Here is a 144,179-nt window from a genome sequence, read left to right on the forward strand (position 1 = left end):
TCTAAAATTGTTAAGTGTTTCTGTGTAGTCCTGCTGTGCAGAAAACCTGGGTGCACGGATTAATAGATTGTTCCTTAGGGTGCATTAACACCACAGTGTTCTCAAGAGCAGCGTGTTCCCCTTTGCAGGGGAAAAGTACGTTTTATATTACTTTCTTCCAAAACCTTCCCTGCAGCAGTGTGCCTATTGAATATGCCTTAGCTTCCTCCCCACCCCCCAAAGCATGTATAATTTTGACAGTTGTAATGGACAGAATTGAAGGAGCCAACATAACGCCAGACCCCATGTCCCACCTGCACTGCAGGCTGCTCTCAGTGCACCTGGCAGTCATCATTTCAGTCTGTGCAAAGGTTTCTTTCCCCCCCCCCCTACACACACACCCTAAAAAGCAAAACTGCAATTGCTGCAAATTATAGCTTTCCACGTTTCCACTGCTGTGGCTATGCTGGTTCCTGATGTGGGTTCATTAATAGATTATTTCCTTGTTAGATACAGGTAGAGCTTTGACCCAGAGCTGATTAGGGAAAAGAACTTCTGTATCTGTTATCTTTTCTCTCTCATAATTAGCCTAATTATGCTTCTGTGCCCAAGACAGAAATCTCAGACAGCCTGCTGCAGAGCTACAGAAACAGCCTGGACTGTAGAAATGAGAGTTTGCTATTGAGCAAGGGAAGGTCTGGTTCTGTGGTGTCAGAGAAAATCTAAATTACAGCATTGCAAAGAAAGCAACCAAACCAGTGGGAAGGGTTCCCTTCCTCCCCACCCAGTTCTATCCAATTAACCAGAAGGAATGCAAAAGCAGGTTCTGTCATTTCTACTTTTTTTAAGGTAAATTGGTGCACTTGCGAGACAGAATTTTTAAGGGCGCAGTATTTCAGTTTGTAGGTAGAAATCAGAGTCATCCAAATGACACCACTCAGGCTTTGATGTGGTGTGCAGTACTACACTGCTGCACTTGGTAGTGGAGCATTCACCTGAGGGCCTGCTCTGTTACACTGGCTGAGGGCACACACAGCTGAGCAGGGTGGGTGGGACTGGCACTAATTCCTATTAGGGTGGGGGCTGCTTTCCACAGGTGTAGGGCTTTCCCTTCCCAGAGTGCTCCTGTTGGGCTGCAGAGGCCGGCTGTCTCTGATGTTAGGTTATTAAACAAAGGCAAAGGAGAGGAGGACTCTTTTGAAGGTAGATTTAACAGACTTCAGGGAAATATGAGTTAATGAGGTAAGTTTGATTTTGTGCTTTTTTTTTTATGAAGGTCAGGTAATTTAGAATACATTGCTGAGTTTGTAATGATCTCAGATCAGCTGAGGTAAAGGTAGGGCTCCCTTTAAGAAGGGGATGGCTGAACTACCAACAGGTCTGGAAAACATTAAGAGACTTAACTGGCAAGAAATCTCAAAGTGCAGGAGTTTAAGTGTATGCTTGAGGAAACTAACAGCTGTCTTTTTGTTGCCTTTTCCTCCCTCCCCCTCCACTCCCATTGTGTTTGCTGCTCAGAGTATGTGCTGGTTTATCTGTTGCATGACTGATCAGGCAGGATTTAACAGGACTGTAGTTCTCCATGGCCATCTCAAAGGTGGCTGCTGTGGTACTACTAAAAATAAATGTCTAAATGAAAGTAATCCAGTTGAAAATGGAAAAAGCACTCTGGGTTGTGCTGCTGCATCCTGTGGTATAAATGTGCGTGCTGTTTGAGTGCTCCACCTGTGATAAAATAACCTGAGAGAGAGGAAGGTGTCTTTAATCTCACGTCCCTGGCTCCCAACCTGAAGGCGTTCCATAAACAGAGCCGTAGATGAGATGTGATATGGGGTGTGTTACGTTTTTATGTGGCAGGAGAATGAAAGTAAGGCTGCAAATAGGGTTCTTGAGACACGCCACAAGAAAGAAAAGGACATGTGTGGTGTTAGTGGAAACAGAACTGTCTTGATGTGTGCTGCCTGTTCCTGCACTGTACAGTTCTTAGGCTACGAGTAAATGCTCTCACAGATCATCTGGATTTGTAACATACCATTGATGGGGCTGTTGTGTTAGTGCAACAATTAACACATTTTGGATGCAGATGTACAGTTGAGCCTGGGGGCTGGATGTCTAAACTGGGTTAGTGGCTTGGGGCCTTAGCAAGCAGGTAAAACTCCTTGTTGAGAAGAATGAGACTGTTTTATCCTGGGTTAAAAAAGAAATCTGAGACTTTAAGCGAAGGAGAAACTGCCTGCATCTGGAAATGTTTTAGACTTCAACTAGGCTTTACTAATTTTAAGAGGCTGAGTTCCAGCTAGGAAGTGTGAATTGGTTTATTAATGGGCTGTTACTGACATTCCTCTCTGTTTACTCGTGTTGCTAAAGCTTTTTGTGCATCAAAGCAAGAAACCTGTAGCTTTTGCTTTTTTCCTGTGGAGCTGGCAAGTGTTTACTTTGCAGTGTGAAGCCTCTACCTGTAGCTGATAAGCAGCAAGCTGTGTTCGAAGTGTAAGAGTTCCAAGTAAGACAAGGCTCCAAAGCTGTGCTGGGTGGAGCCTTAGGAGTGCTAATTATCTGAGGTAGCCTGGCTCTGCACCTCGGTGGGGGCCAACCTGTTAATGTGCAAGGCTGGCATGGGGCAGGTGGAAGAACTGGTCATAGGCTGGTTAGACAGCTTACTGTTTACCAACCAAATAGATAAACTTGCATGCTGACTGTAACCAGAGTGAGTCAGGCTGTTTGACAACATGTCTCTTTTGGTTACACGGCTGTACCTGTCTTATTGAGAAAGACAGTAAAAGGGGGCGAGAGTGACTTCTGTGTACTGGCATTTGCTTCTGGGCTTTCCTCACCTCCTGTTTGCTTGTTACGTTAAAGCACTGTATCTCTTTCCCTAGACTTCCTGGCTATAATTTGTTTTTATTAGTGATACAGTCATCGTGCCGTCTTCCAGCCTGAGGGAATTAGTCATCCCCGGCTCCTTTCTTACTTTCTAATTTCCAAGGTGCCTTAAAATCAAATGGAAAACCCAGCACTTTGGGTGTGGCTCCCTCATGGGAGCATTTGGAGCTGGCTTGACTGATGTGTTGCTCATCCACTTGCTTCTGCAGGCAGCACAAGTGAAGGTCTTCAGTGTTCCTCTTTTTGTGCTTCTCTTCACTAAATGGACAGAGGGGCCATTTCCATTCCCAGCTGTTTCATGAGAAAAACATTTATGTTAATTTCTATACGGGTTTCAGCAATTTTCTTCCTAGACATGGCAAGCTGGTAACTGAGTTGCTGTGAAGACAGGAAGAGGTTTGGATGGGTGGGCGGGAATAGGAAGGATGAGACCATAGATGTGGTTCGCAACACTTTCAGAAGATCAAAAATCACACAGGTGCTAAGGATTGTGTGGCTGCAAAATCAGGTGGGATGTTCCTGTGTTGCTGTGAATTCACTTGACACCTGAGTGCCCGTGCTCCGTTCCAAGGGCATGTTCTGTCAGTAGCTTTTTCCATGTAGGGTTTACATTCAGGTCCCTGCTTGCAGAGACTATCAGGTAGAGGCCTCCATTGCCAGTGGGAAACCTGGCCCTTAGTAGATTACCCTGATCCCTTTGTCTTGACCTGACTTCCTTCAGTGTTGCAACCATTGCCTGTAAAATCCTACCAGCAACAAGGAAGTGTTGCAATCCCTCTCCTCTCTGGCCTTCCCTCTTTCCCCCTTCTGCATTAGGCCAGGATTATGCAGATATTCGCAACTTGGTTTTTTGTGGGTTTTTTTTTTTGTCGTCTTCTTCTTTTAAGGAGGAGATTGAATGTCACAAAACTTGCTCCTTTCTCCAGCCAGTCTTTTCTCTGTCACGTACGGTATGTTCAGAGTTTACCAGGCCATGCCTTACTCCAATTGTTAGTAGTTACTCAACAAGAAGCACCATCTTGTGTAGCTTGTGTGCATTTTGGAGTAAAAAGTGCATTTGGCCAGGCTGGAGTTCAGCCAAAATTGCTTTATTACTGCATTACTTCTAATAAATAGTTGGAAGTACTTTTGTCATTATTTCTTACACCTTCATGGCTGTTCTGTACTCTGAGGGGTTGTGGCATCATGGAAGGGTGAGAGGTTCAGTGCGGCACTGTTAAATAGCTCTTGTATTCTGAGCTGAGCCTCATCAGCAAGGCTCTGCTTATAGGAAAAACTGTGCATCTCATAAACTGCCTCAGTGTATCTATAACACCTATATTTCAGGTTTTGTGGTGTGCCGTAGACTATTTTGGAAGCACTCACAAACTGTGTAAACACGCTCTGTGTTTGTAAATCTGTAATTGCTGCGGGGGAGGGGGTGGGAAAAGGAGATATTTTAGTAAGTATTGAAGTAGGTGTTTGTGTAGTCTGATCTACAGCTGGTGTGCACTCCAGCCTTTCAAAGTGGCTAGCTGAGTGGTGTACGGCTAATGGGTGACATTAAAAGAAGCTGGAGTGTCTATATTCTAATCATCAGGTGGCTTTAAAAGGTTTCAAGCTGTGCAATTGGAAAAACTTGCTCCAAAACCTTGTAGCATGTGTGGCCACGTACTTTTTATTAACTTTGAGATACTGCTTCACTCTTTCTCTCTCAGATCCTAGTGATGGTGCGGGGGGAATGAAAAGAGTGGGGATTTGCTTTTCACGCTCAAGGAAGTGAACTAAAGGAAAAGAATTTAAGTATCTTCGCTTCAAACTACCTCACCCCTGACAGATGAGAGAGAGAGTCTCAGAGCAGAAAGCACTGACTTCTGACCAGCGTGAGGTTTTTGTTGTTGTTGTTTTAGCCATCAGATACCTGATGTGATATGATTGGAATCAAGAAAAAAGTCATTTTATATGGGTCTCTAGTGGGGGAGGGAAAAAAGCAGTCAGCAGAGTTACATCTCTGGGGGTTTTATTAAAAAACAGCAACAACTGCTGTAGACATGACAGCATCTTTCTTGTCTTCTGATGATGCAAATAGGATTGTGTGGGTCATAATGAAATACTTTATTGATCATGTTATGAAAAATCAATGGAAAAAGTTGCCCTGGTTGTCAGTTCTCTGCTGCCTACTATGTATGCAGCGACAGATTTGACTGCTCACTATTGTGGCTGAGAAGAGAATACCTTGGGGTGCCCAATTACAGCAGCAGAGAGAGGAAATTCAGAAGAGTAATTTTGGCTTCCTTCGTTGCCTTTCTGTTGTCCTCTGAGCGGCCATTCCAGTCCTTTCAGACTTCACAGCAGCAAGAGCACTAATGGCAACTGTGCAATTTTGACTTCTCGTGTCCATGAGATTAAATCAATGCTTTTCCTTCCACATTTAGTAAAACAATTTTCCATGCACGCTGAGCAGCTATTCTTGTCTATACCTGCTTTGAGATGGGCTAGATGAACTGCAAGGTTTTATAGAAAGCTGTCTCTTTCTTTTCTGCCTCCCTTTCTTTTTTCTTTTATAAACTCCATTGGCAATGGAAAGGTTCTCTAATGGAGTTGTTTTTAAGGGAAAGAAGCAGAAAAGCCAAGCGTTCAAACAGGGCTTATCTCATAAGGGCTGGACGAGTAAAGCAGGAAAAAAGGATGTTGGCAGAAGCAGGAAAAAGCAACTGAGCTCTTTCAGTTCAAGCTACTCACTTCAGGCCCTGTTACTGCAGCATCCAAACTCCTAAACTGTTGATGTGTTTGCTGTTACAACCTTCCTGTCTGGTTTGGAGCAGACTGGTGCAAGGGAACTGTGACCTAGAAACCCAGTAACAAAACAAGGTGCCTTAAGCAGGTTCTAAGCAGAGTTAGATGCTCAAGTCTGTAACTGCTGTCTGTGTGTTCTCTGTTCACTTGCCCCTGCAGGTGATATATCTCTGTGACATCTACAGACAACTGCATTTTGCTTTCATTCTTGCCCTGGATTGCTCAGAATAGGATTCCCACTGCCTGGCTCATAAAGAAGTGTGACCTGACCCCAAAACAGTGTTCCTGTGCCCAAGTTGTGATCAGAATATGCTCATTGTTAAAGAGAATTGAGCTTCGATGAGCATCACGTCTTTGCTTTGGCCACTTTTAACGCTTAGTTGGAGGAGGGGAGAGCCTAGTAGGGAAGGTGCCTGCCTGTGAAGAGGGAGGCTGGGGTCAAGCACTGTCACTGAGTTCTGTCTTTCATGCGCTCTTTAACATTAAGATCACATCCATAAGCAGAAATGAGAGCAGGCAGTGGAGCTTACTACAAAGTCATGCTTCCCCTTAGGCATAGTCCTCTGGTCCAGCCAATATATTATTGTAATTTAAATTGAGTGGCAGGAGTGCTCTCATTTCCTCCAGCATGGGGATCTCTTGGACTCTATCCCCCACCTTTTGTACTGAAGGCTTCCATCGCTGTCTGCTGTAGTTTAAAAGCAGTGACTGTACTTCACAAATGGAACCTGGTTGTCTTTTTGGAAAACGTTTGCAACTTTGGTGGGCAGAAGATCCTTCTAGTCTCTGTGGCAAGGGGTCACATGTAATGTATAACGTCTTTCCTTATCTGTAACTGATTGATCAGATACTGTCTGGCATGTTTCTAGCAGCAGGGCCCTCCTTGGTTTAGTCAGTGTCTGCTCACTGCTTAGTCCCCGCTTCAGTGGCAAGCGGACAGGCATCGAATAGCATTTATCTTATCAGCACAAGGCATAACATGGAACCTCTTCTGAAAGGGGCAGTGGTTTTCCTTGTGTGAAAGTTCATAAATTATGCTGTAGAGATCTACCTGCAGGAAAATCTAAAAGCCACATGTGGCTGGTGAGTACTGACAGGCAGTGAACTTCTTCCAGGAAGAAAATGGCTTCTGATATTCTCAACTGCTCAAACATCAGCTATGTGGGTACTTAGTTATGTACGTGAGTAGTTCCGCAGCACATTATGTATATAAATGTGAAACAGAAGAGCATTTTCCATGTGCTTTTGGCTGTCCTGTAGGAGAGGAACACCTCCTCATAGTGGTCGTGGTCCTGATGCAGGTGAGTTCCTGATGTGTTGCTGTTGGACTGGCTGGTATTTCTTCCTGGGGTTCTGGGCAGAAGAAAGGTTGGTGTCTTCAGCAGGGCTGGTCTGTGTTGTGTGACAGCCTCAGTCTCTTTCATGCCTGGAACAGCCCAGCTGGGGAACTTGTGCAGCTTTCCTGAGGGTACCTTGGAAGCATGGATCAGTGTGGAAATGGACTGCTCTTTTTTACATCCTGTACCAGAGATGTTTGTGTGCTTTGGTGCAAAAGAGCAGTTATTTTCATCTGAAGAAAGAGCTGGGAGGGTAGATGCCTGCAAACTGCAGCCCTCTGGCAGAAGGCATGCTTCTGGTATGGGGAGTGCTAACAGCAGAGCAGCATTTGGAGGGGAGATTATTCGGGGTTGCCAATAACAAGACACTTAAATTCTTGCAGAGCAGACAAGCTTTAAAATTCTTCCTTATACGGGCCCTTTTAGTATCTTGCCACAGAGATTCTCCAACAGAGATGGAACATAGTCTGGGTGCTTTAAACTGGGGCTGAAGAGCTGTCATGCAAAACAAATGTGCTGGGGGCGGCAGTGGAGGGAGCAGCTAATAGATATTTTCCCTTTGCTGGACATCTGTCACCTGCCCCCACGCCAACTTTTCCTCTGTTTATAGCAAAGCATTCGCTCCCATTAATTAGGCCCAAATTCCTGCCGTCTGACTGACTTTATGTCTGTGCAAATGTCAATGGAGCTCAGACTGAGCAGCTGGGGAGATGGGCTACTCACAGGAAAACTGCTGCCTGCGTTTGGAGCAGGAGGGATGGGGAAGAGCCACCTCCTTCTAAATGAGGCATGGTAGATACGTCGATAATTGAGATGTAGACTGGGAGCCCCAGGATGCCACTTTCCCCATCCCTTTTCAGAGCAGACTGCACTTTAAACCATCCCCTCCAGTTAAATCTCTTTACCAAAGTGGTCTGTATGAAGGCTTACATACAGGAAGATAATGGTGCTGTCATTTCTACAAATAATCACAACAGGAGCAGGAAATAAGAGGGGGATGATTATGCCTGAAAATCCGATGAGGTTCCTCTTGCTAATGTGGTGGAAGCTAAAAGAAAGCACAATTGCAAGCTGTTACTGCCTGACAGTGGGCTCGGTTTTCAGCAGTGACTGATGAGTGCATGCAATGTCTCCGTGACATAAGAAGGATGTGTGCTTACCCTGTGATAGTTTTCCTCCTGCAACTTACTATGGAGTGTTTAATATGCCAGATGCAGCAAATGGAGTGGGCTCACCTTGATGAGTTTGGCTGGATCTTGAGGGCAAAAATGGAGCCCTCTCACAGCCTCCTCAACAGCAGTGCATGTTTGCTGAGGTTTAAACCCATACCCTGCTCTGTTATGGAGTAGTTTGAAGTATTTTAGAATGTGGGAGGAGGGGAATGATGTGCCTGTATATTCCCCAGGACATTGTAAGGCTGTTGCATCCTACAAAGTGATGCTCAGGCAGAGAGGACCTGAATGTCAGTGTTGTAAGCACTCAAAGCACTGACCTAAGGGGAAAATGCTCTATTGGGTATAAGAGTGGTACTGTAGGCTTTGTTCCTACATCTGAAAGGAGCAGAGCTGGGGTTTTGAGCTTCAAGCCCCAAGTTTCTCTGACCAGGGAGCTAGGAGATATGGTTTAGTGGTTTTACTGTAGGTATGGTAAAGGGGGGGACGGTTGGACTAGATGATTTTGTAGGTCCTTTCCAGCCTTGTGATTCTATAAAGATTCTATAAAGGAAGAACGGTGGATATTTAACAGACCTCTTCCCAGTTCTTTCTCACTTTCTTACCTCTAAACAAAAGGATTTTTATTGTTTTTTTATTTTTTAATCAGTGGAGCTTTCTGAGCTGACTTCATATGTAGCAGTTCCTCCTTTTGCAGGTGAGAGGTGAGGCAAGTGAAACAGAGCCAACTGACTTTAAGTTCTGTGAGAATCGTTCCTAGTACAGTATTTGCCCTAATTAAACTAACTTAGGGAATCATTTACAGGTTAAAGTAAAGGGGCCCATTTAATACATAAGCTGAGCTGGGGAACAAAAGTTGACTGTAGCAGGAATTTGACAGATGCGTGTTCTTCTGGAAGAAAATGTTACTGTGTGAGTTAGGTAGCAGACAATTAAATCACTGCTGAGATGTGATAACTACCAGCTTTAAACTTGGTGCTGCTAGACTGTCAGCAAGCTTCAGTGAGTCTGGCATGTGATGGCTGTCGCACAGAGTTCAAGTCGCCAAGTTCCCTGCCCTGCAGATTGGACTCGGCCTTGGTTAGGAGTGCACTGCTGGCTTACCAGGGAGGGCTGCTCTGTTAGCAGCACCTCAGAAGCAAGATCTGTCAGGCCCTGAGGAGAGCTGCTTATATTAAAAGGCAGCTGGTGCCCACGAGTGCAATAGGTTTTGCTGTTAATTAAAATACTCTTTCAAGTTGCTTCTGCTATTTTTCTAGATAGTTCGACTCAGATTATACATGGATGTTAATGGATATCATTTTGTTGTTTCTTAGTTCTTTCCTCTAGAGCATCCTGCTGTTTTTTGGAGTAATTTGAAACTGAATAATGCAGAAAGGGTAGGGAGGAGTCTGCCAACACACCCAGCAAAGCCCCTGACACTCCTTTGCCCTGCCTCTGCCCTTGGCCAGGTGCGCGTTTGTGGCTGTTATTGGAGCAGCAGGGAAATTCCAGCAGTGAATGTGCCAAGTTCCTCTGCATCCACAAACGTGAGGAGGGGGAGGCCAGCAGGCACGAGTCAAAGCATGACTAGGAGTAAGTCTCCTGTTTGAGGCTCTCTAATGATGCATTTCATTTAAGCTTTTTGGCGCAGAAGGATGGAGGTGGCTAAACTAGTGTGGTGTATGCTGCTTTGCTGAGCGGTTTGAGCCTGCTGCTGCTGGCAATCAGGAAAGGGTTTGCCCCGATATATTGGTCAGTGTGTTCAATTCCTGAACTGCTGACGTATGCAGTTTGTTACCCACAGTGCTGTTTTAATCTCTCCAGGCTGGCAGCTTCCCCAGCCCTGTGAGTGCTGCCATGCCCTGTGGGGCTCCTGGGCTGTGGTTGGCACCAGAGCTTTCCATCTGAGCACGCTCCTGTTGTTATCTGATAAAAGCAGCAGGGAAAGACAAGGTTCTGTAAGACAGACTTAGAGTGCATTAAATAAATATAAATTTTATTAAAAACACCCACATCTCAGCGTTATCAGGAATGATATAATAATAAACAGCTTTCAAATAACCTGCATTACATTACAATACTTACAGTATTTATAACCATCCTCGGATTCTTTTTATAGACATACCAAACATTTCATGAAAATGAATGAAACTAAAGTTGTTTTCGTTTTGTTTTTTTTTCTTAAAAAAAAAAAGAGAACATAAGCATAGAAAATGCACACAGAAGTTCATTTACCTTAGTGTCAAACTGCTAAAGTTTCCTACACAAGTTAACCACTAGCTTTAGAAGTGAACTTTATACCACTGTGCGTCAATCAAGATGAAAAATTCATTCAAGTAAAGTTGACACCACTCAGAAGCATCTTCAAGTATGGCTATAGTCAACCTGATAATCCTATATAAGCAATTTTACTTCCGCTCTGTCATTCGTTCCAACTGAGGCAGGGTTCTGTACACCAAAAGTTACAGTTTGGGTATTTACAATACAGAAGTGATTTGCTAGCTAAGCTCCCCGCTCTTGCTGCCAGCAGTTTGGCAAATGACGATGCACGGCCTATTAACCAAACATCTGCTATGGATTGGATGAATAATACAGAATCACCCACGGGTGAAGATTCATGGTTTAATTAATCTGACACGTAACCATCATTTAAAAACAAAAAATCTTTAAAAAAGGTGAAACTTTTGTTTCAATGCAGTGAGTAAAGTCACAGACTGAGAATTTAAAAGAAACAAACAAAAAAAAAAAAAAAAAGAGCAAAACTGCCATAATAAATATTTGACCATTAAACCCAAAGGCCTCCTTTGATTTCCTTGCGTTATTAGCTTGTGATTCTCTTAGATAAAATTTCTGTCAACCAAAGTTAATCTTACAGTATATTGCACAAGACATATCTGGGACGTGGAGGTTTGCATGTTTAGGGAAGCCCTTGTACAGACTGTACCTTTTTATACTCTCTTTCATTCATTACAGTATCTGAGAAGCCTTCTTTAGAGAGTGACTTGAAAAACTCTAGCAAACAGTCACTTGCCAAACCCCTGCCTTACGTTTTTTCCCTTTAATCAGCTCAGTGCATTCTACTTTCGTTTATTCATTTGAAACAGGCAAAACATTCTAAATCTCTTAAACGCTTTCACCGCGATAAAAAAAAAAGAGCTAACAGATGTACAAAATTAGTTTCAGTTACATTGATACATGAATGAGAGAAATCAGAGAAAGGGATTCAAAAGGGAAAAGCATCAAATCCCCGAAGGAGGAAAAAGTAAAAGGGAACGGAACAAAAGAGAAAACAAAAAACCCAAGAATAATATATTTAAACCTACGACAGCTTTACATACACACAGGTGACGCGTTGGCATAGGAGAACATGAGCTGAAATATCCCTGAATTTTTAGAACCAAAAAAAAAAAAAGAAAAAATAAGCTGAAGTTCAAGTTATACTTGCAAAAAATGTCAAGTATTGAGAGAGGTTTTTTTTTTTTTGTTTAGTTTTGTGTTTTTTGTTTTTTTTTTCAAAGGCTATGGGGGGGAGAAAAAGATGGTGTACAATATATAAACTTTCACACTCAGTTCGATATCCTATTGCCAAACTAGTGTTGAGGTATATGACAAGTAGGAACATCACTCAAACCTTTTAATGGACTTTAGCTCACATTATGATATATTTGTAGCAGGCTGAGTAGCACCATGATGTGAATTCAGCTCAAAACCCAAATATATATAGATTTAATATTTTTACAGTACTAAAATACTAAAGCATTGCGTTAAAAAAAGTCTTGTTTACAATTTAATTTACTATACAACTCTTCTGCTTTTTTTTTTTTTTTTTTTAATAGAAATTAATGATTTAAAACCACCACAGCAAGCCAGCTGCCTATTTTTTTTTCTATTTAATCAACGGAATCACACAGAACTAACCCTGTTTCATTCATCTTGTGTAGGCATCGGTCTGTTCAATCTTCCTGGAAAAGAGGACGCTTGCACCGGGAAATGACTTGCACCACAATGTACATAATTATCAACACAAAAGCAATCTGCCATTCAATAGTTGAAGAGCGTACAGGTCTTTAAAAACAGCAGAAGCCCAAGCTAACTAGTTGTAGTCTGTCGCATGCTGCTAATTATTACCTGTGGTTAATATAAAATTCTTTCCTTAAAACTGTACATAGTTGAGCAATGAACTTGTCATAATAATTGTAGAAAACAGTTTACAGTATAGCTGTGTGAGATGAGCACCAGAAAAACGTGTGTTTTGTGTACTGAAGTATTCCCTTATATCCAGTAAGCCCCATTTTTACCATAACTGACTGTATTAAAAATGAATATGTAGCCCACTAGCAGATGCATGGCTAAAACAAAAGTATTTAAAAAGCTTTTTTTTTATTTTATTTTATCTTAAAAAAATTATCTTTGCATTTTAAAATCAAAGTAAACTCTTTTTTTTTTTTTTTCTTTTCTTTTTTTTTAATGTCTCAGTACCTCAGCATTGATCAAGTTGCCAAGCTTAGGTAGACAAAGTGCTTTTGAAACACTATTTAAAAACAAAAAAATATCATATCTCTCTCTCTATTTTATCGTCCTTTTCCAGGACTTGACTGGATGAGCAACATCCAGAGGTCCTCGTAATTCCCATACATTAAAAAGTAAGCTTATTTTAACACCAGGTAAATTCAATACATACATGAATGAAAAGGTCCTCCCTGTTGTTGAAGAACGTTTGAATACATCATTGACGTTTTAATTGTTATAAAGGCATTAACTGTTTGACTGTTAAAATAAAGACACCATTCTCTTAGATAGCACCATGGTTTTTAGAATATCCAAACAAATTCAGTGTTTTGCTGTCTATTTGTTACATTTTATACGTTATCTACTTCATTAAATAAAATTAAGAGACTAATAATGTTACAGTAAAAACTGTGTGTTAAAAAGCCGTCATTCCAGTATTTCAGTACATCGTAGATTCAGCACCAGATGTTATTTTAAGATTCCTGCAGTCGTAATACTACAGTATTATTTTCTTTTCTATAGGAATTTTTTTGCTCCTGTTCCATGACTACGCAAACTCGATGTCATTAAAAGTGGTCGCAGATGTGCAGAACTGTAAGAAGGAAAAATTCCATTTGCAGATTATCTCTTTCAGCAATGGGGCCAGTGTTTTCAAATGTAAATCATGAAACGCTTTGTTTTGTTTTGTTTCTGGTTTTGCATAGGATGCTTTGGTCTTGTTTCCTACACGCCATCTGTGACCACTTAAAAATCAGTGGAAAATAAGTGCGCTAGTGGGATTACCTCTTTTTGCTGGTGTGCCGAGGCCTTTTCCACCGATGAGTTTAATAAAAACACTGTTTTCTTCTCCACCCTCACCTTCCCCAAAACCTAAGGGATGACTACCCTACTTGACGGGTTGTTTTTTTTTCAGATGAGGTAACCAACAAAGGTGTGAAGTTAGATGTATCTGTTGTAAGGCCCTGTAACCCGTGTAAAGGCATATGGAGATGTAGTTACTGTGGAGTCCGTGGTGACCGACAGTGTCCTTTGTGCAAGAGACTTGATGAAGCGCAGGTACGTTGGTTCTGAGGGTTCGTGTGGCTCAGCAGGCTCTCGCTTTGCTTTTTTGCCATAAGATTTCTGAGGCACATAGTCTGGACCGTATTTTTCACATTCCTCCTCCTTCTCTCTTGCCTTCTCAGCCATCTTTGCTTCCCACAGAGCCAGCCCATGTTTTGGCTCGTTCATGCTCTTGTGCTGGTAAAAGACAAGGGATATTCTGGTGGGATGGTTCCTGTTGGGGTTTTTCAGGGGGGTCGTTGCGTGGAGCTCACGTTTTGCACACTCTATGAGAATTGACCCGTGAGATGGAGCAACTGCCACTCCTCCAATTTCCGGATCCAGGAAGCTCTGTTCACTATCTGACCAGACTTCATCGGGATCCTCAGCTTTTTCAGGATTCAGCACATCTGTTTTATCTAAACCACCATGGGGTGTAGTCCTATCGTGGTTCTGACCTGGAATCGTGTTAGACAAGCCATTTACTGCATGCGAAATCATTTCGCTATCCTTATTCTGGAGATGCAATGAATTGGGAGGACCGCTAAACATACTCGAAGCAGAATGGTAGTCACGTGCTAAATGTGGAGGGGGGTGCACATGATGGTGTTCGTTGGTTTTAGTCATGGAGGCATAGTCCATGCTTGGATTACTCAGATTAGATTTTAACCTTGAGGCAACTTCCATAAAATGACCGTCAGCCTCATGGGTGGAGTAAGAAGAAAAAGACCCTACGTGGTGTACATTTGGTCTAATGGTGCAATTACTGAAAGAGTCTACTTGCGTATTTTGGTTTCCGTAATTCAAGTACTTGGGACCAAAACTCTGGTTATTCCCAAACCTATGCTGGTATAATGTTTGAATGGGTGGTAGGCTTAGTTTGGACATAGGGTCTTGGCTCTGACAATTATACAAGTCCATGTGCTGATGATGCTGGGAAGGGTAAGTGCCCAAGTAAGAGGGGCAGTTGTCCATCTGTATGTTCCCATTGCATTGATAGGGTGGATATTGGTTATTTTGACTTAATGATCCAGAATAAGGGTTCATGGGACTGGAAGAATTCAAATAAGACCCCGCAGGCTGTGATGAGGTGGCATAGAGGTTCATGGGACCAGATCCTCCATAGGGATCTGAAGTGTATGAAGAGCTTGGATAAGCATTGGCTGGATTAGGCAACCTTACATACAGATTTGCAGAACCTGAACCCGAGTAAGTGTTAATAGCATTTGACTGAGGGTTGTTAGCGAGAGTACGCTGTGGATGCTGCTGCTGTTGTTGTGTCGCTGGTCCTGAAAGACGTAAAAGATCTGTAGGTGTGAAAAGAAGAAACAAGCTTTTTTTTTTTTTTTTTAAATGAACACTTTATACACTCTTCTCGATAAATATATCTGATATTTCTAAGAAAAATGTATCATATGATACATCAATACTCATATCTCAAATACCATGCCTTAAGAAGCTGAATAAATACTAAGGCTACTCTTCTTTTCTGGCATGCATCCAGTGAGATCAGATGCTAATTGCAAAGGAGAAAAGAGAACCGTGCAATCTGTTCGGAGTCACATGCACAAAGTCTGAAGAGTTTGAATCATCATTTAAGTAGTGCATGAAATGGAGCATCAAAGTGCTCACAAACAGCCACGCACAAGGTGACCTTCTTTTCCCCAGGAATTAATAAATAAGTAATTGTACATCTGCATTAACAGAGCTGTCTCAAAAATATGTCTCCAGCTTCATGTAAAAAACAACAATGGTGACATTCACTGACAGTGATAATGGTTTAGTGACCAGTGAGATTCACTGAAGACAGAAGGAAAAAAAATCATTCAAGTGCTGTGGCATAATTTAAAGGTTCAAACTCTGTCCTGAGTCACACGGCAGCTGACTTCTATTCATGGGTATCTCAGTGACATTCTGGGTAGCCTTGCATTTATCACTTCATTCCTCTCGGTGGAATTTGCTGTAACAATAGTGATGAACTCCTTTGTCCAGCATTCTAAAATCTAGTGATGAAAACTGCCAGTGATTGTTAAGTGTGTTTTGTCTGCCATGAAAACGCCCACTCTGCTTTTTTAGTCTTGAAGCAAAGTATACAAATACTGGCAAAGCGGTTAGGTTAGGCTAGAATCCACTCCAGGTATGAGGTTCTCTTTAACAGCAGCGATAGTGAGTGGTGTAGGTTGCTCTTTGGCAGTAACATCACACGCTTCTCTTCATGGCTTCTAGCACCAGTAGTTGTTTAAAGATACTTTGCAACACACTGGATGGTAAGGAGGGTTTAGAAGCACCTGACTTCTATAGGGGTATCCAACAATAAAGGATTTCTGGTATGTCTTTTTTTTTCTTTCTTTCTTTCATTCTCCAGAGTTGACCACAATTTGGCATTCTAGCGTTTATAAATATACAATATTGATATTTACATTCAAGAGTTCGGTTCGCTTTTTATTTAAAATGCTTGTGTGCTTTTCTTGAGGCTCACTGTAAATGGTTGTAATTTCTAGGAAGCTTACCACTGTTGATTCATACCCTGAACAGAATCATGTGCTTACCTGCTAGCTGCTTTGCATGACCTGCTGCCTCAGAGTTGCTTTGTTTGTTGCGTGCTGCAGCAGACTTGTCTCTTTCAGCTTTGCTAGACCCATTCTCCAAGGAGGAAAGCTTTTCTGCAGCTGCTTTCTTTGCTTCTAGCTTCCTTTGCCGGCACGTCTTAACCGGCTCTGCTAACATCCTTACTTTCCGACGAAAGGAGGTAAGGACCTGGATGCTACCATTCCTCTTCTTCTCCTCCTGGCCTTCGGTGCTTCCGAACTCATCCACATCAGAGACTTTGTATAAGGGGAGCACGTGGAGCTGCTCATCTTCAGGTGTTTGGCCAATTTCACGATTGTCTTCTCTAGTTAGTGTGCAAACCTGTCAGACAGGAGTGTTACAGTAACCCTCTCAAACCAGTCTTGGAAGTTGCCTGAAATACTAGTCTGTGTGTTTTACCTTGCCCTGGTACTGTCAGCATCAGCATCTGGCAAATTACTTGTAAGCTTTCTTTTTGTGCAATTTACACATTATTACAAGAGGTCTGCAATTTCATTTTTTCCATTGCTCTATTGGACAGCATAAATAGAAACACAAAGTGTAAATATCAATGTTTCTTGTACCAGTGCTGAGAGGAGCAGTTATAGAGGTGTATCACCTAAACTGAAACAAGCAGAGTGGTCCATAACAACGTGGACAGGGAGTTAAACCAGTGAAAACTCTGTGCTCAGATGAAGATTTTTTGACTGCAGTAGGTTAACGAGGTACCTAATTAGAGGTAGTGGGGCATATAACATGCTGCCATTGTGTTTCATGACCCCTCAGGATGATTTGCAAAGCAGCAAGTCATGCTACTGCTGCATAAAGATCTGGGGAAGTTAGCACTGTGTGTGTTGCAGGATGCTTATTGTGTTAGCTCCAACTAAAATGGGTATTGGGAATATCTCAGTGGAGAAAAAGATGCTGATACAGATGTACTCTGCAGTAAAATAACAGAACCAGCCAATCTTAGGAAGAAAGCTCAGCTAAAAATACATGTTTTGTTGTTGGTGGTTGACTTTTCAATTAAGTCAGACCCTGGAAACAGGGTGAATTTAGTTGGCATTTAAAGAAAGCAGATAATCTCTTTGGTAATAGGAGCTGCACTGTGAATTACTTCAAATCACAACAGTGAAGACTATTCAGACCTGAAGTTCGTTTTTTCCTCATGTTTACTCTGGCTGTATGGTCACAGCAAGAGTATGCAGGGAACGGAAATCACCCACTATGCACTGAAAATGCACTGATCACCTTCCTCAACCTGCTGGCCACACTATTTTTTTTTTTTTTTTTTTCATTTTAATGTAGTAAGTGATATAAACCAAAGTAGTTACTAAAAAAAAAAAAAAAAAGTATGTAAAAAAATCAAGATTTTGTCCCAGGAAACATGAAATGGGCATTTCAGCCCTGCTGGAGCCTTCTTCCCACCGTCTCCATGGTTTCTCTTTTACTGGTTCTACATTAAACCTTTAATACATCGTAAGTCTCATTCAGTTAAATGAAAAATGATGCAGGGGGTAATGAGTTAGCTCAATTACTGCTTAATGCTGCTTTTTTTTAGCAAGCTACCTTATGTAATTATAAATTTAAACATGCTGAAGATAATGAATTAAATGTCTGAAATTACTGCTGGAATAAGGAGGCTGTATGCATCGCTGACTTACCAGTGTACTCCCGTTCTGCATATTGTGCAAGTCTCTGTGAGCATGAGCACAGAAGTCCAGGCAGGCAGTGACCCCTGAGAATGGGCGACCTTCTTTTAAACCCAAGCGACACTCGGGAGCTCTGTGTTCGTACTCGATCTGGGAAGAGATGACAGGTATCACCACAACCTGCCCTGGTACCCCAACAGGTGGACTTAGCACTGAACAACACACAAGTCTGCTGACATCTCTCAGGTGGTGACATGCAGATCTCAAGCAAATAAGCTGTTTTGTGCTAATTTCATATGATGTCTACTTTGCTCCTTGCTGCTTGATTCCCTGCTCCAATCTGAATCTGCTGTGACTGCAAAATTGGCCAATAATACTTCTTGCATATTACTTCTGATTCTCTGCCAGTGTTTTGTGTTTTTATGTGGCAAATGCAGTGCATGGTTTTGGTGTCTGGCACTGTAAGAGTGATACGTAGGTGTAGACTGGAAATCTACCAAGCTATTACAAGAAAATTACTTGAGAAAACTGTCTTCAGAATGATTTCAGGAAAAATAATAACTTTTCTATTTGTAATATTTTGGCCCAGTGAAAGTAAATGTTGTTAGTGTTAGTACAGTACTAAGCCCTGCCCAAAAAGATAACGCAGTCAAGACAGCATTTTCTATACATGTACTCCCTGTTAAGGAGCTTTACAAAGATCTTACTATGCAACAGTAAGTCTTAAGCAAAAGGAAAGGACTTGGTAGTCAAACATCAAGTCTTACAAATGACTGTTTTGTATCTTATTTAGTAAAAAAAAAAAAGAAACTCCATTTGAAATGCCACGCCTCACTTGAATTCCTGGACCCTTGAAGTGAATGCAAAAGAACTGCACTTAATGGACCTTAATGGATTCTATTTTAAATTAATGTGAAATTAGAAATTTTGCCAAGTCTTGACCCAAGTTCGGTAAACAGATCCAGGTCCAGTTTGCTCACAGCAATTTTGTTTTTAATGTATGGAATGTTTCCTTCACTGGAATCTAAGAACAAAATTGAAACAAAACTTGAAATGTGTAAACCTCTTTGGAACCAAATGAGAGTGGCTTGAAATGTTATCCACACTATAACTAGGTCAGAATTAAAGGGTGTGTTTAGAACACATTGATGCAAAGGTTCTATGAGATGTTCTGCTGGGTCCCGTTGGAAAAAACGTTCCAATTCTAGATTTTAATCCAAGATATAATCCAGACTGGGATTAGAACTAATATGGGAATTTGAATTATCATTAAGGCCGTTTGGTTTTCACCACCTTTTACTGCAGCCACACAAATTAGGCCTTTATCATCTCTCTGGTACTAGCGCTTCATCTTGGCTTTCCCACAAGCTTAAGGCTTACATGGAACTCCTGAGATGGGCCAGGCCATGCATGTTAATTCCTATCTAAGGTAACAGTAGAAACTTGTAAAAGCACGTATTGTCAACTAGCGTCAAGCGCAGACATGGCTGATATGAAGAAACATTTTCTAGAAAACTCTGATGGGAAAAGAAAGCAGCCCAAGCAAAGAGACATTTTATGTTTCACCACCCCCTTGTTTTTTCTTCTTCCTCTGCCTTTCTTCTCTTGCAGAATGTCTCAGATGTTTGGAGAGATAACCACAGCTAGTGGGCACAAGGCCACTATTTCCTCCACAGTGAGTCTCCAAGCATTATCTGATCAGGTAAATGAAACTGCATCAGTCTGTACTAAACCTGCTTACCTTGTCTGATTGCTGTTAAATATGCAGTAAAGGAGTAATTGTAACTGCTGGTAAAAATGGGTAGATTCCTTATAGCTTACTGCTTCCATTACAGCTGAAAGCCTGTTCTATGCTGATTGCTACAGCAAGTAGATGTTTTGACTGGGCTTAATGTTGTCAGTGGGAAAGAAAGAAGGTGTCACAGTTTGAAATTATGCTGATAGCCTGGAGGCTGTACATTCTGTGAATGTCTGTAAGGGTAGTGAGCCTGAACAATGGAAATGAAGGCCAACCGTTACACGTTTCAAAGGGCTATGGTGTCAAATTCTGGTGTAGGTATCTGGAAGATGTTTGGTAAAGGAATTGAAGTGAGAGGCCACCACACCCAGGAACCTCATACAGCTTTGAATGTGCTGGCACCTATGTATACAGTCCAACAGAACGCTGCATAAATTAGCCCCATGTGCAAGAATGCTGGTGCAAGCACTTGTGTGCATATGCAGGGCTGAGTGCCTTCAACTATGAAGCTTTGTTTTAAAAGTATATCTATAATAGCCACTTGAGAGAGCAGACATGAAACTGGTTTCAAGACTCAATTGCAATATAATGTACTACCATCTGATGCTACTGCCAGCCTTGTACCATCTTTATGGCTGTGTTGTGAGTGTGGCTGGTGAATCATTCTAAGCTGAGAAACCTTGTGTTGCAGAGCTCAAGACTTCTGCTCAGTAGTAATCTTGTTTCATTGACACAGGTGAAAAGATTAGCTGTAGTTAATAGTTAAAATTCATCTGGTTTTACTTTTGAAAGCATTTCAAGAGGAGTTGATGATTTTGTTTGTTTCCATTAGCCCAGTGTCAAAGGAATGCTGGTACACAATGTACATACATGGTTTGGTTCAAAGATGAAGTGCTGTGGAAAGTGTAGTAGAAGTCAGGTTGTGTGTGACTGCTCCGGTTCCCCTTTTCCCCACCATACCTGGTTGTTATATGCATCAGGTGCAAGCTTCTTGTAGGTGGGTGCCATCAGGGTTGACAGATTCTGCAAATGGGATTCTAGTTTTTCTTCCTGTTAGCAGATGAAAAACAGCTCAGTGACATTTCCATACTGCATGTATGGGACCTAAAACGTTAAGGTTTGTTACAATGCAGCGATAGATGTGTAAAGGCCTAGGTCATCATCATTCTAGTTTAGACAATCTCTGTCGTTAATCTCCTTTGTAATTATATTGTTTCACAGCCTTGAAAGTGGCGTGCTAGTAGTGTAGTGTGATCCTTGCAAGAGGGCATCACACACTATAATCTTAATTTGGTTTATATTAAAAAGAATCACATTCTTCAATGTGAAGATGTTTTGGGTCCAAACATGATGACGCTCGTTATTTTCTCTACTGGAGTTTTGGGAAAATAATACTCTTTAGAAAACTTGAGAGGAATAATATCAGAATGCTCCATCAAGTTAATCTGGCTAATATAAAGGTTTTGCACGCTGTGATAACAGTACTTCAACACATTTATATTATCTTTTCATGCAACAATTTAAAATTACTGTGATGTTTCAGACTTCAAAAGTTTCCAATCCTTAAGCAATCCCAAGTTGTGGACGTGTCTGGCAGTCAGTGCTGTGGAGGTAGGAATGACCACGTTCCTTTCTGTTAGGAGAGGTATGAACTTTCAAAATGCAGGGCCTTCGAAAAATGCTTGTACTCCAGTAGCACATTCCAGAGTTGCTCTCCATTCTGTCAGGATGGGGATCCTGAATTCACAGCCTCACTTTTGGTGCCGTGATTTTTCATTTCAAATCTCATATAGAATAGTGGCATAATGGAGTGGTGTACTCACTTTTTAGGAGTTTGTATTTCTCATCAACATGAGAAGACCTGTGAAAAACCTATGGCGTTGACAGAGAGACACGTTCAGTGCTAAAAAATTTAGTATCTCCTCATAAAACTGGAATTTGGGACTCCAAAATGACATCGTGAAATCATAAAAAATATCTTCTTGTGACTTTGTGGCTGCTGCCAAACCTTGGAGCTTCTGTTTGGTAGGAAGGTTACAATTTTTAAGTGTAACTTCAAGTTTTGTATTGGTGAGGATACTATCTGTGTCATCTATATTGTCTGTAAACAGTGTCTATGCTGTGGGACCCAGATCCCAGTCTGGATGTTTGCCTTGACTGCCTCTGACTTTGGGGCCAAGACTAGAGGGCAAAACTGTCTTCTCTGCCCAGCCTTGACTAGCATGGGAAGTAAATCAAGGAATGCAAGTTGGAAGAGTGCCCTGGTGGGCTCTGGCCAGGTATCCAGCTTAGAAAATGTAGGGGGCTTAGGACTGCAAGCTATGATAAAGAAAGCTTTGTGCCACAGCCTGACTGAAGGAGTTACTTTATCACTCTTGGGAAGATAAGGGGCAGGAGGGAGGAAAAAGTATATGGTAATTATGATATTCTCAGCACAGGCCATAGGATACAGACATGCCTGACTGATCATGTACAAGAAATGCTTGGGTTTACATAAGGTGCCAGAGTAGAGCAAAAGCTGCAGACCTATGCATCAGTTTATGAGCAGCAGTCCAAGGACTACATTTGCACAGGCATGTTGAAAAACAGACGAGACCATTGGAACCTCCCAGACACATGGAGGTGTCCAGCACTCACTGTAATCATAACTTCAAAGGTATCCTGTGCCCTGTATAAGGTCAATGTTGTTTGACTCTGACTCATTTTGAACAGTTGCCTGTTTGCTGTAACACAGAGCCCTGTCTGGAAAATATCAGTGGGGCAAGGCTGTATGTAGTCTTCTACCCTCTTACTCCTATTGTAATTTCAGAGTTTCGTCATATTAGTCTCCATGCGGTCTGCTCTAGTTTCCAGTTGCGATGTTATATGTGTTCAGTTGGTAACCCTTCCGTTCTGCCACTAGGGAATGCCCAATTGCAGGCCTCAAACAGCTACAATTATTCAGGCCGTGCCCTTTCTTCTAATTGTGAAAGCCTGCAAACATGGTTTCAAGTCTCAGGGTTTTTACCAGCTGTCAGAATTTGGACAGTCCATTCAACTGGCTCACTGACTGGAATCAATCAGTTTTGCTGGCAGTTGTTTAATTACCCTACATGTATGCAGTTCAAGCAGGGCTCTGGCCCTTGGCCTCTCGTACCATATCTCTTATTTGCAGAGCAACAGAAAGCATTTCATTGCAAATGAGGCATTTTCATTTTAGAAATGGACACCAACCTCTTTAGGATCATCCCCCATCAGCTTAAACTTTCTTGGAATCTTGCTTCTGGCAAACTTACAACCATTGTAGTACATGCTCCAGGAGCAACCAAAGGAAAATGAAGCACCACAAGTTTCAGGGTCCAGCCCTTGACATGCACAAGTCCGTCTAAAGAAGAAGAGAATATGGCTGTTAGCAGCAGGCGGGACAGTTCTGCCGGTGCCGTGGGGGATCACCAGCCTTGGATCTTCTTCCACCCGTAAATAATGAAGAAATGAAAGAGACACGCGTACTACAACAGAGGAATTCATCACAACAAGTAATTTTATGGTTGCAAAGCAAACACTGTGAGTTTTATATACTTATCCGAGAAACCTGGATTTGTGCAAAAGAAGGGGTTTTTGTGTGGTGCTCTTTTAGATACTGATATCAATAATACCTCAAAGAAGTATATGCTGATGGCACTGCAAAGCTGCAGAGCTCTCTGACAAGGGTTTGGCAAAAGACTCCTGAAATATGGCTGCGCCCATTCAGCCAAAGTAAGTAAAATACAGTGGGAACTGGGTTATTTTAATCTATGTGTTCTTCACTGTCAGAAAGACATGGAAGAAGTGCTATTACTTTGGGTTCAGGCTAGCTTCTGTAGGCATATCATATGATTTAGTGCATCTAGTTTTCATTTCAAGGCGGAACTATCTGCTTTCCTGCCCGCAGCTGAGATTTTCCTTTAAATCACCTTTCTTCCTTTAAACACACTGAGAAGCTTCACAACTCTGAGATGTTTGTTTGTTTTTTTTTCCCCTGATTTTTCAAAACATTTACTTTGCTTTTCTCTGAAGGCTTGTGGGTTTTCAGAGTGCCTGAAATAGCTTGGCAGGGATGTGCATTTACGGTAAAGGAGCGAGTGGGGATGCCAGCTCTGAGGCTGGAGGTGGGTTTGCAGGTCGGTGAGCACGCTCTTTGTGTCACTTACTCTTCGTTCAGGGCGCAGCGCCGGTTCGTGAGCGTGCCGTACTTTCTCAGAGTGTCGGTGAGTTCGGAATAGAGCTTGTCAGCCAGGCTGGTTGGGATTCCCTCCCAAACCAGGATGAGGATCACAATCACCGCCGTCTCACACGTGTGGCCCGCTCGCTCACGCACCAGGCAGAGCAGCTTTTCCTCCTGACTGCTTCTGCGGACTACCTGCATGCACAGCAACACACACCCCAGAGCCCCAACACAAACAAAGCGTTTCTTAGTGAGAGGAGCAAGAGAATAGGGAAACTCAGCATTCACGTGTGTGCGAGGTTACTTCTACTTATCTCTTCTGCTTTGTTTCTGGTAACACACCACTTTTCCCACCTGGCAGCATAAGCCAGGTCCACCCTTTCTGTTTAATGAATCTGACACTGAGAGGGCAACGTGCAAAGCTACAGAGGTGGGAAACAGCTTTTCTGATTTAGCAGAAATATCCTCCTGGATTGGCATGGTGATACAAGTGACCCAGTTTGATTAGAGGGCAAAAGAAAGCAAGGAGTGAGATGCCTACGTGTGCAGAGCTGCACTTAAGGCAGCAGGAAGAGACCAAACAGCCTGACGTGGGAGCTGTCTCTCTTTTCCTTCCTTACTTGAACAGCTAAACTTGTAATCTGCACCCAGTAGTGTGTGGCCTCGCGTGCCCCTACTATGTGGAAACATTACAACGGTGAATGGAAAGCAGCAGACACTGCTCAAAGACAAGCATCCCTGCTCCTCAGTGCTTGTGCCACTGCGGGTATTTCTATAAAGGTGCAGGCTGGCATGCATAGAGACCATAATCATGGATCAGTTTTTCCTCATCCTGTCTTTTCCTAGCCGACCCAAACCACTCAGTAATTTGTGCCAACCTAAGACAGTGTTTGCTAAAAGGGTGTACTAATGCCTCTTGAACTGAGAGTGCATTTAAAAAATATCACAGCACCGTGCTTCCTGGATTTATTTGTAAGCTAAAATTAAACAGCATTGAGAACATGTGATGTTGTGAATCTTAAATCCAAACTGCCTTCCTTCTCAGGTTTTCGTACACATTTGGGCCACATTTTATTCCTGCTGTTCTCCAGGCAACTAGAGCAAATGCAATGTGAGAGACAGCAGTGGGAGCAGGCTGTGGGCCTCCTGCGGTGAGCTGTTTTAGGTTTCCCAGTGTCAGCTAACAAAAGGACATCATTGCTGTTTGCTTACGTGAACCATCGTGCCAAACTGGATGAGCACTAACATCTGTGGACATACATCACTTACCCATTTAGCAATTGGACATCCTTGAGAACTTTTGCCTTCTTTCCCAGTGTAGACGACCCTCTCAATCCTTATAGCTTTACCCTTCTGTCCAAATCTTAAACAGACAAAGATAAGCATAGTAAGCAGATTAATCTCGTTCTATGCGGGCACGTTTGCCAGTTTTATCTTAAAAAATAAATACTGTGAGTTATGAGGAAGGGTGTGCAGTGCGGTTTATCTTGCTGGTTTTATTGTGATGGTGGATCGATACGTTGAAAAAGGCAAATGGCTTTCATACATCACAGCTGAGTAAAAATCATCCATATCACATTAATATTCCCAAGCAAAAGTTGTAACCGCGTCCCTTGAAAAGTTGTTACAGATAATGACATTCTGAAAAGTGGACTTGAAGTCTCTCCATTTTGGGAAGGAATTCTATGTTTTTCTTCAATTTCTGGGTTAAATTTGAAGTGGTGACTGAAATTTCTGTAATTGATGTGGAACAGCTGGCATGCAGTAGCCACTCTATTAAATTTTTTATGCTTGTTTCTGGTATAGATACAGTATGAATCAGTTAAGCCATGATTAATTTGCTTTATGTCTATCTCTTTTACTTTATCATCTGGTCATAAATTGTTACTTATTTACTTCTGCCTGACTTCTGTACTGAATTAGGATCACAAGGTGCCCCTGGATGATGCCATTTGTGGGTGCCTTTTTGAGAATGAAGCAGGCAAGCTCGACCAGCATTCAGTCCAGGTGCTGATGCAGTCAGGGCCTACCCCCAGAGGCAAGTCATGCTTTGCTCAGACAAATGACACCTTTCATACCCTATGATGGGCCAACTGGAAATATATAGCAAATGCTAAGTGAAGCAAGACTCGCGTTAGCAAAAAGCGTCAGACCTGTTGAGTGTTTCCAAGCTTATTCTCCCCCCAGGGCTGCTGCAGCTGGGGTGCCCCACCTGCAGAGCCCAGGGAGGAGCACGCTAGGCTGAGGTGAGCCTTCTGCTAGGAACCTGTGTGTCAGAGACCTCAGGGGCTGCGATCCGTGTTGCAGATCCAAGCTGCGGTGCTGGCTTGGCAGCATTTCAGAGACTGGGCAAATTCCACCTCCAGCTCCCTTTTTTCAGTCCTGCTGCTCCCATTGGTGTGATATATATGTATATTTTTTAACATAACCATATGTGGGGACTAAATCATAATCTCCTTCTTTGCCTGTTACCTGTGGAGCAATCAAGCTAGCTTCTTTTCACTGTGCAGCCATTTAATGCTGCCTTGAGAACTTTTGACCTTTCATCCCTCTGGTTTTTACCCTAAAATCTCAGTGACATATTTAAGAGCAAATACTTGTATTTAAACTTCTGTCCTGGAAAGGAAATGAAAAATACTTATTTTGAGAAGTGATCTCATTGTGAAATTTCAGTGTCACAGGAAATTATACAAATAAAATCAAGTAGTACTATTCATGTTCTGCAGGCAACTGTTAGATTACTTTCTCCTACTTGGTCTTGGATGTTAGCATACACTTGTTTCCTTAATTAGCCACAAAAAAATAATACGCTTTAATTTGAACATTTTCTACCAGTTTGCTAATCTGGACTGCAGGACAAGTGTGTGGATGCCACCAGAGATCTGTCTTGTGCATTGCATGCTGCAAATGAAATAGGCACCATCTCAAATCATTTCAGATGGATTTGTGCCTTATGGCTGCATTCGGGTCAAAATCAGAACAGAATTCACTGAGCATGAAGTAGGGAGTGGGAGAAGAAAGCACGTATCCACCAGGAATTCTGCAAGAAATTTGTTTGAATTAAAGTATCAGCTATAAGAACAAACTCAAGTCCTGGTTTGTTTGGCAGTGCTAATATCTTAGAAGTTGATTCATATTTGTGGGAAGCAGATTTAAAAGTGCTGAAGTTGTGATTAATGTTGCCAACTGTACACATGTATTTGAGAGAATCTTTTGAGTGTTATTTTTATACAAAATCAGAAGGAGCTCTGGAGTTCTTCTGTCATGGCGTCACACAGCTGATGCCATATGAACAGCTGTAAACCAGCCACGGCTCATTGGTGTTATGCTCTGCTGAGCCTGGCCGAGTATATAAGCACGGTATCTGTAATCTCTCAGGATTTCCTTCTGCCAACATGAAATGAAATTAATATGGAGGGAGGTAAGATGAGGTCAGTATTAAGGATGAAAGATTGTGTTCCGAAGTCAAGAAATGAAAAATGTTTCATCTCTAATAATCGACGTGATGACATGAATGACTTTCCAATTTTATTTACTGTTTGTGAATATTAAAGAATTAATCAGTCAGAGCTTTGGAGATAACAAATTGTAAGAAGCTTCCCAGGAGGGTCAGCACTCACTCCTCCTTTGCAGGAAGAAGCTGATTTATGTAGCTTGCATGTGTTCCAACTGCTCACAAAGCTGAAAACAAGTGCTGGGCCGAGCACCGGAGTTACAGGGAAGGAGGTGCTAAGAGAAAGGATTTTAGGGCTAATCACTTGAAGATAATCCTTAGGATTTAATGTGCCCTTAGTGGTCCATGCTCTGTGAGCACAAGGTAGCAGACCCTGCTGAGAGGCTGTTCTCCTTAGCTCAAGACACAGCACCACAAAGACATCTATTTGCTTTCAATGTTCAGAGTTTTAAGGTATTAACAGGTCAAATTCCCATCTGTCTCGGACTTACTGGGGAAATTTTTTGTTTGCTTGTTTGTTCACGAGGGAACTGAATCCTCAGATACCACTAAAAATCTGGCCATTAGCATCTATGTTTCCCAAAATCTACAGGTAATGCAGAATTCATGGAGCCGAAGTCACTTTTGTGTGACAGTTTTACATTTAAATACTTTAAACGCTGGTGGATTTTGAACTTGTGCTATATATCTATTAAGGGATGCAACGTGATAGAGGGGTTATCCACAGTCGAGATAAGGCTGTTTTTGTGCAATACTCCAAGGGACAGAGATGTTTTGTCACAAAACTGATTATTGATTCTTGGGCTGAAATCCTATCAATAACTTTGTTCCACATCTCTGGAAGTGACACAGTTAGATTTAGCCAATTAGGGTTGTGCCCTGTACTTAACAACTGGGGCAGGGAGAAAGAGACATGACTACAGTTTGGTATCCTGCTCTCCGTCTCCCTTCCATCTTGGCATTCTCACATGCAGGGGGAACACCAGGTCTGTGCCTGTTCATGCAGCCATTGCCAACCGCCTGGCTTGGCAGGCTGGTGCATACTTGTTCCTGCTTGGGTTTGCTGGCGCCTGTCTCCAAGTGCGCAGCCCATGCCAGCCAGCAGACTATTAGCCCTGTCAAATATTGTGACTCTCTGGTGAATAGCACAGTGCGTCATGTTGGCAACGCTGGAGTCGCTAAGCCTACAAGTAATTACTTGATTTGCAATTGTTTATTTCTTTATGTGCAAAAGCTGGAAAAATTCTGACATCCACAAAAGGATAAACGTTAATCTGCCCTGTGCCTTTGCACTAATTACCTTTCTTCCATGATTTCTCTAATAGCTGCCACATTAGGACCGGCTCCTAGGTGGGTATAGAAGGGACCTTCATCTTTTTCAATAATTTGCTCTGTTTAAAACAAAATAAAGGTTATTACTTTGAAGCCTAATTCTTTAATGTAAAAAAAAAAGTAACATTGCAAAGCTTGCATTTAACCAGTTATAAAACTGCTGCATGGGTCTCGGGTCCATTTGCAAACACTTATGTCTTAAAGTATGCCTGTGTAATTTGTACAAAATACGTGAAGCACACCCAACTAACTCTGCAAATAGCTGCGATATGGGCTGTGTGCTTTTTGCTAGCACAGGCAGTTGTTTCACATCTCAGGCTGTACACTCAGATTCAAAAGGCCATTTTCCTGTTATCACTGATTAATTGTTTCTCCTTCTCCCATTTCCTCCTCTCCTAATATCTAGAAAGGAGGATAAACAGGATAATAATGGTAAATATTGACACTAGTGAGCTGTACAGTACATGTTTTTCAGCAGACGTGTTATGGAGCAACTTGCAGCTCCAGAAAGTGCCATTAAGGCTATGCAGACTTTCTGCCACCTGCAGAAATGAAGAAAGCATGTTTGCTAAAGGAAACCCCGCACAAGGCTTAGCCAGACTGCTTGCATGCTATGAATGGAGCCTCAGCATTCTGTGTATGGGTAGGGCAATGCCAGCACTGGCAGTATCAGCTATATGTTGGTTTTGACACCAGGAGGCAAGGTGCCGTAGCCAGATGGAAGTGTCCGGGCCCTGCCTGGGTTCAGGGGCAGCCAGTGGGGTGTACACATGTGGCTGAGGGGTGGCTTTCTGTGCTGCTGTCTCCAAAGGCTGAGTGAGGTGATGTTGCACGCAACCTCTTGGAGCACAAAGAAGGCATGCTGTAAGCCTGGATGTGTCTGGGGGGAAATGATGTAGCTTACACCTCCTTAACAAAGAAATGGTGGTAGGACAGAGCAATACGCTCTATCAATGACTCTATGAGGTTTCTCAAAGAGGACAGGATCTGAGCTTTGTGCTCCTCTGTTTCCTAAGGGGTAAGCTAAGAATTAAAACATGAATGGAAAAAAGGCTTTTTTTGCTTAGTTAGCAGTTAAAGTTCTGGCTGAAAAAAAAAAAAAAAAAAAAGACAAAACCCGGAAGAATGAAATAATTGCCAGAAAAAAGGTTTTGCTGACTACATGGGAGAAATGGCCTTCAAAACTGAACAGCTTCAGAGTTTTCAAATAAACTTACATGCTGTAGGTTGTTTCTTATAAAGCAAAAAGAAACAGCAAGAACTCACTTCCAGGCTTCTCCCTGGGAGCTCTGGAACTCCTACCTCCTTTTTGCTCCTATGTATCATCTTGAGCATTTGAAAAGGCAGTTTTCAAATCTGTCAGTTTTGCAGGAGCCAAAACTCAGCCTCTTTTAGTTGGTAAGCAATTCCAAGCTGTTAGGACTGGTACGTGAAACTATAGCAAAGCTTTGACTTTTTTCTTGGCTGCTTCTTTTGCTTCAGTCTGACCAGTTCCTCCAGCTGCAGGGCCTGGAAGTGCCTGTTAGACCTGGCCACGTGCAGTGTAAGTGCATGGAAGCTCAGGTTATGGGGCTGTGCTTCACACGGGTCTCACACTCTGCTTCTCTTCCCTCAGCTATATTCTTCCAGCTTTCAGGGACTGGGTATGCTGGGAAGAAATACCAAGGGTCTCCTTGTTGCTCTTTCATTGCTGCCTGCATAGCTTCTTTGAGCTGCTGTTCTCTTTAGCTTTGCAGTAGACAAGTGAGCAAGGGGAATGATAAACTCATGCAACAAGTGAGGAATAATCTGTCTTGCCTTCTTTGCTTAGGTTTTACTGAGGCAAACTTCAACAGTCTCGCTGTTACAGCCAAAAATGGAGTAAAGATCATAAGGTTTGGACCCGAGACGTGTTTTGTAAATGCCATATCTAACCTTGACAAATAATTAGATTGTAATGTTATGACCCGCTTTTTATCAGTGTGTTGTTGTTACATGTCTGCTGCTCAAGGAGAAGGGAAGTGAGGGAATATATGGCTGTCCACATGCATTCTGACTGTAAAAGCAGTGTAGAAAAACTGCTGTAAATCCTTACTTGTTGCTGTTCTAAAACCAAACCAAAACAAAAAAACAACACCAAAAAACGCACCTCCAAGAGAAACATCCAACTAACCCTGCAATCTGAACCCAAGGCTAGTTTTCTTGTTGTGAACAGCTATGTCTTTAGTACATCTCTCAGCACTTACCAACACAGCTGCAAGATGGGAAATCATACTGGGTTTTGGCAGGTGTGTCCAATAAATTTTTTACAGGAGTATCCAATAACTTGGAAGGTGAGTCTAAAAAATTATTGAGAACAGTTCCAGCTGTTCTTTTGGTCGGGGTTTTCTCAGCAGACACATTTGCTTGCTGTTCAAAAGTCGGGGTGTGAGTATCAAATTCTGCAGCACTGGTGTTTCTGGATAGGATGGTAATAGGGCCTGCTGTTTCAACCTTCACGTGTTTAGGTGATTTGACAGTAAAAGTCTTGTGATCAAACAGTGATTTGACCTGTATCTGTTTTAGCTGCTGTTCCATTGTCTCGATGATGCTCTTTTGTTGCGTGTTCTCACAGCCAAAGTGCTGATTCTCTTGTTTAATTGTTTTTTTCCACATTTTGTTTTCCAGCTGCGCAGCTGATAGACGCATGCAAAAGTTAGACTTTGTGCCAGCCTCAATTTTTATTGGCTTGCGTGCTGCACTGGCGCCAGCCTCAGTTTTGGTTTGCTGGTATGCTTGTTGCTCCTGTTTCTGTAAGAGATGCCACCTTAGAGCAGCGTGCTTATTGAAATCCTTTGGGGTTTGGCTCTGCAAATGACAGCCTCTCTGATCTTGTGAGTGTGCAGGAGTTTGCTGGCTGTGCGGTAAGTACCGCTGGGGCATCGGTGTGGCCTTTTGGCTTGGGGGATCTTGACTGAGGCTACCACCGTAGCCTTGTGGCAGCTGTATAACTGAAGCTTGTTGGGTCTGTTGCTCTTGCTCTCGAAAACAGTGATTCACATCTTGCTTGGGGGGCAAGTTATTTGAGAAATACTGCACGTGTTGCAAGTCACGTGCTTTGTTTGCTCCAAAGTGTTCAAGATTTGTGGCATTTTCCTTCTTCTCTGACATCAAGTGCACGTTGTTTGGGCAGGGATGCTGCAGACCAGCACTTGTTTTCTGGCTGTAAAGGGGAGTTTTGTTGTTCACGCTCTGTACCTGCTCTAGCCCTAGCTGAGGGCTATGCAGTGGGAATGCAGTTGGCTTCATGTACTTATTCCCAGTTTGAAAGCACTCATCTGCTCTGGGCTGACTGAAGGATGTCCTGTCTGGCTGCTGCTCCGTATTGTTTTGGGAATGGGGAATAGTTTGGGTCGGTTCTTTACTTTTCATTTGCAGAGCCTGTTGCTGGTTTGGAGTTAGGCGTGGACTGCACGGCATCTGTGTCTGCTGTGTCTGCTTTTGGAGCATCTGTTGCAAAATGTGTGAATGCAAGAACTGTTCGTTTTCCCCTGTCTGGGGATTCAAGTGCTGCTGTTTCAGTGGGGCCCCTAAAGGCTGTTCAATTTGTTGTTCAGGTTGTTGCTGGAAATGGAGCTGCTGCGGAGGGTGCTGCTGCACTCGGGGCTTGAGCAGGGAATCCATCTTTGTGAGCTGTGGCTGTGGTGAGTGCTTTTGGAACAGCAGCTGCAGGTCAGCTGTGGGATGTGGCTGCAGCTGGGAGCTCTCACTTTTGTACTGCAGGGGAATTTGTTCTTGTTGCATTATCTTCTGGCTCTGGGGCTGTCCCGATGGCCCCTTTAATGCATCAGGACTTCCAGCATACTGTTTCATATAAGCTGCTTTGGATGCATTTGCCTGGTACTGAAGAACTGATCGCAGTAATGCTTCATTGGACTTGTGGGGAAGTTCTCCCTGCCGGAACGGCGTGGAAACCAATTCTATCCAGGCTGGCTTTGAGTAACACTGAGGCTGTTGCACAGACTCTTTCACTTGGTCCTTTTCTTTGTCAGGAGGAATCTCAGGTTCTCTTTGTCCTGGGAAACGCTGACACAGTTGAGGCAACTCACCATCGCTTCCGCACGCATGCAGGTTTTGGAGGGGAGGCTCTGATGGCGGCGGCGGCATTTCTTCTGGGTGCTGCTGAATGGAGGCGGCTGCAGCAGCTCGGGGACCACTCTGGCTGACATCGTGCTGCGGCGTTTGCACCTGCTGCGGAAGCCTTTGCTGGGGGTGAAGTTGCTGTTGGCTGAGGCTGGGACTTTCTGGCATTGGTCCCTGCTGTTGCCCTTCATCCTTGATCTCTCCAGGAAGAGTTTCATCGCAACTGTTGTCATAGGAATGGCATCCTTCTTGCACCATGACAGACAGTGCACTGTTCATTTCTGGAGCAGGAGGAGTTGAGGAATCTTTGTGAAACATTGAGTTCTGTGTAAAGAAAGCACCATTTTTTTCTGCTTGCTCAGAAAACCTTTCCAGTGCAGCATTCTGAGCTTGCAGGTTACTGCTGGAACTTAGAGAGAGGTCTTGATTGGGAACCTGCCCTATGCTTCCATGAACAGCACTGTTTCCTACAGATAACCGGTGTGTATCATAGCCTGGAATCTGCTGCTGTAGCTGTAGTTCTGGTTTCTGAAGTGAACAGCTACCTGGCAATACAGGTGGCTTACTGGAGTCATCAGCACCGTAGACCTCAGTAACCATTACAGCTGGCACTTGAGGCAGCTCAGAGTTTGAGGTCTGTGGGGAAGTGATCTGCCCTGAGGTATGGGATGAATGCGTTGTCTCATGGGACAACTCATTAGTAGCCTGACTGGTAATGGCATTGCTATGAGATGTGTTCTTCTGCATTGCTATGGAAACATGTTCTGGATAATATTGAGACAGTGTTTTCTCCAGGAGTTCACCATGCATGCTGTCCATGGAAGAGGCAGAAACTGTAGCACCATTAGGAATTGGCACCGCCTTGTTCTTGAGTAGTAAGACAACGTCCCTGTTGTGGCAATTAATGTTTTCCCGCTCCTGCTCATCCTGAATCAGGAGTTCATGAGGGTCTTCTGAACCACCACTGTTGTATCTTGTAGACGGCATCAACTCTGAAGCTTCATTTTCTTGCCCTGTTTCAGATTTCTTCTCACTGTAGCAATTGGAGATGCTTGGTTTTTCATAGTTATCCTCTGGCTCAGCTTTTTCTCCATTTACCTCTTTGTCTTGTTTCACTTTCTTGCTCTGCTGAAGTCCAAACAGAGAGGGCTCACTAAAAGTGCGTTTTATCCCACCATTTTGCATATATTTGGAGCATACTTTCTTCTCTTGTAAAAGGTCAGGGCTAATGCGGTGGTTTGGGCTTCCCTTTGCGTGGGGCTCTCCATAGTTGCTCTTACTGAACAGCCGCTTGTGGTCACCGTTGACTTCAACTTCAGGCCTCTCTGTTGCTGGAGTTCCATTCTGTAGCTTCACTGCAGAAGGTTCTGCTTGGCAAATGTGAGAAGATTGTGATATTAAAAATGGACTCAATCTATTGCCGTCAACATGGTTGGTTCTGTCCTGTTCCATCTGGCCTGCTCCGGGGCCATCCACAAGTCTGCCCTCTGAACGTATCTGCAAGAGAAAAGAAATGGGGAAAGCCCAGGTTAGCTGTAGGTTCACTGAGGATAGCAGATTGCCATCAATTCCTACAGCATTCCCACACCTTCATCCCAACTGGTTTCCACACACAACAGCTCGCAGGCACACCTTGGGGAGGTTCGCTACCTTATCAGATTTTGCAGCCTTGTGCCACCCCTTGCAGGTTTATTCTTCAGGATGAAAAGAGAGAAAATATGGTGTGGTTCCTTACCGACACTGAGCACACAAATAAATATTTCACCAAAACATCTCTTGTAACGGTAGAAAAAAAGTAGTATCTGCTTTTGAATGATTTGTATTGGCTCCTCTGTTGTCGCCCATTCTCCTTGGTAAGGCAGAAAAGTCACACGGAAACCCTGGTTCCCAGACTTGGTGCTAATCCTGTTATTTGATTAAGTGTGCCAAACCCCTTTTGTGTGACTTGAGGGATTATTGCCACCAAGCTTGCCAATTAGAGGGGAAAACCTCCCTTTTTCAGTCTTCAGCTGTCTGACAAGGTCATGTGAAGCTGGCATCCCAAAAGTATTCATACGCAAGTGGCAAAATCCACATGCGGGACAAAACCTTGCCTGGGTGCGATCTGTTCTTACACTTCAACATCTGGGTAATGTTGACAGAGAGAAATTAAGAGATTTCTGGAAAAAAAAAAAAAAAAAAAGTTTCATGGAAATTGTATTTTTTTCAGGTACCCTTTTAAATTTAGGCTATAGGCATCAGGCGTGACTTAAACTCTGCATTTGGGATTTGAGCTGAGCCCCACAGCTGTGGAGCTAGGATTTTTCCTGTTTGGACAAAAAGTCCCATTTTCTTCTTTAAACTATGCATTTTATTTATAAAATCGGGTTTTTCTTTGGATAACAGTACTGACAATGTACAGTGTATAAATTCCATAGAATGACAATCTAATCCTGTTCACATGGATCTTCCCAAGATTCACTATCCCACTGCTAAAGTCATTGTTTGACTCTGCATGTAATTTATTCTTTGTTGGCTTTATGATTCTCAAACAGTCACAAATGACAGAAGACAGACTGGCAGAGGGTTTTCCAGATGTGAGACTGCAGAGAAAATCTGAACTTGTGCATGCCTTTGCCCTGAAGGTTTTTATTCTTAGTTTGCATCAAGGGGAATGCAAGCCTTCTCCATTACCATGTCATGCCTGGCTGGACTGCAGAATCAGCACAGGCATGGCACGTGGCTGTTTTGCCGCTACGCAAGAACAAAAACTTCTGTCATCACACTGCTCTGCTCGTGTATTTATCCTACAGTAATGTAAAAAAAAAAACCAACAACAAACCAAAAACCAACAATTAAAGATCTAATTGATATGGTTCTCAGTGCAGTATTCCTTTGCTCAACCAATATGACTCTACAATGCTTTTTAAAGCAGTATTTCACAAGATAGGTTACTTCCAGCAGAAACATCCTTGCTTGTGGCTCCAATCTTGGTATCAGGACAATTCAACCATAAATTTTGTCTGGAAAGTACCCAAACAACAACCTGGCTTCACTTCATCCTTATCCCAAACTCAGTCTTACACTCACTTTTCACCTTCCAAAGTTTATTTCTTTCTGTACTGAATTTATCTTTTGTGTGACAGAAGACGTCCTCTCTGCAAATAACACTACTTTAAAAAAAAAAAAAAAAAAAAAAGAGGTTTTGAAATGAAAGCTATGAATAAGGGGATGGAAGAGAATATTTGACCGTCTTCTCTATTTTCTTGACAAGGCAAGGCAGGTTTATTCCCTTCTACATATATTCCAGCATACCTCCCCAGCTAGCTTTAAAGTACCCTGAGACATAAGCCTTTGCTTCTTTCCTGGGGAAACCAGCACAAAAAGGATCCTTTTGATGTGTCATTCCAGGCAAGGCAGCAGAATTACGCTCCAACAGTGTCTCAAAAATAAAACGTCAGCCTAGCTTGAAAACCATTCTTTGCCTTCACACCTTTCATACGTATAAACTGCAGCCGACCTGCAGCTCAGACACGAGCATGTAGGCTGCTCTATTGCACAAGTATGAAATGAAATAAAAGAAACCACGGTAATTAACACCATGCTGTCAAACTGTTCCTAAAATATTTGTTTCTTTTTTAAAAAAGAAACAGAATTCGTTTCTTTTTTTAGTCTAGCTTGTTGTATTCTAGTGTACTGTATGGTTTACAGCTTAATTTCCCCTAGATATTCCCAGACAATTTTTCTTCTCAGCTCTGTATGACAAGCCCACCTTTTGCTTCCAAGCAGGGGCCTGACTGACTGCCTGACTGCTCTGATGTCCCCAAGGGGCACATCTGTGCTTCAGAAGGGAGTCTGAGGTGCGTGCTGTCCCTAAAACGCACAACATTATTTTCTCTAGGTGGCTGGCAAGGATAATCATTCCTTGTGTTGGCAAAAGCCTCACAGTGTGAGCCAACCTGTTCCCCTGAGTTCTGCTCATCTCCAGTGCAGAGGGGATTGTCTTAGGCAATGCAAAAGACAACACAAGTACTTGGTTCTTCCAAATATGAAGTTAATTCATTGATTAAAAAATGCCAGATTTATGTTCTTCAAAGTGCAGCTAGGGTTGTTACACTTCATCCTCTGTCTGCATTCAGTTATTCACAATCCTCTCAAGCTGCATCTTAGTGCAATTCTTGCTCAAGCAGTTACAGATCACAGCAATTATTTGTAATTTAAAACTGGCGCGTGGCAGCTGGGCCTTTCTTACTGCTTTTAACCTAGGGCGCTGTGAAGATGTCTCGGTGTTGCTGCTCAGCAGGCCTGGGGGGCCTTATGAAGTCTGCAGTCATACAAGTTCTTTGCACCTCACGATCGGTGTGGGGTAACAGATCTGCCCACCCAAGGAAACCTGCCTTTCCCTAAGCACAGCCGTTAGGCATTTCTCTCTTCCCATAACTGTACTTTATTCAGACCATTTAGCAGCAATACGTATTCTTCCTCGGCTATAATTCATTAGAAATTCAAGTCACATCAGCAGCATCTGTGAAACAATTACTGCATCTAGGACTGACTCTGCAGTCTAATCCATCATAATTATGACTGGCCTCTTTGAAGATGCCATGATGCGTGACTTAAATATAGCACATTACTGTGCAAATGGATCAGCATCTCATTCCACCGATATGCATTCAGGTTATAATTCAGTCCACCGCTGCTTGACTTTCTCAAATACAAGCCACGTGCATACATTTATTTCTCCCCACATATGGGGTGCAAATTGGAAACCAGGCACTGAAAGAGAGTTAGAGATTTCCTTTGTTTATGGGCAACTTTGGTATATTCCTGCTACCTCTACCAATACATCAAAACAGAAAAGCTGTGTAAGGTGCTGTTATCCAAGTGGCAACAGAAGTACTCCTAGCTACACTGATTTTCTTTCCTGGAAAGCCTTTCTTTACTTTAAACCAAATCCAGAGATTCATACCTTGTTTTGAGTAGCGCCCATACCTCAGGAGTCAGTGAATGCAAAGCAGCTCAGCTGATCTAATGGACAAACAGGCACAGCCAGGCAGGAATACACAAGGGAAGTGAATTTACCTTTATGTCTTTCTAAAGTGCAGTTTGGTATTTTCTCCTTACACCCTCTTGCTCCTGTCTGGGTAAAACAGTTGGCTTCACTGCTGGCTTAATTTGCAGTGTATTGCTATGTGCCGCTGTACAATTGCTTCCCTCCTCAGAAGCTCACACTGTGGGCAAAGAGGTCTAAAATTTGAACTGCTGAGTGGAAAAGTTTCTGAAGCGTAGAGCTTTGGTTTTTTTTCCCCTAATTCAAGGATGAATGAATGAAAACCTGAGAAAAGGCATAAGCAGAATGCTTCCTACATGCAACCACTCACACAGTAAAATCAAAAAGCTCAGTTGGCAGATAAATAGGATATGCCTCAGGTTTTAACTCTGAGCAGCCTGTAACCCCAAGTTCAGCACTGATGCCTACCGAGCAATAAATAAAATCCCTTTGTACCAGCTCAAGTACAATCCATTAGACTGCAGGCAAACCACTGTAAAAACTTCAGCACTAAAAACTGGAAAATTCTGGACTTGTATACACGCAATATTGTTTCTGGTTATCTTGGCACTAGGGTTTTTTCTTCCTAATTCTGGAATAAGATGTATAAGTGGTTGTGATGCACAGCCCCATGATTTATAGCTGTGTGGCTGTCATGACATGTCATTTTTCTCTGGCCTGGTGAATTAGCAGTTACTTCAGATGTGCTTTGGGTAAGTACCTGTAAGCGAGCAGCAAAGGTTACTGTAGGAGGAACACTGTGCCATTAACTCAGACCCCTTACGGGTGATGCAACACATCCAGATTTCTTATTAAGGAGACATTTTCATTATTGCTGTTGCACATATGGAAACTGTTTGTATACTTTAATGAGTTTTGTGTATGTTTTGCATTTTTGGTGCACTGTGCTTATATACTGAGAAGCAAAACAAGATTCCCCATGGAGACCAATGAGGAAGGCAAGACCAGGAACACACACTTGCCCACACTCTGGGGCTTTATCCTTCGCAGAACAGCTTCTTCCCAAGCCAGCACTGCTGGTAGTTTGTAATAAATGCCATGCCACAAAAAAACCAAATGCCATGTTGGCCTGCAAAGAAGGTGTTCCCTAAGGGTTTGCTGTTCTCCCTACCAGCACCAGTGCTGTCCCACTGCAGTGTGGCAGTAGAGGAATGCAGTACAACCTCAACGCGGATGTTGAGGAGGCCCCAGCAGGACAAACGCAGCCTGCTGTTGCCTGGGCTTTGTGGCTGACACTGGGGTCCTTTTGCCCCGCACTTAGATGTCTCTTTATTTGGATAGTTTATTTATTCAGTGCATTAGAAATGACTTGGTAGAAACATGCCTAAGGATGCAGTGTATTCACTGTCATTTTAGGCCTTTGAGTGAATATTACATTTCTTTCTAAAATGCATATACGTCTTGTTTTCTCACTGTAGCTTTATGTAGCAGTTACGGGGTTAATCTAGAAACTACTGGATGAGGCTCTGTGGCTGCATTCTGCAGGAGGTCGTATTACATGAATGTAATTGTCTTCTCTGGTATTTAGATATACGAATAATCTGTGTCAAACGGGAAAGAAAATGTGGGATGGTAAAAATTTGTTACCTCATTTATAGTTAATTTATCCTTAATTTACAGGGGAAATGGTGACTGGTGAATATAGATATAAACAGACATAAGGGAATGAAGGGCATGGGATTTGTGAAATATGAGGATTAATAATTCATTAAATCTTATCCAAGCCAGAAGCCTCATAATTCATGCATTTTTAAACCAACTAGTGCTAGCCCTCTTCAATTTATTGACACCAGTACTTGCATTTCAGTGGTGCAATGATCTAATCGCAGAAGCACTTGAATCGGTTTGATTTTTGACCTTAAAGCAGGGCAAGAGAGTAAAGCTAAACTGGTCGGTACAGTGATTTCCCCCTGCCCTATTATATGCCCATCACTGAGACTGGAGAATGCATAATACCTACACAGGCATGAAAAACTGCACTCCCTGACAATTGCATAAAATCAAGGAGAGTGACAATTAAATGCCTCTACAGTATGGGTAGAAAAAAAACACTTATGCGAAAGGAATGAATTCAGGAATACGAAATGCGAGTAAACAGGAATTATAATGTCACCTCACATAGCTCTCTTGTTCCTATTTTTTCTCATTAATACCTCAGACAAGCTTTGCACCTGATTGTACCAGGCAGCACTTCTAACAGAAGCACTCAGCGCTTCCAGTCACTTGCCATGCCAACTCAGTATCACTAGATGGGAACTGTTTCCCAAAAACCTGATCTTCAGGAGCAGGCTGGATGTAAGAGACAAAAGGACCTTCCTGCTGCAACAACCAGAACATTCAGGCCAAGGCTGCTACCTTCTCTTGTTCTTGCTGGCTGGAACCATGTTTCTGTGGTTTAGATCTGGCATATACAGGCGGTGTATTCTGGCAGAGCATCACGTCACACCACAAAGCGGAGGATGCTCAAGTAAGCATGCTCAAAGTGAGGTGTTTCCAGTCAGCATCAAGAAAAATGTTGGGGTAAGAAAGCAAAGCCAAGTCTTTCTTTTCTTCCCTTCACCTCAGTCAGTCGTGCTAGGTTTAGGTATATCAAGCTATGGCTGGCAAGGCAGAGTGGGTAAAGTTATCAGGTGTATGGGCACGGAATTAATTTCTTGAAACATGGTAGAATGCAAGAGATTATTTTCTCTTGGCTACTTCACCTACTCCATGTGTCAATTGGTAATGCTGATACTGGTGGCTGAAGAATATCAACTATCCGAAAGCAATAGCTAAGTGCTGATGCTGCTCCGTCTGAGCTCTGCAGCACGGCGTGCCTCTGTGAGCATGGGAGCTTGCCAAAATAAGCAAGCGTTGGTGGCTGAACTGCTCTTCAAGACACACTTGATGTTATCAACCTGCCATTTAGGGAAGGTTACCGAGAGGTCAGTGTCATCATTATCTTCCAGTTTCTCTGATCTTTGTCCATCTGGCTTCAGACCTGGATGTAGCATGGATTTCTTTGGTTGATCGCTTCCTGACAGCAGCTCAAGGTCGGTTCGGCTCTCCACAATGATTTCATCACAGCTCTTGGCAGAGTTAGGCAGTTCCCTGCTAAATAGTGCATCCTCCTTGTAAACCAGAAGCAATGGGTGAGATGTTCTTGGCTCTCTTCACCCCTTTCTACAAAGAAGTAAGGATCCAAAGAAAAAAACACTAGTGGACTTGAAGACCTGCTACAGATTTCAGTATTTTATTGTGATGTGTCAGTAACAATGGAAAATGGAAACAGAAATGGTCCTGCTTGGCATCTGGGGAGAAGAAAAGCAATCAAAGAGAAAAAAGTGTTGTAGGCAGCAAGATCCTCAGAAAACCCATTTACACAGCTCATTCCTCTTTCACCACAGCGTGCCAAAGGACGGTGCTGGGAGTCCCTGGGCAGAGAGCCACGAGATGTCGGTGTGTCCATCTGCGAGATGCTGCATGCCAGTGCTGCTGGGCTCCTGCTTTGCCTGGGGGTTTGCAAACCCCAGATGGAGATGACTGAGCAGCTGAGCCAAAACAAGGGTACAAGCTTTGGAAGGATCTTGCGCTGTTAGTCACTGTGTGATTTGATCGGAAACTGGGTTTTCTTGCCCATGTGTGATGTTTTCTTTCTGCTCTTTCTGTGACTTGTATGATAAGCAAACCAATGGCTCATAAGCACATCGGAGAAATAGGTTTGTGAGAGGCCTCAGGAGATAAGTGCCCTGTTCCTCCACCCCAGGCAGCACTGGCCAGACCTGTTTTAGCCCAGCCCTGAGTGTTCTCAGAGGTCCCAGATGATTCAGATTCCTTGATAACCCAGTTACACACTGTGCTTCATTGACCTTATGTATTAACTTCACCCATCCAAAACAAACTCAAACAGTCTCTTCCTGTCTATCACTGACTTGCAGGACAGTTTTTCCTCCTGTGCTATGGCTATTTTCCCTGTGCCACTGAAGGCTTATCAACACTCCCCCTTCAATCAGAACAAACAGCCCAGTTTGTGCCATCTGATCTCCTGCCCGACTGCAACTCTGTGCACAACAGTTGTTTCCCGACCAGACGTGCCAAGGTCACACAGCAAAATGCAAGGATCTGTTCCTTGGAGTGCTCGTGCACACACACTAGCAAAGCTAGACTTTCCCTAGCTGAGGACATCTGATATATAAGCATCTATAATATAAGCCTGTAGATCGTTTAAAACCCAGTGTGAATTAGCTTGGCTCTCCTTCAGTAATTAAAGTCTCAGTTTTATTCCCTCAGCATGAGAGGAACAGTGTGAATTTCATTGAAATCAACAAAACCAACTCATTACTTCAAGCGGTACTTTACAGCGGAGGCTGTTTCCTTGAAGACTTTTAAAGACCTTCCTTGAAGCCTCTGACTTGAGTACATTGCAGTCCATGAACTACTGGCACAAACATCTCTCCTGATTTCCACTGTTTCTGAAGCACCACAGAAGATAAGAATCTTATGCATTTTTAGAGGTCTATTAGAAGATGCTCCCTGGAGCTACAGTTGCCATTCAGGTTCTCTCTATGTTTGTGTGTGGTCTTCAGGAGTTTTCATGTGGGTTACTGCAATCTACAGGCAACAATGGTGTGGATTATCATGCTGAAATCGGCCTGGTTAAAACAGCTACAATTGCCTCTCCAGATGTACAAGAGATGAAAGGCAAGGTGTTTTTGATGACTGCAGCCAGCTGACGACCCGGGAGCAGTGGAAGATCTCACCCTGATAAAAGCTCAGCTTGGGAAAAGAAATGTGGTAGCTGCCGCTGCCTTGCCATGGCTCTGAGCATGCAAATGCCTGGCATGCATACAGCCACCATCCTGTTTGGTTACGGGCTGGAGATGAAGAGGTGGGATGGAGCTTTGCTTTTGAATACTCAACAGGCTAGTCTGGAAAGAACCTGGTCATCAACCAGTCTTAGATAAAATGGCCTGGGGCCCAAACAAATTGTACAGCAAGAGACACCCTCCACATGCCATGCCAATAGCTGTCAAGGAATTAGAGCCTAGCATCTTCAGGCTGGCCTGGAAAACAGATTTTCTGTAGTTGCCTTCCTGGCTAAAGTAATTCTTATCCCTGCACCATGTCATTCTAATTTTATGTTTCTATTATTTAGCAAGAGTTTTTAGCTTTTTCTTTACAAGGCTGCTACTAATCTATCCTGGGGATCAAATTATGGGCTCTAGTTTGTTCTTGAACAAAACCAGGGCAATTTGAGGTAATACAGTTCCTTCTTGTACTGCTATATTCTCATTTCCACAGAACTCATATTTTATCTACAGCCATTTAAAGCTCTTTAACATTCAAGAGTCAATGGGCAGTACGCGAGTAACTTCATTTTGTGGCAAGAAGCATTTACAGAGCTCCTAGAGAAGACGGCTTACTGCAGGGAGGCTTACTGTATTTGCCTTTCTGTGGAATGTCTCTCCTGTGCTTCAGGGATACTGGAAGCCAGGAACAAGCTGAGATTTCACAAGCAAGATTCCTGTCTAAAAACAGAGTTCTACCATGAAGGCTTCCCCCTTCTACCAGCTTATAGGATTGCATAAAAATTTAGGATTACTGTACTGAGAAAGGGCTGAAGTGCCAGAACGAGCTGCTGTTCCCACTTTCCTTTAATTTCCAATAATTCAAAGCACATTCTTTCTCCTGTTTAAATTTTCCTCTTTATGGCAAGATGCAACATGAAGAGACAGAAAATTCACTGCCGCAAAGCTGAAAGAGAGGGAAAAAAAAACCAGCAGACTGTGTTTTAACTCTTGTTAAGACTTTCAGATATGTGCAGCTGACGCTTGGAAGAGCGGTATTTGAACAGTCCTAAAGGGAACTTCAACACTCCTCTCCCCGTCGTTCCTTTTCAAATATTTTCAAAGCTTTGAAAACAGTTGGTCGTTCTTCATTCTGGCGACTTGCCATCAGCTACTGTCGGCTCCAATCAGTTCATGGGCTTCCAAGGTACCCAGTAGCCAAGCAGGCTTGAGAGAGTTTGAGACTAATGAAAGACCTTTGATATTTGGGGATACGGAGAGCTACAGAGGAATGGGTAAGTTAAAGGAAGCATTGCCAGTTCCCGCAAAGCCTGCCTCGTATTCCCAGTCACAAGATAGCATTTCACTAATTGATTATTGTCCATCCGTAACATAGCTGTGCTTTTAGTGCACAAAGCAGCAGTGTGGGCAAAGAGCTCATCATGGTACAGCGCACGCTTGGCCTCTTTTAGAAAGCTGGAAACTATGTACAGACCTGAGATACTGGACTACTTTGAATGGAACTCATTAACTACAGCTGGGACTTTTCTCAGCTAAGGTAAACATCTTCACTACAGGCAGTGAAAATTAATAGAAGCATTTTAAATCTTCACTGTTCCTCAGAAGGGTGGCGAGCATGCTGAGGTCGGGTGCCTGTGTTTGCTATTTAGATATACAACTCCACAGGAGGACCCGTTCCCACAAGTCCATAATGTCCTGGAATGTTAGTTGCACCTACAATTAGAACTAAGCACTAGATTGGAGGATAACCTGGATGAGTGACTTGTACAACCAGAACACTGGCTGCTCCAGTGTAACATATTTGTTTGTTCTTTTGCGTCCCATCCCTCACACACCACAATATAACCAGGCAGCATAAAATATGAGCCTGTGCCTTAGCTCTTCTGGCTTCATTGAAAATATTCAATGTCTCAAAACAGCTGCTACTACTTAATGATATTCTGGTAACTCGGGCTGATTTCTTTTGTTATACTCTCTGAAGATTAAATTTTGCTCTGGCCTCCATTGCCTGAAGGAGGCCATTGTAAAACAAGATACTCAGAAATCAGCAAAAAGCTAAACCAGAACACCAGACCACTTTAACTCAAGCAGTGCCGCTGCCAGTGAGTTCAGGATGCTGAGATCCTGCTAGAAGCAGCCCAGTACTGTGGGCTGATGGCTGAGTGTCTGCTTTACAACAAAATGAGCGGCTTTGAAGAAGAACATCTCCATTATAGACTAAGAAGCATTTCTTTGATGTTAGAGTTTTAAACCTGGTTTGGCCAAACTGGCTATCAGGCAAATAATTAGATGCTGGTAAGCACTGTTGTTGCTTCAGATGGTAGGAAGGGATTTGCTTTGTTTTACAAGAGACCCATTGGAGAGAGCTCGCATCTGTCGAATGCTGGAAAGCCTGATCAGGATTACAAAGGAAATTGCTAAAAAAGATTAAAATATGTGGTCAGCAGTAATAACTCTTAGTCTACTGTCTCCAATTGTGTTTGTGTTGGAGGAAAGTTTGGGGGACTTCAGATAGCAGCAAGGAAGAAAGAGAGGTTTTGAGAGAGGTTTTCCGTGACAAGGCTAACAGGAAGAAGTGGATGGGGATGGGAGAATGTGCTCCACGGGGCTGCAGGAAGCAGAAGCTGAAGGAAAGCAGCACAGAAACGAGAACCTGCAGCTTGAGGCAGACTATGAGATTAGTCCTGGGGCTGAGAGGACTGAGGCTGGCTGGCTGACCCAGCCCAGGTCCCTTTGGTGTCTGGCTTCCACCTAAACCAGCCTCCCTGGGACAAGCAGCCACAGAAAATAATGTAAACTGGGAAACAGCAAGTACCTGGGATGAGGGGTGAAACTAAAAGCTGATGCTCTTTTTATGTGTAATAAAAAGCTTTCCTTTAAGAAACAGCAAAGGGATGCTTACAGAAGAACACTGACAACAACAAGGAGTCAGAGGAGGACTGTAATGAAGTTCTGACAGCAGCATTTTATTTCTATGGTCTCTGTTTGTCTACTGCTTAGAATTTTAATAGCGATTCAAAGGCCTAAGGAAGGCAGGAGAATCCGGCTAATTCCTGCAGAGACGGCTGATGAGAAAAGCCTCCCTTCTTAATTGAAAGTTTAAGCTCTTGCTTTGCAACTACAGCACTCATTTTCATGTAATTGAAATACTTTGATCCTAATCAATCTTCAGAGGAACTCTCCCACATGAGCCTCCCAATCTTCCAGTGCAGAGCAACTCCGCATTTACTTGACCTAGCAGCTGCAGCCCTGCCTGTGGCAGGGGAGTTTAGACCTGATGATCCTTGAGGTCCCTTCCAACCCAAGCCATGCTATGATCGTGTGAGATGTGCTCATTTGACCCTGGGTACCAGCTGTGGGATTTCTGAACGCACTGCTCTGAGCCTGGCTGTCCCTGGAGAACCCCAGGTTTCTGGGATGATATGGATGCACATGACCACTCTTAGCCTTCGTTTTGCATTGTAGCTGGAACAGGGCAGGCACCAGCCCTAGCCAGTCATTTTCCTCATACAGGTCATACCACCAATGATGCAGAGAAAACCCAGCAATTGGAGAACACAATCTGTCAAATGTTAGTGCCCCTCTGGGTAGCTGATGGGCATGAGGGGAGTCTGTACCTGCACGGTTCTCATTCTACATACCTAAAACAGATGGATGGCCCAGCATGAGGAGCAGAGACTGTGCACCTGCCTGCCCAAACTGCAGCTTGTGCATGCATAAGGCAGTGCCCACAGACTGTGTGCAGCTCTGCATGGGAAAGCATACAGCATGTAGCACAGCATGCAGGATTTTTTTCCCTACCAGAAATTCAGGGATGAGCTAGTCATAGACATTGTAGAAGAAACAGCTACACTTCTCAGTGTTAAATTAACTTTGCTGACTTGAGATTTTAGTGGGTTTTCCATACACTGACTGAAGAGAGGGGCAGCTGTAACAGCTCCTTTGTACTTCATTTGTGGCCTTGCCATTGTTTCAGGTTTAGCTTTAGGTAGCTTTCACATAACACACAGCTACTTAAATAAGTGCAGAGTGATTTATTGCTCTATTTATGCTATCATTTACGTGTACGCGGAAAAGCAGACCATAAAATGCAGCATCCGTTGCCATGGCCAGGAAAGCTCCTATTGGCTAGACCAGAGGCAAGATTTTACCCAGCAGCATTACAGACTCTAGTAACTGAGAGGTGCTGCTTTCCATAACAGGAAAAGTAGGCTGTGGTGGTATTTTTCATATTGGTCATGCCCCAGTAACTCCCACTGTGCTCTTCTTTTGTAATACTGAGCCCTTTCTTTGCATGATGACGTTTATTTGCATTCTTTGTGTTCTTTGCTTGATGGGAAACTCTTCTGTGAGCTTCTTTCTTTCTTTCTTTTTGCTTTTTTTTTTTTTTTTTTTGGTAAACATTTGATTTTAAGGTCTTTTTTTTCTATATTCCGCATCTTCTCAAAGAGGAAAAAAAGAAACTTGTCATTTCTGATTTAAGAAAAAATTATGGATAGTATTAAGTACTTGACCCGTCCAGAGAGCAAAGATCAGTCCTCTCTTTTACCATAGATGGAAAGTGCACTTGACAAAACCATGTTGTCACATAGGTCACCTGCTGGGAAGAGCTGCACAGTTCTCTCAGAATCATAGAATCACAGAATTATCAAGGTTGGAAAAGACCTAGAAGATCATCCAGTCCAACCATTACCAATACTTCCCAGCTAAATCATATTCCTCAACACAACATCCAAACGTTTCTTGAACACTCCCATGGTCGGTGACTCCACCACCTCCCTGGGCAGTGCATTCCAATGCCTGACTACCCTTTCCGAGAAGTAATACTTCCTAATGTTCAGCCTGAATCTGGACAATCTCACTTGTTACCTTTTAGTTGTGTCATCAAGTGTAGTTAGAATCACAGCATACGACAAATGAGAAGTTGCACATTTCTTCATTTAAAACTAACATGCACCACATGGCTACGCTGCAGTGCCATGCCCTGTACAATGCTACTCCTGAATGTGTACTCCCAAATCAACCCACGGATCTATGGCTGCCTCACTGCATGTAAGGATTCAGCACCTGAGGATTTGGCACTGCAAAATCTTCTGTAAAAGGGTTACTCCTAAGAGACACCCCAAAGCCATAAAAGTCTGCATTTTCATATCCCATACAACTGCAGACCACTATTGGTCTGTCTTACAAGAAGAACTGCAGAATGTTTTACAGCTGGAAACCAAATCAGCAATGGAAGGGCACAGATCTCTCTCCTCAGTTTGGCAGTCCTCGTGGTTGAATTGATTGTATTGTTTTCATTTCAACATTGAGAGCTGCTGAGGAAGGAAGAAAATGTAGGCAAATCTTGTGCTCATACTGTTTGTCCTGCAGCAAAAGTTCTGTGTGCATTTTTCTTTTGTTCTTACGAGTTTTAAAACCATAATCCTGACCATCTTTTGGGGGGGGAGGGAGAGGGATTATTTTGTAGCTATAGCATCTTAGAAATGTAGCAAAAGAAACATCTGTCGTAATGAAAAGCAGTAACTTCATCTAGTAGCAAGCTACACAAGTGGAGCAGTGCGCTTGGTATTCCAAGGGTAAGCTCTGTAATAGGGCTCAGTTTTGAAAGCAGGAATCCTTGTAGCTTGGCACAGGAGTTGCAGAAGCACAGAATCTTTTTCACAGCTGACCTTGAAGGGCTCCCCTGAATATGTTCGGTAAATATTTAGATGTTATCCTGAGGGACGTGGTTAGTGTAGGAATATTGGTGGAGGGTTGGACTGGATGATCCTTGAAGTCTTTTCCAACCTCAGTGATTCTGTGATTCTTTGCTTTTCTCTCCTTGAGTTTATGGGTGTCTTCTCAAGAAGTAGAAATTAATGTTCTTGCTGTGCACTGAGGAGATAAGGATGGTATCACAAGGGGAGGGAGCTGTGTTTTCCTAAAAGCTGAGTTATTTAAAGAGGGGGGGAAGGAACAGCCAGAAACTGTTTGGGGGAGATGTTTTCCAGGGGAAGGAGAAAATGCACAGTGCCACTGCTGAGACCAACTGCACTGAAAAACTCTAAGAAAAGAGATAACTGTGAGGGGGATCTGAAGTTTGGAGAAGGAAAATGTGCTCACCAAGGGTGAAGTGGCAGAGATCAGCGTTCAGATTGAAACTTCTGTCCTAGGGAAAGAATGGGGTGTTTTTTTCCTAATCATCCGATGAAATGTTCATTTAACAGAGAAGAAAAATGCTAATGTAAGAAACCTTCCCGCGCCCGGGCTGTGCAATCCCTCAGAGGCACTAATGCCCTGAATAGATGATGCTGCAGGCAGGTAATGACTTGCAGCTCCCTGCTGCAAACAAAGCGCTCCGCACCCGCTGCGTGACAGCTGCAGGCGCGCCGTGCCTGAGAGATGGCACAGTTATTCTGAGTGCGGCCGACGGGAGTTTATCTGAGGATAAAAGAAGGAGGGATTCCCTCCGCAAGGTCAGTGCGGGAGAGGGACGGGCTGAGCAGCTGTCTGTGCTCACCAGCTTTAATCCAGGCTGCGCTGAGCAGCTCCAGCGCAGGGCAGGTTGGGCTGGATGCCGCAAAGGCCATCTAGGAAGTCATTCGTTGTTTTGCTGATATTGTTTGTTGTTGCTGTTTTGCTTTCTCCCTTATTTATATGGAAAACAAACGCTCGGGGAGTTCCTGCAGGGAGGTCACGCTGCTCCTCCCATAGGGTGCACTGCGAGCAGCTCTGTGCTGCCGACCTCGGGGCTCGCGGCTCTGCACCGAGCGCCCTGATAGTCCATAAATTCAGACGGTCACCAGAGATAATGTTATGTGCTTGCAGAAGAATGGGCCTTTGTCCCAGTGAGCCGATCGCTTGACTTTGCTGGGAGGGGGAGGGGGCTGTCTCCGTTTCTGTGTATTTCTATTCAGCTGCTGCAGAAACATCCCCATCTGCTTTGAATCTACATTTTAATTTCAAATCTAAGCAAGAAATGGAGCAAGCTGGCTCGCTATGCCTGGCAAAGGACACACATGGCAAGTTGCTGAACCCAAAACTGTTCCAAAAACCAGGAATGTTGCAGACTTTAAAGCCAAATTACCTGGCTTTGTGCTCTGCTCAGTCATACAATGGTCACCATCAGAAATGAGTTCTGTTGGTCTGGTCTTTAAGCGCTGCCAGTGGCTCAGCAATACGTGCTTTCTTTGTTGTCTTCTCTGCTAGGACAATACGGTTTCAGGATGTGACACGGTGAAAAAAACACAACAAACCCGTGTCGTTTCTCTGGAGAAAGCAGGCAATGGGCATTTCCTGCTCTTCTGCACAACTAATGGAATAGACGAGTCAGAGAGCACAAATTAAGCTGTTAATTAGCCTTATTTATAAAGCAATAGCATGAATTCATGCGGTGTGACACGGTTTTTGTGACTAAGAGTAGAACCTCACATGCGTAGATGCTCATATGCACGCATAGAAATGCTCAAGGACTTGTTTGTGCTGCTGTATGATCTGCACAGTCCGAGTTCTCGCTTGCCTCTCTCAGAGCAGGAAATTTTATCCCTAACTGTCAACAGGTGTCAGAAACAGAAGCAGCTGGAGCCAGAGCTGTACAAGATTCCTGTTCTGATCTGATAAACTTGCAAATAAACCACATGCAACCCGGCAAAGGCTGATGGTGGTGCAGACCCTTGGCTTCCTTCTGTCCTGTTCTGCGGGCTGTAGCAGGGGGATAGCGAGCGATACACAGGCGAGCTCACAGGCTGATAAGAAGCAGAGCTGCCTCTTAAATAGCTCGCAGCTGAAAAGAATCATAGAAATGCGAGTTATTTGCATCACATTCTAGAGTGAGTATAATTTAAGGGAATTTTTTTTTGTGATGGAAAGAAAATGGACAAGTGAAACTGTTGAAGCAAACCTAAGCTGCTAACTGTGAGAAAAGACAGAAAGGGAGAAGAGGGTTTACTGTGAGCTGAAAAGAATTGAAAGATGCCCATTCAAACGCTTCATCTGCCTGCTAATTTTAATTAAGAGTCCTCCTTTGTAACTACGGCACAGAGCCCGAGTCTTGTAAAAAAAAAAAAAGAGTTGTCACTAGGCAGATTTCTGTGAGCCTGCTGATTGAATCATCATTTTAATCTCCTCGCCGCCTCCCCCCGCCCCCCAGCAGAAGCTACCGGGCGCCTTACGCGACAATTAGCGGGCTGGGAAATGCTGCCTTGCTCCTCGGGGAGTCCCCGCGGTGCGCGGCTCCGGATCGTTGCCTGATAAAAAAGGCTGAAACCTGCCAGTGTTAAACCATCCTGTGCTGTTTGAAGCCTGGGTGCAGATCTAGTTTGCAGCAGGAAAAAGTATTCCCCCTCAACTTTCCCCCAATTCCTCCTGTTAGCAACCCCCCATCAAAAATAACCCATTGGACTTCGGGGAACTTGATACATTCAGCGGGCTTTGCAAAGAAAAACCAGTGAGTGACAAAAACTGCTTTTGTATGCGTTTTCATGGCGCTCCGGCACTTTCCTGGATCCTTCCTTGCTCTGCTGGCTCTTGCCCATGAGCACAGCGTTAGAAGCAGCTCCGTGCCCGGCAGAGTCGCAGCGCGTTACTGAACTGGTGTGGTCACTGTTCCCAGTCACACAGCACCCATCAGCCCAGTCTCCTCTCTCGGCAAAGCCAAAGGAGCGGGCAGCAAACAACGGCAAATAAATCCCCCCTCCGCCTTCTCCCTCTGCCACAGCTGAAAGCCGCGGCTCCAGCCAAGGTCTGCCCACGGGGCCGTGCTAATTGAGATGCTGTTTGGCAGCAGGCTGCGTCCTTGCACAAATGTTCACAAAATGACTAATTAAAAACAAGTCTCTCGCCCTGTTTCCTTCCCTCAACAAGTTAACATAGGCACGTTTTTCCTTTCATTATTTTATGGACAACAATAAAGAACACACTAAGGAAAGAGTGCTTCAGGAGCAGTTCTGTCTGACTAAATACCAGAGAGGCTGTTCCTGTTCTTCCTCCACACCCTGATAGCAGCCTGCTCTGCTAAGAAGATGAAAACCAGAGGAAGTCGTGAAAGGGGAAAGGTGGGCCAGTCCCAACAGCTTGGAAACACAGCACAAAAGGAAGAAATATGCTCAAGGAATAAGTCCTGCTTCTGTTGTCCTGAAAGCCTATGGATACTCAGTGTGCAGGTAAAGAGCTGCTAAGCAAGCTGAGGGCAGCACAGCGCTGGATCTCTGCAGGGGAACCCCTTGATCCAGCTGCCCAGCTGTGTGATGGCTCCACAGCCTCCGCAAGCAGCAGCCTGGTGCCAGGCCGGCACAGAGCCTCATTACATCATGGGTGACTGCAGCGTAAGCGTGGAAACATGCAAGGAATGGGAGTAGTGTCAATTCAGGAAGACTAAGCGGGTTGTGTAATGGGGAAAACCAGCTAATGCAGGAGGAGAAAGCAACAGCGAGGTGACAGCTCAACTGGCAGCAGAACGATTTCCACACTGATCTGAGCTCATCAGGCAACAGCTGGATTTTGTTCTTCCTGGCAGCTGCTTGGGAAACCTTAATACAACTCAATACAGGGCTCAAGAGATGTGCAGATGAAACAGTGTTTAACCACGTAGCCATGTGGGTCTTGGGTATTTCATGGGGATTTGTGAAAGCGTTTCAGTAGTTAATATAATTAAAAACCTACAAGAATTACAGGAGTAGCTGCTGATCTCAAAGTGCCCCTGTAGGGACGGTCCTGGGGCCTGATCCACCACGAGTCAGGCACACAGGTTGGGCGGGCACAGATCAGATGCTAACAGCTCCCTCCAGCCTGGCACTGAGCCCTGCCGCACCATGCTGCAGCAGCCAGCTCTCCAACACATCTGGCATGTGGTCAGCTGTCACCTCCACCACTCATGGGACTGCTGCTGACCGCCACGAGATCCCATCTATATGTGGACAGCCACCAGGAACAACAGCCTTAGACTCAGGTTGGAGCACCAGGCAGAAGAAGGGCAGCACCTGGAGCTGTGCTGTTGGCCTTCCTTCACTATGCAGGGGGACTCATTTCAGAGGAAGGACATTTACAAGGAAAAGCAAGACTTGAGTTTCCTGGTGTAAAACAATCTCCATGTGCTGGCAGCCAGACCTCAGTGCACAAGAACAGAGTAACTTGATTACATACCCAAAAAACCTGTCTTGCTCTGAAATGGTTAACTACATTTTGTTTGGAGTAAGGAGAGGGCAGGGAGTGAAAGGAGTGATCTTCATTTGTTGAGGTTTGATTCATGTAAAGTGTTCAGAACACCTTGACAGGCTTCGGGATACACGGAGCTATATATAGCAATGTGAGTCACTGTATTAGTAAGCGTGATGTTGTGTGCAAGCCAGAATATTCCCAAACGTCTTCAGCCATGTGCTTTCCTTTCCCCCTCCAGCCTTGCATAGGTTATTCTAAATCACTCGAGCATTATCTGAAGTCATTTTTCTTCCCTTTTATGGTAGTTATCTCTGTGTGAATACTACATCCTCATGCACTATCTGCTCAGAACCTCCCAGTTTGTCTCACACTTTCCACCAAATAAATACCTTTATTGTAAATCTCCCATTACATAGGTTATTCTGCAGTGAGAAGGTTATACAAAGACTCGTTACTGGAAGGAGAGAATAAGTGCTTGGGCATGAGGGTCAGCATATCAATGCACTGGGAAGCTGATGGCTCCTCCAGAACCACTACCTGTCGTCATCTTCAATCTGTTGGAGGGACTTTAGTCCCCCACACTAACCTTAGCAATAAATAACTCTTGCTAGCTTGTGCATTCACAGAAATCATCTCACTCTTGCTGCTCGTACTCTGAGTTTCAAGACACAGTACAGTGAACTACTTCCTTCTGAGTTTAAATGCAAATGCTGAGTGATTCGGGCTGGAATGGTGACCACTCCCACTTCAGGCCCCACAACACACTCTCTGGGCAGGTTGTTCTTTAGGCAGCAAAGCTCATAGAGCCTCTGTATCCTTTGGGATTTGCTTCTCCTTGGTGACTGCAAGTTTCAGCAGAAGCTTTTCCCATGGCTGGAACAGACACAAGGGCTCTCTCCCATGAGGATTCTCTGGCATTTCATTACATGTGAAGTTACGCATTGGCCATTCCCTCGCTGGGAATGTTTACAGGGCTTTCCTCCTCCACCCGACTTCCGCTTGTCACAAACAGTAGGAGCACTGATGGCCACACTGCTGAGACCTGCTGGCTGCCTCCGACTTTTGGGGGAGAGAAAGGGGTGCACGGCTACACATGCATGGTATCATCACTTACTATTTATTTTTTTCATTTTGCTAGGCAACCAGCTTAACATGCATTTAGGTAGCCCCAGATGGATGTATGGTGGTAGTCGCTCATGACAGCAGGCAGAATGGTCGCTGACATTCATGGGTAAAAGAAAAGTGTGCAAACTAAGGGACAGAAAGCTTAACTACAAGTCAGCAGAAGCTATGGAGTGCTGTCTGTAAGTGGAGAGGAGACAACAGGGAAGTGTAATTCCTAAGCAAGCCTGGAGAGCAATTTGTTCCATCAACTACTGGACCCTGCAGGGTGGATGAGGGAGGAATGCATGGTGTCCTCCTCAGGAGGCAATGGGAGTGTGCTGGTGGGAGATTCTCCCTGTCTGAGGTTTTTGAGACAGATGAGAAAGTAAGAAGTTACAACCAGCTGTCATGTGGTGCTGGCAAGGAGGCTGTGCTTCAGATTGACAGCTTTCTGGCAGCTGATGGTTTGGGGAAAGTAAATCAGACATGTACCCAGAGCAATGCTGCAGAAATGGACAGTACTGAGAGGTGCTGCAGCTGAGAAAAATGCCGGGTTGCCTTCACACAGGTTGAGCCGTGCAGCTGCACAATGATGATTTTAGGCTGGGCAACAAGTTTTCCCACAGCGTATCTTCAGATGTGTTAAAATGAAAGGCTTGGGAGCCTCTGAACCAAAAGGGCCCGGAAACTGGGAGTGTGCTGGGGGAAGTCCTTTCCTACTTTCTAATTTAAGAAGGGAACTGTTTTGGAAACAGTTGAAGGTGGCTGCAAAGTTTGGTGACAGGAACTGAAAAAAGAGGCTTGAGGGGTGTGAAGGGAAGCTGGGCGGTCACAGGAACAGAACGCATGGGGCTGTAAAGAACTGAGTGAGGAGTGTGCCGCTCGTATCCAGATACAGATGTAGCACTTGATTAGATTAGAAATATCAAATGTCTGGTCTTCTTTGGCCAAAAAAAGGCAGTAAGATGAAAGGAAGGATCTCAAAGGAGGGCAGGAATAGATGAGCAGGAATGTGCAATGGGGAAGGTTAGATATGAAAAAAGAGGTTATGAACATAGAAGAAGAAAAAGCTTATGAAAGCAACTTCTAAAATAAAGTACAAGCTTTACATTACAGCTTGTAGAAAGTGAACAGAGCGAGCAAGAGGTGAAACAAAGTTTATATAGCCAAGAAAGGAGACTGTGGAGATGTAAGACTTTCTGCTTTCTTCCTTTTAATGATTTGTCACAAACGAAAGTATAAGGTTTGGCTTTCTGTGTATTACCTATTCTAGATCTAGTGTGGTGTGACCCAACAGTAACAGTGACAGATGTGACAGTGTAAAGGTGACGACATGACCAAAAATACAGGTGACCCAGGAGAAGGGGTTAGGATGATGTCACTCACCTAGCTGATTTCTAACCTCTGGCACAAATTCCCATTCAAAGTGATCTAATGGCTTATCCGATACCTTCCCTGTGACCGTGGAACAGAATCTGTGTCACACAGTAAGGTCACTACGCTGTCAGCTGGGTGACGAGCCTCGTCTGAGTGTTGACTCGGAACTGCAGACCATGGGCCACAGGCCAAGGGATGTCGAGCGTGCCATGGGGGTGACGCGCGGTCCCGGCGGGAGGCTTCCAGCCCATCAGCATGCGGCCATGCGGACCCACGCCAATTCATGGAAAGTCAGCCGGGCAGTGCCGTGGGGAATGACCGGCCTGTGCACGAATGGGCCGGGAGCTGCACAGGCAGCCGCTGGCACTGGCACAAGAGGGAGGCAGCCCGCTGGCTGTCCGCACCCAGCTTTCTAAGGAAGCAAGCGGCGTGCCGGAGATAGCCTGTTTGCTCTGGCCAGAATGTCTGGTGGTTTTGCAAGACACAGAGCAGCCGAGGGCAGATATCGCACTGCTGTAGATGGAGTAGCTCTGCTGTTTTCAGCAAAGCCGTGCTGATTTAGCTTTGTAGAGTTTGGGCTTGAGGCCTGAGTGATGGCAGTAGTGCAACAAGGTTGTTCTGTGCTGCACAAGTCTACTGTTTCAGACAGCTCTGGCCCAACATAGATGTGAACCTGCTATTGCTAAGATAAACTGGCGCTGGGTTTGCTTGGATTCCTACGTTGCTTGGAGCAGGTAGCAACCTCGTTGCCACAGTTCTATTCTTCAAACAATGCTGTGACAACCACACCACACGGGGCCTGCCAGGTTCATGCAAGGACACGGCAAGTGCACGTCAGCAGCAGAGCTGCAAATGAGGTAATGTATTATCAGCAGGCAGGTCAGGGCTCTGTGTATCAGCTCCTGAAGCAGAGGGACTAAAAATAACCTTCTATTGCAAGTACCCACATCCCGAAGAAGGAAATGCCCTTGTTTAACACCTCCCTCCCCAAACAAACCAGGAATGACTTACAGCAGCGCCTGCCTCCCTCGGTACCCTGGGGGTCTGGCTGGATGGCTGCACCAAGTGCTCTATGTTCCCCTCCGGAGGGTGGCCAAGAGTCAAGAGCAATATTAAGACCCAAGCAGCACCAGCCACATCCCCATCACCTGACTGCTACCATGGATAGTATTACAGCCACCAGTCTCTCTCTCAGCAGTGTAAGTGTCTGCACAAGTGCGGAGCCAAGCTGCCCCTTGTGCCTCCTGAGGCACACGCACATCACCAGACCAGCACCTGGGTGCTGAACAACTTACATGGCCGCTACCCACTTGGATAGGCTCCATGCACAGATCTACACCTGTACACAGAAGCCAGAGAGGTCTATGCAAATAATAGTTCTGCTGTGTGTATAAGAAAAACAAAACAAAACAAAACCAAAAACTTTTTGCTTATAGTGTGCCCTAAGAGGCTCACCTTATGTAAAATGCAGTGGATGTTCTAAACAGTTACGTATGAGGGAGTCTACAGGACAGCTCTCTGGTGTGGAGGTGTGCCTGCTGTCCCTGCTGTTCTGGAGCTAAACTGACTTGAGCAGAGGGGAGAACTGCATAGGGTCCAGTTTTCAAGAGCATTGGGCAAAAAAAAGAAGTTAAGCTTGGGTACTCACATTTATGCATCTTCACAAAGAAGTTTGTTCACCTGATTTCTGTTTGCACCACATTTCACTACCTTGCACACGACGCTTTTATTACTGACCGACTTCTTATTCCCCATCCCCTCCTAATTATTACCTTGCTAGATGTTTACGTGAGTAAGTCGCAGAGTATGCTAATTCTATCTAATTAGAGTGGCAAATTTACAGCTGTGCTACTACAGGCCAATATAATCTTCTCCCAGAGACACTGAGAGCCCTCAGGAGAGCACAGAAGTTCGCAGTAAGCAAATAAATACAAGCAGCCTCAAATGAAGCACAAGTTTTGAAAAAGACATTAGCTAGCGGATGTACAAGAAACTAGCTTTCCTGAAACAAATAATCCACGGCCCATGTCCTAGTGACCCAAACCACAGGTGTTTTATTAACACATATAAGCAAGGAGCTGAAATGTCCATTGGGACAGGCAGGCTGAAACTCTTTTGTACTTGCACATTTGCATTAGTTGACTCAGGACTGGGTTGGGTGTTTTTTTTTCTGCCTGGCTACAAACAGTGCACTGAGGATAGAAAGGACAATTAAACACCACTGCTGAGCATGTCTCTTCTTCCCATGCTGCACACCCTGGCAACAAATCAATTTTGTCTTTCACTGTGAGACTTTCTCCCTCGCTGCCTGCTCAGAATTACTCTCCCACAATCCTCCCGAGCAACTTTTTTTCCCTCTGCAATTCTTCCTGCCAGTCGCCACTTTAGTAAATAGCACAGAGAAAGCAATAACTTTAGTTTTTCCATTCCCTCTAAAGGTTAAATATAGGTGAACGTTTCATTCTTTATAACAAGTAATTGACATGCATGAGCCAACTTTCTGTTCAGAACATAATTTGTATTCTCAAGAGATCTGTGCGTATTCTTGTTCATATTGCTTCTCCCCTGAAGGGATCTGGGAGGGGGAGGAGAGGGAGAGGCTTTTAAAGTTTGGCTCACAGAAGTTATAGAGAAAGATCTAGGCTTTCAGCTCCATCAGATAAACAGTAATGTAACTGCACGTACAGTACCGCGGCACGTATTGATAGGAAAAGAACAGTAAATAAGGGAAAGGGAAAGGGGAAGGGAACTCAACAAGCAGAGAAAAAGAGATTATCGCTCAGTACCCAAGCCAGCTTGCTGCTAGAACAGAAATCATCAGAAACATTGATCCAGAAATTTGGTGGGCTTGCTTTCCTCACTGCAGGTACAGTTCAGGTGGGACTGTGAAGGGAGCTTTCCAATTAAATCATATCTGTATGCTTAGGTAGCTCTTGCTTAATCAAACTTAATGATTTGACTCCAATATGCTGAAATCAGATCTACTTCATTCATTCCTGTGGGTTTACGATTAAGGCATAAAAAGCACTGCTTTTAGGGAGTGTGGTGCTTAAAGAATGCACTCTTTTTTTTTTCTTTTTTTTTTTTTTTTTTTCTTTTTTGTATGATTCAAGAGACTTCTAATGTGGTTACATGTCCTTGTAGAAGGTTTTTTTTTGAGTTTATGTACAAAAAGAGCATCAGCATGTAGGCAGCGCCAGTAATTTAGGACAGTGGCAGTGGGCTGCGGACCCTCGGTTGGGCCAGTAGTGCAGCACACAGTCCTCCCCTCTCCACCAGCTGCCTGCTGCCACCTCAGGTCTTTCATTTCATCCCAGCAGGGTGAAGCTTTGTTTAAGAGGACAGAGCTCCAGCCCCACTGCATATGGGTTTTTCAAGATTAGACAAAGTGATGAACCGCATTAGCAAAGTCAATGTGAAATTGCATTTAAGGAGTCGACATTCACACTTTCACTACAAGGGCAGGTCCTGCCTAATCAGAAGTAGCATTCAGAGCTTGCAGCATTCAAATTTGTGGTTTCAGAAGAGTCAGTGGCATATTTCTATGTGAGAAAACATAATTTATGGACAGAGCTGACACAGCATTATATACCGGTAGCACATTATCATGGCAACTTCAAGGGACTTAGTTAGTGGATGGTCTTCATGCTTCTGAAGTTACAGCCCCCTCATAAGCCCCCTACACCCACGCATAAAAGCATGCTTGACACACAGATGCCAGCTATCCAGCACAAAAATTACCCTAAAAACTAAATACCAGCAGCTTACCCAGACACAGGCACCTCTCCGGCAGAGTGAAGCTGAAAGAGTACCACGAGGTTATTCTTTCGACTCAAACTTTATTTCAGACAGGTGTGCAAAGGGAACATAGCAGAGATTTAAATAGAAGCTCAAGCAGACTGTAAATTTCCATCTACGCTAGGTCTAATTAAAGCAATGAATGCACTTGAGACTGAGAATTTTGTTTAGAGTAATCCCCTTATCAAAACTGTCATGTGCCAGGAAATGTTAGAAGCACAGTTTCTCATTCCCCGTGTTCTTGAACTACTGTGTCTGCCATTTAAATGCCACCAGCTCTCAACAGCTTTCAGCTTAGCCCACAGAGGTTTCCCACAGCAGCTACTGGCTGAATGACGAGCCCCTTACTCATACAGGGGATGAGCTCATCCCGCAAACAGCTCTGCTGACTGCGATGGGATCACGTTCAGTTATGACTGCACCAACGTCAAATGTTTCCAGCTCCATAGCACTCACACAGAACACTATGAGATAATCAGCACTCTGGTGCTCCCAGGGGTTACAATCACTGGACTTTTTGCTGCTTCTATGAGGGCAAGTGACACACAGCAGACAAGTGATAATCTGCTACGACTGCAAGCTACACTAAGTCTGATCTTCTTTTTTTAATTGTTACCTTTCTACACAGAGCTCTGTGCCTCTTCTGTCTTTTGTATTTACCACAAAAGCAGTATTTGGAGCTCAAAGGTGCAAGGATTTTCTCCACGGTACATTGTCTCACTCAGTGGGGTCCTGAGTTTTGTACCTCCACCCAGTACTTGCATTTACGACTAATAAACAGGTGATGCAGGACAGTGATTATTCACTTGCTGTTACATGCTGCAGGAGTGTCTTCAGGCTTCAGCTGTGCAAGGGGCTTCCTTCTAGCAAACATGATGTACTTTTGATTCCCCTGTTACCTGTTTCCTCCCAAAAGGCTACACTGTGAGCTTCTTACACGGATGCAGTTCAAACTACATGTGATTGCCCTGCAGTCAGTGGAACTGTCTGTGAGATCAACTCATCACTCTGGAAAAAATGCTCCTGATCAGGTTTACAGTTAAGGGAGAGGAAACGACAAGAAGCTTTTCAGAGCATGGACTGCAATCCTACCCAGGGCAGCAGCCACGGGGTCTGGGAGCAGGTGCTCCACGATGGGGGAAGCCCTCCTGAGGCCACTGATGCTATACCCACGTGCAGCCACCAGGTCACCCGCACCCCTCGTGGTCCTTCCAGTGTCCTAGGGAATGGTTTCCCTGCCAACATTTGACCGCCTGCTACGAAACTTTCTTTTTTGAGAAGTGCTATGTAATAACCTAAAATAGCATGCCTCATCCATCCTGAGCGCAGCTGGGCAGAGTTCCTTCATAATATCTGTCATGCCTAAAAATATTCCTGTTATGAAAATAGAGACAGAGATACTATGTCTGTTTTCATGCTCTGTGCCTGTGTTTAGTGTACATGTAAGTGCATGTGGAGTAGTGAGCTCATCATCCATGGAGCGTGAATGCTGTACTGAAGAATTACGTGAGGGCTTGATATCAGAGTACTTGTCCATAGCCCTACTGCTGCACTACTGTTGATCCCAAAACAAAGCAGAGGATAAGAAAAGCAGGGCAGGGAACACCTCTCCAGTTTCTCAACTTGTTCAGCCTCCTCTGCAAAGCAGTGCTATTCAATGGAAGACAGCGGGAGGGAACGAAAAATACAACCAAGCCCCACGAGGGAGGTGAAGAGTAACATTTGAACATTACCAAGGAAGGATGTTAAAGGAGGGCACAAAGTAGGTAAGGTGTATTTTGGCTGGGTGTAGAAAATGATGGCAGTGAGGACTGTGATGACAAAGTAAAAAAGTGGGAGGTATTTTAGATCATACATAATTTTCCTCCTCCTAAAGTTTTAAGTCAGAGGAAAAGCTCATAGAGGAATCAAATATGACCACAGAGAAACAGGCACTGATAAAACAGATTAAGCCTCAGGATAGAGGAATACCCCATTACTGAAGTGTTTCTCACAGCTTTTTCCTTTTTCTTCCTTTTTCTTTCTTTCTTTCTTTCTTTCTTTCTTTCTTTCTTTCTTTCTTTCTTTCTTTCTTTCTTTCTTTCTTTCTTTCTTTCTTTCTTTCTTTCTTTCTTTCTTTCTTTCTTTCTTTCTTTCTTTCTTTCTTTCTTTCTTTCTTTCTTTCTTTCTTTCTTTCTTTCTTTCTTTCTTTCTTTCTTTCTTTCTCTCTTTCTCTCTTTCTCTCTCTTTCTCTCTTTCTCTCTCTCTCTCTCTCTCTCTCTCTCTCTCTCTCTCTCTCTCTCTTTCTCTCTTTCTCTCTTTCTTTCTTTTCTTTCTCTCTTTCTTTCTTTCTTTCTTTCTTTCTTTCTTTCTCTTTCTTTCTTTCTTTCTTTCTTTCTTTCTTTCTTTCTTTCTTTCTTTCTTTCTTTCTTTCTTTCTTTCTTTCTTTCTTTCTTTCTTTCTTTCTCTTTCCTTCCTTCCTTCCTTCCTTCTTTCTTTCTTTCTTTCCTTCCTTCTTTCCTTCCTTCCTTCCTTCCTTCCTTCCTTCCTTCCTTCCTTCCTTCCTTCCTTCCTTCCTTCCTTCCTTCCTTCCTTCCTTCCTTCCTTCCTTCCTTCCTTCCTTCCTTCCTTCCTTCCTTCCTTCCTTCCTTCCTTCCTTCCTTCCTTCCTTCCTTCTTTCCTTCTTTCTTTCCTTCTTTCCTTCTCTCTTTCTCTCTTTCTCTCTTTCTCTCTTTCTCTCTTTCTCTCTTTCTTCTCCATCCTTCCTTCCACCAAGATTAGGTGAAGTTAGAGAATCTGTTTTAAAGTGCAGAGGGAAGCAAAAACCACACAAGCACAAACATCTGCTGAGTTTAGGAGAACAGAAAGAAACAAGGGAATGGATGAAGCAAAGAAAATAACCAAGCTGTCTCCAGTTCCCTCTGAACCTAGTCCAGGTCAGCACCACTGCTGGCTATACCACGAGACTCGCAATCGAGCAAGATGCCAGATTTTATGAAAGGATGGATATTCCTCACAAGTGCTATCTTTACATCAGATTACAGTGTTTCCACAGTATTTTTACTTTTTTTTTTTTTCATGATTTCTTTTCAACTTTCCTTGCTTCATAGTTCTAAAGCCAGTCTCTCTGTGTAAACACCCAACTTCTAAAAACTACTTCTTAACTCCCCAGAGGGAAAGCCATAAGCAGATAAGGCAGCGCTTTCCTGTCCACTTCTGCACTGAAGAAGCAGTACCCCTTCCCCAAAGACTGCCATTTTCCCTCCTAAATATCCCAATTTAGTGCAAATTCATAGCTATGTATGTAATCAACATTTTTAAAAGGATTTCTGAAGTCTGTATCACAGCCTATAAGGTTCTTCAGCGCACACAGAGGAATTTAGGTACTTTCAGGTTAAAACAGTTTTGGCAGAATAAAGAAAACCAGAGGCAGCAATGAAGAAACAAAACCCTGAAAGTACAGTATGTGTCCTTCCCTATGCTTTAGGCTGCAACATTGTTGGTAGGCAAGGTTAGATATACAAGGATGAAGTAAACAAAAAGCATGAGGATTGCAATGTAAATATTTGGGTGTTTTGGCGAACTGTTTGTGGGTGTTTTGTGCTTCTAAATTTGTTTGTGTTAATGTCTACGTCCAGTTCACCTTCCAAAGGAGAGATAACTGCTATGATCTGTCTCCTGCCCACAGTCCTCTCCCCCATCAATTTTTTTGCTTATCTCTCTTCTCATGTTTCTTGTTGTTTCAAACAGCTCTTTAGCAAGCCACAAAAATGTCAGCTATCCAGCTAGCTCTAAGAGGAACCCAGCTGAAGTAAATACTCCACGCAGGCATACTGCCTTCCTTTTCCATTTCTTGGTTAGTCCTCTTTGGGCCTGCTACATGGAGACTGAGAGCCTTTAAAATGTTCAGAGAGACCACGCGCTACAGAAACTGTTGCTTTCCCAGCACTGTGTTTCTATAGCAACCGTCTTATTAAAGCACTGCAGCCATCTGCTTTAAATATTAACTTCACAAGACCATCAGGACTAGCTTAAAACAATATCACATGTTCATTAAATATTAAAACGAGAAACAAAAGGGGAGAATGACAGGAGAGAGCTTTTTCCTGATCCTTCTATCTAACCTTTGGGAAAAAAAACCACAACACTGGTTTGCTGGTTTTAGATAATTTCACAGTTCGTGCCACTGCTTTAGAAATAACTGTTTTAAGTGACCACACCAGCTGCTGGTGGCACAAACTACAACTTTCTGGGTGCTGCAAAAACAAACAAATGAAGAAAACAGCTTCTTGGGGTAGGTGGTCACTTTAAGCATGCTTAAGGGTTTCTCTGCCCTGCTTTGACAGCAGTGCTCTCCCAAGTGCTGGTGAAGTCCTTAAAGGCAGGAGTGCAGAAGGGAATAGCCAGCAGCAACTGATAAGTGCCACACTAGAGTAAGCACTGTTTTATTGCTGTCTGCTAAAAGGCAGATGCTTGGAGAAAGGTATGAATGGTAAAGGGTTCTACCACCTGCAGGTCACAGCTCCCACAGCGTGCCTAGGAGTGAGAGCCTGGATGCTGTGCTAATTCATTGAAATGCCTGCCATTTCAGAGGAACCTGCATCAGCAACAGGCTGTGACAACACAGTCCTTAGACTGCGCACACCACATCATACTTGCTTCCTTTTAGCAATTTGAATAATGTCAGCTTTTACTTCTCCAAATACTCTCTTCCTTCAAACTGTAACAGCACAGCTGAAGGTAAAGCTCTGCTAGCTCTCCTGTTGCCAGTGCATGGCACCCAGAGTTGACCCTCATGTTATTTTTGCTGGGTTCCACTTGCTCCTCCCTAGTTCCCTGCTGCCCGTGTTGAGGCCCACACCCAGAGCAGGCTCTTGCAATCAAAGCAGTGATGCATGGGAACTTGCAGAATGTGCCAGTTTCATCTGAAAGTTTCACTGGACCAAAAAGAGGAGAATTCAGATCTTTCCATTGCAAAACCACAGACCTCTGGCACTTAAGCAAAAGAAAAAAGCCTTTTCTAGTGCTCAGGTTCTCCAAAATATGCTCCTATCTCCATTTGTTATAGAATAATGAAACCATACGTTACAGTGTGATTAAGAATCATCAGCTTAATGTAAAACCACCTGTTTTTCCCACCTCTCTTTACTGGTGCCCTGAATTACAAGCACCTACACTCAGCTGCTCTCAGTACTGCCTAGATCACAGAATCACAGAATAGCCCACGTTGGAAGGGATCCATAAATACCATTGAGTCCAACACCAGTTCCCAACTAAGAATAAAGAACATGAACAAGTAATGCTATCATTGGAAGGATTTGGTCTTAATGAGAAAATTCAGGGGCAGAGGTTTGGTCTGAAGTAATATATCCATCAAGACAATCTATCAGTCTGTAGCAAAGAAACAATGCCCATGAAGGTGTTTGATGTCACAGGGACTCAAGGAGAAAGACAAAAGGGGTAGGAATGGCACTGAGGTAAAGCTATGGGTATGGTCATAAACTGAACTGGAAAGGATGAGAAAAAGGGGCTGCTGGAAGACAAGAGTGCATCTGACTGCCTAATGCCTGATAGGGGCAGGAACCCTCTTAGAGCAGTGTAACAAAACAACCTAATGTTTTGGCTTTCAGCTTACAGTTTTACCCTTTCATCATGAGTCTTATCACTGGCCAGCTTCTTCATTTTATGTCCGCAGGAGAGAGAGATCATCTTCTGTGAGAGAGCTCTTCACTATGCATGAAATAACAGCAAGGAAGGTAATGAAGATGTGGTCTTTGTTCAAGAAACGTACAGCCTGGTGAGTCTACAGACCCTCACAAAAGTGCATAATGGCACATTTTGCAGCTCTCTTCCTTGTCTATTTCATACACCTTTTGGGAGTTTGTTTTTGTTTTTAAGCAGTTCTGCAAAGCATTTTGTGCCTATGGTTTGTGCTGCGCAGATACTCTGCAGGTTTGTCAGTGTTCCTACCTTGCCTTCAAAAGCTACAGGCAGTTGTTAACATAACTTAATGTATTGGCCAGCAGGTGTCTTGTGCATTCTTCTCTCTGTGTGCAAAAATAATAAGCTGTTGGCCTGTTAAGGAACTCTGTTCTGCTGAGAAAACAACTAGTACAGGAGACAGAGGAAAAATGTGGTCCCTTTCTGCCCTCCTGGGTCAAGGAGTCCTCCCTCTGCTCCATTTGTTGCTACAAATTTTGACAGAGAAATTCAGATCCCATGCAAGATTCCCAGCTCCCATCCCATTAAGAGGTATTAGTGGAAAACCCCTGCGGTAAATACCACAGGTGTTCTTTCATCTCTTTTCCATACTCTTGGTTTTTGGTAGATTGGCTTTGCTGGTGGTAAGTTAGAAGAGCTTGGAAGAAAGTTGCAATACGGTCAAGAATCTCTTATACACACCCACAGCAGACAAAGCTGTGGCTGGTGATAGTTGTTTGTTTCACTGAGGAATTCTTTTCCCCTAACTATGCACTAACATGATTATTGATCAGTGAATGCTTTACATATAAGAAAAATTACAGAGTCCTGAGACTGTTCCCTGGCAGCTGGGCAAAACTCTTTACTAAGAATTGCACATATGCATCTGAAGGCATAATTAAATTTTAGGTGTGCCTTTTGCTGAACTTGTTAAACAAGATTTCCATTACTTTTTTACCTAGAGGACAAATTCATGACAGAGTCTGTATTTATTCTGAGATACTCATCTAAACTGACACAATGGTGGTTACTCACACTGCAGCATACAATGGTAAATCTTGAAGTATTCTTTTACCCCCTGCCTCCAACACGAAAGCACAGAATAGAGTTAATCTTCGTTATAAGCAGCATTTCTTTCATTATATTTTCTTCACTGAAAGAGGGTCTTATAATTTAAGAAAAGTATCTCAAATGGTAATAGCAAGAAGGCTCTGTGCGTCAAAGACGCACTTGATGCATTGTCTGTGTATCTGTATAGATCTTCCCCTGTTTAGGTCAAATGTTCTGATAAAGCCCACAGCCATCATACATAATAATAAACAAGTCCTTGCAAACCTTGACACTTTCTGATTCAGAACATCTTGAAAAATGCTTCAGGACTTCTTGAGAAAGACTCCAGAAGATGTACTATGATGTACCCAGAAAAAAACTGTACATATTTAAAGGTTTTACAGTAAGACTGTTGGGTCTCCTTTCTCCAAGACTGTCCATACTCATACAGATTCATTGTGAGGTGGGTTTTCTTTCCTCAGGCAGAAAACATGCAACACAGAACTCTTAAAATTGTAACACATCGGTGCCCTGTTTTCAGTACTTCTATTCTTATTTCTAGATCCATTGCATATGCTGTAATGAACATCATAATGAACATTCAGCAGAGAAAAGGCATCAGTAACTGGCAGAAATGCATTTGCTCACGTGCTGAATGCAACATTCAGCTTGCTAGGAGATGAGACAAAACAAATGCTGAGCCAGGGCCAGAGCTGCAGAGCACTTCACCTGCACTGGTAAGAGCTACTGGAGTGCACGAAAGAAGCTGGTGATCAGCCCAGGGCAGGCACAGTTTGGCCTCTTTGCTCTATGTTGTCTAAATTACAAAAAATATCTGCAGCAGCTTTGATGACTAACGCAGAGCTGCCATGGGTAATGGATGGAAAAGGTGAAGACTCTGAGCTGGCTTTGTACTTGCAAAAGTTGCATTCAGTAATGGGACTGAAGCATACTGGAAAAGAGCACTGAGACACTCACAGTGTGTCTTTCCTAAGGGCTCTGCCATTATGATATTTACAAACACCAAGATGTATCATGGTAACAAGTATAAAACAGAACTATCATCTTTCTACTATCTCGTCTACCTCAGAAAGGTCAACCATTCTGCCTGGAAAGAAAAAAACCAAACAACCCTTCAACACTTAGTAGGCTTTTGTAAAGCTGGGAGTAAGTTGTTTGATTCCAAAAGTAAAAACTGGAAGTGATTTACTAATAAGCATGGGTTATTTTTGCTAGTTTAGCAGCTTTTTCAAGAAAGCTGTGTTTATCTTTGGCAACCAGTCACAGTTGTATAGCTTGTCTTCCTCCACATACATGTTTTTCTGAGAGAACTTCAAGAGCACTGGAGCCTGTCAACAACGAATCGTCTGACTATGTACTCCCGTTTTACAATTGCTAACTTCTAGAAAAGACACTGTTTTCAAGTAATTAGGAGTACAGTACAAACTTCTTTGAAGAACTTCAAAGATAAGGAAAATACAAATAGATTTTATTTTTTAATAAACATTTAATATATCTGGCAGTGCTTAAGAAAGTACATATGGAGAAGAAACGTGGACATCTGGCAGTTGAGTGTAAAGCCTATTTTGCTGGAGGGACATTTCAGCCACGCATTTCTCTCTCAAGGCTCATGCCAAAAATCAAGTCAGCCCTTTGCAGTGGCATTTACATTTTGGAGATGGTGTGTCACTTGAAACTACTGAGGCACCTTTTTGCTAAACTGATGATCGATACCCAACTGCAAAGCATTCATTAGTGCCTGAGTGCAAGTGTTAATAAAGGAATAAAAGTGGAATTGTCAATCAGGAACCACACGTTCAAGCAGTGTTCTGTTATTTTAGCCAAAGTAAGCCAGCTTTGCACTTCCTTACCGCTGAAAATACTTTCTGAGTCAGTTCGGCAAAGAAGCAAACTTACGGTGCCGAAGAACACAGTCGCTTCTATCCTCAAGTCTCTGAATCACTTGCCTGCTCCTGCTAGCTAATAGTAACTATTTTTAGTTATGGCGGAAACTTCTCTCATGGTGGCAATGATATTTCAAAACAATTTGGAAGCAAAATCATCTGTGTGTGTGGTGTGTGCACAGAGGCTGTGCTCAGTATGCATGCCTTGCTGTTCGCTGCTGGCGCCAGCAGGCCGGGTCAGCCTCGCGCAGGCCATGCGGTATTTGCTGGCTCTTTCCTCACCGCCCGCGTAAGACTTCTGGGGTCATGTTTGTAAACACTGAAACCACGTGCACTAGCACATGGCGAAGCATCAAAACCGGCCAGGACGCCGGGCGGAGAGGCAAACCTTGGCGCCGGATCGATGTCGCTGAGCCGGCTTGCGCCAACTCTCTTGCGCCAACTCTCTGACCGGCACGCTGCCCTCACGGCCACGTGGGACGGGCTGGCAGGTTGGCAGGAGGGCACAGTGGGAACCTTCTCCCTGTGTGCAGCACAAGTGGGCCCATGCTTGCATTGGCAGTGTCAAGGCACGTTCCTTTGCTCAGCAGTGAGCAAATGGCAGGGCTTCGAAACGTTCTCATGGCAAACAAAACTCATTTCTGCCCTCACTGAACCTTAGGGACCAGTGTGGTCCCTCAACACAATGCAAAACTATGGCTGCTAGGGAAGAGAATTGTATAGGGGCACGTTGCCAATGTTTCTGAAATGACTTCAAGGACAGATAACCGAGACGTTGTGTCTGTAATAGCTTTTAGCTGGCTTTGCACCAGTGAAACAAAGTCTGTGGTTCAAGCATTTGGGGAAGTAACTCCTAAATTATTCCTGTTCATCGGCAGAGGTTGCACAAAGCCAGATATGGCCAGTGCAAACAAAAGTCATGAGTCTTTCATTTCCTCTTCACCAGAAATTAGCAGATACAGCTCTCAAAGCCTATGGAAAGTTTCATCTCACCCCACCGCGCGCTTCACGTGCTTGGAGTAGAACCAGGCGGGAGGGGGAACAGCCCATGGCAGATGTCCCTCCCTCCTCTACCATTCTGTTTCAAGTGCAGCTGTAAGTCTTGTTTGCATTGACCTTTGCTGGGAGAGCTGAGAATAGGACAAAGAGTTAAAATGTTACCAGTCCCTGCTGAGTTTGCACTTCTCAGGACGGCAAGCCAGCAGCGGCTGCAAGCGGGCAAGCGTGCAGCACTGCAGAGGGGGCCGGGAGGGAACGAAACAAAAGGGGAAGAACAAATAGTGCACACCCTGAAACACAACAGGGGAACCGGTGTGGAAAAAATGCCTGTCTTTGAAGAGAACAGGCTTTTCTGTTTGTTTCTCTCTGTGTGTTCTATCTGGTTATCTGAACTCAAGGTACAGTAGATACACTAGTCCTTGAACTTTGAACTCACTAGGAGAGCAGCAAAAAGTCAATACATTTCAGCTGAACATGGAAATAAGCATGCTTTGTCTCTGTGCGACCCAGCTATGGGAGGCCATTTAATACAGAAATGCACAGCTGTTCAAACCTCTTTCTTGCTGTATGCCATCAGCCTGCAAAAACAAAGCAAAACCGAGCAGTCCTCTCCTAAGGATACTGCAACTGCGGGTTCAAACACTGGCTGCTCTGAGCACCTTGCATTTTGTCAAGACTTGTCCCTTCAGTCTGGAGGGAAAGGGGTCCCAGGCTCGTTAAAGGGAAGCAGAAAAGGCACCCATTCATTTCCTTTCTGAAACTCTCCCCTACTGTGTTACCCAATTCCTGAACAACGTCTCTGGAAAGCAGAAAAGTACCTTCCTGGCTGTTGCATGTGCGTCTAGCTAGCGCTCTCCAGTGCTACTACTCTATCGAGCAATAAAGTTTCTATTTTTGACTCACTGTGGACAACCTTGCCCTACAACATTGGACTGTATGTTGCCTAAATGTAAAACGAGCAAACCCAAAGGCGCCAGTGGCCTCCGTCAGAGCTGTATTTTGCTGTGACCGCTGCAGGCGAGAAATGGGCTGGCACACGGCGCGGCACAGCAGTGAGGCCCGGCCGTGTGGCACACTCCAGTCTGTCACAGTGTTTGTAAACACCGCCGCCACGTGCACGAGCCACGTGGGACCCAGCTGCCAAACCTCAAAACTGCCTGGGGATGAGTGAGAACTGGGGGGAGCGAGCAGGCAGCCCCCTTTGCAACCTCCCCATCTTTCTGCGGGGCGGTGTGAGGCACGGCTGGATCTGTAAACATGGCGGGGAAAATCCATCTGTCCTTCATGGTCAACTGCCTCTGTCAGCATCCAAGGGAACACTGCCGAGCTAAATTACCCATCGGATTTTATTTCCGAAACCACTTCATCATGGCTCGTATCACGAGTCTGTTAAGGCACTGAAATTCCCCGGGGCAGGCTCCTGGCTTGGCGTGCTACGGACCAAAGCGGGGAGCCTGAGCTGTGGCTGCCCATGGCAAAGAACTCCCAATGACCAAAGGGACAGCATAACAATTTGCAGTCTCCAATTCAAGGCTGTTACATGGAAAGTTCCAAATGCTCCTCAGGTTTTGTCACCAACACAGGCCTGTGCAGAGAGGTTTTCTGGCAGTGAATTACATTTGTGTTTTGTGTGGTTTTTTTTTAATTCTTCTTTGAGCTCCTTTACCAAGTATGATGTCAGTATGAGGGTTCGTGAACCCTGACGAACCATTAATTGATAAAACAGATCAAAACAGAACTCGTGTGATAGGTTGGAGCTGGCATACATAACAGTTTGCAGACTGTGGGAAATCCTGCCCAAATGAATAGGAGGATCAAGGGTATTAAAGGCTAATGGGAGTTATTGGAGTACCTACTTACTGAAATGGCATTACACAACTCCATCCCACACACTGCAATTAACCGATGCAACATACTATTTTTAATTAAAAATAAGCCCATTGTGAGCTTCTGCTTGTTTGTCTGGAGGTACATGGAAACATCTGCAGTGCCACTGAGGCTGCTAACAACCTTCCCTGCACCTTTTCTCACTTGAGTTGGTGGTTTCAGGGGACAAAGCACAGCACAAAAGCAGTCCTTTTTCCTGAGGAGGTGAAGAATGAAGTTCTCAAGGTACAATTTGCTGGGTTGTGCTGGACAAGTGCTGCTGCTTTAAGGGTTCTTAGGCTTGGCCAGAAAACCAACCAAACCAACAATAACAACAGAAGAAAAACACCAAAACTAAAATACTGAATGTGTTGTCAATTAACAGAAAATGTTACTGAAAAACAGCTTCTGAAGAAAGTGAAAACCCATTTGTTTTTGATTCAAGTTTCTGTTTCTTAGAATTGATACTTCTGTTATCTTAGTAAGCAGAGAAAAGTATCTGTAAAGCTCTGAATGAGCAGGAAGGAGGGTATCATGGGTAGAGCACTGGGGCATAGGAGATACGGGTTCACTTCCCAGATACACCACAGCTTTCCTGTATGTCTTTTAGGTTTTCTTCTAAAGTACTGAAATGAATGGCTCCAGCAGAGTTTGTACCACATTTTGTGAGCTCTGGCTCTCAGTTGTTGCTTACTAATTTTAGATGCTTTCTCTTACTCTGTGAGTGTTTTGCCTTCTCATTAATAGCGCCCCAGCAAAAAGACTGCTGCAGTGCTGGTTAGGGACTTCTCTTCATGTGCACGCACAGAGCAGGTAACAATAGCAGCTTTGCTTTATTTACTGCAAATATTTAGGTTTCTGGAAGTCAGCTGTCTGCCTCTGCTTTGCTCTATAAACAAATGACATTCTGACATCCTGACATTCTGGCCCTCGTGCACTGCCAGGCTTCCTTTTTCTGTTGCTGTCTCTTTCACTGAGTTAAGCCACTTCTGTTCCCTTTTGCTGCTTATGTTTGTACAGCCCTGAGCGTGGTGGGACTCTGTTTTGTGGCTGGGATATGAGGTGCCTCCCAATGCACAGTAACTAATTTCATTCTATCCACTCTCTCTGTATTTAGAAGCATCAGAGTTGCCATCCCAAATGCAACTCATGCTGCAGCTTGCCCAACAAAGCACCTCCAAGCAGCCAATAGCAGTTGCTTCAAGAAAAAGCAGCTGTGCAGTAGGTAGTTACAGACTCACCCTGCCAGGAGCAAAACTTCTTTCCACCCCAACAGTTAGGGTATGTATTTTCTAGGAAACTTGTTAACTTGAAAATGCTTTGGAAACTTTTATTTTTAAATACTAATAAATAAATAAATCCATCTCGGTATGCACTTTCCCACCCTTACCACCAAATGGGCAAAGAATACCCCCAGACTATTTTTTTCAGTTGCCACAAAGCATGGAGATACTGCTGCCAGTGTATCTGCACAGGGCAACTGCTACAGCTCTGCAAAGCCCAGGGAACTGAACAAGGCTTTGTAAAAGCACAGGGGCTGCCATCAGTTCACAGGATCACAAGTCAGCTGAGAGCACCAGGGGTGGGGGAAGAAAAAAGCCACCTGTACCTAACATATTGTCAACAGCACAACACAAGCACAGTGGAAAATTGCATAAGAAGATATATTTTCCCCTACCTAACCTCTTCCACTTATTGGGCACTACATGTAATAATGGAGAGAAAGGAAATGCATCAGCATAGTTCTTATTCTTCCCACTTCTTTCTCGCACCTTCAAAAGCTTCTTCTGCGCAATAAGGACTACACAGAAGTGGAAATGCTCAGGTCTAGACTTTTTTTTTTAAAGCACAAATGCTCCATGGAAAGAGCGGAGAGTGGCACAGAAACAATGAAAAGCTGAAAGACCATTTTTCTCTTTTGTGCATTTTTCGTGTTTATAAATACCAAGAGTGCACTGCCCTCTTTGCTCATTGCTTTTACTCACACAAACTGACTGTGTGACATGTGGACTCACTAGCACTGCTTTTTTTTTCTCTCTCAATGTTTGTCAGTTGCAGGAGATACACAAGGGTTAAATCCAGCCTTTCCCAGTTGCTCATCTTGAAAGCAAAATGGAAAAGCCAGCAGAGGAGCAGAGTGGGAATGAAAGGCTCATGTTTTAGAACAATAAATCAATAAACAAAACATGAGGGTCTTTAATACACACAGGCACTCCCTCTTCCCCCAGTCCCAGGGAAAGGAAAATCCAATACATCCTCCAGCTTTCATGTGTTCTCTTTCAGGGGTGAACTGCACTCCTTTTATTAAGCTATATGTCCACTTTAAGCTTTATGGAAATCTCCCATTTATGTGAACTTCAGTGATTTTGGGGGTAAGGAGGCAACTCCAGCTTTCCTGCAGCAGCTCATTCTCCTTGTTTTACCAGGTCAGTAATGCTACTTTCACACAGGAGGAAATATGCAGTCATTCTTTTCTCCTTTCTGCTTACATAAGAACAGAAAGAGTTGTATGTCCTTTGGCAAGCATAAAAATTAGATAGCTGCAAAGTACGTGACTTCAGACACAAGTGAAGGAGCACTGAGAGAACAAACAAGTTAAACAAAGATGAAACAAGTATCAGGAGTGCAAGGGTGAGTGCTGCATGAACACTTGACTATAGTGCAAAGGAACAAATAGGGAGGGAGGTGATTAAAGGACACTAAAGTTGAGGGCAAAACACCACTGTCAGCATCAGGAACAGAGGTAATGTTTGCCTTTTGATCCCTGTAACAGCGCTAAAAGTGACAAGAAGAGGAACAAGTAGTGCAAACTCAGAAATGCCTTTTTCATATATTATCTTGTCTGTTCTCTGTTTTGGCTCATTGCCTCTGCTACCACAGTGGCTGCAAGAGTAATGGGAACTGTAGGTCAAAAAGTCAGAGAAGGAAAGTAAAGAGGGTGAAGAGCTTGGTGAAACAAAAGCGCGTCCTGGATGTGACACAAACCATTGTGCCTAGCAAAGAAGGACTGAAGAGAAAGAAACCGGTGGAGCACAGTAATAAAATACACTGATCATAATCAATGCTTGTGTGAAATGAAGCAACCTGTGCAAACCTACAGCTAATGTCAAATGTCACACATGCTCTGGCCTTCAAACTCTGTTGTATGATAGTGAATGCCATGACTCATCTAGACAAATTCAGAGTAAGGAAGAGACACTTGTATCAACCTCTCTGTATGGAAAAGAAACAGCTCTTAGGACATGTTTTGCAAAGGGAGTGACGTACTCTACACACCCTCATGCAAGCCTGCATGAGGGAGTCTGAAAAATGTGCACAGGATGAGATACAGTGCACATGGCACAGGCATGAATAGTCTCCTCCAACCAGAACCTGTCTGACAGCTTTGGCTAGGTCCACACGAGATGGCACCAGGCGCATCGCCAGCTGGGTGCTTCTGGCCAGCGAGAGGCATTTGTGTCTGTGCTTCCTGAAGCCATCTTGCAAGACAGCCGTGATCATTACCAACACTTTAAAACAAAGAAAAGAATCCCATCAGATTAACAGCATGATTCTTTTGGTTGAGCAAATGCCGAAATCTCCACTGAGCTGCTTATATCTAATGGAGATCTCAAACTTGCCTTGCAGTGGTATTAGCTCTCGTGTTGATACAAAGAAGTGTTGCTATTACATCTCATTAAGTAATAAAGACTTTCAGCTATTTGATTTTACTTATGAAGTTAGTAGCATTCATGATTCCTTTTCCATTTTTTTTCAAGGGAAAAAAAAAGAAAGAAAGAAAAAAAGAGTTCTACTACTTGAGCAGGCAGGAAGCCGTGCCTAATTAAAGGAAAAATACACAAACAATTTATGGTGGGATTCATGAACCGCTAAGAGCTGTTTGTCATGAAAGCTTTTGGGACTAGATTCCTCATAAGCTTCTGGAATGGGGAGGAATCATTTGAAACTTTTGTAACAGTTCCCTTAACCGCGTCTCTGGGTCAGCCCACTTCAACGCGTTTGAGTGCAGGGGAAAATGGGGGCATTGGAGAAAGGAGCCAATGACCTAGAATGGAACACAGAGGCAGCAGCAAGCCCAGCCAAAAAAACAGCTACAATGTTTTCTTAAGCTCGGCACATTGGATTTCTTCCCCTTGCTCCCGTGAGGAGTGGGAAAGTTCCTAGAACTCCAGGCTGCGTCAGGGCAGCTGCCCAGGATGCTGGGACACTGTTTGTAAACACTCAGCCACGTGCGTGCGGCCGCGTGGAGCCATCGCCGACCTCAGCATCTACCCACTGGGTAGGCTGCGGCGTCACTGCGCTGGAGCCAAATCCTTTCCCAACGCAACAGGACTTGGAGCAGCTCGTGCCAGGACACTTGGAAGACGCAGCTTGGGCTCTTTGTGCGTTATTAGAGGGAAGATTAAGCAGAAGAATTGCTTAAGTTTTAGTCACCAAAATGTAAAGTTCAAGACAGAGCAGCTCATGAAAAGTAGAGAATGCAGAAGTCGTTGGAATATGCTAGAGGTCAGAAGCGATGCTGTAAAACACGAGGGTATTTCATGTTGCTTAAATTACACCATAATAATTAACTAGAAAATGTCCAGGGTTCTGCCCTGTACCTGTGGAAGGGATTTCCAATGGGTACCCTGTGGTTATCAAGTCTTGGTTATGAGGGAGCAAAGCAGTGAGCTAACATATGGGAGGGACACAGACACTTTTCCTAATACAACATGCTTTCCATGAAATCAGATTTCTCTTCCAGGACCACATAGTACCATCTTGATAGCAAAGCTTGGAAAGTTTCTCTGGTAAGTGGAATCATACAGACTTGTGGCAGCACTAGCTTTTACCTCATCGTGGAATTCTTACTTATTTCAGGATTCAAGTACAATTCTGAAGAAACAGACCTTTTATATACAAGTAAAGGGAGAAACCATCTTAAAAGCCATGCTTTACTCAGTTAGGAAAATCCAGCGTCTCCATCCTGTCTTGTTCAGTTCAAGTATAGGATAAGTCCATTCTTCTACAGACTGCAACAGAAGTGCTGCATGTATTTTATTTATTTCTTTAGACAAGGTGGGCTTGTTGTTTGTTTCTAAAGGCACAAATACACCAAGAATTAGGTCAAACAGAAGCCTCAGTGCTACAGGCCTTTATTTATTTGTGAGATTAATCCTACTGGAGCTTCTAATCGCATGTATGCTATAAGGCAACAACACCCCAACAGGGCACAACCCCCACCCCCCAGAAACTTGGACTTTGAAAGAGAGCCTGAATTCTGTTTGGGCTGCTGAGATGATTCAGCTTTTTAGGTGTCTGACAGAGATGAACAAGCCTGCATGAAAAGACAGCCAGCAATTTAAATCTTTAAGTCTTTTAATTGTTAACCTGTTTTTCAAAAGCACAGCAACTCTTTCTGTCGTTCCCAGATTTACAACCCTTTATCATCAATAACTAGTAGTGCTTTCTGATGCTCTTAGCAGGCAGGACATTTTTGTTCCTTTGTTTCATGAGCAGTGTGAGAGATGTGGATGAAGTTAGCTGCTAGTTTTTCCTATGTCTCCAGCCTTGGTTTTCTCTACCTTCTGTCTCTACCTACCTGCTACATAGCAGGAGACATACTCCCAGTACTCTAGTCCAAACAACTTTTCAGGTCAGTCATTGTCCTTGGGATTAGTCCAGCTGATGCTGGAGCTTCACCATTTTATTCCTTAGCCCCTCCACCTCAGCCTCCACTCACTGAGCAATTCCTTGAGAAATTGGTGCTTGTTTTTTTCCTCTCCATTTCTAAGAGACTTGTCTGCCCTCAGGGAAGGCAGAAGTGCTTTCCTTTCACTGGGTGACTGAGAAGATGATTACTCATGGTACTTTCCATTTCTAACACTTTATTACCTAGGATATAGGGACAAGCTATGCAAATTGCACACGCAATCAATGACTATCTGAAAGCATACCAGCTTGAACTGTGGCAACTTGTTACTAGCTACTTGTTCAGTGTTTAAAAGGATACATTTCCTACAGAATATCATTACATGAGTAAGAAAGTACTCACTGCCTTACGGAGAATGAGATCGGAAAAATGCTGCAAGTGTGATTGATTCATATAATTCCCTTCTTGGCTGTCAGCCATGATGCAGTCATATGCTTTATCTCTGTTCAGACTACAGCTTTAAAAAAAATAATACAAATGAATCATACTACATCCCACTCCATTTCAGAATCAGCACGCTGCCTTTCAAAGTGATGTCACAACGCTCACTGCTGCTGGCTGACTGCCTTAGCAGCAATCGGAGAGCTGGACTAAATAAATACTGTATATTAGTTGGCAAAATCATTTGTGGTTGTGTTCCCCAGCACTGTTTCCAAGATAACCACCAACTCTACTTGAAACTTGGCAACTCTGTCCCACCACATTCAGACTCCAGTTGTAAAGCTGGCTCACAGAGGCTGCTACCACGCTTCCAGCTACTGTGCGGCACTCCACAAGGGAGGCAGGAGGGTCACCCTGAAAAGCCGGGTCTGACAGCTCCTCTGAAATTCCACCGTGAAAAGCAGACAATGGAAAAACAACCATCTCTTGTTTCTACAGGAGCTCAAAGTCTACAAGTCGGAACGAAACAGAGCGGGTGATTTAAAGTCATCACTCAGCCATACTCTGTACAAACCACTGTGCTGGGTCGGTAACATCACTACAACCCAAACTTCACTTTTTTTTCCAGCATCCAAACAGCAGATTTGTTCCAAAGCATGGGGTTTTTACTTCAGAGCCACTTGGCCATTACTAACCTAGAAAAGAACCACATGGTACGTTGCATCCCAGCTCATCTGAAACATGCGGGGTAAGAGAATGGTCCCTTCTGGTGCCGGCAGCAGCCAGAGAGCCTCTAACTCTGCATGCAGAAACCCAAACATTGACAGCCTCCCACTTCTGTTACCCAACGCAGCGCTGGTGCCAACACGAGACCTTGGAAGTCTGTCCGTCATAACACAGCTCCTCAGCGGGCACATGGTTCGTGTTCTTTAAACAGTGTTGACACGCCAAAGTCTAGGACCATGCGCTCTACATCAAAACAATGCCAGTCTCCCTGGCAAAAAGCCAGGAACCGGTGATGCCAAAGCCCCAGTTAAAAGCCTCACCGCAAGCAGTGATAGCTCAGCAAACTCAGAAGCCCCAGTGTCTCCTGTTCAACCTTTTCTTCTCGTGGGTACTTGTTAACCCATTCTGCATCAGGCAACTCTAGGCCAGTTTCTGGGGTCCCTGGAAGCACTTGCAAAGCTTCTCAGCATCACTCCCCAGAACAATACAGAACTATTCCTTACGAAACGTGACTTTTGAGTTCTTCATTTGGTGAGCAGCAGCTTCGTCCCACTACCTCAACACTCAACTTCTCACATCTTTGCCCTCCCTTTCTTCTCTTCCCAGCACCAGATTTGAATTCCTCCCAGACCCACTGGTAGGGCTCATGCTGTGCTCTCCAAAGCACTAAGGAAAGGAGTCAGAATAATGTCCCACATTTATTTACATCATTGCAAAGGGTTTTTTCTACAGGAAGAAATGCAAGACACCTACGTTCATTTTTAGTGCTAACAGCAACAGATCAGACAGACCAGGAGCCCTTGCCTTGCTGGATTTACCAGCATTTTGGGGACGGAACAGAAATAAACGCAATGCAAACAACATGACTTCTGAGCAGAGTAAGAAACGCACGGAACCGTCTTTAACACAGATGTAGCAAAATAGCATTGATGTTTTGTATGGAGTTTTATTTGAGTCTTTAGAAAAGCACCAAGCACTCAGCACCAGAGAACTCCGTGGAGCCTGGGAGGTGTTGGACGGCAGCACAGCTCGGTGCTGCCTGTCTGAGAGGAAAAGAGCTGAAAAGAGGCAGTGTTCTGCACCACAGTCTATCAAAACCTGTTGCACGACCGCACTTAGTCATCACGCGCAAATGGTGAACTGTATATAAACAGTGCAGGCTTACCTTGACGTGGAGGGGTGAGAGGAGGCAGGTTTTGAGGCAACGAGGAAAAGAAAAACCCCTAGAAACCCGAAACGTGCACACCAAGAACGCGAGGCGTTCGGGAAAAGCGGGGGCAGCCCGAAGGACGGTAGCTAATCGGTAGTTAATGTGGCCATCGCGCACCGCTTAGGCGAATCGCCCCGGCTCCCGGAGATAAGGAGGGATGATTTACAGCCCCGGACTCCTGGCCGGACTCCCGCGGCCACCCCGTGCGCACCTTACAGCGGCGGGGAAAGCGGCCACCCGCCGAGCACACACGCATTCCCACTGAATAGAGGCAGCCTGCCGTTAGCGTGAGAGCGGCACTGCCTCGTTAGCCGCCAAACGACCCCCGCTGACCTGCTTTCACCGGGGCAGCTTCTCCTCCGCTCCCAAACTCCTCAGTGCCGCGCTACGAGCGCCACGGGGAGCGCGGCGCCGCTCGCGCTGCCATCAGACCCGGCTGCCGCCCGCGTGCGTGGAAACAGCGTGTGAGCAGCGCGGTGCGGCACGGTGCCCCTCGCATCGCCCGCCCCAAAGGGAAACCGCCCCGCGGCAGCGGCTCTGCCCCGCTCCCGGTGCCGCTCCGAGGGCACCGCGCTGTCACCCGCCGCTGGAAGGGACGGGGGAGGGGGGCACAGCCCCGAGCGTGGAGGTTGCACGGAGGGAGGAAAAAAAAAAAAGAAGAAAAGGGAAAGAAAAAAAGGGAAGGCCCGGCGGCCAGCCTCATGTATGCTCGCACGCACGCACACACACACACGCTCTTCTCGCCCCCAGCCCCGGTTTCGTTTCCCCTGCCCTCCGCCGCCCCCCCGGCCCCGTTCCCCCTCCTCTTCCCGTCCCCGCGGGGCTGCGCCCGCCTTTGTGTCCGCCGGGGCCGGGAATCGGCACAAAGCCGGCCCCGACGCCCCCCCGCCGGCAGCCCGCAGCCCCCCGAGCCGCGCCGAGCCCCCGGGGGCAGCGCCGCCCCGCGCCCCCCGCTCAGACAAAAGCCGGGGATGGGCGCTGCGGGACGGAGCCGGGGCTCGGCGGGGAGCAGAGGGGGGCCCCGCCGCCTCTGTCAGCCGTCAGCCATGTTGGGGGGCCGCGGCGCCCACCCACCCGCGGGCGCGCGGCGCGACCCCCGCAGACCCCCCGCCCTTCCCCAGGGAGCCGCGGGGCCGCCGGTGAGAGCCGCCGGCGGCGGGTGGGTGCCGCTCTGACCTCCGCCGCGTCCCTCAGCCTTGCCGACATCCAGCACGCACAGCCGGGCGCCGCGCTCCCCGCTCCTACAGGGCCGCCATCTTGCTTCCTTCTGCTCCTTGACGAAAGCGGCCGGGCCCCCGCATCAATATGCACGCGGCGCCCTGACGTCGGAGCCCGCCCCGCTCTCCGCGCCGCCCCGCGCCGCACCCCCGCGCCCCGACCCCGCGCAGCCCGAGCGCCCCCGGCCCCCGCCCGCACAGCGCCGCCGCCGGGGAGCCGCTCTGCGCCGGCCTTTGAAACGCCTTCCGCTGCTGCTTTCTCTTTGCTTTCTTCCCCTCTCCCCCTTCTTTTCCTTTTTCCTTTTTCCATCTTTTCCCCATAAATCGGCAGTAAATCCCTTCCTACCCCCGTTTCCTCCAGAGGAAAGCCCTGTGCCCTCAACCCATGTGCTGGCACCCTGACATCCACACCCTCTTTTCCCCTCTGGGAGAGACCCAGCAGAGGGCAACAGCCTCACCACCCCCCTACAAATAGGAGATGCCCCCTGAAATGCCGTCTCGGTGTCCCCACTGCCACCTGCCTTCCCCACGTTGCTGTTGTCGTGGGGGTGATTTGGGGCGCTTTGGGGGCACGCTGGGGGCTGGTTGTGTTCCCCGGGGAAGCGGAGCGCCAGCCGTGCAGTGAGCTGTGAGGGTGTCACGTCCCGTTGGTCCTTTACAGTTGACAGAGGACACGGTGCTTTTTAGGAAGCCCGAGTTGTCGCAGAGCGCCGTGCTTTCCGCTGGGGTTGGTTCTGTTTCAGTTACTGCTCATGGCACCGGGAGAGGAACTGACCAGCTCTTCTGTCCCGAACTGCAGCGCATGGGGCTCCCAGACAGAGCCTGATGCATTGGCTCCCGTGCAGCTGCCCTCAGCAACTCAAACCCATGCCAAAAGCCTGGACCGTCTCCTTTTGGAACAACGTAGAAACTGAAGAAGGTCTCACCCAGATTTGCCACGGGCTTCTGTGCACCTTCGCAGCGCACTTCCCAGCACTGCCAACTCTCTAAGCCTGCATATGCAGGGAGAGTCACTCGCCACCCCGCTACAAGGTGCAGCTCAGCGGGATGTTCTCCCGTCCCTTCTCATCCTTATAGTGTTTGCTGTGCTGGGTAATGTGCTGCTGCTCTGTCCCAACTCTGTTGCTTGAGGGAACCCACGCGTCCGCACCCTGCATGCACAAGTGTGGGAGACACGTGTGCTTCTGCAGTGCTTCCTGTTGTAGGGTGGTGTGCTGCCCTGTGCTTTGCCTTCTCTCTCTTACTTTTGCAGCTTCCCTGCCCTGTTCTGGAAGCAGCCTGGTTCCCACAAGGAGCAGTCACACACACAGAATCACACAGAATGACCCGGGTTGGAAGGGACCTCAAGGATCATGTAGTTCCACCCCCCCTGCCTGGCAGGGCCACCAAACATACGCCTTTACTAGATCAGAGCCTAGAGCCCTGTCCAACCTGGTCTTGAAATCAGCTCAATCAGCTTTCTGTTCTTAGTCACCTTTCTTCCAGCAGTGTACACAGATTCCGGCTGCCGCTCAGGGCTGAAGCCGGCTCTCACTGCTCTTGGTGTCAGACAGTCTGCAGTGGTCTGCAGGGCCACTCCATCTCGTGTCCCTAAATGCCACTTGTGGCCAACAGTGCTTCTATCTCACATCAGTGACCTGCTTTAGGAAATTGTCCCTTCCCATCCCACGTTGCTATGCTTTCCCATTAGTAAATAAGACCACTAATACCCTTATCAGCAGAGGGGTTTAGAGAAGATAAGCAGATTTGTTTTTATTTCTTTCAGAAATCGTGCCAGAGGTATGGAAAATAAACAGGAAGCACTGAGAGTCCTGGCAGAGCTGCGGAGCAGGATGTGAGTGAGTGAGTGAGTGGCACTGCAGGGTTGTGGGGGGCAGTGCAGGCAGGGAGGACGCAGCCTGCTTGGGGATAGTGAGCAAAGACAGCAAAACACAGAGGGCAGATGGGGCTGCCAGAGCGGTCCCAAGTGGAAAATGAATGGAAAGTAAAAACTAGAGTACTATGCAGGTGCGGAGAGAGAGCGATGTGCCTCTTACTAGGCTGTACACACACAGCTATGGTCAGTATTCCCATCACTTCCATTACAGGATGCTGAGAAATGAGCTGGACCTGAGCTATTAAATACATTTTAAAGCATGATAGGCTGTAAACTGGGAAGCGCCTTTGGTTTACAGAGGTGGCAGTCCAGCAAAAGCAAGCTTCAGAAGTATGGAAAATATCTTCAATATAACGAAAATGCATGTGTATGGAGCAAGATGAAGGAAATAAGATTGCAGCAGGTTGGGAAGGCTTGGAGCAGACTGCCATCATTTTCTGGCCATTTTTCTGGGCTCAGAAATACTTGCCTTCCCCTTAGAGATGCAGAGAAGTTTCACCTATTTATAATTCCAAGACAGGGAAGGTTCAGAATAGGAGGTCAGGAGAGCAGCCGGTTTCTGAAAAGGGCAGGGCTCAAATTAATAAACGCGGGTGGGACGGGAACAGCGAGGTGCATTTGTCTTTCACATCTACTCACCCATATTAATTTGCTGTAATTGCATTAACGGGAATGGAGCCGGCGTTGGCTGCAGCCGGGCCTCTCTGCAGCTTGGGGTGTCTGTGTAGGAGCTGAGCTGGGGCCGAGGACTGAGCTCAAGGGAGGACAGCAGCCACCCCTACAGGTCATACACCTCTTGATATGCAAGGCTACCAGCAGCAGACGGCATAAGCTGAGTGCACATCTGGTGCCATTGATGCCTCTGTGCCATTGAAGGAGACATGAGGTCTTGGAGGCTGACAGCTCACAGCAGCAGACGAGTTGTTGGGCTGGAGGTGCCCTCTCCATACCAGCCAGCCCCAAAACCTCACCATGGCCCCTAGTCAATCTTAGTGTGGTTCTCAATGTCCTGATGTGGGCCCCAAAAGAGACAAATGGACAAAGAAGCAAAGCTGAGGTGTGGCCAGAATGATGCTCAGGTTTTCACTGCTGATAACCATAGAGTTATAGCATATCTTGAGTTGGAAGGGATCCACTTTGATCACTGAGTCTAACCCCCCCCGGCTCCACACCCAAAACCCAAGCCCTGACTCCAAGATTCTCATCTGGATGCTTCTCATATTCCAAGAGCAGACTCTCTTCTTTCCAGCACCTGCTGCTGGCAGGTTTGTCCACCAAATCCCAAGGGTGGAGAAAGGCTTTCCACTGAAATATCTGGGCTCTTCAGTTTGGAGTGGGACTTCCCCTCAGATGCAGCAGAATCCCCTCTTGCGTTTTGGTGCTTTCTGCTAACATTAGACAGCGTGGAAGCCTATCACCTCCTTTGCATATCCCACAGTAATGCTGCTGGGTAGGAAATTGCCTATAAAATGCCCATTTTGTTGACTGTGTGATCTGAAGACTTGATTTTTATTGTTGTTCATTTCCTCAACATATTTATTTAACACTAAGGCAGTAGGAATATCTATTTATGAGAAAAGCAGCCATCACATTATCGGTAAAATCACCAACGGCGTCTCCCAGTTCTACAGAGAAAGCGATGCTCTCTGCATACCAAAGCCAACACAAACCAGCCCAAACAACTGCAAAGTCATTACTAAGTGTGGGGGTGCCAGTAGTCCCAATCCGAAGCCTTCTGGTGCTCTCCCTGCAATTGCACGCCTTGATTGTATTCTGTTACATTTGCAATCTGCTTTCTGCTATCGGCAGATAGGCTGACAGCCATTTAAACTCTCATTCCAAAAAGTATGAGAGTATGTTTGAAGTATGAAAGTATGCTTGGGTTAGGGGTTTTGCTTTTCCTGGCTTTTCTTTTTCTGCTCTGGAGAGAACATTAAGATTCCTAGAGGGCAGCTTGGGGAAGGGTTTGTTGGTCCTTCTTTCCTTCATCTCCGTCTGCACCTCAGCCTTTTTGGGGACTTTCCTGGCTTTCAAGAGCTGCTGGGGAGCTTTGAGCTGGCTCAAGCATAAACCAAACCTGCCTAGGGAAGGAGAGGCGTGGAGGTGCCATTGCTGTACTGTGAATGCAGAATTGGTCCTCTTTAGTTCCTCTGCTCTTTGCTTTGCTCTCATGGTCCCCTTTACTTGAAATGGTGGAATGAGGCAGAACCCTCTTGGGCATGACAAAGGGTTCCCCGTTACCAAGCTCTGACCAAGGAGAAAGCTCTGACCTGCCAGCTTAAGCTACCCCTAAGGTAGGGGGAGAAACAGGAGAGGAAAAGGAAAAGCTTCAGAAATTACATGCCTTTCCTCGAGGAAAGCAGAAAAGAACACCACCACCAGAAAAGAGGTGGTGAAGCTGGAAGGCAGCAGCGCTGTCAGCATCATCCGGAACAGGAGAAATGTATATGTACCCATGTAACAGTATATCTGTATGGATGCACAGGATTTTAGCTGGAGCGCAGGCATTGCCTGTTCTGCTCTGCATACATCCATCCCTTTTCTGAGTCAGGGCAGGTGGGAATGATTCATTCCCAGCATCAGCACCGTGTTCATCCGCACACTCCCAGGCTAGACAGCTTCTTGCTTTTTTTCTATTTTCTTTTCTTTCAATCCCCAGATGATTCATCTCCCCATGCCGATACTTCAAAAGCTTCAGCCCCACGGCACTGCCTGCTGCAGCTGGACCTAGCCACCTCTCCCCTCCTCCTCTACCATCTCAGCTGCTTGCGCTCACAGCTTTACAATTTACTCTTCTTTATGCCCCAAACTGAAGCACTACAAAGAGCTGGAAGTGGTCAGTGCCTGGAGAAGTGGGCATCAGGCTTCAAGGAGCCTCACACTGCTCAGTGGACACCGTTACACTTTCATTGAATACCTCAGGCAATAGTTTCCTATAGTTATCCTCACAAGTGGATGTGCAGTCTGCCTTCCCTGCTTCTCTCTCAGCTTACGGATGCTCCTTTTCCCTCTCTGAAAACAGGAGCACTGTAAAAAGCCTGCCTTCCTAATTGAATGTGTGTGTAGACTCGGAAGGTGCAATCTAATATAATTAATGCTAATTAATTATTACATGGTCAAACAAGCAGGAAATGCACATGCAAGCTCCAAAAATTTAATTATATGAAAATAGGATAATCGCCTGTGTGTTCAGATACACATTTATCTGAGCAAGTGTGCACTCAGCATTTTAAAAAGGAACACCAGTTGTGCCTGTGAAGTTGCAAGAGCCATCAGGATCCAGATTTTCTTCTCGTATTGCTTTCTCCCTGGTGGCCAAGCAGTGCAGGTGTAAGAATGAGGTGAAAGAGGTTGAGAGTGGCATCGCTTTGCTAAAACCCACCCTGGTGCTCAGTTCTGAGGAGCATTGCTGTTGGAGGGATGATGATGAGCAGTGCTGCAAAGCGTATTTGATCTCTTCTCCTTTGTTACTCAGATTTAGGGGTTATTTCCCCCCCGGCACTTTTCTCAGCTCTCAGGACTGGCCCATCTCTGCTTCTGGGTATGGAAAAAATGACGTGAGACCTCCACAGCTGGAGATCAGCTAGCAACCACTGCCCCAGAGCCTTCACTTATGGTTTTCATCAGAGTGAGACATGCTGTGGGATGCCACAGATTTTGTGCAGCTGCATCCAATGTTTTGACACTGCTGCATCAAAAGAGGTTTTCAGCTGTGGCAGGAGGGTCTTGCAGGCAGCCCAGTGAGCAGCACCTGGCTGGGGTGCAACAGGAACCTGGGACACCCATTCTCTTACCAAACAAATCCATTTTCTGGCTCCGGACACATGCTGTGAGAGAAGGAAGGTGAGCAGAGCTTGGACCTTGGAAAAAGAAGGGAGAAAGGAGCAGCCACCCTTTGAAAGCGGCAATCAACTGAGTGTTCCCTGGGATCTGCTCTTACACAGAGGATTGGAAAACAAACTCTGTGTTGCACCTCAAGGCACAAGCAAGTCCTTAGAAATATCTAACAGCAAAGCTCTGTTCTCTGAAAGTAGCAGCATAGCTGATTTGGGATCATGTACAGGCTTCAGGTTGACCTCTGTGGAGTGGGCAGATGGAATTGTGAGGAGTGTATGGCTTGTGTTAAATTAGAAATAATCGGTTAAGCTGACAGCAGTTCCAAAGGGCCACAGCAGGCCCTTTCCAGTAATTGATTTTTTTAGGAGCCCTGCAGATAGAGGTTTTTTTCCCGTGTATGTAATGGATATATCCCCTGGTGATTAACAAAGTAATTCCTTCCGTGCTTACATCCTGTCTGATATGACAGCTTCATAGCTTAGGATGCATAGCACTGATCCCCACTCCGTGTGCTTTACCCACTTGGCCATTCCCAGCCCATCTCCTTGGCATCTTGTGGTCCTTCCAGCTCCTCTGCACTCAGTCCTTTGAGCTGCCCACCCGTTTGCAAGATGCTCATTGCAGGTTGCCTCCTTGACTCCAACAATTAGCAGAGCATGAACAACTACCAGCATGGGCACAGCTCCTCTTCAGAGAAGTCAGTAAACCTGAGAGCGTGTAATGGAGACAAGTCCTTGTGGACACTGGCCAAGGGTAAATGATTACAAGCTAGCAGGGGCACCCACTCCCTTCAGCTTCTTACAAACCTCTGGCTTTGATGCTGTATCATCAGCACACTGCTGGCTTGTCAAGTTGGCAGAACCCTGTGGGGTCTTAGCAACAGGAAATTTCTTCTGTGAATGCTTAAAACTTTAATTTTTAGTTACTGAATAGGTAGGAAGAGAGCAGGGATGTGGCAGAAATGTGAGTGGTTTCACAAGAAACAGTTTCACAAACTGTTCAAGATACTCACAAGTCCAAAAGTCATTAAAAGAAAGGAATATCTCCTCTGAAGAGCTCTTGGCTATTCTCGCTCTCTTTCTCTCCCTCATTTACCTGGCCAAACCTCTTCAATCTGCCTTTATTCAGTAAAGTTAAGGAAACCATTTTCTATTATAAATGGAACCTTTCCTGGATGATCTTGGTGGAAGAGATAGAAGAATACAAATCATGGCACCAAATTTATTCCTAATAAAGGAAGCTGTTGCTGCCAGTCCCGAGACAAACAGATAAGTCCAGTAATTATAGATAAGTGCTTTTGTTTGATCTGTATAACAATTTCTGCATTTGCAGGTAATTTCCCTTAGGCGTTCACAAGCAGGTGGAAAGAAGTTCCACTACAGGCTGTATTTTAATTTATTTTCAATTGACTTCTTGATGAGCAAACAAATAACTTTCATTTTTAGGACTAAACCTTTTCTGATGACTTTTTCTGGACTGAAGTTTTAGTATTATACTTCCTGAGTTCCGCTCTTTTCCCTATGTAAAGCAGCAAATAAAATGAAGTACCTTCTGGCTTCATTCTTGATTTTCCTCAGCAAAAAATAAATCCAAAATGCCATGGCACCTTGCAAGCCCTTACTGCAAGTTTAGTTTACTACCAAAAGCCCTGCTCAAGATTTGTCCTATCATTTACTTATACAAAATTCCTCAGAGAAGTGAGAATAACGTGTGAATAACTCAAAACTTTATTTTTCCAGCCTTCAGATTGCTATGAAAACCTGCTGGAACACTTTCCACTGTTAAAAACAGAGATATAAATGCCTTGCTAAACCCCATGCACCCTACACTCTTAACAAGCTAACTCGCAATGAAGGCTGCTAGCAGGAACGTTCCCCTGGTAAGAAGTATTGGAAATGGCTGCAGGCTGGAGCCCATCCCATAACTAAGCAATTAAGCCAATGGTTTGATATCCCAGCTTCAGTTCCTCTAAACAAAGACAGAATGGTGGGGCAGATTGATAAACTAGGAGTACAGCCCACATGGTTGCTGAGAAAATGCTCTTTGTGGCTGAAATCTCCCCACCACATTTGTGTTTCAAGGTGACTGCAAGAAATTTCAGAGGTTTCTGCTAGGAAAGCATGTAAATACATCCTAAATCTAATGTCCGAAAAAAAGCACAATAGAAGGCTACTTGAACACTAGATGGTTGAAATCCATGTTCATGCGAAATTGCATAGTCTTGAGAACTAGAGCATAGAACAAAGCTACAGGAGGGACTTTCTCTTGGCTGAGAGCAGCAGGTCTATGGAGGATAGTCTCCACTGCATGACAAGAGTGTGGGTATCATGTAGTCATTTGGTACTGCTTCCAGCCCCTGGCATTGGTCTTAGCAACCAGTGTGCCAGTGTGCTCCCAGCCTGCTGCAGAGCAATCTGGCCTGGCTCAGCCAAGGAGACCTGCTGCTGGTGGATGTGGAACAAAACCCATCTTGGGGGTCACACCAAGATCCATGTTGCCAAAGGGGAAGAAGATCTCATCTCACAACCCCATGAGCCCATGCCCTTCAGAAGTGAGCCATTTCCTGTCTTAGTCTGGACATCACCTCAGCATCTCCTCAAGAAATGCCAAGTCAATTCATCATTGCTAAGCTTGAGATTTCCTTTTACTACCAGAGGCCTGGAATTACCATCAGAAAATGTACAGCCACTCCTTGTAAGGGGCACCAGCACACAGCCACAAAAGGGTGAGCAACCTTTGTGGGGAGGTGGCTCCTACTGATCTTTAACCAATTCTTCTGGCTACCTCTGGGTGTATCTAGCCAGATTTGACCGATTCACATTAGTCTTCCCCTTGTTTTCTCCTTTCTTGGATGGTTTCTGGGACAGACAAATGGAGGATGACATCTTCTACTTAAGACCAAATAATAATGAGTGGGATAATGTTTGATGGCATAATTGCGCCTGGCAGTGAAGGAACAGTGGTGTTTAATTGTGAGCCATGTTAGTGTCAGCTAGGTGTAGAGGGAATGATGTCTAATAAGTATTTGACACAGTTCATTATCAGTCATGGTAGATTAAATAACAAGACATACATTAACTCATTTAATAATTAGCTACCATCATATCAGCTTGATAAAAGAGTACTATTAAGTAAGTCTGACATTGTTTTAATACAGACTTTAATTTTTAACACCAAAGATTAAGATAAAGCAACTGCCAAGGATTATATTGTAACACCTTTTCTGGTTATCTTGGGGTAAACATCTTTTGGACAGAGGGAATCTTCAGACAGAATCTTCCTGGGTTGCTTAATGTTATCTCCCACATCTGGCATTTTTCTGAAACCTTATGTATTTGCATTAATTGCTGGCTTGCCTCTCACTCCTTTGGGAAGATCTGGCTAGCATGGACACCAGCCCCAGCGAGAAGGGGGAAAGTGAAGGGCTGTGGGGAGCAACACATGGCTCGGACCTCCTGCACAGGGGAGCACCATGAGGAGGACAGCCAGAAGGGCTGCTTCACATCTGCCACATGCTTTCGCTGCAGGGTTCAAGCTCTCACTTCACCTTTTTGCATCACTTATCAGCATAAAAATATAAGTGTTTCTTGTCCCACGCTGTTTTGCTTGCTGGGCTTGAGGCCACAACACACCTAAGGGTAACCACGTTTCCAGTGCTGGCTGGGGAGTCATGACAGTGTGGGAGCTGCTCTTCATGCTGCCCGTGAACCTTTCTGCCGGCCACGCGGAAAGTCCTGTATTACGCTGACATGACACCAAAAGCAGTGTGTGGTTTGCAAGTAGCTTGAGCTGGTGACATCTGTCAAGTGTCCTCTTCATAGTGAAATGTTGGTAGGAAGTGGGATGAGGAAAAATCACTTTGGTTATCATGGTCTTTTTTTGTTTGACTTCGCTTTCGTTTTGCTGATGGACTTTCTTCTAGTGGTCCCTTTTTGTGTCAGTTGGGTAGTGCACATCTTCCGTTCATAACTGGTGCCCTCACTACTGCTGCTAAAAATGTATACAAAGAATCAGGTAGGGGAACCACAGGCAGTAGTAGGTGGGGGAGCATGATAGTGCATGTAAAATATTCTTGGTGGAGTTTTAGTTAGGAATTAAGAAAGCCAACTTAACTGCTGAAGCTAGGCTTAAGCTCTTTCCAGAAAACAAACAAACAAACAAAAATGTTAGGAGATTAATATTTGCTTTGTAAATAGACATTAATTAACTTGAATATTAAATTCTGCTGTTTATTTTTGTGCTGACCATGATGTAGAGAGTTTGCAGAGGTCTTTATAGAAGGAACTTAGAACATAGACTCATGGAACTATTTGAGTTGGAAGGGACGAGTGGTCTAACTCCCCTGCAATGACACCTACAGCTCCATCAGGTGCTCAGAGCTCCTTCAGCTTAACATTGGTGGTTTCCAGAGATGAGGTATCTACCTTTTTCAGTACTTCACAAGCCTTGTTGTACAATACTTCTTTCTTATGTCCAGGCTAAATCCACCTTCTTTTAGTTTGAAACCATCTCCTCTTGTCTCATCAGTACTCTTCTACTGGTGCATTCCTTGCTAAATGCTGCAGTAATGCCAATGGCTAATGTCAGAAAATAATGGTGGGCTCGGAAAAACAGTAGTCAACTTGAAATCACTGAAATTGAAGGAAAATATTTGCATCTCTTTTGTCCTTATTGCTCTCTGTTTTTTTGAGACTGCTGTTCATGCTTGCAATGGCTTTTCCTGCACTCACATGCTCTCTCAGCATTTTTTGTTACACTGGAACACAGGTTTTCATGATATTACTCAGAGGAGTGCCCAAGGCTTCAAGAAAAGCAAATATGATAAGACACTTGATAAAATCATGGAAGTTGTTTAAAGCACCTTTTCCATAGAGGCAAGTTGACTAGACCAATGTGGGAGGGAACAGGCAGATTTATTCTGAAAATCACATTAACAGTGTTTGTGCAGGAAAATGAGCTCTTGATGGGAGGTGTTAATTGTTATTAATTAAACAACTTACGGATTATATGATGAGTATTGACCCACAATATTAAAACAGTAAATTCCTCATAGAATGGGCAAGACTAGAACATGGGAAATTGAATAAGTTAATAAATCAAAATTAATGGATGTCTGGAACAATTACAGTCATTAGTGGACCTACAGTCACTTAAAATATGTAAAGGGAAGTCCATAAAAGCTAATAATGTTACCATGGAAAGGGATTTATTGGGACATGGTGGAGATACAGGCAGCACCGTGACCTGTGTTAGGTGTTGAACAAGGGGCACAAGTGAGGGCTTGCCTGCAGACATGGAACATTGCTCCCAGTGGCTTTCCTTAGGCTGCTTGGACACTGCATCTGTACAGTGTACACTGTGCACCTTTCCACTGAAGCCAAGGAAAGTTAATGACCTCAAACTCTTCTTGAGAGGGGGTCTTTGATTTTATATCCTCCCAGGGATTTGCAAAGAATAAGCAGCCCTTAATTTAATAAACCCAACAGCAGGGGTCCTGCTGGGGTCATGAGCTGTTGTTGCCTTTGCTTTCATACTAGACTGTCTGTTCAGACACTTTTTCTGCCCATCATGAGAGGGCCTTGTAGTTGAAGAAGGTGACCTTTCTCTTCAAAGTGAAGGCGTGGGTTCCGGTCACCTCTGCAAACCACAACCACTGGCTTCTGCTGTGCAATGATGAGCAGATAGGGTGCATACAGGGCCATTTTTAAGTACAGAGAAGAAAATGAACCTGAATCTAAGATGAGGTGAAGAAGGTGATACACTCTGCATTCAGTCTCCCTTATCCATGTCTCCCATATCCATCATTAGTGTATGTGAAAATACAGTGAAGCGTTAACACACAATAACCAGGAAACTGAAGATCTCCAGCCATTTTGTGTCCAGAAGGAAAGCTGTATTCTGTTTCTGAGGCAGATTTAATCAACAGGAACCAGTGCTGGAGGGCAGTAACAGATAAGCAAATAAATTAGTCCCTAAGTCGATGTAATTAAAAACATCTGGATGATGTCAGCCTGCCTACAAGGCTATTTTCATGTAGTTTGTTAGCACTCCTAAAATCCTCCTACTAATTGGCAACATCAAACTTCTGCACTATGTGCCATGCTTTGTGTGTGTGCATGCTGTGTGGTACGTATGGGTTTGAGTATCCCCACAAACACCATTTCCCTTTTTTTTAACATTGGAAAATCAATGCCACTTAGGAATTTACAAGGACAAATTGATGGCCAGACTCTATAGCAGATGGAAACGTTTAGCAAATTTCTGTATCCACTGGACAGACTTACTGCAGATGTATCTTACCCAGGGACTTCAGCCAAAGCCTTCTTTTAGAAACAGGGAAATGGTCTCTTCTGTGAGACCTTTCCTTTTGCTGACCTGATGGAAGCAGAGGATCTGTACCTCCAGCAGCAGGTGGGCTGTCTTGTGAGCAGCAGAATGGGTGGGCATGAATCACTGGGTGTGGGTCCAGCAGGTGCCAATGGGAACCGATACTGCTCTGCATTTATCCAGGGTGAGGAAGATAGGATTGGCCACAGCAGTAACATTTGCAGGATGCTTTCCCTTTCTGAAGGTCAGTAGGACTTTCTGTTGAGGAAGAACTAATATCCTTAATGGTTAAAAGGGGTTCTTAGTGCTGTTTTTAACTACTGAGTTTAATTGATGGCCAACTGTATTATTGTTCATAGGTTTGGTGGCTTCTGTTGCTGCCCCCAGTAACTAAACTTCACAGCACATTGGCTTGTTTTACAGTCTGGGTGAGAGTCATCCTCATCAAAGTTTATGAGGAACTGTCAAATCAAAGAGAGCTGGTGTCTTTTCAAGATGCCTTCGTTTTATTCTATGAGATCCCGTGAGAGGAAACAGACACTTCAATGAAAACTTGCTGCTTCTACAAAGGTTGGTATGGAAAGGGACAGTATGTATGACGGTAAGCTACTGCAACCTGTGTTCTACAGCACAATGTCACCAGTATTTCCACTAGCAGACTGGTACAGGAAATTTCAGCTGCACTAAAATTAACTGGGGGTATTGTTGAAGCTTTTTATCAGACTGATCTAATCTTTTTTTCAGGCAGTTATAACATAATTATAGTTGCGGTATCTACGCATGCTACAAAACTTACTTAAACTGCAGATGTTTTACTCTAGAAATTGAGTTTTCTCTGTACAAACATCTCTCTGGAGCAGAGAGGACTCATCCTGTCTGTTGTATAGAAGTATATGACTGTTTTCTTTTCTTTTAGGGTGAGGCCACCCTAATAAATCCTAAACTTGTTGCAACCAATTTTATGGCCCTGCAGCAGACAACGTCCCCCTCGCACCCAGATCTTTTGAGAACAGCTTCTGGTGCATGCTGTGAGCATTGCTCCCTCCCAGAGGTGCTGTGCTGTGGCTGCCCTGACCCTGGCCTTGTCCTGCAGCTCTTCAGCAAGCCAAAACTGGGGCAGGAAAAAGAAACAACAACAACAACAACAAAATAGCAGCCTCTTTGTAGATGCTTTAAACAAAAGGGAAGAGAAGAGCCACGCTCTGACCTCGCCACTGCAATGCACTCACCATATTGTTTCCATCAGCCCCAATAAGGCTGTGTTTTGTAAAGTGCACAAACAGCAATCCCCATAGCAGGGCCTGTGTTGGAGATGCTTTCTTCTTTCCCCCCTGTGCCTTTTAACATTGCTTCTGTGGAGTGTCACAGCCCTGGTTAGAGAAATGGAAAGGCAGGATTGGAGGATGGGGCACCACAGGCCTGTCAGAGGCCTCCATGGTGTGTGCGCTGAGCTGAGTGGTAAACACAGCTCCCAGGGAAGACTCTCAGCTGGTGCAAATTATCATAGCAATTAATGCACTGTTTTGTAAGTTTGGCAATTTTTACCAGATGATAATCTTCCTCGTGGCCTGCAAGAATCAGCAGTTCAATACACAGCACAATAAAGCTGGCTACAACTGCAAAGTGCTGTGATTTACATACAATCACAGAATAACCTCAGTTGGAAGGGACCCATAAAGGCCATGTGGTCCAACTCCCTACAATGAACAGGGACACCTACAGCTGCATCAGGTGCTCAGAGCCCCTCCAGCCTGACCTGGGCTGTCTCCAGGGATGGGGCATCCACCGCCTCTCTGGGCAACCTGTGCCAGTGTCTCACCAGCCTTCTAAAACACTTCTTCCTTAGGTCTAATATAAATCTTCCCTCTTTTAATGTGAAACCATTTCCCCTTGTCCTGCCACAGCAGACCCTGCTAAAGAGTCTGTCCCTTTCCTTCTTACAGTCCCCCTTTAGATACTGAAAGGCTGCTCTCAGGTTTCCCCAGAGCATTTCCTTCTCCATGCTGCACAGCCCCAGCTCTCTTAGCCTTTTCCCTATGGGCTAGTGTTCCGTCCCTTGGGTCATGTTTGTGGCCCTCCTCTGGACATGCTCCAATAGGTCTGTGTCTCTCCTGCACAGAGGACTCCCCATCTGGACACATTGCTCCAGATGAGGTCTCACAGTGCAGAGCAGAGGGGCAGGATCACCTTCCTCACCTGCTGACCATGCTTCTGTTTTGGCAACCCAGGACATTGTTGGCTCACATCCAGCTTACCAAGTACCAGTACCCTCAGGTTCTTTTTGTCAAGGCTGTGCTCCATCCTTATGTCCCCCAGCTTGAACTGATGGCAAGGGTTGCCACAATTCAGGTCCAAATCTTGTACTTGGCTTTGTTGAACCTCACAAGTTTCACTTGAACCCACTGTTTTAGCCTGTCTAGGTGTTTCTGGATGGCACCTTGTCCCTCAGGTGTGTGAACTGCACAAACATAGATTGGCGTCATCTGAAAGCTTACTGAGGGTGCATTCAATCCCATGCCCTGCTAAAAACCCACTTCTTTTCCACATTCATCAGATTTAAGAGCATTAAATGTGATGTTTATATTCTTCTCTCCCTCTTAAACATCCATCTTCCAGGTGCAGCCAACAGGTTTGGTGCATTGCTCTCCTATTGGAAGGCCCTCTCAGTGTGCCCTGAGCACAGCTTGGCTGAGGAAGGGCTGCCTGTGCCCCAGAGACCTTGTCAGTCTTAAGCTTGCTTGCTACCAGTGCTATGGTGGTTTGTTGCTCTGAGGTTGAGTTTTGTGCTTTTAATCCTGGCCTAAGTATTTGTCCAAAAGTAGCTGTGGGTGCTGACTTGAGGAATTTCTACAAGGACCCTTGGAAATGGATCAGCAATTCAGATTTTGCAGAGCAGCAGGCAAGGATGTATTTCCTTGCCTGAAGGATGAACAGTAATAAGGTTAGTAGGAAGCTCTCCTAGAACTCCCCTCTGCACAGGAGCTGCCACTGCTGGGTTGTCCTCATCCAGAACCTTGGGACATGGGAGCACTTATCTGCCATTACTTTTTTACACACTGCTTGGGTTTTGGTGCATGTAAGGCACCAAAATGGTCTGCTCTATCACTGCTCTCCCCAGAAGCAAAGATGAAGGCTCCTGGGGAGCTATAAGCTATTAAAAAGATGCACATAGTGCTTCAGCAACATCTTCAGGAGATATTTAATAACTTAGATGTAGATTTGGGTTCCTAAAATTATCCTTCTACAGATAAGTGCTATATATATGAATTATTTGGGTGTGGAGTACTCTTGTTCCATTTTGTATACATACCCCCTTAAGCCTCTGCATTACACCATCACAGCTCAGAGGAAGGAGGGCTGCTCACATTACATCTAACACAGATGTGCATTAGGCTGAATCCAGGTCTGCATTTTAGCCTGGAGATGTTCCAGATGCTACTGCTGTTATGCATGTGCAAAGGAAAAAGGGTCTCTTTAGCTGGCTGCATACTTTTGGATCCTGCAGGATGTAGGCATTACTGTGATAATAATGGCTATGGTAATTTCCAAGGTAGGTAATAAATCTGTTGCTTAATCCATCTCTTCCTTAATTAGGCAGTAAGGGTAACATCACTATCTGCAGTAGAAGGAGACGTAAGTGAGATCGGCATTTAAAATCTAAAATTCAAATTATCCTTTCCTTTGTGTGGATGACGAGGATTGTTTAAAAATAATAAACTCTGGTGATTTATGCAGTATCCTCTTGTCTTATCAAAAAGTGCAGATTCAAATTGCAGCAGTTTTAATGGACCCAGTGGAGAAAAGACTTAAGTTTAATCCTAGCAGGCATTTTAAAACCACGAGAAGATACAGAGTATAGATTTAGAAAGGCAAAATGAAGTGCTTAATCTTAATCAGTTAACAAAAGGCCACTCCAAGAACACAGCAAACTACATAACTTTGAGGAAAGAGTGTAAGTCATCACTGCAGCCTAACTAAATGGTGATGGTGAGATGGGGGCAACTGTGAGCAGAAAGATGTGAACAAAGATTTTAAGGCTGGCTGAGTGTTGGACATCCCACAGGAGAGAAAGCTGGCTAGGTAGCTCTGTGGCCAGTGATTTACTTCTTGGGCTGACAACTGACTTCCTACCTCCAGAGTTACAAGAGGGAACATGAGCTGTGGTCTCCTACCATGAAGATGAGCAAGCCAGGAAGAAGTTCTGGGATGAGAGAGAGGAGATGGCTTTCTGCTCCTTTAAATGCTTGCAAAGTGAGCTTTAGGGCACTGAGAAAGCCCAGGGCTATGGGGCCAGTGGGGGAGTCCATGGGCAGGAAAAGCCATATGCGTCCCTGCAGTGCTGAAGCATTGGACAAGATAGTGTCAGAAGGTTGCCCTTCTTAGACAGTTTTGCTGTGATGATGAACTGATGGGCACACTCTATAATTTTGTTATGCGTCCTTCATTTTAATTCGCTGAAAGCAGTTCTTTTGCACAGACCGTACAATTAACTTTCTCTGCTTCAAGAAGCCTTCCAGGTGCTGGCTTGGAGGCCTCCACCCCAGTGAGCTGGGGCTTCATAGAGAGCTCTGATGTCTTTTCTGTGGCTTCTAGCTTGGTATTATTAGTATTGTGTGCTTGGCATCAAACCCACATGAGCTCATTTCTCAAGGGAACTTAGAATAGAGAATAAATCACAGTTTTTTGCAGAATAAAAAGTCAATCAGTTTAAAATTTCACCCAGAGGTAGCTTGCAGACTCTCTGCTAGGTCTGTGCAACTTTTTATTCCATAAACTTTTAAGAGGATGTGTTTGAAGCTGGGCTATGGCTGCAGTTCATCCTTTCCTGCCTCATTTTTCACTGCTGGCACTTTTTCCTTTCAATTAAAGTGCTTTCTATGCCAAAATCAGTAGATAGTTGGACTCAGAGTACATGTGATGCAACAGGTAGCTTTAAGGAGAAAAAGGGTTGCATTTGGAGTATTTTCAGCTGATTTACAACATAACAAATGGCTCAGTCTTTGGCACTAAATGTGAGTGACAAGGGCTTGTCACTTAAGGTCTTATCCAATGCAGAAGATTTCCCCCATCTGGAGCCTCTCTGTTCTGCCAAGTGTCATCCCATCGAAGTGAAGCCAGAGGAGCTGGGTTGTTAATTAATAGTATCCTAAGGACATCGTTTTAAGCCTCATGCTGCCAGTGCCATAAAATAAAGCACTGATTTACTGAGCTGTTTCTTCTTTTTCTTGCCCTAAAAGACTTTGTTTGCTTAAACAACAACACCTAAAAACAGTGAAACTGCTGCACAGAGGGAGGGAAAACCCCTGTCTTGCTTCCCTCCCCCTCTGCAAGGTGCATATACAACTGATAAGACTGTTTAAGAAAAATCCCACAAACTAATCTGAAAAAAGCACTCAGCAGCTTGCTGAGACATCCTAGATGGCTTTGGTGTGCTGGCTAGGATGGATGTGTCCAGCCAGGCTTGGTCCCTGCAGGGGCACAGATATGGGAGGAGATGTGCTGGGCAATACCAGTCCCAAAAACCCCCAGACATTGATCTGTTTGTTTTATAAGGAAGGTACTTTCAGCTGACATCATCTTAACTCAGATCAAATTTGGGATGGCTATTTCAATCAATCTACACAATGCTTTCCTGAGGGCTGTGAGTCGCTGTCCTCTTAAAGCTTCTTGCATTTGGTCTTCTGTGCCAATGGAATCACCTAGCATGAGCATCCAGATGAGAGTACTAAGAAGAAAACCAATGTGATACATCAGAGGTGACCCTCAAGTGCAAAGTCTCCATCCTCTTTTCATGACTCAGATTTTGCAGCTCCCAGAAGTTCGCCCTTAAGGCCCATGATGGTTAGGAGCTCTGTGATCCTTTCAGTCTGTTGGCAGCCCTATGGACAGGGCATGCAGTGACAGTATGAGCTGCACCTTGTGCTCAAGAAGTGCTCAGCAGAATTAAGTGTAACAGAGTCTCCTGCAGCCTCCACATCACCATTCAGGTTCTTGACAACAGTGGCAGTGTTATTTTATTGTAGACTGAAGTGCATCTCCCTTTTGAATAGCTTTTCTTCCCTGTTTGCTGGAGAGATCTAGATGTGCTTTTCTGGTTTATCAAGGCAGCTGAGGAGATCTTCTCACCACTGCTGTCTCTCCTGTGGTGTGCTGTGGGTGCTCAGCACCACCACAGCTCTATTGGACACAGCAGCTCAGCCATAGCGGTGCTGCCTGACTTCATGCAACTGGAGCCAGGGGGACAACAGGGTCCTGGGGCCATTTGGTAGTGAGCTAATCTCTCCTGACAGTAGAACTGTCAAGGTGTCTTTGCTCATTGGGCCTGCGGATAATTGGGTTTAGAGGTGGGGCCCAGCCATGAGCCCTGGGGGAAAGATATGAGTAATTGGGGTTTCCCCTCTGTGGGGATGAAAGCTTTACTGCTCCTTGTGCAGCGGTTGGGGTGATGAGTCAGAACTTACAGGCCTGTCCTCGTGGCAAAATCCCTGTCAGTGTCACCCTCTCACTGCTGACTTCTCTTTTTTCCCTTCCTAATAGTTAATCTCAAAGGAATACTTTAGGGAAAAAGGCATACTGATATAAAGCTATTTTTTTTAGTTTTGTTTTTGTATTGTAGTCTTTTACTATTTCTAAAAATCCTTGGGAAATAATACTAATAAAAGTTACAGAAGTTGGAGTGAAAAGGAAGATGAAACAATTAGAGCAAGAAGTAATTTAAAATGCAAATTTGCCAGAAAAACTGGGGGAAAGAAAGAAAAAAGAAAAAAGCCCTAATTGCACCACTCTCTCTTCATCTCTTCAAAAGCTCCGTGTGCTGCCTCCTCCCATCGGGATGGCCTCAGCTGCGGCTGTGCTGCCACACTCTGACCTCTGCAGTGAAGTACGCGTGACCCGAAATAAAACAGGAGGGAGGGGAAAGAGAAGGCATGCCAGCTGCCTGCTCATTCAGGCTTTGCCAGCTAAATGTGCGGCGCTGGCACAGGCTGCCCGGAGAGGTGGTGGAGTCATCATTTGTGGAGGTGTTTGAGGACTGTGTAGATGTGGCACTAAGGAATGAGGCTTAGTGGGCAGGTGGGGATAGGCTGATGGTTGGACTAGATTAACCTACTGGTCTTTCCAACCTTAATGATTGGGTGATTCTGTGTGTGCCCGCGGGTGGGCCATGGGATGTATCCTCTAGGATATCACTGAGGGTTTCTGAGAGGTGGTGGAGTGGTTTCAGCAGCAATGTTCTTCGTGGGAGGGATTGACCCTAAAGCAGTGATTTTGCTATTGAGGCCACCCACAGAGTGGCATGGATCACCTGGTGTGTCCCTGTCTGCCCTGGGACTGGAATTGCCTCCTGTTCCCCCACCAAGGTGCGCTCAGGCACCCCAGGGTATCCCCACCACCTCCACAATGGCTCAAAAATATAACTAATGAAGGGGGACCACACACTGTGTCCTGGTGACAAAACATAGCTCTTAAAGGCCAGCGTGTGCTGTTGGTCTTGAGCTGAGATGTATGCATGAAAAATCAACTCACCCTGTGCAAGAGCTGTATATTAGTGTAGGATTTTTTGGCATTACCACCTGTTGGCAACACTTTTGATTGATACCATTGACCTGGATAGTATTTAGAACCATAAAATCACTGAGGTTGGAAAAGACTTCTAAGACCATCTAGCCTAATTGCCTACCTACTACAGTGTTGCCCATTAAACCATGTCTGTATGTACCCCATCTCCGCATTGCTTTAACACCTCCAGGGACTGAGTCCACCACCTCCCTGGGCAGCCCATTTCAATGCCTTACCACTCTTATGGATAAGTTCTTCCTAATATCCAACCTGAACCTCCCCTGGCACAACTTGAGGCCATTCCCTCTCTTCCTATCTCATCTTATCATCCTACTTAATCAAATAAAGGCTCATGTTTTCTCTGGGGATAATAACACAGTAACACTTGCACTGCAACCTAATGACAGTAATTTTGTACATTGTTACCATGTCCTCAGAGCACTGTTACAGAATCTGCTTATAGAGCCTTAGTGTAGGGTATCCTCTGTGTCAGCCTGCCCTGTCTCTTGTGGCTGCAATGCCACTCAGATTTTTGAGCTGTGGGTCAGGGGCTTGCAAGTAGTCCAGCTTGGCAGCAGCAGAGCTGAGCAAATGTTATTTATTTCAATGGAACAGAGTCATAATGAAGAGCTTCTTGTGCCCAAAAAGGAGTGGAGCTCACCTGTCTCCTCCCATGATGGGAAGGTGGATGAGCTTCTACTTGACTACAGAGAAAATATATGAGAACAGACTGAGAGAGCTGGGGCTGTGCAGCCTGGAGAAGAGAAAACTCTGGGGAGACCTGAGGGTAGCCTTTCAGTATCTAAAGGGTGGCTGTGGGAAAGAAGGGGACAGACTCTTTAGCATGGTCTGCTATGGCAGGACAAGGGGAAATAGTTTCACATTAAAAGAGGGGAGATTTATATTGGACCTAAGGAAGAAGTGTTTTAGAAGGCTGGTGAGACTGGCACAGGTTGCCCAGAGAGGTGGTGGATGCCTCATTCCTGGAGACAGCCAAGGTCAGGCTGGAGGGGCTCTGAGCACCTGATGGAGCTGTAGGTGTCCCTGTTCATTGCAGGGGGTTGGACCAGATGGCCTTTAGGGGTCCCTTCCAACTCAAACGATTCTATGATCTAGAAACAAACAAACAAACAATCAAACAAAAACAATCCATGAAGAAACACAGACCAAGCTCACTTTGTTCAAAGGAGCTTTTACAGACATTTGGGGGATGGGACAGTGCTGAAGTACCTGCAGCGTTGAGCTGAAGCATAAAATAAAATAGGAATGTTTCCTAAATGATTTTAAAACAGAACTGAGTGGTGAGTGGGAAGGCTTCCCTGCAGGCCGGCAGGAGGACACAGTTGGTATCACACATTTCAGCAGCTGGCATGTTAATGAGGCCATTTTTATTGAAATGAGCTAAATACTGTTAACATTTGTGGACTCCCAACTGATTTCTGAAGCATTTATTGAACTTCAAAAAGTGCTTCAGGAATCAATTAAAAATAATTTTTCAGATTTGATGGAAAGAAGACTAAAGAACATTCTGCAGTCATGTTTACACTTATCTGAACAGAACTTACCTTTGTGTAGCTGACTTTAACCAGTTCCTTTTTATTATTATTATTCTTTTCCTGTGCTCTAAATAATGCTTAAAATGTCTCCAAAGGAAGTGTTAAGGCAGCTTGTGCCCAGTGTGACTTTGAGTCTGGGTCTCCTGTGCAAGAGGTTGGTCAGTGTGTGCTTGAAAAAAGCACATACGGCTTCCACTTCAGAGCAATGGTACTTTGCCTTTTTTTTTTGCTAGCTAAATAAAACTGGCTAAATAAAGTGATAATAAATGTAATGTTAAACATTGTGATGTCATTTAAATGTTTTATTCTGTAGAGGAAGATAGCACTACAGAGTCAAAGGCAGAGCTATGGCTGAGTGCCAGAGGGCTGCTGACCAGCACCCTGCTTTGCCCACCAGTCCAGCTCTTGGGAGCCGCACTCCTGTGCATGTATTCAGATCTGTATCAGCCCTTCTGGTTTTTATCTTATCTCCAACTTGATAGTTATCAGCTGTGACGATGAGGATTTTTTCATTGGCTTCCTTTGAAGGAGAAAAACCAAAAAACTTGCAAGAAATGCCCCATGCAGGATATGCATCACATGTAAAAATAAACTAGGATGGGAAAAAAAAAAAAAAAAAAAAGAAAGCAAAAATGCTTGTTGTACAAATATACACAGAAGTGCCTGTTTTTTCTTTCTTCTCTTTCCTCAGTTGACTTGAATTCTCTCCCAGACATTAAAAATAGCCTGGCCCAATGGAAAGAGAAGGAAAGCAGCAGGAACATCTGGTCAAGGCTTGTAGCTTTGAATATTGCATAACTGACTTAAATGCTAGGTCTCTTCGGATGCAGGACAGGTCTGTGGTGGCTCTGCCCTCAAAGCTTCATGCACTGGGTCCTTGCCCTAAGCCAGTCATTTAGGTGGGGTCACCTTTGCTAAGATCAAGAGTGCTGTTCAGCTGGGGTGGGATTGTTCCCAGTAGTCAGCTGCATGAGAGCCTGCTGGGACCTGAAGTCAGCAAGAGAACAGGGAAATGACTGACAGGTGTTGAGGCAGAAAAGGATGGGATGACGGTATCAGCGAGCCAGGATTTGTTTAATACTTCCAGCATACAACTTCCCTCCCAAATTCCCTCCCTTATTCTCTGCCTTAGCCCTATTTTTTCTTTTTCTTTTCCTCAGCAAGTCCCTACACGTGAAATGGAGAGTGTTTTAAGGAAATGAGTCACATACGAGTCTTCATCTGAGCTCTGCTCTCTGATGTCGCAGTGTGGTCAAAGTGATGAAGCAAAAGGTTGGAGGCTTTTAGAGCTTAAATGACTAATTCTTGGCACAAATGGGGTATAAGGACTGATGGGGAATGGACCGCGTGTATACAGTGGGCATGATTAAATGTGCTAAGCCAGGTAACACAGGGCTCTTGGTTTTAGTCAACTTGTGTCTAAGAACCTTGAAATCCTGTGATGGTACCATAGCATTCTCCTAGGAAGAAAAAAAAAATAATAGTATAACAACCCTGCTTTAAATAGAAATCTCTTTGTAGAATTATAAAGAATGTAAGAATGAGTAAGCATGAACCAAAAGGGCTGAGTTTATTATTCCTTTAACTTTGACAAAACTGACGCTATGGTCTGCATCTGCGAGGGTGAAATCAGTGTGAGTGGTGAGGGGAATGGCTTTATGCTACATGATAGCAAATGTTTGCAGATATTCTGCTTTGCCACCAGAAGCCAGTTATTGTTGTGCATGTTTTCAGTACCATGTATTCCATCAAACACAGAAATAGGACAAAGGAAGCTCTGTGTTGTTAAACGATTGCCTATCAAGCATTTATCATAAATGTCCAATTTTGTGAGGCACTGGGAAAATCTGCTATTGCTTAAATTTTAAGAGCTCACTTCTAGACCAGCGGTGTCTATGAAAACACACAGCCTGAGCCTTATTTTTTGCAATGGGGAGGTGTAAGGGGTTGGTTTGGGTGAATTTTTGCTTTGTAAGCCACTGTTCTGGATCCTTAGCAAAGTTATTGTGCTGCTGTTTCGTCGGGAACAGTATTGCTATTTTTTACTTCCCTGTGAATGGCAAAACCATAAAGAAAGCTGGCATCAAGGATTGTGTTTTGTAAGAAAGGAAATAGGAAAGATAAAACGGCTACATATGGCAACATGGACAGTTTCCAACTGAATGGGGAAAAAAGAGTCAGATTTCTGCAGAATATACAGAGAGTTGAACTGTATTTTTATGCAAATGCTATAGAAAATGCAGCTCAGCAAAGGCTGTTTTCCTCCTGTTGGCTGCAAAGCACTTTGAATGCCTGAAGACCTACATTTTCCATGAGAACTTCATGGGAAAGAGTATAAAGATGTAATAGAGTGTCTAAAAACATTATGCCTACCACTTTTTTTTTTATATCCAGTTTTCATCTCAAGAATCAAATACAAGGAAGAAGCACCATTGTACCTTCGATAAGTCTAACTATTAGCGATGTTTTCCTTGCTGTTCTGACAGCAAGCACACCCGAGGGCCATTTGCAGACAAGACAGTGAGCTCCGAGTGTCCAATTCCTACTCCATTAGATAGGAAGAATTGTTACCTGTTTTTTGCAGAACATGTGAATGGATAGGTTGAGTTTGGAGGAATGCTTATAAACAGGAGGGGACCTTAAAGAGATTGCAGACATCTGGCTCTGTGTTTACCAGAAGGAAGCACACTTTACTTCATCAGGTTAGCTGGAGCACTGAGTAGGGTCAGAAGCACTTCACTTACTAAAAGGGAAAACAGAGATGGTTGAAAACATAGTAGGGCCACAGAGCAGCACATATTGCTTCTGGTCCATTTAACTCCTGCCCTTTAGGTGTTTATAAGCATTTATTAGATCCCCCATCAGACTTCTCCAGGCTGAACAGCCCCAGGTCACAGCCTTTCCTTGTAAGGAAGATGCCCCAGGCTCTCAATCATCTTTGTGGCCCTCTGCTGGGCTCTCTCCAACATTTCCCTTTCTCTCTTGAACTGGGGAGCCCAGAACTGGACAGTACTCCAGATGTGGCCTCAGCAGGACAGAGCAGAGGGGAAGGATCACCTCCCTCGACATGCTGGACATATTCTTTTTAATGCACCCCAGGATACCATTGGCCTTCTTGGCAACAAGGGCACACTGCTGGCCCATCTTGTTGTCCACCAGGACACCCAGGTCCTTCTCCACAGAGATTCTTTTGAGCAAGTCAGCCCCTAACCTGTACTGATGCATGCAGCGATACCTCTCCAGTTGTAGGACTCTGCTCTTGCCCTTGTTGAACCTCATCAGATTCCTCTCTGCCCAATTCTCCAGCCTTTCTGAATCCCACTGAATGGCAGCACAGCCTTCTGCTGTGTCAGCCACTCCTCCCAGCTTTGTATCATTAACAGTCTTGCTGAGGGTATACTCTATCCCTTCGTACTGGTCATTGATTAAGATGTTGAACAAGACCGGTATAGAGGAGTGAGATATTTTGACAATCAATTAATATGAGTCCTTTGATATATTTTTCTCTCTAGCATTAACTTTAGTACACCTACTGTAATTTCAAACACCTATTAAGGATGAGCGGAAAAAGAACATATTGTCATCTTACAAAGCACGTTCAAAAGTGGCCAGCATTCTTCTCCAATAACGCAGCTCTGCTTCTCTTCTACCAAACAAAGCCCTTTTATCTCTTCCTTGCGGATAAGTGGTACAACAACCTGTTGGGATGAAAATAACGTGCTCGTCACAGATTCAAAGCTATTGCAAGAAACATCGATACTGAGAATATGTATTTCTCTGCTGGCAGCAGACACTGAGCATTCTTAGAGAAGCATTTTACCAAAATATGTTTGATAGTAATACCTCAAAAATACTTCCCTGTATTCATAGATGGGAGCAGTTCAGTGCACATTTTCTTTCCTGCAGTCTCTTTCCTAATACTGCTACAGAAATTGTTCTGGAAATAAGAGATTACCCTATTTTGGTTATGGGCACACACTATACACATTGGGGATGCCCATGTTACATCACCAGTGGCCAGCTTAAGCCAGAATGCTTTCAGAAAATTGATGTTTTCCTTGGTTCTTTGCCATGGGGAATACTAGGGACAATAAAGAAGCTTACAAATAAACATGCAGCTGTAATTACCTGAGTAGCACCAAGAGACCATTATATTCAGAAGGAGGCAAGAAGCCACGCTGCTTCCCCACAGCTTATGTCCACTGCAGCAGGTGGGGAGATGGGCTGTGAATGTGCTGCCACGTGTTGAATTTACAGGGGTGAGATAACTCCTTGCTACACACTGCTGATGGCAAGAGTAACATTGGAGGAGCTGAAGTCTTGTTTAGGGCAGAATGTGCTGCAAGCAGCCCCAGCCCCTGTGCTTTGTTACATGAAGAATCTCCTCAGCTTTCTAGGCATACCTGGCACAGTGCATTTTCCCAGGCTGAAATCACACAGGCTCAGAGCCTCATAGAGAAGCATCAACTTCTGTCTAGGGTGGATATAACCATATGCAATAGGGGTCATATGGGTGACCTGAGGAAAAGGCATGGTGAGCAGATTTCAGTGATGGTTGCTTATGAAACTGAGTATAAAGAGAACGTGGTGAAGGGGTGTGCTGATGGATTGCCTAGATGAAAGCTTAGAGGAGATGTAATATGTGGCCCTGGAAGTTAATAAAAATGGCTTAATCTTCACAGATTTTATGTCAGGCGGCAATAACCAAAAGGAGAGGATGGGAAAACATGCCAGTCCCAGCAGGAAGGAAGAACAGGAACGGGCATTGGGCTCTCTCCCACTGTGAATTCTGAGAGCTCTCACAGGGTTGGACCTGTGATTTATCTCCATATGGGGGATGTCACTTGGGCAGTCTACCAGGAAGAAGCGTGCAGTATTGATAAGCTGTGCCAGTGTTGCAAAGAGTAAAGTGTTGCTGATTTCCAGCTTGCTGGATAAGGAGGCTGAAATTTTGTGCTTAGTTTCCATCACAATTTCAGCACTATGAGCTGATAGTATTTTGGGGGCTGCTTTTTCACAGGAGTTATGGTTTTTTAGTTTCTGTGTGTATATCAGCCACATAACTGTTTGGAAACAACCTACAGAGATGACAAACTGCAACAATAGCTACTTGAACACCTCTCAGATATGGACAGTCCCTGTCAGTCCTGGAGCTGCCTGCATCTCCACCAGCACCAAATGTTGGGTGGAAGGGGGCAAGAGCTTTCCTGGCAACACAGTCTCTGGGGTTCCTGCCATTCTCACTTTCCATTAGAAGAGCAAGTTTCCAGCTGCCGTGATTCCAAAGAAAAGGTTGAAAGTGTAAACCCTAAGTATGCCAAAGCAACAGAAGCAACTATAAAGTAAATGATTTTTCTTTTTCCATTTAGTCCTGTTTTAAACTACTCCTCCTTTCTCTAGGAGGCTGATTCATTCTTTTGAATAGATTGTGTTGGCAATACTGTGTTTTTGTTCCCCCAGGGATAACTTCAGAGCCTTTCTTTCACAACCACTTTGCCCAGTTTAGACATCTCTTAGAAAAACTAAATGAGAAGGAATTTGTAAGAAAAATTAATGATCTGCTGGCATAAATTTTTCACAACCTCGCACACGGATGGAGTGGGTTTGTAGAGTTACAGAACCGTAGTGACTAATAATAGTAATGAAGGGTCTGATTGTATCATGTGGTTAAAGATAGTCATAATACTCTAATTGTCTTTGCCATTTTCCCACTCCTTGCTGTGACATCAGCCCGTCCCCAGACCATTACATCCTGCTCATGGCTCTTTCTTTGTTGATAAATAATGAGTCACTGTACGCATTGCTCTATGACTTGTGCAGCTGTATTGCCAAATTTTCCTCTCTGCAGAATGAATCTTCCTTCCCAAGGGCTTAGAGTGCCTTGCAAATGGTGAGGTTTATCTGTTGACATACGAACCCATTAGCAGGAGATGAACTTGACAAGGGGTAACTAGGCATGAGGTTCAACAAAGCCAAGTGCAAAGCCATAAACTTGGGTTGTGGCAACCCCTGCTATCAGTACAAGCTGCTGGATGTAAGGATGGAGCCAGAAGGAACAGCAGCTGGATGTGAGCCAGCAGTGTGCCCTCACAGCCCAGAAAGCCAACCATAACCTGGGCAGTGTCAACAGAAGCGTGGCCAGCAGGTCAGAGAGGTGACCCAGCCATCGCATGCCTGTGTGGGGTCTCAGTGGGCTGCCATTGTAGGGAACATTGGAGCCAGACCCGAGTCCTGCTCTGCCTCAATGCAACATGAGATGTTTACATTATAAGCAGGTGCACAAGGAAGTTCTGTGTTTCATCCACAAACAGTAATTCTGCAGTCAGGACCTACACTCCACCCTGCTGACAGGCTAAAAAAAAAAAACAACTCACTGTGAGCTCAAAAACAGCTGCCAAAAAGTAGTAAAAGGTGTGAGGAAGGGATGTAGTGTTTTCCAGAAAGACAGCAAAGAGCACCTTTCGCTTTGACACTATTTCGGAGCGGAGGAGCCCGGCATTCCGACCCAAGGGTATAGAGGAGCCTTAGTGAAGCGGGATCCTTGCAAGCCGATCCTTCCCGTTGGGGTGGGCGATGCGGCGATGGGGCGGTGGGGGCCGGGATCGCCGCGGTCGGGTGGGCTCCGGGCGGCGGCAGGGGGCGCTGCGGCCCCGCCGTTGCGACGGCGCGGGGGAGGCGGGTGCGTTGATCCTAATTGGAGGCGACGCGCGGCTCCTCCATCATCCTCCCGCATCCCCCGCCGGCTCGCAGCGCCTGGGCGGGTGCTGACGGCGGCTCCGCGGGGGAGCGGCAGCCGCCGGGGCAGGTGTTGCCGCCGGGTGGCCGCCCCCCGCGGCGAGGCGGGCCGCGCTGCGCAGTGCCGGGCTGGATCCCCGCCCGCTCCCCCCCCTCCATCCCACCCCACCACCTCCCCTCCCCCCGGGCGGCCATGTTATCCCCCGGCGCGGCGGCCGTGGTGAATGAAGGCGTGACGAAGCAGAAAGGTGCGGGGAAAACGCTCCCGCGGGTTAATAATTAAGCTTAAACGTCCTCCCCGTCGCCTTTCTATTTATTTATTTATTTATTAAATTTCAGTCCTAGGTGTTGTGCGTGCAAACATTGGCACTGCTCTCCTAAATAGGAAAGGTTAGGGAGGTGGAAGCCTCATGGACAAAAGGCAGTGCTGAGGGAAGGCCTGTGCCCTGCTGACGTGATGGGGAGAACCTCAGCATGGCACCCTCCTGGTCCCCAAAATTAGCAGGACATGGGGAAATGGTTTTAAGTTGAAAGAGGGAAGATTTAGGTTGTATGTTAGGGGGAAGTTCTTCACTAGGAGAGTGGTTAGGCCCTGGAACAGGCTGCCCAGGGAGGTTGTGGATGCCCCGTCCTTGGAGGTGTTCAAGACCAGGTTGGATGGGGCCCTGGGCAACCTGATCTAGTAAAGGTGTATGTTTGGTGGCCCTGCCAGGCAGGGGGGTTGGAACTACATGAACCTTGAGGTCCCTTCCAACCCGGGTAATTCTGTGATTCTGTGATTCATTCTGTGAAATGGGGACAGTGGTGTCCGGGGGTGATGCACACACTAAGCAGGGTCCAGGTCTCTGCCCAGGTGCTGGCATTCCACACGGGGGGGCTTGTAGGCTGTCTGGGGTGCAAGAGCCCAAAGTAGTCCCACTCTTCTAGGGGGAAGCTCTGAGCAATGGGGTGATGCCTTCAGCTCGCGTTGGTTGGACTGGATGATCTTACTGGTCTGCCCAACCTTAACGATTCTATGACTTGAAGATACATATGGATGCCTTCCAACTCGGGATGTGCCGTATTCTGTGACTTTTCAGGTTGCGTCGGAGCCCTTCCGTTGACGCAGCAGGGCCGCATGTCAGCAGGAGAAGCTGCCAAGCTCTCCCCGCCCATCACACCCTGCCAGGGCCTGTCTGTAAGGTAGAGTTTCCTGCTCTGTGCATGTTCGGAGGGAAGGAGATGTTGGCAGTGTTGCTCCTGGGCTGCGTGGGACACCTGGGCAAGTGCAGTGTGTTTGTCAGCTGTAATAAGCAGAGTATCTGAGAAGCAGATGTTCTCTATCTAACAAGTGCTACTTTGGCTGAGCGTGGTTGAAAAGGCAGCAAGGTCTCCTGAAGCCCATGTGAGGTGTGAAAGTGCAGGTTGTAAAGATGTCTTAGGGGCAGAGTCCCTGCAATCTGATACCTACATGCAGAATTTAAGTGTTACGTACCCTGTCAGACATGCTGCAGACATGGATTGGCTTTACAGAGGTCTGCCATTACGTGTCTCGTTGTGTCTGCTGTGAGCTATTAAATCGAGGTTAGTGGATGTATTCTTCTGCAGCTTTGTACTCTTGGTACAGATTGATATCCCCATCCTGTAAGCATGGGTGCTATACATCATACCCCCAGATGATGTCTAGTGCTGGAGTACAACATGTAGGGTTCTTTCAGCCCTTTACAACTGATATTAGAGCCTTTTTTGACAGGACTGGGCAGCTCTACTGCCCACAGCATGGCTGTGTATTAGCAGGATGACAAAGGCTAGGTTTCTCCTGCCCTTTTACTTATACATGCTCCCTGATCCCAGAAGGTGGTTGTGTACTGGTCTGGAACAATACTTCTCTGACCTTTACATGAGCCCAGAGCAAATATGAGGAGAAGCTCTCTCTTTGTCCAGTTTCTGCTTGGACTACAGGTAAACCTGTGCTCTAGGATGCGCCATTCTCACATACTTCTGCTTTTCTTCATCCCTTGGCCACCTGGAAAATACCATTCATCTTATTCATTAGAGAGATTTGCTTTATAGAATTCTGCATTTTCATTATTTAAATAGCTTTTCCTGTTTCTACCTTTTTTTTTTTTTTTCTTCCTTTTTTTTCCCCACATGTAATGCTTGTGTGCTTTCTTCTCTGGTATTTTACAGTCACCTAGAATGGAAGGCAAGGATGTATCAATTTATCTTTTGTTGCTGTTACACTGTCAAAGAATACCCGCCATTCCCCAGCAAGAATTATATTTTCCTTTCTTGTGTGTTTACTTTTGGATCTTCACTTGCACTCCCAGCCCCTGCACATTTTGATTCCTTTTTAGATATTCTCTTTTCAAAATCCATCAAGTTTCTACTTCTTCCCCCTGCAAGCCTCTGCCTTTACCTTCTGGAGTTCTTTTTGAATATATATATATATTATTCTGTGGCTGTTTGAAGTCCTGGTTCTGCTTTGTCAGTGTGTCTTCCAGCTTCTTCATGTTGGCTGTCAGGCTCCTCTTCACAGCTTTACTTTTTAGCCGTTCTCCTCCCATGCAAACATTACCCAGACAAGGCTGCTGATAAACTCTGAGTGGGTTTTCTATCTCATCTAGTTGTGCTTCTGGGGTGTTTAGCAGGCTTGTGATCCTTGGAAGCAAACTGTTGTGGGCAGTAGTTTGTAGAATATAGCATAAGTATTGGGCAGTGCCTTATTCTGCATGTAGGAAAGGTGTGGAGGAAAGTAGTTTAAACAGACTTGCCTGTCTACTATTGCTTTGACTTGATTTGTGATTTGGGTTTTCGTAAAGACTTATGAATTCTTACAACGTTTGTCATTCTGAGCAAATTTGGCTCCAGTTCTGGTATATATACACAAGTATCTATTTTCTCTAGAAAATGGTAATGTTCGTATTTCCCAGCAGCAGTTCTGCAGACCTTTGTATTTTTTCTTTTTTGTCATTTTGAGCAAATCTCAACCTGATTTTTGTTATATGTATTTATGTAGTAGAGAGTATCTGTTCATGTTCACCAAAGCCAGTTCTGCAGCAGAAGCTCCTGAATCCAATTTAACTGCTTCTGTGCAAGCAAAGGAGCCAACTACCAACCCAGCTGGTCCTGATGGAGCTATATGAAGCCAGTAACCACTCAGTTTTCCAGGTGCACCAACTGCCAGCTGAGCTAAGGAGCGTGTTACATAGGCTTATGGGAATGTGCTGATGGCATCTCATGGACTTTACTGACATTGGTGTAAATCTGTCTCTCATCTCACACAGGCACGGCTGTGGGAGCAAAACAAAAATCAGCTGAGTAAGGAACTGTGGTTGTAGTTTTGTTTACAGGAGAACAAAACATAGCAAGTACGATACAGTGAGTAAGTCAGGCTACTAGTCTGTCCTTCAGAGGATGGCATTTGGTTTTCTTCTCCCTTTGTGGGGGGAAGAAAATTGGTTATCACATTTTTGGATACATAATAACTGAGTAGATGAGTTTTCTGGCTTGAAAACTTGTCTCTTTGTAGACAAATGTCTGGTTACCGGAGCTCTGTACTTCAGGCTGTACAATTCTTCCTAGAGCTGGACAAAGGCAAAGTGACACTAAGCAGTAGATTTACTGAAGGAAACAAATGTTTCAGAGAGACTGGATCTGTTTTGGTGTGGCATGAAATTTAGTGAAGGCTTATTGCAAGGAAAACGAACAAAAATCACACAAAGAAAAAGGAAAGGTTTAAACAATGATCTAAATTTGTGAGGCCTTTTTCTCTTCCATGTCAAAAATTTAGAGAAAAAGATTTAATACATTAAAAGCAAACATTGCCTTCTTTGTTCTCCCTCATTTTTTTGTTTTCTTTTTCCTTAGCCTTACTCCCCACCCCCTTAGCTTTTATTCCAAGTAGATTCAACTGATTTTTTTTTCCTACCCATGATTGTTTTTTGTTTGGCCGTTGAACCAGATAATCCAATATTTGCACAGCTCTCCCTGGAGCTGCACAAAGAGGTAATGCTGTCATTATGATAGGTAGACCTCAGGAGATAGCGTGGAAGCACAGGGTCTCCTAGCAGAAGCTCTCTGGCCTTTAAATGTTCACTCTCAGATCTTCAGGGTTTTCCCTGCAAATCTCTGGGTTGTGCTGTATTAGAGGGGTTGAAGTGGTGAGGGTCTGCACGTTCCCAATGGAAGGCAGAGGAAAAATGCTATTCAGCAACAGGGCAGGGAGTTCCTGAACTGTTCATGAGTATTTTTCCTCTAGGGAAAGATAAGGCTTCTAGTGTTAAATGATAGGATTTATTCATATATATATATATTATATATATATATATGTATATTTGAGATTTATTTTATTTAGTGTGTTTTTAATTATTCTGAAAACAGGGTTATTTGTATACGTGTATACTTCTTTGTTGGTATTGGTTCTCACATCATTTAATGTACCTTGTTCTGTTTGTACAAAAATATTTGTTCCTGATTAAACTCCTTTTCTGCTGTTTGCACCAAAACATCTCGGTATCGTGAAGTGCTTGACCCAGGAAACAGGCCTACTTGGACAGATGGTTTTTTCATGTCTATCTGTTTGCATGTGGACGTTCAATGTTTTGCTTCTGTGCCTTGGAAAGTTAGTTTTATGCATTGCCTAAGAAAATGCCCACTGTTAGAAGCAGCTGCAGGTTTTGTGCTTGTAAAATTTGCCACCAAATTCTCCACCCAAACCTGCCACAGTTGCTCAGATCTTCTAACAATTACATTCTAATTAGACCCGGCATTCAAAGTTGCCTCCAGCACTTGAAACAAAAGTAATTTAGCCGTAATAAAAGTGGTAGATTGACAGCTCTGGAGGCTGAACTCAGTTCATCTGCAAAACATACCCAAGGTGGGAAAGCGCTACAGGAATCGCCACAGTGACTGTCTGAAGGGCTTGACCTCTGCCTTGAAATAACAACCTCCAAGGGGTGAACATATGGGTAGTTTTCTGCAGGTCCCTTACTGTCAGTACTGAGAGTGCTGCTAATTACTGACAATAATTAGTGTATTGTCTGTGCTATGAGTACTTTTCCACGATGGAAAACCACGTGATTCATTGTACGATAACAATCAAATGCCCATCATGTAGTGACAGCATTTAGTAAGTTAAGAATTATTCTGAATTTGAACCACAGCTGGTGAGGTGAAAGGCTTTATCCTATTACCAGTCCCCTGAATCGTTCAGTTTAGAGTGTGAGGCACAGGGCTGTGATTACCAATTCATTTCATAAAGGCCAACCATTTAAAATTCTCTCAAGCTAGCAGCTGCTTGAGGAATGAAAAAGCTCTTAGGCTTGGACAAATATCTTTTTCTTCATCTAGGTTAATTTAAAAAGAAAAACAACAATTCTTTCCCTTGACAAATGAGACTTTCAGTCAGCATTGAGCTATCCTTGCGGAAGGATAACCTGTGTTCGCTTACTTGACATATGGGATTCTTCCACTTCCAGAGGTGGGAGCCATGGTTAGACTGAAGAGCACTTGACAAAATAAGCTGCTTCATGTGACCGGTCCATAAGAGGAATCATTTAGGTTTAATGGGGAGAAAAGAATAGGCAATCACCCGCCTTAGGATTTTTTTTCTTTTGGTGTGGCGTTGTTGGATTCTTTTATTGCTGTTGCTTATAGCCACGGATAGAGACAGGACAGACTTTTACTACTTTCCCCTGTCTTCCCTTTCCTTCTGTCCGTTGGTTTCATAGGAAGGACCACCGATGATGTCTGAAATCTGGCAGGTCTTAGATTTCCTCCAGCTGCTTAGTTAGAATACTCCTTACTGCAGCAGGCAAACCTTCATTCACTTGGCGGTAGGATTACAGCGGGTACAGTCATCCTCAAAAACACTCATTTTTCCATACCTAATTATCTCTTCATCTGCCAAGTCACGAGGAAAATCAAAATCATCTTCTGTTTTAGATTATATTTTCTTAGGATTGATGGAAGAATTCTGGGTGACATTCTCAAAAGCATTCAATTTCTAGGATCAAAAGACCGTGGCTTTTAGGAGCATCTGTTCCTCAGATGTATTAGGGACATTAGAAAATGGTACCTTTGGTTCAGCATAGGTGGAAGATTGCTGCCCTTACTGCCGTTCTTATAGGGTAAGATCATCACTTGTGTTTTCAGATGAGGCTTTGAAAATGATTATCTGGTACATTCTGACTGGAAACCGAGTTGCCCATAGGGCATGCTTCAAAAGAGTAAGAGCTTGCACTAATAATTCCACTATATTTTTTCCTTTCTCCCTCTGCAATACATTTTCCCAGCAACCACAATCTGCTCCAGAGGGGGAATAAGGTGGTTTGGTTTTGCGTGTGTCTGTGTAAGGCGTTTGATTTATGCTTAGGGCAGCTGGGGTTGTTTTCTTCTATTCTGCAGCATTCCTGTGTGATCTTCACATTACTATTCCCTAATTGAAAATTGGTTATAAGCAAGATGCTTTTCTGCCTGCTTCGTCAGTCTATTCTGCTTAGCCTACAAGCTGCTTCAGACAGACGCTTTCTCTCATTCCAGAAGCACGTACACTTCCAGTGTGCATGCTTGAATGGTCTCAGAATACTGTGCTGTAACACTTGCTGGCCACTTCTGCTGTGGACTGGTTGTACCTACAGAGTCAGGCACTGCGTGTCCTTTTCTCATCCCTTTCTGTTCTCTTAGCCCTACTTGAGCAGAATTTGCTCACTATAACCCTGTTTATGAATACCCATGGCATCGTGTAGCTTTTCTCCTTGTCTCTGTATGTATCCATACCAGCATTTTGGCCTGGTGTTTAATCCATCACATCCTGAATCTTGCCCAAATACAAATCCCATAGGTAAGGTCACAATATAGGTAGAAGTGTTCCCGTGGGTGTGTGGATTGCAGAATAGCTTGGGAACATTTGGATTGGCAATAGGTGCATAAGTTTAAAGAACTATTCTGTCTCACGCTCGCATAAACTTACGCTCTACAGCTCTGCATTCTGCAAATCACAGCAGATCTGTCTGAAGCACCCATTGAGGCTAAACAGCGGTGTGTCTTCCGCTCCGTTGTTTAACATCAGATGTTTTATTAAGGGAATAAAAATAAAACTTGACCTAAACAAGGCAGGCCTCCTACTATTTTTAGAATGTTATGCCGTATTCTGTGTTCATATTTCACAGGCCGGTCTGTAATTAATGATGTGTCCTTCCTTCCCTTGCTAATTGATGCACAACCTTTTGGGAGGTGGGCGTCATTATCAAATGTAATCATGCAGAAATGTGGAAAAGAGAAGAAACAACAACAGAAAATCCCCTTTCCTTGATGTCTTCTCACAGTTGAAGCATGGGGGGATGTTGCCGTAGCCAGTTCAGGTCTTGCATGTCTCTCCCTCTGCTGCAGGCTTTGTGGGCTTTGAACAGACTTTGGCTCTCAGCACCTCCATGATCCTCTTTAGAGAAGTTGCCCTAAGTGTGTCTGCTCCTCCTGCCGCATGGCAAGAGGGCAGAGGAGCCTCTCCCTCCATTTTCTGCTTAGTGATCTCCATCTCACCGCCATTCGCTTTCAGGTTGGGAGGCAGGTGTGCCGCAGACCGTAGGCTCCTTTAATCCCTATTAAGAACAGCAGATCACAGTGGCCCCTCTGGCCTTGTTCCCTATGACTATGAAACTAGCTTTAGCTGCACAGCGATTTTATCTTTCTAGTGGAAATGTAGTGCTGGTCAAAGGTCTGTGCTGCATCTTTTAGGATGGTTTCTTAGCTCTGTGAAGTTAATGGTGAGGCAGCGTCCACTCCGGCTCTCAGATTTTGGCAGAAGATGTGTGGAGCACACCCACCTTCCTGCAGCTCTGCTCTCTTGCAGGGAGAGGTCCCAGAGAGCAGAACCGAAGGCAAGCAGCAGGTCTCCACTGCAGGCCCCTCTTCTTAGTGCCACCCAGCCTATGACCAGAGGGAGCGAACGAGCAGCTCTGGGCTGTGTTGTGAGCTGTGTGGGGATGTGAAGCAGCTTCATGTCATTTTATCTGTAAAACTGACCTGGTGCAGCCTGTCCGCTGCTGCAGATCCTCACTGAAAGTGCAGACAGGGCAAGCTGGGGTGCCTGCACTGCACACTGGCAGCACAGAGAGCAGAGGGAAGGGCTGATGGGGGTCAGCCTGCTCCTTTGGCTGTTCCCCCCTGTGCTGCTCCTCTATCTGCAGTTAATTTAGAGCCTACCTAAAGTGCGTCCACAACTACGTTTAAGCAAAAGTGGTTACCATAGTAACACTGGAGCTTTTCTAAATGCAGTCTATGATGTAAACAACTGAAACAACTGTCACCCCAAACAGTTGTTTATTTCTTCTGTGTAGTTTATTGAGTATTTAAATCTGTTGTAGCACACACAGATTTACTGCTTCTAAGTATAACTTAGAGCACTAACACATTTTTTTTTTTTCTTTTTGCTTCCATTTCAGCTGATCTGTTTCCATGTCAACAGCACACATTGATAAAGCATTGACATTCTGACTGCATGTGGCAGTGTAGGGTACGAGGTGGTAATTAAAGTAAATCAATGTTTCTAATGATGGCGATGTTAAAACTGTGCCAAAATCCTGGGATTCCCATGCACGGTAGCCAGAGATTGCTTCTTGAAGCTGCAGATAGCAAGGCAAGAATTCTCAAGGGAACAGACTTTCTTTGCGAGGTTTTCAAGCCTTCCTGCTTATAGATGCAGAAATAGTGGGAAAGCAAACTCACTCGCTCTCTGCCTGTCTCTCAGAAAAATGCACCTAGCACTGTCTGTTTGCGTGTGCACATGTGTATTTGCTTTGGCTCATCCAATTCTAATCTAGGTGCAGCCTAGAAATGCATTAAGCGTGCATTGAAAAAATAGAACTCAATTCTTGGACTAAAAACCTGTTTCGAGTCAGGTTTCTGGCAAAAACTGTGCAGCAGGAGGGCTTAATTAGCCCCCTCTCTACTCTTGATTTCCTTGTGGTGAATGTATGTATTGAACTTACTGAGGGACAAGAAACATGGAGGCCTTGAAGGGCGTCTTTTAAACTCGGAGGCCTGCTCAACAAAGACCTGCACTCCAAACTGTGTACTTGGGGGATGAAAGTGGACTGCTTTTCTCTGTCTGTGTGAGCAGCATGTAGATTCACAATTGCCACAGTTGAGGTGTCATTGCTGTGTTTGTTTTGCTTTCTGCTAGAGCCTAGAGCAGCTCAGGTCTGCATTAAGCACCCCGCTTATACACCCTAGGAGAGGTGGACATAGTCCCCAAGAATTCCCAGACTAAGCAGACAGCAGATGAGGGAAGAGAGAAAACGCTACCCCCATTTTGCAGGGACAGAGAGGGATTGAAAGGAATTTGTTTAAAGCTGCAGGTAGGAGGATGCAGGCTTCCTACCTGCAGTTTGGGTGTCAGAAAATCCCTCATCTGCCATTTTCTCAGTGTCATACTGAGTCTTGTGGCAGGCGTGGAAATCGACACTCCGTGCTCCTTGATTGAAATGTGCTCATTTCCAATGGTGAGCAAAGTTTGGGAATACATTTACATGGGGTCATTTAGCTCTGTGGGGACACTGTCCAGTATGAAGTAGAATTGAGTTAGAAATTACTGTTATTTTTAGGTCACAGATCTCAGAATCGCAGGGGTTGGAAGGGACCTCCAGAGATCATTGAGTCCAACCCCCCTGCCAAAGCAGGCTCCCTATACCATGTCACACAGGTTGGAGTCCAGGTGGGTCTTGAATATCTCCAGAGGAGGAGATTCCACAACCCCCCTGGGCAGCCTGTTCCAGTGCTCCATCACCCTCACTGTAAAGAAGTCCTTGCACACATTCGTGTGGAACTTCCTATGCTCCAGTTTCTGTCTGTGGTCTGTGATAACTTCCTAGTCTTAAGTGTCTAAATAACATGCCTATTGGTCACTGTTGCTATGGGTTCTCATGGTAGTCACTGGAAAGAAATAGTTGAGTCCAAGCAGCAGCACAGGTCACCTTCATCAGCATTTACTACTGCTTTGTATAAATTCATCTGTTCTGTCTTCCTTATTATGGGTTCATACAAGTTCTGTGTTTTTGACAGACTCATAAACTTTCTTTGTCTAGGGAGGTTTCCATGTTTAGATTAAGTTCTTAGGTATTGTTTTAGAGAAAAAAAATGTAAATGTCAATAATAGCAGCATGATTCCTGATACCACTGAGGTGTACTAAAATGTGGTGAGTTTTATGCCATCATGCAAGCACAGAGGAGCAAACACCTAACCCCAAAAGCAGTCATTTGTGTATTGGAGAATGAAGATGAATATAATAAATCCCCCACATGTGCTAATGACCATGCTAATTTTATTTCCAGATTGATGCTTTGGAGGATCTCTGAGCATTTCTGAAGAACTAAAGAAAAATCCTCACAGCAGCCCATAAGGTGGTAAGTATTATTACTATATTTTGCTAATGTGAAAGAATTGCGGGATATTGATAAGCAGAGAAATTGCCAAATCAGTCAAGTCAGTGACTAATAACTTTTCCCTGTAGAAAAATATCACTCTTTCTGTTACAAGGCAGGTACAATGCTGATATGTTTCTGCAAACAAGCCATTGCAGAATGACTTTAATTTGATTGCCCAGGAGTAAGACTCTTTTAGGGTGTATTCTGTGATTGTCACTGAGGTGGTATAACATAAAGAATAGATTGCAGCTGAGAGGGGATTTGTAATCTGTTTGTTGGGCTTGAATATTGGCTGTAGCTGGCAGTAGAACAGCAGCTGGTTAGATGGGTCCACACAATAATGAGGGCTAAGAAGATCTAGCGCTCTCAGTTGAACTGCTGTTGGCCTTCCTTATCATATTACCTCATCTCCTAGCTGCAGGGACTGACAATCTTTCAAGGATGTATGCACAGTACTGTTTTTCCCCCTTGCATTAGAGGGAGGAAAACAGCAGAGGCTGTGAGTGTTTCTTCTGAGAGGCTTGGCTGACTGGGTCAGGGAGTTCTGTGAAAGGAAACATTCAGCACCTGAGCGATTGGGCTTTGGAAGGAGCTAGAGGCTGGCAGGTGTTCCTCCTAGTGCTGAGTTCTCTCCTGTCTGGCTCTGCCCTAGGTGGGGTGTCTCACTGGAAATGCTTTACCTTGTGGCTTTCAGCTGCCAAGCCATGTTTTGGTACCTATAGCTATCGTTCCATGGAAATATGAGTAGCCATATGGCAGTGCTGCTTTTACCCTCATTTTATTAGCTCGGTTTAATTAGCAGGCATTTATAATAACTTGATAGACCAACACAATAAGCTACTGTCATGCTTTATCATAAATAATGGCTGTAGTAGCCACAGTGATACTATTTTACTTAAATGAAGGTGGTTGACACATGCCATTGAGAATGAACTAAACATGATACATAACATAAACTGGTTATTAACGCATGGTCCCTGATGTTCACAAGATCTGGAAACCCATTCACAATCATAAACAGCAGAGTTCTGAAGAATAAAAGGACAATCACAAACATTTATATACAAACATACAAAATGGAGGAAATGCATAACCAACCAAAGACAGCTGTTGAAGAAAAGCAATAACTTTGTACCAGAAATTTTGTACTAAAGACCTAGACTTTAAAAGGCATAAATAAGGCCCGTTCCTAAGACACAGCTGAGAAATCTTTGTGTAGAACAGGGGGAATATCTGAGTGATAGATGTGTAATGGTGTTCAGTTATCATTGCATACAGCATGACTACAGTGAAAGCGTTAATCTAATTCTTTTCCCAATCTGAAACCAAACCTTGCTTTTATAACCTAAAATTTCTCAGCTTTGCTGAGGTGCAGTTTTGGAACCAGTAACAGAAAGAAAACTATCATTCTAATAGTTGAACTTGCCCTTTTTTTCACCAGTGTTGTCCAATGAAAGAAAGGGGAGGATGAAAGAAACCAGTTACTTTACAACCCTTTGTGTAACAATAAAACGTGGTGGGAAACGTAGGGTATTTTAAAAACTGATATATTAAGCCGTAGTCTTATACCATTCTAAGATAAAGGAAAGCAAATGTTTGTCAGTGACAAAAACAAAACAAAATGAAAACCATCTTGTGGGATTTTAATAGAATTGTAAAACACATTCTTTTGCCTTTGGGAAAATGCAAGGTGTAACTCACAGTTCTGCTTGGTTTCATTCAGTTCTGAGTCACCTTTTCTTGTCAATGGGGTGCACTTCTCATAGAGTGAGACATTGCATACAGAATGAATGAAAGACATGCTTTAAACCAGCTGTATACTGCATTGAGCAGTACCTCAACAGTTTATAGGGCTAATGGATGTGCACAGTAACAACAATGAACTGCAGCCAGTTTAAGGATCAGTACCAAAGGTTGTTCTGGAGGTAAGAGAAAAGGGAGTAGAAAGGGGAGGTTGAAAAGAGACAAGCAGGAATACAGTGTTGTGAGCAGTGATTTCTCTGTTGTTACTTCATGATGCAGGTTGCAACCTGAAACATACACAACTTCAAGCTTTCTTAAACTTCAAAGAGGTTCAGTTCTAGTGTTGAGGATTGGGCAGGGGACATGGGAAGGGCAGTAGCTACTGAAACCCAGTGGGGCTTTCTTCTGGGGCAGACATTACTGAGCAGTCCCTTTGCTGCTCTTTGAAGGGATAGGCATGCCTGTCCATGGCTGTCTGTGCTGGTAAAGATAGGTGTGCAGGCACAGACCTTCTAATGTGGTGAAGAAACCTGTGACCAGAGAGGATGCTGCTGTGATTCAGAGTTAGTAGGTTTCTGACCAAAAACAGGTTGAGAGTACATGCAGTGAGACATGCAGTACCGCTTTCTTCCTGTGCTGCCCTGGATGTGCCAGGTACAGTCCAGGTCTTTTTCTGGCTCTCAGTAGAGGAGCACCATAGCAAGTAACCAATTGCTCCATTAATTCTCCCATTCCTGTGATGTGAAGAGCTGCCACAGAAAGTGAAGCTATGGGTCTCTGCTGGCAGGGCAAGCAATGGCTGGCAAGTGCATGTTGCAGAGAAAGGGAGTTTCCAGGGTGTCACAAATGTCTCACCTTGGCTTCTGTTTGGGTGTTGAAATGCTGAGCCAGCATCCTGATGCACTCTGTTATTCTGGAAGGAAGCTACTCCATTTATGCCTCAGGTTCCTGTAAGAATTGCCGGGCCAGAGACTGGCCCATAATTGCAGCTGTCAGCTCACTGTTAAATGGAGAGATGTAAAATACCTCCTTGAACATCATTTATTAACATTTAAAATCCATCAGGGGACATATAAAACGTTTCTCTTTTTGTAACATTTATAAACTACCAAGGAACACAGACACATTCTCCTATATTAATTACTCTAATTTAGGCAATGTCCATGGAGGGCCCATGAGCACACCAGCTATGATTCCCCCCACAATCCTTTTATTTCTAGTCATTGCGATTCCCCTGAGCCCCTTCCAGCTGCAAATTCTCTCAGCATGAAGCAGAGTAATGCTGGAGAGTGAATGTATTTCCAGACCTTGTATACATGAGGGAGTTGCACTGAGATGACTGATAAACCTGCTTAGTTAAACCAATGCAAAATGTGTTGTGGGCAGTCTTATTTCATCTGGCCGCTTCTTTTAGATATAGATTAGCTTTGAAATCAAGTAAACCCCCATTTAACATCTTCAAATAAAGATGTATGAAGGCATTCGCATCAGTTTAACTTGAATTGTTTCAGTCAGATGCAAACGAAAACAGTGGAACTTTCTTGTACTGAGATGACCTCAATAAATACAAATTTCTGTCTGTCTTCTGCAGGCCCGGGGGGTTGCAGCTATTCTGCAACTTTCTTTTCACAAGGCACCATTTTAGTCACCTAAGCCTGGAGCCAGTGGGGGTTGTAAACTCTGCCTGATCAGCGTAAATCAAGGGAGGAACATTTAGTGGTCAAGAAGGAATATGAGAGAAGGCAGCTTCACTTGTCCCACTCCTCTCCATTGAACCTCCTCAGGCCTGCTGCTGTAAATGGGCTGAGCCTGCCACGCATCCTCAGTGCCTTGCTGTTGCTGGCAGAATTTGCCCTGGGGCTGGGATGTGTAGGGTAGCCCAAGCAATGCATCTGACCAGGGTGGGGCCACCCTGCCACGTCTTTAGAAAGCAAATTCTTTAGAGCTTTCAGTCTTCTTTGCCACACTTTGGGACTGGTACCCACATGCTCGAGCAAAGAAATGAGTAGCCCTATTCCTCCCGGGTTATTTCAGCCAGCTGTTAAAATTGCTGATGAAAATAAACTTGGCTGCTTGCAGTAGACATGTTTTCCTGTGGTAGCATGACATTTGGAGAATAGAATGAACATCATCATGAGTTTCTTCCATGATATATTTTGAAGAGTATTCCCCAGCTTCATGTGCTGAGCTGCCAGAGTTATTGCTGAAAGCATGTGATGTTGTGTGTGCTTAATTTTAAATGACTACACCATGGAGAAGTCTGTATGTGTTACAGAACTGCCGAGGTTTTGAGTGAATGGACCTATGGCTTTCTTCATCAGGGATGAAGCCAGATAAATGTTGCTCATCACTTTCCTGCTCTACACTTGCCTTGTCAGCTGGGGGTGTTTTAGAAAGTGTCCGATGTCAGCAATGGAAAGGCAGTGGGAAATATGTAGGGTGGCCCTGGTAGGGTTGTTGTGCCAAGGGTAGCTGATGAGGTCTGGTGCCCCAAGGAGGGTCCTTTGGCAGAAACATTCTTACCATGAGCTGTGCCACTAACTCGTATATCATAGGGGGGCTGAAATTTGTTTTTAGCAATTCAGGAACAAGATCCTACATCTGTTCCTAATTACAGGTAGGGATCTCAGAGGAGGGCTGAGTTACAGTGTATGTGGATATCAAAATGCATAGCTCTCATTACTTGAATAGGTAAATAATTTTATTCATCATCTGTGCGGGGACGTAGGAAGCGTAGCCCAGGAGATGTTAACAATTAACTGCAATCTTGTTTGTATTACTGGCTATCAATATCTTCAGCTCTTTTGCACTGTAGTTTAATATTGACTGTGTAAACCTTTTCAGAAGTGGGTTGGGGGCAAACTTTTTTTTTTTTTTTTTTTTTTTGAGTGTTTTGGTGTTTAAAATATGTATTTATATTTTTTGTTAGATTGTATTTATCTTCTATAGAAAAAAATACATATGGTGTTATTTTTTTGTGGTTCTTTGTTTTCTTATGGGGCCCAAGCATCTTTTGTAATATCTGGGCTACCTCAGCTCATGACTGGCCTTTCATTGATGTTTAGATGCTAACTGCCATGCTGGACTGTTTCCTAGTTCTGGAACGGTTTACCCTGGATCCCAGAATTTTAGTTCTGGCAATATTGATGTTGTTGCTCATCCTTTTGAGGGCAACTATTTCTTTCCCATGCAGTAGACAGATGCTACAGTCCAAGTATTTGCTCTTGGTTTTCAAAGGATGTGCCTTCTCTGTAGAGTGCACCGGGAGACTGCACAACCCGTGTTAGTACAATTTATTGCTATAGATTGAAAGAGACAGAAGAGAGAAAAATAATGAGAAGTGGAGCTATTTGCAGGAAAATACACTATAATTCAAATTTTTAACTTGAGTTGGCTTAAGTGAAGCGCATTGGTGCCTTTTTCTGAAGTTGTCTTCATGCTTGGAGAGTATAGGCAAAAATGTGAGTTACACAGCAGCTGTTAACTTGAGTCCCTTCTATGTCTTAACCGTGACACTACAGCACGACTGTCCTCCCTCTGGTGCTCCTGACACGAAGGCAGTTAACTGAAGAGCATGCAGGTGCTGGGAGACTCTTTTCTGCAGCTGGAGATTCCAACCGTATCCCAACCAGTGCAGAATACTGCTGCCAGATTGGTTCTGCCCTCTGCTAACTGTGGTATTAGAAGCGCTCTGTTGGTTTGTAGGTGTAGGGTTGGGAAATCCCCCTGAGAACCTTTGCATATGTAGTGATGTAAAGTACTCACTTGCTGTTCCTTCAGTTCTTAAGCGTGCTGAGGTGAGCAGCACCTACCTGTGAATGGGAACATCACACAATCTGGTCATTCCAAAGCAGTGCATTAAACTGGAATTCAGTCACAAATATGTTGTTGGAGTTATTGGTAAAGTTGGGATGCAGCTACAGCAATATGGATGGCAAATAGATGGCAGCAAGGATTTATTAAAAGTAAATCATACAAACTAACATAATTTCTTCCTCTGATAGGATAAAAAGCTTAGTGGATAAGGTAAATCCCCTCAGTTTTGGGATCGTTCTTCTCAGTTCCATACCACAATCTTATAAGAAATTTAGAAGCCTGGATAAGATATAATTTTTATAAAATATGATGGATTGTAAGTCATTTTGAGCGACAGTAAATATATATGTCAAGGTATATCTAAAGTGCTTGTCACATTGGTGCTTATATACATATTAATAACTCAGATTTGAGAGAGGAAAGAGCTGTCTTTCAGGAATCAATTCTGACTCCAATACTAAGCTAACATGCTCTATTTTCGTTAATTGCTTTGATGGTAGGATTACGACTTCATTGATCGTATGTGTGAATGATATTAGTCATGTTGGGACTGCAAATACCACGCAGAGAGCAGTCATTAAATTATAACCTTTCCTGGACACGTCCCTGGCATACACCCTCAAAGAGGGAATGTGCACACAGCTCGGCCACTTTGGAATTCCTCTGTAAACCAGAGCTCCCACTGTCCTTCCATCAGGAATCAAGAAATCAGCTACCTATCTACAGCTGCATTAAAAAAAAAAAAAACCTTGAAAAACGTACATTAAAGGAACATTAAGGTTGTAAAGCAGACCGCTGAGTAATTAGGAAATAATAGAATTCAAGTGGCCTGTATAATTTTATTTCAGCTTCCTAATGCATATGTATTACAAGGCAGTCTTCAATTCCAGGAATCCGTGCTATTTTTAGCACAGGATTCTCCTTCGGTAGCCCTCTGTGCATTTCATGCAGACTGAGTTTTGCTTCGTGCTATTTCATGAAAAATTCCATAGAACTTCATTCCAAGCTGGTTTGCAGCCCACTGTTTCTTGTAGTACTTTTACAGAATCAAGGTATGCATGCAGAAATGGGGAGCGCTTCAGTCAAATGTTTCAGAAGCACCAAGAGAAGGAAACATGCAGTTTTGAAGTGCGACGGCAATATCAGGAATTGGCCATACCTAACGTTCTTCATAAATTGAACTTAAAAAACTACCATCAAAACCAAGCAAACCTTACAGATTCCAGTTGCATTGCGGATATTTTGCGATGCCTTTAATTGAAGTCATAATGCAGTCTATATGTACACTGAATCTTTGTGTCTGAAGATCTGCACTGTTGCCTTAGATGCATGACAATTAGGCATTTTCTGTTGGATGCTCTTGGAAATACCATTAGATACACAATAATTAGGTGTTTTAATCTCATTAATATTCATTTTCATACATTTAAATGCCTCTCTTATGGCATTTGTTAATTAACGTACATTACAATGGTATATTCCTCTTCCCCATTCACTCATTCTGACTAATTTAATGAGCTGACATATCAGATGACTTCTCCTGCAGGATTCTGCTGTCGTATTTCTGGTGGGAACAAAGCAGTGGTTATTGTGTTGTTTGTGGGTGGTATTAATGCTGCTGTTTTTTCTCACAAGGAACCTGGGGCATGGACAGCCTGTCCTCAGTGATGCTGTTGCTAAATAGATGGCTCCTTACTGTGAATTTCCTTTTATTCATATTATTATTTCCCGCATCCCAGAAAGAAAGTTTGGGTCCCAATGTGTTCTGTGAATTGAAAGCGAATCCCATTATGTATCCCTTGCATTTCTTCCATCGCAGAGAGTAAAATGCAGCCTGCAAAACTGCAGAACGTGGCAACAATTAAAAATAGCTTTCCTCACTCTTCTAAGTAGGACTAATTTAAAAGGTAAACTAAAGCATTCAAGGGAGTTGAAGGAAATCCCTGTCTCCTGACAATGTCTGCAAGGAGGTGAAGTAGTAAGTGAAAAGCTGCTGTATAATTACACCTACTGGGGATATTCATTATGATTCTTGGGTTACTCCAGAGCCTGACTATTAGTATTAAGTTAGACAGCTTGCCTGCACATCGTGCAAATATTTTAACAGACTGCACGGCACCTCCCACAATAACGTCTGTGCTTTCAATTCCCATCTTCTGCCAAATACCAATAACAACAATAATGGTAAACCTGCAGTGAATAAACTTAGTTTCTTCTGTAGATCTAGCAGATAGAGTTATCGTGGTGATACGCTACTGTTTTTTGAGTCTCATTTCATCACAAGCTAAGGGAAAAACTCCCCTTAAATTCTTCGTGCTGATAAATTGAAAAGCAGTCTCAGCAGTTAACAGATTATTCAAATCCAGATGGAGAAAACACACCTGGAGGGGAATTTTCAGAAAGGCTCAGTGTCAACTTAACTCTGCTCCTACTGAAGTCAATGGGAGTTAAGCCAGCATGGAGCGATTTTCAGAATCTTAACCCTTGGATCTGCATACCTGTCTGAGTTCGGTGAGGTTTCTTCTTTAGGAGATTCCAAGTTATTAGGGGAGAGATTTCCAGAAGCACCTGGGGGATTTAGAAGCACAGTTCAATTAGTCTCTCATTGCAATTTGTGCTTCTAAATACCTGAGACAGGTTTGGAAATCTCACGCTAAAACCCCATCTCAGCTGCTGGTTAAAGCCTCAGCGCACACGTCTATTCTGATAAAAACAGGATTCTGGACCGAGGCACATGCAGGATTTTGTGTGTGCTTAGATGGTACACCGGGAGAACAGGCTGTCACATTATCGTTAACTGTAAATGAAGGGCACTGTCAGCTGAGAAACGTTTGAACAACACTGCAAATGCTGCTGCTGTGGTCCTGTGCTGGGTTCAGCTGATGCTGACGAGTCACGTTCTGTGATCGCTGCTAAACTGAGAAGCACGTGACTCTCAGCAGGTGCCAAGAGGGTAAGTTGGTCTCTGTTTGGGTCAGGATGGGAGGATCTGGGGCTTCATTTTTTTGGCTGCCATGTCATTCAGGAGCGATGTATGCAGTTTTATGTCAGAGAACATGATTTGCCTGGGTTTAATGGTTCATTTTCATGTGGTTTTTATGCAGCACAGCTGCAGCCACCCAAGAAAACTCTACCCTATGGTACAGGTAAAACGATAAGATTTAGGCGTCTTGACGGCCCTCATTTTTTCTGCTGGCAAGAAAAGACAGTTCCTGCTTTCCTGTATTACATGGGAGTGAAAGTACCATTCCTCTTAAATGTCTGGAAGAGAAGGGGGAGAGGAATCTGTCAGTGTGTTAGAAACAGGGAGATTTTCAGCTGTGGTTCTTAGGAGGAAGGGTTCAGAGCCCAGCCCTGCTTCACTTGGAGGCAGTGAGGCCCAGCTAAACCCAGCCTGTTTGGAAGCTCCAGCTATGATGTGCCTCTGCTTCCAAGTTTAATGTACTTACTTTGCTGATAGGATACAGTGTATGTTTCACACAGAAGTGGGCATATGCCCTGATTTAGAGGTCAGATATTCCTTCAGCTGAATCCCAGCACTATCACTGATGGAAACTAGTAGGACAGTTGGTGAGCAGCATTACTCTGAGGATGATGTTTTGTACATGGGTGTCCAACCTTTTGGCTTGCCTGGTCTGCACTGTGTGAAGAGGAATTGTCCTAGGCTGCTTAAAAATATACATAATTCAAGTATGTAAGTAGCAAAATTTATTTTATTTTAAAATAATTTTAATTAAAACAGATAAAGAGAGCAACAAGAGAGTGTAAAACCAATAGGGTATATGACCTTGTTGCTGTGAAACTAATGCGTCAGGTGGGTTTGATGGTGATATACAGTTGTTTACAGATGCACGTACTGCCAGGAGCAATGATGTTGTTGAAGGCTAATTCTGAACAAACTGAGCTACCGTTGTATTAGGTATCAGGAAAGGAAATACTTCATATCTCTAACTGAGGCCAGGCCGGGCAACGTGGCAGGGAAGAGCTGTGGCCATGATGGCATGGGGCAGGGAGCAGAACCAGCACAGGTGCCTGAATGAGGCACAGGGTCGTTCTGTACCCCATGATGCCACGTGAAAAGCCATAAAGGCACAAGCTGTGGATAGGGGCCTGGCTGCTGCTGGGGGGTTGCTGGGCATCACTCAGCAGTGGTGAGTCCTTGTGTAGCTGGTGGGGCATTGGTTGGTGAATTGTGGTTATGTGTATTCCAATCATTGCATGTGTATTTCCATTTTCCTCTTCTTTCTTAGTAAATAGTTTTTGTCTCAACTTGTGAATTCTGTTTGGTTTCTAATTCTCTCCTTCATCCCACTTGTTGGGGAGTTAGTGAGACACTGCATAGCACTAAGCTGATGCCTGGTTAAACCACGGAACTGCTGTGGGCATCAAGGGAATGGAATAGAGTTCAAAACAACCATCTCCTTGACCTGTGTGAAGTCAGGCAGTATGGAGCTTACCACAGGTCAAAGCACAGATGCATTGCAGGAGCACTGGTGGCAGGGGAACTGTTGCCATTATGTGGTTGGTAGGTTGGGAGACAGCTGAGGTGGAGCTACAGAAAGTGAAGGAGTGAGCTGGTGTCTCCTTAACACGTAACAGGTGGGGAAGGAGAGGACTGGCTTTACCAAGAAGGAGGATACGAAGAAGCAAGAAGAATTTATCCCCATGACCTGGAGAAAGCACTGGACAGCTGTGGATGATTCTGATTCTCTCATGAGGGTGATAAGGCCTTTGACACAGAGGCTCATGTCTGGTAGTCAGTCTCTGAACTTATCCAATCTAGTTTACTTTGGTTTCTGAGGACAACTGCAGCTCCTGAGAAACAAATGTTAGAAATACTCATTTGGTTCTGTACAGGTTGGCTGGCCTTTAGGCTTAGCCTAGTGTGATGTGTAATGAGGGCTTTGCTTTGGCAGGGGTTCTGTTTAGGATTTGATGATTTGGAAAGTAGCACTTCATTCCCTCCATCGGTCTGTTAGAGGAAGTAAGTCACTGCCATCTTTCTCTCATTTGCTTGGAGAGCTGTCCTGATGGGGGGAATGTTATTATAAACACTCTGGTTTCCTATCCTTCCCTTCCTTGCACATTTCTCTCTTGAGCTAGCACATCCCACTTCCCACTTAGAGGAAAAAAAAACACTGGAAAGGGAGCCCATGGACAAGTGGCTCTAGAAGGGAGAGATGAGCTTTTTAATTAATGGCTTCTGTTTGCTTCTGCCAACCAATCTGGTCTACTTCTGCCTTTTGCTGGCCGAAGAAGAAGAGCTTACGGGGTGAGTAGAACCTGAGACTATTTAGCTTTACAAGGAAACAGTGGATATGCAGCAAATAAATGTCTGGGAGACATTAATCCTGGTGTCCTGTGCAAAGCTACTTTTATGTCAACACTAGTAGGATGGGCAGGCAAGAGAAAAGATGGGAGAGACGAGAATTCCAGGACATCTCTTGGGCCTCCTGTAAACTTGTGGAAATCCAGGGCTAAGGGTTCTTTGTCTCTCCTCCAGCTGAGCTCTCACAGTGCTGTGGCTGAAGGCTGGAAAACAGCACATGTGCTAAGGTGAAAATAGCAGCACTCGCTGTATTTGTGCTGTTCTCTCTCCTGACGTAATCAAGTACTGTAAGTTTTACACACCAGTGCACAGATTACTGGCATTTACTAGGAAGCACGAGGAGCAGGCTGGCAACTGCTTGGAGGCACGCAGAATATACAGGCAATTGCTCCGGAGCATGGGGAATGCACAAGCAATTCAATTCCCAACTGGTTTCTAGGCAGGAGCTACCAATTAAAATTAAAAGAATAAAAGGCTGCAAGCTTGGGACTGATGATGTGCTCTGGAGAGAGGAGTTGCCAACAGCTTGTGCTACAAAGATGCTTCTCTTTCAGTGGATTTCAAATGGCAAAAGAAACTCAGGTAACAGATCATTCTTTTCTTCTGGCTTCCCTGATTTTCATGTACTCAGTCATGCAGCCAAAATTCCTACAAAGACAGACGGGGCTGCTCCCCATGAATTCCAAACAGCGAGCCAACCTTTGGAGAGCTGATACAGTGAATATGCCAGCAGTCAGCTGTACCTAGGAAGCAAGATTTTAAAACCGAGCCTCAGACACCTGAGTGCTGAATGATGGGGCTCAGATAATCTACTAATGAGAGTATGGTGTTTACTTGTACATATGTGAAAGGATTTAGGATTAAAAATAAAAATCTTACCCATCTAAATGTGCATTTCCCATTAATTGTTAATGCATCTCTAAAGTAAAAGTTCCCTTCTGATGGAGAAAAGTGAGGCCTAACCAGGTGGGGCTGTTAGGTATATGTGGGATCCCTGCCCATTACAGGGAGCCCTGAGAATTGTGAAGGAAACAGGCAGGTTTTAACTGCAGTTACCAACCTGCATCTGCCATGGGGCAGATGAAATCACAAATCCTAGTCTGTCATTGGTTTTGAAGTCAAAGCGTGCTTTCCTTGCTCTTCTCAGAGGTCAGGTGAACGTTAATGAACTCAGCATTCCACCAGCCACAGAAAAATGGGTGCACTAACACAGAACAAATGTCTGGAGATAGCGTGTATGTTATTTTAAGATGCATTTTGTCCATGTGGTCTTTAATAGGGAGGCAGAAGGAAAATGAACATCCTTCAGGCACTTCACCTCCAGGTGGTAACTCAGGAATATCCACACCACAGAACAGAATCAGTGCGGTACCTCATGTCAACGCAATTCTGTTCCATTAGGATTTGCCTTGTAAAGAACATATTGTGTAGCTCTCAGGTTTTTCTGTCAGAGAGCTTAGCGCAGGAACTGACCTACTAGCAGGTTCAGGATAGGATCATTTATTATTGCTTGGCTTAATAAACTGCATCTTAAATTATGATATCGATTACAGCATAGAATGAAAAGGCTGAGCCGGCATTATTGTGTTTGGCACAAGCAGCATTTTAAAATGTTTACACTGATTGCATGGTGCATCAGTATTGTTTTTGGAAAGCAATAGACTGAAAATATGGTGTTACATGAAGTGCTAGGTGCTCCTGAATTCATTTACTTAAATTTTCATCTAAAAATCAAAGATTTCACGTGGCAGGTGGAGCTCATCCTTGGTTCTTCTCCCGTTAACAAATACAAGCGAATGTTTACTGTATCAGTTCACCAAATTAATGACACTAAAACACAGCAAAGATACGGTTTGCAGCAACCCTGGTAAGTTCTGTAGGATGCTCCTGACAGGATAAACATGTCTGCTCTGCCCTCCTTTCCTTCCCTCCCCCCCAAACAAGCAATAAAAACATTTTGCATAAACAAATTCCAAATTACAAGTAATCATAGGAAAGCTGACAAATGTATGCTATGCTAGTCTGTGAAAATACTAATCAAAGCAGCCTGTCAATTGTTAAAGTTAATGATTTAGATATGCAAAACTCTGACTAAATTTTTGTGGATAATTACATAATTACGGCTGGGTTAACAATCAGAAATAGCTATTGCGTGCTCCATCTTGAAATCACCATGGCATTTCCCCACTATTTTTTAAAGGCCTCTTTCCTCTTGTTCCCCCCTGCACACAAAAAGCAGTAGGGAGGGGGAAAAAAAACTGGGAGCCACCAGGGAGAGGAAGGCAAGTGAGGAGGGTGCCTGCTACCTGCTCCATCCCCCCTTCCCCTCCACTGGAGAACAGAGCACCTGCTGGGCTGGGTGGAGGTGTGGGAATGCCAGTCAGATAGAGGGGGACTGGAAACAGGAGAGTTAACTGCTGTAACAAGCTGCAGTAGCAGCACCTCTACCTGTGGATTAAAACCTGTGAAAATGAGCTTTTTTTTTATGTGGGAAGCCTCTCTGAAATGGAGTTACTGCTTCATTTTAAAGGGCTTGCTCTGATACAGGAACCCAGGACTGGTAAGGCTTACCTTCACCATTCCATTCTTTGTTAAATTATGATGTCATTCTGGTGGCCCTTTCGCTCACAATCAGTCTTCTTGCAGGTGTTTGGTTCAGAATGTGCTGTGAGGCCTCCAGATGCTCTGAAAGGCTCCTCAGGCTTGTCGTGGGGATGGAGGAAAGCAGGCTTTAGTGGAGAGAAGATCCAAGGAGGGGGTAAGCACACCCAGTTCTCTGGGCACTGGTCTTTTTTAAACTCCTTTTAAAATTGTTCTGAATTTTTCTGTTCTCAGAATTTGTGAATTTCCCTTGCAGCACAGTCTTCTCCCTCTCACATTGGCCTCACGGTCTCTTTTTATACTAAGTCTGACTGGTAGAGTGTAGAGATTCCAGCTGTTGGGAATTTCAGGAAGGTGACAAAAGCATAAATAAAATGAATGTTGGGCTCTTTCCTGAATATCACATTGGCTCAGATGGGGTAATGATAGTGATTTAAAAAGTAATATATCTCTTGTGTAATTTTTCATCATAATTTTTCTATACAGTTTCCATTAAATAGATAAATGACCTAAATGAGAAAGAGAAATAAAGTTGAAGGCATAAAATCAGTCGCTGTCAGGAGCTACATAGAAAGAGTTGAGATAGTGCGTCATCTCCGCTGCTGCAGATTGCGATGAGAGCAGCATCCAGGCTCCTGTTCATCACTGATGAAAATGCAGATTTAATGGTGGTGACTGTGTTGAAAAAGTGTTTTGTAGCCCAGAATTTGCTGTGTCAAATAGTGTTATTATGCTCATTGTATCGATTGTAGTTCCCATGGAAACAATTAGGAGGCATTACTTTCAGAGCAACCTTTGTAGATTTGGCCCTGGACAGTTCCTCTTCACTCAGCATGGCCTAGGGAAGCTGCATGGTTGGACACCCATGGTCTTGCAGGAAAGGGGAATAAATGCACCTTTATGTAGATGCAGATGTGTAATCCTTCCCCCCAGTATGTTGTCAAAGTCATCTTAAGGTAATTGATGATACAGGGCTGATGGTTGCTGTTGTTATATTCTCAAGAGAAACTGCTACAAATTCATTTGGTGGATTGCTCAGCCTGCAATAAGGGCATGAAATTAAATAGCGGTGCAATTGGATGTCTGAGTGAAACCTGAAATACTCTTTTGGAAACACTGCAGGCACCTGGAGCAATGGCAGGGCTCTGAGGCGCTATTCACTGGTCTTACCCTGCTTACTTCTGCTGCGCTGATGAAGCAAAAATAAACTTCCTGTACTTAGACAGCTTTTAAACATTTTTTTTCTGCAAGACAGAAACCAGATGGAATATTTTCACAGCTGACACCAAAATTCGCAGTTTTTGTGACTTCAGTGATATTATGATTTATACAGGGACTCTGTGTGTCGGCAGCCTCGAGCAGACAGCCTCTTGCCATTCAAGCTTTTAAACATTATTTGGATTGATATGTTGAAAGATTCTTTGAGCAGAGTGCAATGTGAAGTATCGCTGGATTTAAATGGTAACTGCAGGCTGTTCTGGTTCTGTATCTCGACTATAAGGCATGATAATAAAATATGTTAAAAGGGCCACTCTTCAGAAGGGGTAGCAAACCCTTAGATGCCTTGAAATTAATCATTCGTAAAAGTAAACAAAGAATTGTCATGTCTGGTCACGAGCACAGAGCAAGCTATTGACTTGAAGCCTTCATTGGCTCTCGTAAAGCAAGAGGTGAGTGGCAGCAGGCATAGTGCTGGGACTGTTGGTCTCACAGGCAGTATTATCAGATGGCCTTGAAGACAAAGAGGAGTTGAAGGGGCTTTTCTTCCCACTGGGGAGTGAGCAGTCAAGTAGAAGCCGCAGGCAGCACGGGTAGAGGGCAGGGTGGGGAACAGGTCCACAGAGCTGGGCGCAGGCTGGGGTTTCTCTTTGCTTCCCATTTCTTTGCCCTCCATTTGTGCCTGGATAAGCTGCTGTTCACTGTATGTGAGCTTCTTCCCACCTTTGTGGTAATTCCTGGTTTCCTGGAAACCTTGTGTTGACCTGTACATGAAGAAAACTTCAGAAACACATTGATTTTTATTTTTAATGGCATTTTCTCTATGCCTGAGAGTGGCAGCTCCGTAACCTTGGTGGGTGCTTTTCTGTTTTCAGAGATGGCTCCAGATTGTATGTTTTTTCCTTAGAGTTTTAGGCAATGTGTTTCTGGCTGTGTGAGACAGATCAGTGTCGCATCTTGGTTGGTGCTCATCATGCTCACCGTGATGGAGTTAATACTTGTGTGCACTGTGTATTTATAGGATCCTGTTCTGTGAAGTCCACACCTGATAGTCCACCAGAGCTGGTTTGCACAGGGCTCCAGAGCTCTGAAAAATGCCTTGTCTTTAATCAGGTGTTTGCTTAGGAAGGGATGTGTTGTTGCTAGGGGATGTAAGTTCTATCAGGCTTGGAGATAGATGAAGGTATATATAATTTCAGGTGCTTATAATATGTGCACCTAATCTTTATAGAAGGATTTATTGTGTAAATCAATGACAAAATAAATGGCAGCTGCTCCTACGCAGCTAGGGCAAGGAAAGGCTGCAACTAATGCAGTTTTCCTGCTCAGTCACTTACATAATAGGGCTACTGGCACACCAAAGTGTCCTACAGTCTTCTGCCACGTGTGCTTCAGACTCAAATCCAGTTCAACAGTCAAAGAAATAGAGCATAAAACCACCCTGATCCTTCATGGTGACATGGTAGCTGCTGATATTTGGATCCAAGACTATTGTTTCCCCCATAGAAATACGGTAGAAGCACAGTAGAGACAGAGTCAGAAGGTGGTTAATTACCTGTAGCAAACCCTACTAAGTTGTGGGCTAAATAAATGTTGATTCCAATGATATCTGCTGAAAATCTGCGTACTAAACATTTGGTGATAACATATGGAAGGAGGTGTGGGAGACAGTTAGAGGAAGCCTTTCACTTCTCTGTACATGTTTATAATCTGGTGTCCTCAACATAATAGAGACTACATATTGAAACTGTCTGTATGCAGCCTGGCTTCCAAAAAATAAAAAGTGTTCCTGTGAATAGAAACACTGCTATTTTTTACATGTTATTTCCTTGTTTGGACTTCCTACCCCCAGGCCAGCTTCAGTGAATGCAGACACTGCATTATAGAGGCCGTGCTAGTGAGCAATTGCTTAGAAGGCCATACCACAAATCTGTAATGTTCTCCTATACACTGTCACTTAAATCCAGGAAACCACATTTTAAATATGATGCTGATCTCTATCTAGGGGAGTTTAAACAAAGGCAGCCACTCTTGCAAGATACTTCCTTTGGCTAAGCTGGAAATCCTAGGCATGTAGGAGCTAATCTGGCAAATTACTTAAATGTATGCTTAAACCCATGTGTATTTGCTTTGAAGTCAATGGGATTACTTGTATGTTTATACGCTTTGGTGGTTTGAGGCCTTGAAACATAGGAAGACATTGGCATCTAGACAAGCAGGGATAGAAGGAGCATGAAGAAATTATCTCCCTTCTGTGGGATTGGTTATACTCGGCATTCCTGGCAGATTTTTTTTTTTTCTTTCTCAGCTGTTGCTGAAAACATCTGATGATGTTTTCATCTCATCTCCACAGCTTTCCCAGGCTCTATTCCTGTGCTTCACTATTGTTACTATTACAAATGTTTTCCCCTCAAGTCTGACTTGCATCTGTCTTGCTGCAAGTTAAACCTGTTGATATTTGGGCTTTCCAGCTTACAAGAACGTTGGACATGACAATCTTCTACACGCTAAAGAGTATTAATGTTGCCTTCTCAAGAACTCTTGTCTAAAGGCCCCGGCATTTCCAAATCTTCTCTGTAGTTTTCTGGTTTTCTTCCAGGTCTCTCCAATGAGTTCATCTCTCACTTGCACTCTTCCCCTTTTCTTCCCTTGTTGAATTTTAGCCATTTTATGGCACCACTGTGATTTGTCAACATCTTTGCAAACTGGGGCCCTCCTTACTTGCAGCTGCCCTGAGCACCCCATTTGTGTAGTCTGTAAGCACAGTCAGTATGCTGTTTCAGGTCTAGATGATTCATGAAAATACCGAACAGAATCATATCCACAGTAATTCTATACTTTCCCCCAGGTGGCTTGCTTTGGCTGTGGGCGAATGGTAACTTTCTCTGCATGTTCAGCCACTTTGTATCTGTCTGCAGTTGTTTCATCCTGTCTGTTTTATTGGTGTGCATATGAGAGAGACAGCCCCAAAAGCTTGACTAAATCAGGAAATGTGACATCTCATGCTTTGCTTCTGTCCACGAGGCCCACTGCCCTATGGCAGAAGGAAATTAAATTGATTTGACAGGATTTATTCTCTACAAATCCATACTAGCAGCTATTCATTTCAGTGTTATCTTCTAGGTGCTTACAAATAGTTTGATTACTTGTTCTGGTGTTATTCTGAGGATTGAAAACAAATTGACTGGCTGCTAAGTTTTCAGCTCTGCTTTCCCCCACTTGCCAAGCAAGGTCTTGTTTACTCCCCTCCAGCCCTTGGACACCTCATCCCCACCACCAGCACTCTGAGAAGTGACTGTCTGGTGATTTAGAGATCACATAAGTGGCTATTTAAGAATCCGGGGTTGAAATTCTTTGTGCCCAGTCAATTTGAAGACCTTTAATTTATTTAAGGGCATTTTAATCTGCTCTTTTTAGGCCATTATCTTCCTGCTGCTACATATTCTGTTCCTTGTCTGCACTGGCGTCTGTGTCCTTTAGAAGTTTCTCAGAGGCACTCGCAACTCTCCTTAATTATTTATTTTTGCCTTCTGTGGGATCTGAGCTTAGGCCAACTGCCTGGGTTTAATCCTGCTGTCAGCTGTGGTTGTGTTGCTTCTGAATTGAGGCATAACTGGAGGCTCGGGAAACAGCCTTAATTTCTGCTTCTTACTCACGCAGCACTCTTGCTAATGTATGAGTGCCCTGCATAAAACTAAGAGCTGCAATAATGAGACATGTGGTGTGTTGTGATTTGGGATGTCTGCTGACCAAGGCTGGGTTGGAGTGGATATATTGATTTTTATTCTTATTTTTTGTCAACGAACTAGAACAAGTGACTCAACAGTCAGTGGGAGAGGATTAAGAATACTCGTGTTGTGGAGCCAGCTCCTCTTCGTTAGTGGTGAGAATTAATTGTAACAAACAGTCTGTCAAGAGAATGAATTGATCACATTGCCATTTACCCCCTCAAGTTGTTTCTGGTTGCACTTTCTCTTTTGCAGTTTTACTGTTGTTCAGGTACCAGAATGATAACTTCATTCCTTCCTGTTTTCCTATAAAAGTCAAGCAGAGAGCCTCATTACAAACTTCACTACATTGTCATTCTACTATCTATTCTCACAATATTGGTTTCTCCATAGTCAAATGAGGAATATTCAGTTGAAATTACTACTGAACTAGTAGCAATTGACTATATATAAATCAAAAGTTTCTATAACTATAATATATTTGAGGGCTTTTCATTTCTCTCCTATAGAAGAGTATTTTCAGTCCTGCTATATTTTTCCATAGTCTTTTTTTAATATTTTTTTTTCTTTTATTTGAAGGGGAAAACTGCAAAGGTGCAGTAGCCAAAGTTGTCTTATTGTTTTGAGACGAGCAATGAGGTTCTGGGCTAAAAGAAATGGCACTATTCTACATAATCTCACAGGATCTGCTAGGGAAGTAGCCCAATTTTATGGGAGCTCTTATGGAAAAATTCAGATTTTACGTGGATTTGGATGAAAAGATAAATTTCTTGGGATTTCTAAAATTGGGTGGATTTCTTGAGTTCCATAAAGTCTGCAACAGCTGTGGAAAAATGCACAGTTCTCGCCATGGAGTAAATTTTTATTATGGTCTGCAGAACTTCCTTTTCTGTGTACATCTGTGCCTCTGACATGTGCATTCTGGACCTCTTCCTCATCTTGTAGTCTCTTCCTGTGAATATTTTATGCTTCTTGATGGATGCGTAGCGCTCTGATCCTCAGATGATAGAAATCCATGGCTGCCTACAAAGGAGGTTCAGCGTGCAAATGAGTGTGCGGGGGAAAGGGTGTGAAAAATAAGAAATACCAAACACAGGTCTTCAGGTTTTCTGCTTTTGTGCTAATACCAACTTATTTTATGCATTATAGGAGGGAAAAAATCAGGAATAAGGATTGAAAATGATTTGTCATATTCAGTGTGAGACCTAAGCAGTGCAGCATCAACAGCAACCTTCTTGCAGTCTGTAAAATCCTGGCTTTTGCACAAGGTCCAGCACAGGACCACCTGAGGAGCATATAAAGCTTCAGAAGAGAGTGATGGTTTTGCAGCATCTCAATTTATCCTGCAAGCAATGCCCTCTATGGCTAGGATGCAAGTGCGACTGTAGCATGCTTGCCTTGTTCCCTGTCTCGACAGAGGAAGCAGAGCTGAAATAGATCTTGCTTTTCAAGGAGAGAAATTAAGACACAGAGGAGAAAAGGAATGCATCCTCAGACAAGGCTTGAAAATCAATGGTGAGATGAGGTGAAAACTTGTAGGAAGGCTGTGTCAGAAGGGCATGGGAAATGACAAAGAAAAAACGATATTAGATAAGTGGAGGAATCTGAAAGGGAAGGATTGTGAAAGAGATTAAGCCAAATCTATGCAGGGTTTTAAATGAAGAAGCCTGAACAGTATCTTGAGATGATCGGGGAGCCTTCTGATTAGCTTTGATTTAATGATATTCTTGAACATCTTTGTATGCCTGAGTAGCCAGAACTGAGAACATTCCCAGCGGCTGAGATGAAGTGTCTCGGTGTGACTGCCTTCCCCTAGCTGGGGAAGATGTGAGGAAATATCACGTGGAGCAGAGGCAGAGGGGTGTGCAGGACATTTCTTTGTACTGGCAGAGGAGAGGAAATGAATATCGGGGTCCTGATGATGTCCCGTGCTGCTATTGCTTCAGTGAGAAACATGAAGCAGAGAGCTGGAACTGAGGCTGGATGTTGGAGCTGTCTATATTTAGCCAAGCCACAAGGAGTTTCTGCAGGGCAAGTGGGACAAATGGAAAGGGATGTCTGGTATATGAAGGAGCTGTTTGTATTAGCTGCAGCAGGCACAGGTATTTGTGTTCCACGTGATGCTGTGCTTTATTGCCTGCTACTCATTCTCTTTACTGAACTGAATAGGTTCCCAGGATCTCTATTCCCTTTTGCTCAGTTTCTGTAAATGCTAAATAGAATTTTGCCATGTATAATGTTTTCCAGAAAAAACATCACCTTTTGCTGTATTAGCTGTATCATTCTAAAAGAGTTTAGGTCCTACTGGGACCAAGAACTGCTTTTCCTCTTTCCCCATCAAACAACCTACAATCCAGCTCTCCTTTGCATAATCCTATTTCATATATGAACAATGTGAATCCTCCAGTTTATGCTAGCGAGAAAATTTGGGTGGTTATTTCATCATTGCCTGGAGAAGCAGGACAGGGAAGCTGCCAAGCTGTCTCTGTACAGCTTCGCTCTGCTGAAATCTAGTGTAGAAAGTGTAGATGTCTTGATAACGTATTCAGCTCTTTTTCACCTTTTGCTAGCTTGTGCTATCAGTGAGTTGTGGCTGTGCATTTTTCTCTTGCAGTAGATAACAGCCTACCCACCTCCTCCCCAAAGGGTACAGGTCAGACAAGGTCCTGTTGTCTCTTTCTCTGGCTGCAGCTTCCTGATGTATCTGTCTCTACACTGGTGACCCTCAGATCACGGTATTGATTCCTGCATCACCTCTAGGATTTCTAATAAAAAATGCCTAGTTAAAATGTTCCCATAGCAGCATGTAGTAACCAGCTGGAGGCCTACCTGTTGGCTGCAGTAAAGTTTTCAGCACAGAAGAGGGGTGCCCAGCTTGAGGATGGCAGAGCTTGGAAGCAGTTGGTTGTGATAGCACTGACCAGGTGAGCCTGCAGGTCAGGAGGAGGCAGGAGAGGCTGCTCTCCCCAGCCTCTGCTCCAGTGCCCCCCACCTTGCCACAGAGCTGCCCTGTGCAGCATGCGACTGCATGCCAGTAGAGCCATGGCCAGTCCTGCTACTCTTGTGCCACAGGGCAGGGTGGGGGGTTCTGGCTGTGGGTACTGTGAGTGTTGTGCAGTCCTTGTGGTGCAGGAACCAAAGTTAGTTGTGATGGTGGGTGGGGCGAGGAGAGGATGTGCTGCTACTTTGTCAAGAGTGTAGACCAGTTCCATTGTAATGTAAAGGCTTTGAAACTTTCCAATTATTCCTTTTCCTTATGTGCAAAGTATGATTGCCTTGTGTGTTTTGTCAAGTTAGGAAAGAAGAATGTGTCCACTCCATAATGCATTTTCTCCAACTGTCCCCTTATCCCCTTGAAGCAATTTGTGCCAACATCTAACTGCTCCACAGACAAAATATGCATGGCTAACACCTGCAAACAAATTCATGCTGATGAGTCCTGCTTGCTAAAAGTGTCCTGCTCACACCACATTCTGCAACCATGGCCATATGTCCGTGAATTAGCATATTTGATTAAACATATATACAGAACTGGAGATCATAGTAGAAGGGCTTGTACTATATGAGCCTTTAATCTCAAATGTGCCCCGTGGGTAAGGTAGATGGATTAGCATTGTCACGTGTAATCATCTAATCTTACCTCTTAGCCCCATTGACAGAGCTTCAGGGTTGGAATCCCCAGAGATCCATGGAGAGCTGTGAAGCCCTGGAACACCTGATTTTTGCTTAAGCAAAGATGCAGATTGCCTGCCTTGATTGTTGTCTCCAGCAAGGAAGATTGAGATGGTAACCCAGATGCTTCCTTGTGGGTGACTCCATTCGAAACGGTTAAAGGCAGTGGGACTTAGAATGCCCCCGCGTGTATCTGGCATCATGGTTTCTCTCACCATAGTAAGCTGGCTAAATTAATTTAATTTTAAAGAAGTGAAGCATTGAGACTGTGCCTGACATTTTCAGGATTCCAGGACACCGTGTTCCCAGATCAATATGCTGATTTAGTAACATAACTTATGCTCAGGAAGGCCATGTGACATTCCTAGACCCATCCATCTTAGTCTAGCTTTTCTGTTAGAGCTGTGCAAATCCTTTCCAGGAGAGCAAGTGTGATTTTAGAAGCTTCCCACTAGAATGGAATAGTGTGAAATTACAAAAAACTCCCACCAATGCCAGATTTGAAGATATCCCTTTCCTCTCATCTGAGTCACAGGTAGGTCCTTGTACAAGACCAGCGCTGTCTTGCTAGTAATGAGACAGGCATGCATGTAGGTAAACACACAGATGTAACTCCAAGAGCCAACTGCCCAGAACACGAGTGCTTGCATATGGAGATAAAGAGGGTCCACCTTTAAGCAGACACTTCTCCAGATAAAGAAATGCACTTGGAAAGGTGAAAGGGCACTGAAAGCACCAAGAGTTTATGCTTTTAAAAGCCAAGGAGATATTTAAGTTCTTTGCAGGCTTAAGTAGAATCAGAATAGTGCTACAAAAGTAGCTTGAGTTTACATGTATGAAAACTAGCCAGATATCGCTTGATCATGCTGCTGATTTAAAAGTTATCAAAGCTGTTCTGTTATGGGCCATTTGTGTTTGTGATGCTCACAGAAACAGCGCATTGAAGTCAGTGGCTGTTCTGTCACTCACAAAGTGGTTTTAGAATGCAGATAATGTGAGCAAACTTTTTGATCTATTATTTATTTGTAAAAGAAGAAAGAAAAAAACAAATGCTACCCTCCTTTTCTGGGCTCAGGTGCCCAAGTTTTAGCTTTCTTAAACATGCCTAGAGGTTATGCCTCCTTATGTTTACTTGATAGTGGCAGCTATACCTGCTAATGGTGTTAGGAAAATCTTGAGGTATTTCTTTGAAGGTACATAAAAATTCCAGTTTAAAAAATGAGACTTCTAGCTTAACTTCCTCTTCCAAACAGAGCAGAAATTAACATAGTAATTAAATTGATTGTAGCGATGAAGCATTATGACTTCTAGACCCACACCGTTTGTTTCTGTTTTATCTTAGCTTCGATTCAGGATATCTCAGTAGCACAGTGCTTAGCTTATAGGGATGTTTGCCTGAGTACAACTTTAAGAACAGACTTAAGAGTACACTGGAAAGAAATCTGCTCCTTGCCAAAGGCCACTCTTTTTAAAGTGACATTCCTACTCCATGTAGCCAAAGTACTATTGAAGATATTTGTAGTGGATAATGCTGAGTCACAGGCTGAACTGGTGACTGAGCACCTGGAAGTGAAGGCAGGGCCAAACCAGGGGAGCTCAGGTGCACACAATGAATGGGGGAGATCAGAAGTGGTGGAGTCAGGGTCCACCCATTCCCAGACCTCATTTAAAGGTTGGCAGGGAAGGATAGAGTGTTTCTCTGAAGATCCCTGCATACCTGAGGCCTTCTGAAAGGTAAGAAGTTTCCTTATTTCTTTGCCTGCTGCTGTTGTGTTTGAGCAAATCCTTGCTTGCTGCAGCTTGGGGTCTTGCTGCTCTGCTGTCGTTGTGCTTTCCATCATGTTACCCAAGTTTGAAAGATGGTTTAGCTTTGTGGTTTTGTCTGTCAGTCCACCAGGCAGCAGTTTAACCATGTGCTTTCAAGGTTGGAGCTTTAGTTTCAGCCTCATACTAAGTTTCATGGAGATGTTATGCACAGTACGTGGAAATGCTGTAATCTCTTGCTTTATTGAAGCTATCTGCAGTACTGCAACACAATCAAATAGTGCTTCTTGATGACACTGTGTGCCCCAGCTGTGTCCTGAAACACACTGACACAAATAAGTCATCCGGGGATGCACAGGCAATTGGGAAACCTTGCTAAATGGAGGCTCGTGTGTTTTTCTCTGCTGAACTGATGGCTTTATTTTAACAAAATGCTCACAACAATGAGGCTGCATGCACACATTTGGTCTGTCCCTGTTGTTCACAACTAGGTCATTGCCATGGCTGTGTTCTGGACTGCAGTCAGCCTGTGGTTAACTCATCTCCCTGAAGGGAGCAAATAGGCCTGTTCCACCCGCTCTTTTAGGTATGATGGAGGATATCATTTTTCACCATACTTATACCATTAAAATACCTCTGTTTTCTTCTGTTGTCTCTTGAAAGTTTCCCAGAGGAAAATCCTCCTACTAACGTCCGCTTTCTGGGAGGGTCCCAGATAATGATTTTTCTCCTATTACTCACGGAGTTACAACGTGAACAAGCTTCTAGTGCATAATATTTCACCAATCCCCTTTGTTCATGTACCTCTGGCTACCTGTTTGACTGTGCTACATTCCTGGCTCCAACTGGATATCCAGTGGTAAATGTTAGCATAAGAACTCTGGCATCTTATTGCCCTGGCCTGTCCTTCTCCTGCCAGTTCCAGGAGTTCCTCTTATATGCTTTGGGGTAACTTGTCCTTTGTCGTTTAGGTATAAAAAGCAGTTAGTCTCAACTTCTTTCTTTTTTGTTTTGATTTGCAAGAGGTATGAAAGCTTTGGTGCTCCTTTTTGCTTTCATTCTGAGACTAATGAGGTGTTTGAGTAGGCACCTGTGTGCAAAAAGCAGCTGGCATGGACTCTTGCATTACCTTGCATTACCTTGGCATTACCTCAGCACTGATTATTACTGCTAATGAATAAATGGAGTTTAGTAACTCTGCGAGTTGTGCTTCCCCTTATTCTCAGTGTATTATTACTCTGGACCTAAAAGTGTATCCTGTAGCTTAGGAAAGAATGGATCAGCTTCAACACTGGCAGTATGTCCAGTGACTGTATATAACATAGTTGTTACACCTTATTTTGCAGGAATCTCATGTTTTGCTTCATCTGATGTGCTTTATAATGCTTTTCAGCACAGTTCACTTGAGATGATTTATTTTGTAAGAATTTTTGCCAATACTATGGTTCTTGGAGTGCTGTGTTCCATAGCATAAATAGAAGCTAGCGTATTCATGCCTTCTGAAGTCAGTGAAAGTCTGTCTGTTGACTTTCATGGGGCTCTGGATTAGATCTTTAATGAACATCTCCTGATATCATTATAGGAGCAAATATTGGAACAGCATCATGAAAACTTCAGATTTAGTCGATACGGAGGATTTATTACATTTTTTTATAGAACATAAAGTAGTTTGGAAATTGCTTCTTGAATTACTTCACCTGCTGCTCTGTTCATGCTTGTCCCACAGTGACCTGAGCCACCCAGACAAATATTTTGTCAGACAGGAGCTGAGACCAAGATTAGGAGAAAGGAAGGGACTGCACAATATAAAATGCAGCTACAGGCTTTGAAGCGAGCAGTAAACAAATTGCAGACTCAAAAATTCAAAGTCTGAGTGCACCCAAAGAGATGCAAAATTCCTGCCAGCTTCAAATGTTCTTCCCCTTAGAGTGAGGTGTTGAGTTGTAGACAACCTGAGAGTTTGGAAATGTAAACGCACAATTAATAAGGCAGAAGCCATGGAATTAATGAATCCTGTTAATTTCACGCTGTCCCCTCCTTGGACTAATTTGTGCAAATTAAATGCTGCATTTGTCAGGCAGAGCAGTTTGTGCACCATGCATTGCGCTAAGAGTTATTTTAGATTGATTTGTACAATGTGAAAATAGTGCAAAAATATTTTTATTTCAGTATTTCAATTAGTCCTAGTTTTACAGCCATTAAAAGATTTCTTTAATAGGCTTAGACTCTCTTGGCCTGCACAGCTGCATGAGGTCTGGTTTGCATTTAAAGGTGGGAGAAAATATAGTGGGAATAGAGACATTTAGCTGACTGGATTTGCTTAATTAACCCCC

At 44.2% G+C, this 144,179-nt stretch overlaps 1 protein-coding gene and 1 long non-coding RNA gene across 6 annotated transcripts; one reads left to right on the forward strand and one right to left on the reverse strand.

The window, feature by feature from the left end:
* Positions 1 to 1,066: 1,066 nt before the first annotated feature.
* Positions 1,067 to 76,796, forward strand: LOC146761047 (uncharacterized). The gene is made up of 3 exons (XR_014945818.1): positions 1,067 to 1,221; positions 19,510 to 19,600; positions 64,634 to 76,796. It is a non-coding gene; the product is annotated as an uncharacterized LOC146761047 (long non-coding RNA).
* Positions 10,098 to 79,737, reverse strand: TET2 (tet methylcytosine dioxygenase 2). Of its 5 annotated transcripts, none has more exons than XM_015861428.3 (10): positions 79,643 to 79,737; positions 30,831 to 34,203; positions 28,574 to 28,664; positions 25,089 to 25,182; positions 23,806 to 24,014; positions 22,850 to 23,000; positions 20,597 to 20,686; positions 17,911 to 18,048; positions 16,228 to 16,588; positions 10,098 to 14,985 (listed from the first exon to the last, which is right to left on the reverse strand). In XM_015861428.3, the coding sequence occupies exons 1-10, from the start codon at positions 79,670 to 79,672 to the stop codon at positions 13,577 to 13,579; spliced, it is 5,946 nt and encodes a 1,981-aa protein (XP_015716914.2). In that variant the 5' UTR covers positions 79,673 to 79,737; the 3' UTR covers positions 10,098 to 13,576. The 5 variants fall into 5 exon arrangements, 4 of the variants coding, with proteins under 4 accessions (XP_015716914.2, XP_032299908.2, XP_085402780.1 ...); XM_032444017.2 differs by having other exon boundaries at positions 78,800 to 79,737; XM_085546654.1 differs by lacking the exon at positions 79,643 to 79,737 and adding an exon at positions 78,422 to 78,770.
* Positions 79,738 to 144,179: the final 64,442 nt, after the last annotated feature.

Source organism: Coturnix japonica, chromosome 4, assembly GCF_054131305.1.
Source record: "Coturnix japonica strain WE chromosome 4, WE-NBRP24, whole genome shotgun sequence".
Taxonomy (NCBI): Eukaryota; Metazoa; Chordata; class Aves; order Galliformes; family Phasianidae; genus Coturnix; species Coturnix japonica.

Bases quoted from the DNA above. Each gene is read 5' to 3' on its own strand.
- TET2 (XM_015861428.3), bottom strand. From the start codon at position 79,672: ATGTCGGCAAGGCTGAGGGACGCGGCGGAG. The intron at 24,015-25,088 runs GTAAGTGATGTA...CTGTGCATGCAG, and splicing joins GATGTCCAATTGCTAAATGG to GTAGTCCGCAGAAGCAGTCA. The intron at 18,049-20,596 runs GTATGGTGGGGA...ATCTCTTCCCAG, and splicing joins CTGATGCATATAACAACCAG to ATCGAGTACGAACACAGAGC.